Here is a 144,179-nt window from a genome sequence, read left to right as displayed (position 1 = left end):
CATTCACATCCACTGGAGATGCTCTGCAGGGGCCTTCCCTGGGAAAAGGGGAGGGAGGTGTCCCCTGTGAATGGCCTGAGGATGACAGCTCCTTCTCCAGAGGCACCACGGCGCTGGGAAGGCAGAATGTGTGAAAATGCAGAAATAAGCAAAGAAAGGCCAGAGGAGTAGGCAGGGGCTGATGAGGAGACACAAAACTGTTCCTAGGTCTCTAGCCTAGGCAAGCAGAGATGTAAAACCCCTCAGGTGTTTCAAGTCTGGCCTGGGAGGGAAGGGAATTGCCTCTTTTACCCCAGAGGACACAACGATGTTGGCCAATCACACCCAGGTGAGATGGAGTGCAGTGGAGGCTCCTGGGGAAGTTTCTGGAAATGCCAATCCTTGGGAGTTATTCAGAGCAGGTCTGGGCACAGCCTTGAGCATTGCAGCTTTGGCAGCCTCAGTAGCCACTGGGGCATAGAAGGGGAGAAGGGTGGGCTGGGGAGGGGATGGGGGCAGAGGCAGAAGCAGTTTTGGCCAAGCCTTTGCATTTCCTGGTGAGCAGCCATCCGTGGGTCCCTGCATCTTTATGGTTTGCTCTGAGAGCAAACACATGGGCTGGGCTTATAAAGAAAAAAAAATAAAAACAGGAAAAAACTGATGAGAAGACCTGTTATTAAACATTCCAGAGGTCACAGAAAAAGGCATTTGGAAGCTGCCCAGGCTGTCCTGCTGTAAAAGCTGCCAGGTTTTTGCAGCGCTGCCTCTGCGGCTGTGCCCGAGGCAGGCTCAGCCTCCAAAGCTCATTGTGGGCAGCCTGGCAGAGACAGGAGGTTTCTGGCAGGTAAACAAAGCTCTGGTGGCTGGCAGGCCTCTATCAAGAGTGTGGAAGCAGGGGATATAAAAAGAAGGATGGTTTTGGATCAGCTGGAGTCACAGGTCTGTGCTTGCAGACAAGCTGCAGGTCACCCTGTGGTGGGGGACAGCTGCTCCCAGGGATGCCAGCAGGAGCAGGGTGGGACATCCACTCTCCAAGGAACCAGGGCTAGGTCATCAAGGGTTCATACTAGGCAAAAAAGAAGGGAGAAATCCACCATGGCTCTTCCAAAGCTGCTGCACCTCAAACCCAGTTATGAAAGCGCTCTTCGTTTTATGTAACAAAAGTTTTTACTTTAATATTTTCATTTCAAAATGCCCGGGGTATAAAAAAATGACCTCTTGTGATAAATGCTTCAGATTTCATGGCAGCTTCATTGGGTATTTAAGTCCAGCTAATTTCTTACAAGGTAAGAAAATTTCCAGTGACACTGGATTCCCTTTGTTCCCCCGCAGGCACTCGGTGCCCAGTCTGTGCTCTCACAGCAAGAATTGAGAGCACCTTGGAAAAAAAATCTCCTGCAGACTTGGGGGGGAGGAGGCAGTCCTTGGTTAGAAAAGATAATTTTTTTGTAAAAAGCAGCCTTTCCCCCAGCTGAACCCTGAATCAGTTAGGGGTAGTCACCATCCCCAGCTGGCTGAAGAAGCCCTCCTGGATGTGGGTGTATCATTGCCTCTGCATTATTCCTCTGACTGATATCATGGGAAAGGCTTGGGGTTTCATCACTGAGTGAAGCAGACTGCTGTTAGCTTCCTGGATATCCAACACCAGGTTTTTTTCCACCTTCTGTCCTTTTTGATCAAATGAGATGCTCATACTATTCTAGGTGTGAGAAGAGAGGCAGACCAGCATCAGATGACTTTGATACCAGTTTATTTGTTAACAGTTCCACACAAAGTCCTGCTTTGATAGAGAAATCATCAGGTTTTCCTGCTAAATATCCTCTAGCTGGCATTCCTGCCCTTTCAGAAGTTCTGTTCCTTGGGTCACAGAATCTTGTTCAACCCCTTTGCACATCTTCACATACATACACTTACACATCCCTACCTCCAAAAAACACTCAGTTAAAAAAAGGTCTGCACAAAGCAGGTTAGAATCCTCAACATTTCCCCTAACTAAGCCCATCAAGAGGACCAGACCCAGTTTGGCCAGTAAACCCTGGATAACAGGGCTTGAATTCCAAGTCAGGAAGCCATCCAGCCTATAACAACACTGAATACTAAAAGTCTAAGCTCTCCCCTGTTAATGAGCACATGCATCAAGAGGCAGAGCAGTGGCCTGTGCTACCTGCCACACTGACTGCTGCTGCTAATGAACAGATTAAAAGCTGTTCTCCCCTCTTCTGTCCATATTAACATTCTGAAGGAAGTTCCTCCAGTAAATTAAATCTTAGGGGAAATTATCATTAGAGGGTGTAGGTTGTTAAAGTACATTGGAAATCTGCTAAAATGGGGGTAGAGTTGAAAGTGCTTTTAATTAATTTAGGGTCAAATCGTCCCTGGGATGTCAAAATGGTCTCTCACTATACCCCCCAAAACTATACTTCCAAGAGACAGGTGAGAAAGGTGTCAGGATTTCCAGGATAACAAGTGGCGGGAGGTAATTAGCAGCTCCACTTGTGAAGATGAAGCAGGGAGAGCAGCCCACAAACAGTCTCAGCAGCAGAAGGTGAGGCAGCACTGACAGCTGGGCTGTGTCTGCTCAGGCTACCAAGGATTTCTTGCTTCAAAGCCTGTCAGTAACGCTCAGGGTGCCAGAAGCCTCCCAGAGCTGGTTTGGGCTCACAGCACTCCCCAGCCCCTGGGGTTGAGCACAGCAATGCAAAAGAAGAGCCTTGAAATGGTGACCTGACCCTGCAGGGGATGTGGCTGAGAAGGGCCAGTGTGTCAAGGGATGTGGTGTTTTGTGGAGATAACTAAAAACTCTGCAACTTTGTGACAGTTGTAAAGCTGGTATGTTCATTACAGTACAAACTCAGGACAGTTCATTACAGGATGCATGTGGAGATTACTCTTTTAAAAGACATGAGTACTTCTGGGAACTTTAGGTGTCGCAGCATCTTTTTGTGAAAATCCTTTTCTTTAGGATTTTTTCCTTCTGAGAAGCTGAGAGGCCTCAGGAACAAAATGTAAACAATGATTATCTGCTGCTGTGGAATGCAACAGGTGGATCCATGATTGGTCTCATGTGGATGTTTGGAATTAGTGACCACTCATGGCAGAGCTGGCTCTCTCTCTCTGTCTGAGCCACAGACCTTTGTTTTCATTCCTTTCAATTCTTAGCTTAGCTGGCCTTCTGAGATGAAACCTTTTCTTCTATTCTTTTTAGTATAGTTTTAATGTAATGTATACCATAAAATAATAAATCAAGCCTTCTGAAATATGGAGTCAAATCCTCGGCTCTTCCCTTATCCAAAGACCCCTGTGACCACCATCACACTTTAGATTCTTTTTTATCTTCTTCTCAAATCCATCTGTATATAATTTCACAATAGGTTTATACATATTCATATTTACGAATTTCACATGACATTTGCTGCTAGTTCTTCTTTATCAGAAAGAATTTTTAGGTTAGGTTGACTTGCTCTCACAGCAGTCTCTTTGTCTTTCTTTATCACTTTCTGTTTTTCTCTTCTTTGTCTCTGTCTTTTTCTGAAGCAGTTTCTCTGAGCCTAGGCTTTGTAGTCAGGCTAAATAGCCATGTTTTCTAACCACAGACTCAAAGATGTACATTTCACTTAAATCAAAATGGATTTCTACTCTGGAGAATTTCTACTCTGTCTCAGTGGCTAAGAAAGGGCCTTTTTCTTGCAAGAGAACCAGGCGAAATGATGGAGAAACAGGAGCTAAAAGTGACCCTTCATTCCTCAGAGTAGCCAACACTGCCCCATCTTCTCCAGGCATGCAGTGATGGGATGAGTTGGTGCACACTCCAGAAATGAAGCTCATCCATCATGCACGTTGGAGATCTGAGGGAAAGGTGATTAAAATGCCTGGATTTTTACAGATTTGATAAAAGTGCTAATCCTACACTGCAGGATAAATTCTGGGCTGCCCTGGGAGAGGCTGGGAGCCTGCCTGAGCTGCAGCCCAGCATTGTGTGTCCCTTGGCAGGCAGGGAGTGCTCCCACCCTGTGGTCCTTTACCCAGATAACAAATTAATCATTCAGGCTTTGCAGAACAGAAGGGATTGACTTGCCTTGCTCTGATTATTGGGATATGCTAATGAGTTTCAGTCATGGCTAGATAATTGCAGGAAGCATCTGAGACCTTAAGAATTGCATCTCTAAAACCAGATGTTTAGATAATGAGGTCCTCGAGAAACCCAGCTAACAGTAATTAAACAGATAACAAATTTAACATTTAACAGCACCAATTACTATTTTTTTTTCCTTAGGAAATTACCACTAAATTAGAAATCACCATTTCTTTGCCCTGGGGCTATTTTTTAACTCAAAATGACAATGGGGGAAAAAATATAGCATCTCACAAAGCCTTTACTTCTCTCTGTTTTCACTGTGTTTTCCCCAAAGCAGGGAAAGGAGGGAATGCAAATAAATGTCACTGAATTAGAAGTGATGAGTGCTGGGACACAGAGACGAGTATGTGGAGAATGTCAAATAAGAAATTCCAGGAATGTATAAAAGAATTACAGTAAATTGGATGGTGGTGACTCAAGGAGAGCAAGATCTAAATGCTCCTCACAGGAATTACCAGTGCCTGACAACAAATGCATCCTCAGCAGGCAAAGGTGATTGCACAAAGAGAGAAGTCAGGGACCCCTCTGAGGCTGGAGAAGCTGCAGAACACATCAGGGCACCTGCTTGGCATCAGGGTTTTAAATCCCTGCCCCCAAATACACACACTTGCCCTGGTAAAGCTGGAGGGTGGCCATAGGAGAGCAGGAATATAAACATCCAGATTTAAATTCAGGCTACATCAACGTTACAAGGACAAAGAACTGCATTAATGCTGCTCTCTATTGACAGATAAAAGCAAAGCTCAGGGAACATGACTTGCAATTCTTTTCCCTTTTCTGTAACTGTCTAATGCACTTGGGACCCTCTGGGATGTTATAATATCATTGAAGGCTCTTACTGGAGAAGGTAACAAACCCAGGGAATTTCAGGAATGAGGGGAAGGCTGTGCTGAACAATGGATTGGAGTTTTCTTGCTGCCAAATAACCCCACAAAGGATGAGAAGGAAGCAAGTACAGGCCCCTGAGTTAAGGTTTGAGTACACAGGGGCTGTTAATTATTGCCTTTAGCATGTCATGATCCACACTTGCTGAAATGGGAATATCAGGAGGGAATATCACGCACAGCCTGGATTCAGGCAGCATTTGTACCAGCTGTGGGGGCTCACTCAAGGATTTAATGTGCTCCCTTCTCTCCAGTTTATCTGTTCCACCAGCCCAGGATGTCACCCTGCTGTTATCAGATTGGAGGGGGTGGGGTTTGGGCTCTGATTCTCCCACTCCACCCCAAAGTCCTGTAGTTTCTCCCAGTTTTTTACTGAGTTTAGCCTCATGTTCAGTCTTCCCCTCATTTTATTATATTGTCAGGGTGCCCCTGTATGTTTCCATCCATTCTTCAGGGGATGTTATTTCTCTAATATGTGCAGTGTCTGGGGGATCAGGACCCTGCATGATCATCATCTCAAACTCTCCTTCCAACTTTTCATTTTTTTTCTCCTTTTCTCCCTGTTTTTTTTCTGCCCAGTTTTCAAAGACAGTAATAACTCAGCTGCTTTCCTGCCTTTTATTTTTTCCTTTAGATCCTGTTCCCTTTTATTACCATTCTTCAGCTGTTGGGTGGCTGCCTAACATTTTACCAACAATTCCACGTCCCTCCTGTATGTGATCCCTTTTAGGCCACTTTTAGGTGTTCTTCCACAGCTTTCCAGCCATGCCAGCCATCACAGGTGCACCCTCCTGAGGGTTCAGGACTTGGATTCCTTCCATGCTTTTGTAAGGAATCAGGGATATCACTTGCCATCCTGCCCACTCTGCTGATTTGTTATGCATTTGTGGTTTCAGGTTGCTCAAAGTTTCACCATCAAAGGTATTTAGCTGAAGTAGGTTCAATATAAATTTGTAAAAGTGGGACTTAACAAAATCTGATGGCAAGGGTCACTTTATTGCTTACTACACTGATGAAGCACACAAAGGAAAATTGAGTTAAAATTGACTTAGAATGATTCACACAGAGTCTGAAAATGCAAAATGTCAAAGGCAACCCTTCCATTGATCAGACAGGACCCTCCTTTACCCTCTAAACCCCTGATAAAGCTTAGATGAGCTAGGTCCAACCTTAGTCTCAGACTTCATCAGTAGTTTTTATCTAAAAAACTTTATTTAGCAGCACTTAATCATCGACTAAACATTTATGGAGTGAATCAATAGGATTTACTACAGTCACAAGAGTGATTTAATTATAGATCTGAGATCCCAATGTTTATACTATACTTGCTATAGGGATTTCAATCAATTAACACATGCATGCACACAAAGGAAAAAAATAAGGAGAAATATATGTATGAAGGATTATCTTATATATTATATACATAATATATAATATAGAATATATTATATTATATATTATGTATATAATATATAATATATATTTATAATTATAATTTATTATAATAATTTATAATGTAATTTATACAATATATGCTTATATATATAATTTATTATATATTATATATCATAAATTATATATAATATATAATAATATATAATAAATTATATTCTATATTATATATTCTAATATATAATAATTTCTGTTAAAAATCCCCTTAAGTATAAGATATATATAATTTATAATATATATATTATACTCAAGTGGATTTTTAACAGGAATACCTTTATATAATGTATAATAATAACATAATTATTTATTTTTAATAATTCATAAAATTATTAAAAATAAATATATAAAATATATTATATATATTATATAATATATAATATAATATATATAAAAATATAAAACAATAAAATTATTGTTTTATATAAAAATAGATCTATTTATTATATATAATATATATTTTTATATATTATATATTATTTTTATTATAATATATATGTATATATACTATATAAATAAATTAATAAATAAAAAAATATATTATTATACATTATATAAACGTATTCCTGTTAAAAATCCCCTTGAGTTCAGTTAAATACTTCTAATGTCTTGGTATTTCTCAATGGGTGAGGCTGGAGCTTTGAAGAGTGAGGAATTTCATCGCAGGCTTTGTCAGCTTTTGATGGACATCTTCTGAGTATGGAAACCCTGAGGGCTGGAGAGCTCCAAGAGGTGTCCTGATCTCTTGCTCTTCATGCTAATCTGGCCCACATTCTTTAGTCCTTTCATCATCTTCCTCTCAAACAGGGAGTTTCAAACTTTCCAGGTCTTTATCTCCTCTCTATCTTCTGGTTACTCCAACATTCTTGAAAGGTCATAAATTTAAGAGCCCAGATATCCAATCTTCAACTCCCTTTGGCTTTGTTTGCTGAAGATTGTCAGGGTTAGTTTCAGCAAACCTGAGGTTTAGGTGATTTCATGATCAGAGGAACAATAGGGATCTGGAGACACTCCCAGGTGCTCACACAGGCACTGGCAAGATGATGTAAATTGGGATAATTTCTGGCTGCTCCACCTTCCCTCCCCAGGGCTTATGAAAGATTTCCCCAGGCTGACCTCACAATTCTGAGGTGGGGCAAGAGCCTTACAGAAAAAATTATGAAGAAACCCCCAGTCTTTTAATAATAAATCAAGACCAAAACCTATTTATAATCATTGAGGTCATGAGGTAATGCTTTGGGTTGAGTCCCCTAATTTTAGAGTCACTTTGCAGATCTTCTCTCCCAGCCCTTCCTTGGCCCTTTGCAAGCCCCCATGGGCTGTGTAGCACCTAATTAAAAATGTCACTTGGGGATGCAAAAAGGATAAAAGAGCTTTCAACAGCCAACTTCTCTCTTCCTCCCCAGAGCTCTCATTCTATGCAGCAGCTCCTGTGCTCAGAACAGCACCCAGGACTGTCCTGTGTCCTCAAAATCAGCACTTTAGGATAAGGCCCATGAATTGCTGAAGCACAGCCTGAAATTCTTGACTGCCCAGCACCCTGGGGAGAGATGAGCATCCCCAGCCTGCACAGCAGGAGCTGGGATTTCCCATGGGGGCTGAGGCTTTGTGCAGGCTTTGCTCAGCAAGGTCAATATCTGACAGACTCGAGAGAGCTCTCTCAAAAGGAGGGAGCCTTTTGCTTTATTCTGATTTGTCCTGTGTTTCTGCATTAGAGGACACAGCCTCCAGCTATGGCAGGGAAGGTACAGGTTGGATATTAGGAGAAAAATTTTCACTGAAAAAATAATAAAGTGCTGGGATGCTCTTCCCAGGGAGGTGGTAGAATCACCATCTCTGGATGTGTTTAAGAAAAGCCCATCCATGGCACTGGGTGCTATAGCCTGGTTGAGGTGTTAGGGCATGGGTTGGACTCGATGATCTCAGAGGTCTCTTCCAACATCATTATTCTGTGATTCTGTGATCTTTATTACAGTGACAATTGGCCAATTTTAGATTAATTTTGTTTAGTTTGGGGCAATTTCCTCAGTAAGTTGATGCAATTTTCTCTTATGGTGGGAAGAGCTGTTCACTTCTCAGGGGAAAACTCACCAGCTTCAGTTCAAATGTTTGTGAGAGACTTTGGGAGGAAGGGAGAAGGGGCAGGTGGGGTTGGCCTGGGGATGACCATTTTTAACAAGGAGGGAAAAAACTCCACTGTCCTGCTTTGCTTTGGAAGAGTTGCCCAGCTGGGGTGCCTGGAGGGAGTGCAGCACTGCCATGATAGGCCAGAAAAATGCAAATAACTCCCCTGCTTTTTTCTACAGCTTTAAAATAAATAATAAATTTTAATAATAAATTACAAATATAATAATAATCAATAACTATTACTATAAATAATTATAAAATTTTATAAATAATTATAAATCATAATTATTAATAAATGCTTGTGTTGTTAACTAATAATATATAATTAATATAAATTATATCAATAAATATTTTTAAATTTTATAATAAATTTTAAAAATAAATTTTCTACATTAAATACACCACAATAAAGGTAACTTTATTTTGAACATTTGCAAACAAAATTCAGACTTTTATTTCCATTTAAAAGTACCTTTTATTCTTCTTTTTATATTTTTGTCCAATTAATATTGTGGGCATTTTCCTGCTCAGTTCCAGTGCACCATGCCCTTGTTTCAAAAGGTTTTTCCCACTCCCCATCAACAATTCTGGGTTTCCAAGCAGGCACCCCTTGGGGTTATCCACAGCCCTCCAGCTCAGGGAGAGAGGAGCATCTCCCACCTCAGAGCTGGGAAGAGCAATCCAGGTTTTGGGGGTTCCTGGGGGTCTCTGGGGAGGGGGAACAGAGAAGGAGCAGCTCCCTCTCCCTGGAGCCCTGGGACAGAACAGGGAATCCACTCCCCTGCCAGGGTGCCTTGCCCAGGTTTGACCATCAGAGCACCTCAGCATGGCAAAGGTGAAGTCAAACATTTCCTGCAGATCTCATAAATCAGCGGCTGCCCCATTTCCCAGCTATTCACCATTGCTGCTTCATGCCTCCCTCTCTGTGCAGGAAGCCATTTGACAGGCAATAAAACAATCCCTGTGGAGTGTGGTGGGGTAAATCAGCTCCACCAGCCTCTCTCAGAATATTCCCCAAAGGCAGGGCTGGGGGACAAGGCACCTCCCTCCTCCAGAGCCATTCCAAAATCCCCCAGTCCTTGGTCCCAAGAGAAAGGCAGGAACAACCCACTCCTTAACCTCATTTATCTGTCTGTATGAAGTGAGGATTTCACTATCTGTCTTTACAAGGTCCCAAGCAATTTCTTAAATATCCGTGCCCTCCTTCCAGCCCTTTGTCCCTGCACTATTCCTGGCAGCCTGGTGGCTCAGGAAACGGATCCAGGTGAAAAGCAATCCCAGTTTTGGCCGGCTGTGGTTTCCAGCAGGATCAGCTCACTGTGGGCTTCCTTGGCAGCTGAAGGGAGAGCTCTGAACCCACCCCCTCAGCTGCTTTGAACCATGTGAATTTAACCAGCAGCAGGTGGAAATTTCACCACACACCTGAAAATCTCATCTGTTCCTGCCTCTGTGCCCCTGACCCATCCAAGGCTCCTCTGCTGCAGCCAGTGCTGCTGAAGTGTCTGCTGCAAGAGCCTGAATTGTGTCAAGGGGGTGAAAAAGCCTCAAGAGTACTAAAGAATTATTCAGATCCAGGGAATAACACAGGTCACCTCTAAAAGTGTGCCTTGGATTATTTGGGCATGTTTGCTCTTACTGATAAGGACACCTGGGTTTTTTTGTAGTGGTGATTTAGCAAACTACCATTTAAATATTAAACACAAAGCTCAAGCTTTGCCAGCATGAATGGAGTTGGGTTTTGCACTCCAATAGCCTTGTTGGTCACCAGCACAGCCCAAAATCCCCAGCTGGAGGAGCCCAAAATGAGGAAACCTGAATGTGTTGATGCTGCACCGGCAGCCAGGACCCAGGTGTGAAATGCTGGATGCTGCCACCACTGAAGGGGGATTGTTAAATCCCTGCCTGCTTTCCCTGCAGCTGAGGCATTGCTGACAGCAGATTTAATTGCCTTTGTCCTAGCAGGCAGCCAATGAGCATTATGAATAATGCTGTGGCTTTCCAGCCCTCCTGAAGCCATTTGTGGGACCTGACTCATCATTCAACTCGAATCCAAAGGCTGCCAACCTCCTGTATTACCCTTCTGTTCGTATTTTATGCTCATTATTCAGGCTAGTCTTTGAGGGGGGGCAATGGGATAGGGAGGTGGTAGCAGCTTTTGTTATTTCACTAAAACTCCTCTTGGTTATGTGGCCTGTAATGATCTACTGTTGTATTTGCAATTAAACTTATTTATCAAAGGAAAACAGGGCTGAAAAGAAGCCCAGGAGGGGGTGAGCAGCCTGCTCCATGGGGAGGGCTGGGCTTTGGGCAGCCACAGTCCATGGCTGGCACAGGGATGTGAGCACCCAGCCCCTCTCATGCTCAGCAGCACTCCTGGGGCACCCACAGGGCATGCAGAGCTCCAAGGCAGAATGGGCCCTCCTGTAGCAGGCAAACTCCCTGCTCAGAGGCTGAGCTACATCCAAAAATTCTCCCCAGAGTCACACCTGCCTCCTGGGTCTTTTCCTCCTCACATTTTGTTCCCCCTGCTGTGTTCTCTGCACCACCACAGCAGCATTCAAACCTGTCCCAAGCAAGAGCAGTGTTTCTCACCCAGTCTCTGATCTTCAGCTCTCCCAGCTGACTCAGGGAAAGACCTGGCTGCCCCAGTGACCTCCTTTTGTTCAGGAGACATTATTTTTTTTTTTCCACAGAACCCCCTGGAGTATGTAGATAAATACAGATATAGATGGATACAGAGAGATACCACAGAATAACAGCATGGTTTGGGTTGGAAGGGATCTCAAGTATCACCTATTTGCCATGGGCAAGGGACATCTTTCACCAGACCAGGCTGCTCAGAGCCACATCCAGCCTGGCCTTGAACACTTCCAGACTGGATGGAGCCCTGAGCATCCACATAGATGGATGGAGCTCTGTACACATCTCTGTGTAAAACCTGATGCATGCATCTCTTTGCCTGTGTGCACCCATGTGAATTGATTGTGATATCATGGATCTATAATTTAGTCACTGTTATAATGGTAGCTAATCCTATTGAGTCACTTTTTAAGTGTTAAATTAGTTGATGATTAAGAGTTTCTAACCCGCTCTGCACCCTTATCCTTTTGTACCCATATCCTCTACCCCCTTACCCTTCTGCATCTCTGGTCTCTGTGTAAATCATCCTAAATTGCCTCTAATCTGATTTTCTTACATGTGCTTCATCCATGGCCTAAGTAATGGAGTCACCTTTGCCACTGAACTCTAATAAAAGTTGCACTCCCATAAATTCATATTCAAAACTGCTTCTTGCCAACACCTCTGACAAAAGGGGCTCTTTGAGCACCTGAGCTGCTCATTCTCACAGGGCTGTGAAGAGGGAGCAGCTTCAGCACTTTCCCCTAAAATATTCAAATATTTTCAGACCCTTCCCCAGCTGCTGTTTGTATGAGAAACAGGAGAAACAAACAGATGAAGTGGAAGCACTGGGCAGCTCCCAGAGCTCTAATACCTGGTTTTGGTGAGACTGGGAATGTGTCCCACGTTGGGAGTGCTGGGATGGAGGGTACAGGCTCAGGAGAGGTGTAAGGGACAGGTTGTGACGAGGTTGCAGTTTGTGATGATGTGGCTCAGAGCCCTGCAGGGGGATTGGGGGGATGGAAAGGACAGGAAATTTGCAGTGGGTGTTCATTACTGATGGCCCAGCATCAATCAGTTGTTCTGTAGGCACTCAGGAGAAGTTTCTGGACCTTCATCCCTGTGGAAGATTTCAACTTCCCAGACACCACCTGGGAATATTGTTCTCCCAAGATGACCAGATCTTGGAAATTCCTGACTTTTGTAGGAGGTAACTTCTTATCACAGACACTCAGTGAGACAAATGGCAAAGATGCCCTCCTAGACTTGCTCTTTGTGGCTAGCACAGGGCTTTTGGGGCATGTAGTGGTTTGTGGCTGCCACAGCAAAATGAAAGGGTATAAAATTTTCAGTGTAATGAGAAAAATATTCAGTGTAATGAGAAAAAAAGGACAGCAGAGTTGCTACCCTGGACTGCAGGAGAGCAAATTTTAGGCTATACAGGGAGGTGTTTTAATGGAGTACACTCAGAATCTGCTTCTGAGGGTTTAGGGAGCCCACAAGTGTAGGTCAGACTTTAGGAACCACCTTTTAGAACCACTGGAGCAGATGATTCCACTGTGGTTTGAGTCAAGCACGTGGAGCAGAAGGAACTGGCTGAACAGGGAACTCCTCATGGAGCTCAAGAGGAAAAAGAAATCATGCAAAGTCAGGCTTCAGAAGACACAAAAAGCCAAAGCTCCATTAGAGTTGAAAGAGAAACATCACCAAGGGAAAAAAACAGAGACCCATGTTTAGGAAAGGAAATGTATTTTATTGAAAAAAAAAAATTACATTTCACTTATACACCATGAAAATACTGAGTTGTGTGTTATTTTCATAAGAAGAGGTCAAGACTTGCACAAGAAAACCACATTCTTTATTACAGCATTACTCCATGAGATGAGGCTCTGGTGGCATCTGCACTGGGTGTTTTCACTAAACAGTAGAGCAGGGCTAAATGTGCTTTGGGCAAAAACCCTAAATATTGGCCTCTTCCAGGTGCTCCTGCCCATTGCAGATATGGCACTCATTTGGTCAATACTGAATTATTTCTGAATTAGAGACAAATCTCATATTTCTCTACTCACATAGTCCTAGGCAAATTCATAGCTACCCCTCCCCTCCATTTTTAACAATCTCCATTAGTTTTCCACATTCAGCCAGATAAAAGCATGTTAAAGCAGAATATGGGCTGCCAATCTCCCACCTCCCAGCAAGAAAACAACACTGAAAGGGGATGCATTGCACCAACAAACACTGACAGCAAATGGCAGGATCACTGGATGGTGCTGGATTCTCCAGGGATTCCTCCCATCACTGCAGCTCCAGCAGCAAGCCCGAGTTTCCTCCCTACTAAGGCATGAATTCACACCTAGCATGTATCAGGCATGGGCTGCACCAAATGCAGGGCAGGAGAGCCTGCAGGTGGCATCCCCAATGCCATCTGTCACAGCTGTGTCCCAAGGACTGTGCTCCAAGCCAGCTGTGACAGGCTCCATCCCACCTCTGAAACATCCCCCTGTGAACCACAGACCTCTGGGGTGGAAGATCTTATCAATCTGACAATGAAAATTAATATAAATTCTCAGGTAACTGCCCTTATTTATTTATAGATTTATTGATGTCATTTTCTCCTTGCTTAAAGGGGGTGGGAAGGGAAAGAGCCAGACCTGGACAACTCTGGCACCATTCAAGTGCTGGGAAAACAAACTGAACATTTTCTCCACCTGGGTCTCCCCATTACATTCCCTATTTAGAGCACTGATTTATTCAATGCTATTTCCTGCTCCAACAGGCACAAGCATCACACAGATCATTAAGAACAGCCACACCAATGATTTTAGAACTATAATATTTTTGCTACACAGGGGATGGATTGGGAACACCAAACCCTGATTACTGCATCTCCAGCTCTTCTTCTAAGTGCTTTGCTCACAAAGATTTCTCTTCTTTTCCATTAACCATGCAGCTCTGCAATTAGTGCTCAGCCAGCACCTCACTGCCAGGGAGAGGCAGCTCCACTCTCCCTCCTTTTGAGCAGCTGCATTGTCCCTGACCCTTTCTAGCACGGGCACTCATCTGCTCCCAGCAGGAGGAGTTTAAGGAAGCTAAAGATGAAAACTTCAGGAGTTTTGACTGCATGAATTCCCATTGATTTGAGCTCCTTCATGTCCCTTGTTATGGGGAGAGGCAAATCAGGGACAGCAGAGATGATGGGAGAGGAAGGTTAGGGCACAGTTTTGTGGTGTAGCTGAGATGGACAAGTTAGATCTACCACAGCAGCTGGCAATTCTCTACCTTTCTTTCCAAAAGCACAAAAGCCAAGCCTGAATCATCTGGACAATGCACTTCCAGAGTCTCTTGGCCCTCCACGGCCTGCAGGAGAAATCCAAGGGAATTATGGAATGGCCAGGAGAGCAGGGGGCTGCACACCAGGAGCTTCTGGGTGCACAAAGAGCTGTGCTGAGCCACAGCCTGGGGACAGCCCTGCCCAACAAACCCAACAGCTCCCCACCAAGCTCAGCTCAGAGAACTCCTCCACATTCCCCCCACAGGAGGATGCAGGCAAAACAGCCCCTGTGCCACCAGCACGGGGATGCTGCACCCACAGATTCCCAGGGGAGGAAAGCCAGGCACAACAAACCCCCAGCACTGCTGTTCCCTGCCACTGCCTCCCTCCTCAGCATAAATTATTCATTTCAGTGACATTTCCACTGCTAACTTAGCAAAGCAGAAGTGCTTCTTTTTTAACACATCCAGAAATCGGGAACTCTCGGGAGAAAAGCTCAGGATAAATTCTCCTCTCTTTTTGCAGTGGTGATTTATTCACAGGAGTGGTGAGGATGCTGCCATGTTAAATTAAAAGGGACATGAGTGATGCTCAATTTTGCCAAATCACCAACTGTTCTGGTAGGAAATGACATTTATCACAGGACAATGCTCCAAAAACTCCTTTATGATGCAGACCCTTGTGCTTTTTACAGGGACCCTGAAGTTCAACCAAAAAAATGAATCTGGACAGTTGTGCTTCAGCCCTGGTCTCCCAGCCATAACAAACAAAGACTCACTGTGCTTAGCAAGATGAAAAAATCCTGCTCTGGTTTTGAAGCCTGTGAGCAGCTTTGCCTTTTGACTGAATGGGATTTTATCAGTAACTCAGCTCTCCTGGAAGGTATTTATGAATTTGAATTCAGCACAAACAACTGAAATTCTTCATGCTATTACAGCTGACAAACTACAAGGAAAAAACTCTTTGTCTATTCAGCAGTCTGTGCACAGGTTTAGCACAAGCTGTGAATTAGCTTGGTCAGCTCCATACAATGGGAACAAGCCATTTTTTCCCATCTTTTTCCCATCTCTTGGCTTGTCCATGTTGCTATGAAGCACTTTTAACACCTCCCTGTCTTATTTAATTAAATAAACAAACCCATCCCCAATTTTTAACCTAACCTAGATGTATTTGAAACTTCTTTCCAGTGCAAAATTCCAGGCTTATGCCACAAAGCTTACCTGATTTTAAAGTGGATAAGGTAGCAATATTTAGGGTTTTCTTTTTAAACAATGGTTATCTACCATCCTATTGCCTCTCTCTACAGGGTAGAAGCCTTACTGCAGGAAGGATACAACTTGTAATGGCCAACCAGAAAAATACACAAACACTAGAAAGCCTACAGTTTCATCAGAAATTAAATCATTTGCTATCACACAGAAATTCATTGTTTTTCTGGCACAGAAGTAGTTGAATTACTACACACACCTCAAGGACAATCATTTAAGATGTGTAAACAGATAACAGGTCCACCTAGTCAGTACAAAGCACCACACAAACTTTAAGTACATAGAAAGTTTGCTCATAAATATTTCTTTGTTTAACAATTCAGCACTAAAAAAATATTACTTAAAAAGGCATCTTTTATTAAGTTATTCAGTTTGTCCAGGGCTGGTGGGGTTGTACTATTCCTACTATATTACAGCCACCTGACTCTCTTTCCAAACCATTTTACTTCTCTGGAAGAAAAGGCTGTGTGTGGCTGGGACCCAAAGCTTCAGCACAATCTATAAAAATATAATTCTTTAAGACCTTCTGCTCACATCCTGAAGGCCTACTCAGCCAGCCCCCCAAATTCTGTTTCCCACCCCTACCACATTGCAAATAAAGCTTCAACATACACACACACACACACACACACAGAGTACATAAATTATAAATAAACACTCTTCTACACACAGATTGTTTTTTTTTCTAAACAGCAATGCAACCACGAGGGCAATAGGTAAGTGTGATTTCAGTGGTAACATATGGCACAGCCTTCTCATATTGCTGGTTTTCTCTCTCTCAATAATGTGCTGCCTTATTCACTGCTCTGCACGTCGGGGGATTTATTACCATCATTTGTGGAGGCACTGAGTCAGGAATGGGTGCACATTTAGGAGCATCCCACCTGCCTCAAAAGCAGCAAAAGCACCAAACTGGTGGCACTGGGGCTGTCACCTGGCACTGGGCTCCTGGTGAAGCAGATGGGAGTTTTCCCTGGCTGCTGAATGCCACACCACATTCCTCCCTTCTGGGAAATGCTGAGAACTGGCTGGGCTCTCCTGAAGCAGTGCCCTGACAGCAGCAGCCCTTGCTCAGGGCACATTCCTCCAGCAGCTGATTGACCCTTGGGGCTGTACCTGAACTCTGCTCCTGCATGCATGTACAAACTCACTGGTTTACTCATTTATTGACGATAAAGCACTTTCAGGAGTTTCCATTTCTTTGAAAGAGCTATTTTTGGGCTGTGATGGAACATCCTGAAGCTCAGTTTCCATGGCTGACAAATGTCTCTAATGGAGGTGGTTCAGAAAGCTGCAGAACTGCTCAGCAGGCTCTCACTTACCAGGAACATGAAGAACATGTGCTTGCAGGAAGAAGAGCTCTCTGGGTATCTAATCCTGGCATTCTACAATGACTACAGCCAATAAGCCAGTAAAGCAGCAAAGGGATGTCAAAGGGATGTGCTTCCCTTTGTGAAGAAATATTTTAGTACCAGAGTGACCAAAATTTGTAACATGTCTCAGCTTTTAAAAGCATTCTTCACCTGGACAAGGACCTTTACCTGGGAGAGGTGGTTTTTTCTCCAGTATAAACAGGAACCAAACCTCTCCAGGACACAAATGGAATGACACAGCACTTGCTGCTCTCCTTAACCTGGATCCCTGCTCTCCTCCTCCTGCAAACCACCAGGCTGGCAGGGACACAGCTGAGTGCTGGCAGAAGCTCCTGTTCCCACATGAGGAACATTCGTTTCCCACTCTACAGCCCTGTGTGCTCTACCCTACACAGTGAAGGTAAAAATTCAGCGAGTGGAGTGCAGTTAAACGCTGCACAAGGAGGAGATCTCAAAATGAGTTATGGTTCTTACTCCAAGCCCCTCTTCTCACCTTGTTAGCAGGAAAAAAGAGCACAACACAACGAGGTCCTCACACATAAAAGTAAGAGGAATGCAAGGGAGTGGTGCAGAATGCCAGAGATTTTTTCTTCCCATGAAACCTCTTAAAAAAAAATTAAAGACAAGGATGTTACTCATTTCCACATCCACATCTTACAGTAAGATGATTACAGGGCACAAATATGCTCTCTTCCATTAACTACCCTTTCTCTACCCTAGGACATAACTAAGGAAACATTTAATTACATCCACTTTATTCAGCAAGACTATCAAACCATTCTTGTGCTGTTGAATTCTGAAATGATTAACATATTTAAAAATAGGATCTAAACAATTTGTGTGTGCACAGTATAATAAAGGTAGATGCTTTTATTACAATCTTCCTTGCCACATATTTTAAAATAAAATTAATCAATACAATCACCATAACAATCTCAGACAACAAATTAACACCATCCAATCAAGACACCGTTAAGATACTCAAAAGGCAGTATGAGTAGCTGGAAACCTTGGTCCTCCAATTCTTTTGTGTAACACATGGATAATGGATTTCTCCCCATCTGAGATAAAAATCAGCACACAAACATCAACAATTCGTACTGCAGGTTTCTGAAGTGTTTCTATGGAGTGTGAGCTGATTTTAGCACAATGTCTTTATGCACATCTCAATTCTCAGCATGTAGAGACTCATCCAGGCCCAGAGTAGATGGCTTTTAAACAACTTTTGGTCTCTCCTGCACAGGTGGCTCCAAAAAGGAGTGGGTGGACTTGAGCAGTGCAAATCACTCCAGGAAGAGGGGATCTGACACAAATTAACTCCAGAATGGAGCAAGAATGTGAGGGCAGTCGAGTGGACACAGACACAGAGCATTCAGCTCTCCCACAGCTCCATGTGCTGCCATGAGAAGCCTCCTGTGCCTCTGAGCTCACACAGGTGGCACTGAAGCCACCAGTCCCCAGCAGGGTCACACCTTCCATGCCCCCAGGATGGCCAGGGAAGTTTGTCCATCATTACAGACTCCATCTCTGGGCTAAAGTGCTTGTTCTCCTGCCATCAGTTAGGACCTAGGCTAGCTGAGATTAACCTTTTATCTTTAATTAAAGATTTGCAAGTGAATCAGACAATGCTGGTCAGTCTCCTCCAAGCCCCTAAATAAATAGTGGGCACTGTCTGACACTGAGACAGCTGCATGAGACAGACAGCAGGAACTCAGGAAAAGATACAGGTATAATATGCAGGAGAGGAGGGCATGGAATATTAGACAGGACTGTGCTGAGCCTTTGAATTTTGTTCTGCACATGAGCTTTGTGTAACTCTAAACAAATAAAAATGTGTACCTTGACATTCAAAAATACCTGTTAGCCTGCTGTGGCTACAAAACATTAGCTACAGAATATATTTACAGATCATTTCTGATGTTTGTTCCTGGCAAGAGATGTTAAGCCCAATTCTTCACTGAAGATATAAACCTGACCTAATTTAGACCAGGTCAGTGGGAGTTTAAAACAGGTATCACATGAGCAGCCCTCAGGGACTCAAGCAGATGAAGCCAGCAGCCCATTGCTACAGGATCCAGCTACTGTGAAATAGAACTTTTGCAAAATGAGCATGTTAGTATGAATATTCTTTTTTTTTTTTAACATGGGAATGTCACAGATTCTAAGGAAGGTGTGAATTACTGAACAGATCCATTCTCTAAGAAGTGGGAAAAGATTACACCTGACAGGTATAAACTGCTCCAACAAACATATCACTTTGTATTTCATGTCAAGATCACAGCTCATCATGGTTTATAATTAAAATCTTGTTTGCAAGGTAGCTCCAAGCTTCCCAAATTCCAAGCTTCTTTATTTCAGAGAAAACAGCCCTTGCCTTTCTCTCAATCCTTTGTGAAGTCTGTTTATTCTAATGGCAAAATAAAATTGTGCTGTCTCACTAAAAGGGCATTGACCATTGTCTGTACAGGCAGGGAAGTTCAGGATGTTGATCCCTTCTTCCTAAGAGGATAGCAGGGATTATTGACTTCCACATGAAATTTTAAATTTAATTTTAAAAGATTAATAAACTCACAGTTATGTTTGGAATATGGCATGCAGCACTTGGTTAATCAATGTTAGAAACAGTTAAAATCCTTTTCATGTTCAACTGCTGAAACATATCACCAGCTACAGTATTTAAATATATTTGCTGAAAGCAAGTATCTCAAAAGAGCTAACTGTCTTCCTGGCACAGCTGCCCAAGCAAACAGCAGCTTTATCTAAAAAGGGAGGGGAAATTATTATTTTCCAGCCAATCTGGAAGTTTGTGTTGCAGGGAGAACACAATTTAAAACTGTAGTGCTGCAAAGAAAGGTTGTTCAACGTGCTCAGAGAACCATGGAATGGCTGAGCTGGGAAGGGACCTCTGGAGATCCTCTGCTCCAACCTCTGAGCAAGCAGGGCCAAGTTCAGTCAGCATCTGAGCATCTCCAAAAACAGAGAATCCACAACCTCTCTGGGCAGCCTGTGCCAGTGTTTGATCACCTTCACAGTGAATTACGTTTTCCTAATGTTTAAATGGATTTTCCTGTATTTCAGTTTGTGCTCCTGTCTATTTATCACTTCCTTGGGCACCACTGGGAAGAGCCTGGCTCCCTCTTGACTGCTTCCCATCAGACACCTGCACACACTGTCAAGGGAGGTCACATCTTTTTACAGGCTGGGTAGCAGCCACGAGCTCATATCTCTGCTATTGACTGCTGATTTTAGCAACTGTGCACAACACCAAAATTATTATTGCTAGAAAGTTATTTCATTACAGTGGTTACTAAAAACTGGCAGTAGAGTCCCATTTTGTAGATAAATTCCTGCTGATTTTTTTTTCTTAAATTCTCAAGTAAAATAATTTTTTTTTCCACTTTCAATGCCAAATGCAAGAGAGGAAATCAATCAGAAGTGCAATTTCCCTTATGTAGTCTGAGACAAGTAAAGCTCATCAACTTGATCTGGATTTAACACCACACTAGACTTTATCTTGGGACAAGCAAGAACATGGATCCCATACAGAAATCCTACACAAGTGTGAGTGTCCAATACCTGTCAGCAGAACTGCCCTGCTGCTTTAGGATGTGGCTCTGATCCACAGGACACTGAAATGATTAAAAATCCTGTTCTGAAGCCTTATCAAGCAGAATTGTGCATTAATAATAAAAATGATAATGTATTTCTGTAATCTCTAATTGGTGTTGCTTGCAGAGACCTTATGAAGAAGTTAATTTTTCTGTTTCACTGCATTTGGTGAACACGTGTAACTGGCCAGATCTTACTAAACCAAAAATACTACTTTTGCCACACTGCTTCATTGCTGAGGCTGCCAGCAGTGCTCACTAATGTTAAGTGAAGTGCCCATGTAGTTTCTAAGTACATCCACCCATGATGAACCAACCAAGGCAGCCAACTCCAGGGTAAGAGCTGCTTTCTCTTTTGCCCTTAGTTAAAATCAAACCTGGCCTCAGAGGCCACCCTTCTAACCAGTAGTACTGAATAAAAGCATGATCTTGTTGATGAAGATGTTTCTGGAGCAGCTTTTGGAGGAAAATCATGTGGGCACCCACGGACATGAGAAATAAGCAGCCAGAACCTGTGACAACTGAAACTGTGCAGTCGTTCATGGAGAAGAAACAGGAGCAGAGATCAGCAACATGAATGACACCTCAAGGTCACTTCAGAGTACTGAACATGCCAAACATCTACAAAGTCCTCCTACACACGAGCAGAACTGTGTGTGTAGCTTTAACCCTGCTTAGTTTCATAGCAGCTGAGATACTGAATACCAGGGTAGGTAACCAGGTACCTCCAGGAAAAGGGAGCATGGAGCCAGCTCCATTGGCACTAGATGCCATCTTGAAATACATTTTCCAGTCAGTCAAGCATTCCATTAGCAAATTCACATCTACAGTCTTTGGCAAGGCAGGAACATTGCTCTCTTGCCCTGGGTAATCACACAGACTAAGTGAATCTGACAGACACTGGGATACCTGGGAATATGCTTCAATGCACACTAACTGTTCTGGATTTAAAACTGAGCAAGGCCAGCACATATGTTTGAGAGTGGATATCTGCCTATGCTGGGCACTATTTCATGAAAGTCAGGTTTCTGTCACAGATCTAAGGCAAATATTACAATTTACAGGAAAGAAATGAGGACATCGATACATTGTGCGTTATTGGAGACGTGGAGCCTTTATAACACGGTGGCTTTCACTATGATCTCTGGGTTTTCTATGTCCTTTTTGCTTTGGACCATTCTCAGTTCCAGCTGGGCTGAGTTTGGTTTGTTTCCTTCTCCAGCTTGCACTAAAAAGATGACATCAGAATGTCATTAAAAACAGCAGTGAAAAAGAAACAAGTTACATTGTTCTGCTACCCCACGATTTTCTCTACCTGCCTCCCTTCCCCATTCTCCCTTACTGCTCCCTGCTAAAAAGGCTTCCAAGGTGGAAAATCCAGGTCAGCACTGATTTCTTATCACCACTGTTCCACACCTCTCTCCAGGAAAGAAACACAGCTCTGCTGTTAATTAGGAAGTCACACAGACATGCTCAGAGAACCCACAGATTTCCTTAAGAACTGAAAGATGGGAACTCCAAGGGGAGAGAAGCTGAAAAAAAACCAAATCACTCCTCATATGGGCCAACACAGCCAAGAAATTGATTAGCTGATACACCCCTCTCAGTGCTAAACACACACTCAGAGGGAGAGTGGGTGAGCTACACTGAGGCAGGAGCTTTTTGGCACACCAAACTCAGCAAACATCTCCTCGAGTTCTGCCAGGTTTGCAGAGCTGAGTCAGGCACAGTCAGCACGACTGTCACCCAGCACAAGCTAAACAGTGACATCTGCAGTCAGCTCTGGTCAAAAATGGCCCTGGAGGACACAGCAGGAACATGCACACAAAACTACCAAGCTCTCATTCTGTAAATTCTCTGCCTGCCTCTGCAGTGAGGGGATGCCTTTAGTCAGGAAATCCAGCAATCTCCTTGAATATTTCTTCTGATGCCAATCCAAACACACAGGAATGAGGTCTGGATAAATTTAATTTACCTTTTGCACTCTTAATGGTCCTTTGCAGAACATGCTGCATGGCTGACACAGTCTTTTCACATGCCACCTGCAACAACATATTTAGGGTTCAGTAAAACTTCAGCTACCTACTTTAATATTACTTAATTTTACTTAATAATATTTCAGAAACACTGTTATTAAGAGGAAAACATGACTGACAAAACAAACATGATGACAACTATGCAATGCAGAGTTTGGGATAATTTTTTTTTTCTTAATTCTCCCAAAACAGGTATTAGAAATTGTAACTGTATCAAAAATTCTGGGTCCTTAAGGGAAAGAAACAGAAATATGGATTTGAGAAATTATTTTCAGTGCTTGTTATGAAGTGAGGATAAAAAATGTAATTGTAAACATGGATGCAGTCTGTCTCTCTAGAAAGAACAATATCTTATTTGGCAAAATTACAAAATCAAGCTAACTGAAATATGACTGTTTAGTGTCCCTTTTGGCAAAAGGGAAATTCTGTGGCTTTTCCTCTGAGGTGAGGAAAAAAAAGCCAAAGCAGAAGACAATATTTAAATAATGTCACAGGTCAGAAGATTTTTAAAAAACTCAGGAGAAACAAGGTCCAAACTTGCAGAGAGATGTGTAACTTCTTCCCCACCTTCAAATTGTTTGGGTGCTTGTGTGTCCATGCCAGAAGCATAGCAGCAAACAAGTCTCCTGTTCCCACAAAGACAGCATCCACTTTGGGAGACTCCACCCGAATTCTCTGTGTTATCCTGGTACCATCTGCTTTAGCTACAACACAGATCCACAGTTAAGTGACAAAGCCAGCCACTAATACAATAGCAATCACTAGAATTTAAAAAGAAATCTTCTTAAAAATCATCATCAGATTTGAATTCCTTTGCTGTTAGGAACATAAAGGAGTACTGCAAACTTTGTACCAGCTTTTTTAAAAGAACAGCCTTCCAAAACTTGGCCAGCTTGGGACAGCATTTACAACTTCTACACTGTACATACTTCATTTAAGAGGAAGGAGGGAGCTACTGCCTTCCTTTTTCATCCCTCATAACTGTAAGCATCAAGTGGAAACACTGTGTGAACACACAGTGAATCCTGGTGACAGCACAAAAGGGGACACAGAGAAGAAGCAGGAGGGTATTTTATAACCTATCAAGGGAGGAACAATCTGCTAACAGGAAGGACAGAGTGACTTTTCAGAAAAGCATTCAAACATGCCAAGTTCCTGTTTTACATCCTTACTACCAGGGTCAGTACTAGGGGCTGTAAGAGTCCCAAAAAACCTTGCCTAGGACATCCTCCTCCTCCTCCTCCTCTGCCCAGGGGCTGCATGAAGCTCAGGCCTGGGCACCTGAGCTATGGTGCAGATATTCCTGTGCCCAGCCCTGCTGTCCTGATGTACTTACTGGATTTTCCAGATTCATCTCAGACCTGCCTTGCCTCTGGACTGTCACTGGGACCTGTCTGCCATCACCCCCTGTCCTGCTGACCTTATTCAGGTCCCATGGGTGGGGACAGAGTCCTGCCAGGGCTAGGATCACACTCAGCTCCTGTCCTCCCTCATGGAGCAGCCCCAGTCTCACACTCCTGATATTTATTACTGCAGGACAAGGGGCTCACTAAGGAATCTGTGCTCCTTCCATGCAGATGGGCCTGATGGAATTTCTTCTTGAAGGAGTAACTGCAAGCACAGACAGGTTAGAAGAGAGCACAGGTAAGGAAGGAGCTCTTCACTTACTTTTTCTGTGGCTTCCCAGAGCAATCAGGTAGTCATTTCCTAGAGGTGCCTGTAGATCTGAGCTTGTGATCACCACAGTCTCTGGTCCCATGGCATGGAGCATATCCATTACCTTTCAGTGTGCAAAAAGGCAGGAATCAGTGACTGCAATATGTGTGGATTAAACTTTCATTCATAGTACTGAGGATTTTTAACAAACACCTTATTTTGGCATCTTTTGTAAAGAGAAAAAAGCCCCAGTCTCTATTCAAATAATACACTTGAATTAGGGGCATTACTTTGAACTCGGGGAATCAAAACATCCACATTTAAATGTACACCCTTGTTAAAATATACAAGCCTTTCTGTTTGTGTTATCTTTGGATGCCCCTCTGGAAAAAATACTCTGTTTCAGCTGTGATCAGAATTTTTGCCTGCATCATGTTTTCAGAATATACTATCAAAAGAATAAGAGAATAAAATACAGACACGTGTACCTGAGCTGGTATCCTGAAGCATTTTCTAGAAAGCCAGCAACTCCAGGTCATGAAATCTTATTTAGCTACTACTTTTAGAGTTACCAAAAATTAAAAAAGCTAAATCAGAGGCACAAGTGTGTCCATCTCAATCTTCTTTTCTCATTCTGTTTCAAACCCCAAACTACAGCTGTAAATTATATACCTTTGCAGATGTAGTTCCACTCTGTGTTCCTCACTTAAACTCATTAATACTCTACTTCTGACATCACAATTGGTTGTTACAGACAGAAGTGATTTTGATTTCACAGAAAAAAGAATGACTTCAATAATGAGTTTAGTATAAAACATGGATAAAATATTAATTCTCCCAGAAGAGTTTAACTAAAAACCCTCTCAGGCTAGCTATGACTCATGAGCAGCTGAATGATAAGGATTTATTTCTGCTATTTTTTAATACTTTATTGCTTTTTTTTTCTTGTCTAAGCCTCCAAGTTTCTTCAGCTGTCAGACCTCTTTGCACAGACATCAGTGGGGTTTTGGAGAAGCAGTAAATCCACCAGCACACACTGACACAATCAGTCTGTGCAGGAATATGAAACTAAATTTCATTCCTCAGTCACAATCCAGCAGGACCCTAACTTCCACTGTCTCTAGTTGTAGGACTTAGTCCTTTCTACATTAATATTACATCATGCTTAATTTTATGTAAGAAGACACTACTGCCATCACAGGTCTTGTTAAGGAAAGGAAAGCAAGCATGAAATCATGGAAATCAATGCCAGAATTCCTACCACTTTTAAAAGGGACAAATTCCAGCATGGATTATTACTCAGACCCATATATGACAGGTAGCTGGAAACACGGACAGATTAAAGTATAACATCCTCCAAACAACTTCTTTAAAAATGTTTCCATTTCTAAGTATAATTCCATCTCTTTTTTAAAGCCCATCACAAATCAGAGCTATGGTATTAATCAGTCAGAAGACTAATTGGCAAAACTGTTTAGCACAAGCAACTCAAGTTTGCAGCTGAAATATGCAAATTTAAAACTAACGGCTGCTCAGCTAATTATGTTCTTCTCAAGACTGGTTCCACTGGTGAGATGAGAACAGAACTGAGTTGCAGGTTGCTGTTACTGGCATGAAGCACAGCTCATCATCCTCACCCAGCACACTGGGGTAATGCAGCACTAGGGGCAGTAGAAATTCAGAGAGATGAGATCTCTGTAGCTGCTTCCTGCTGTGAAGGGATGGGGACCAGCCCATGTTGTTGGACGTTGCTACAGCAAAAAAACAACAAACATTTGGGCTGCAAACACAGATCCCCAGCTACTCTCCAGGGTGCCACTGCAGCTGCTGTTTGTTTAAAGATTTTGTGCTCTTTTGAAGTTCAAAACCAAACTGCAGGGAATTACATCAGTCCATTATGAAAGCCCTTGAGTAGCCAACAAAACAAAGAGCTCAGCCCTTCTCAAGACATCAATAAAAGTGTATTTCTATTTTGTCCTTCACCACCAAGCCCTACAGGTTTTTATTTTCTTCACTTTGTATGAAAGGGAAAATCATTACACCTCCATGCAATATATTTGCAGGCCATCTATCAGCTCTGTATGGCAATGACAGCAGCTGTCAATGCTGTGGATTTATCTGGGAGAATGAAGAAAAGCTGTCCTTACACTCAGCAATGCTGAATGTGGGCAGCAGAGCCCCAAACAGGTTCCTAATGCTTGGGGTCCCCTGGGGTTTTCACCCCAGTAAAATAATATCCACAAAGTGGATTATTATATATAATATAATATAATATAATATAATATAATATAGCATAATGTAATATGATATGCATTATATAATAACTTATTACATATATAATATATAATAAAGTAAAAATGTAATAAATATATAATAAAAATATATATTATATAATAAATATTATATATATTATTTATTCTATAATATACTATTATGTATTATTATACAATATATATAATATAATATTATATATAATAATCCACTCTGTGGATATTATTATATCATAATATTTATATTCTATTCTATTTTTTTGTTGTTGTTTTTTTGCCACGTGTACTGCTGCCACTCCTCCTCCACTGCAGAAAGCAAGTTCAGAGAGATGTACTCACTACCACTGTACTCCCTTTATCTGGAGCTCTTTTGGGAAGTTTCTTTGGAATTCTGACACTAAAACAGGAAATATTTAGTGCCTGAAGTGTACAAGGTTTAATGATAAACACATGGCAAGGACAGAGGCCAAAGTGACTCCAAGTTTGGAGGCAAAGTGCAGCACTGCAGGCAGGAATGCAGAGAGATGTCACACACCCCACCCACCCTTTGCCCACTTACCTCCAGTGCATCTTTTTCTGTGTAAATCTTCCTGCCTGTGAGTAACCTGAAAATGAAACAGAAACCTTAAAAGAACAGGAATTCTCCAGGCAGTGAATTTTTGTTTGCCCTTTCAGAGGAGGAAAGCTGGGACTGCACCAAACAGGCCAAACCCATCTGTGGCTGCACGGTCTGCTGGAGCAGACCTCAGTGTTTGAGGGCTACGTGCACAGACACACAGTGCACTCACACCAGTGCCACCCTGCCTCCTCCAGACATCCCTGCATCACAAAAATCCCCTCACAAGTATCTTCTCTCCCATGGAGCTGCTGCCTCCCCCTTAGGGCACAGCCTGTGCTGCACCACCACAGATTATCTCCTGACCAAAGAGTCACAGCTGTGTAGACAGGGCAGGAGGAGACATTTAAATTCTTAGCTCCCCTGAGGTGTTGCCATGGTGGTAATTCTGAATCTAATTTTTTTTTTTTTTTTGGGGGGGGGGGGGGAAGGAATTTGAACTGAACTATGTCAGTTCTGATATTCTGGCACATAATAAAAATTTTCACAGTTATGGGTAAGGATAGGGAAGGTACTTTTCTAACCTGTCCAAGAAACAGGCCTCTGGTGATAATAAGAAATAATAATGAAAATGAGACACTGAAGAAAACAAGAAGAACCTTTTCTTCACCTAACTCCTGTATTTTTAATTGTTTTCAACATTCAGCAATTGAGGCCATCTGAAAAACACCACTTAAAACTAACAGCTGAAACTCAAAACCCAACACATACATACATAAGGCACTATATTGAGACAAAATTAAGGGGCATCGCTGTTCCCTGCTTTTTTCCACAAGTTTATTTGGCTAAAAAAGGCAATAAGCACTTACTCAGCTTCAAACTGGTTAGGAGTGATTATATCTGCAACAGGTACAACTTTGTCCCTGTAGACTGGCAGGAGATCCTCGGGCACATACTGGGGAGAAAAAAGCAGAGTCAGAAGCTGTCAGCAGTGTGTGAGATGTGGGACTGCAGCTCTCCTTCCCTCAACCACCACTCCTGCTGCCACTGAGTGACCTGACAGCTCCAAGCTCTGCAACTGCAGTGGCAGAGCATCCTCCAGCTGGGGACACTGTCACCATCAGCCCTTTCTTCCCTGGAGGGGATGGGAAGCACCATTTTTAAGCAGATGGACCTAAACTGGCAGCATTAACAGGAAATGATGCCTGGGTGAGGAACTTTCAAGTTCTCTCTCACCAATGTGACTCAGAAGCATTAGGAAATAAATAGAGTGTCTCAGCTCACTCATACCTACAAACCAAAATGTTTTGTTCAAATATTTTTGATTAAAAATGAATGGTTTTCTTGTCAGTATGCAGCCTGGTATTGGCACACAGGACCTTTCTGTCACTGATCCCAGCCCAGAGCCCAGCAGCTGTCAGATCCCACATGAAATAAGTCATCTTCATTTAGGTTCCAGGGCTGTGTCAATTCCCAGGATGACTGACAGTGGCAGCCAGGCTACCAGCCAGAACACAGCTCTGGAGAGGTGATGAGAGAACTCCAGAGAGACAGGGATGGGGGGATATTTTCCTGTGGACAAGATCTGTTGTCTCAGGAGAGAGCCAGAAATCCCAGGGCTGGGCAGCTGTCATTCTTTCCAGATACCAATCTCATTCAAAACCAAGAAATTTAAGTACAAACTTACATGATGCTGGGATCCAAAGCCACACTTAGGTAAAGCACCTTTTTTTTTTTGTAGTTGTTTAAAAAATAATAAATCTTTATACATCTTTACATCACAAACATTCACTACAAAGAGAATCCAAGCAGAAGAGTACTCACCATAGAGCCTTCTCCATTCCACTTGTCACCCATCACTGGATCACACACTGGAAAAAAATTAGGTTTAGAAATAGGGTACAGTTATAAAGACCCTGGTGGGAGGGAGATATTTTAGGTAACAGTGGTGGCTACAGAAGAGCACCTCAAAGCTTACACACACTCACAGCCCTTGTAGCACAGTGAAATTTGTATCTGGTGGCTGCCAGTTTTGAAAGAGTAGGTCATGTGTCTTAAAAAGTTGTCTGGAGTGGTAGGATGGAGGGGAGAAAATGGGAGAAGATAACAGCTCTGAAAAGAGTCCTATTTTTACTTTAGTGTGAAAAAATATATTCCAAATGTACACACCAAAGCGCTGTGTGTGTATGAAATAAAGAAAGTACTATAATGAAACAACAAGACAATTCATGCCAAAGTACTTGGTGTAATGATATTAACACATGTTTGGCACAGGTTCTGGATCACCAGCAGTACTAACAACACATTCCAAGAGTCCTCAGTGAAGATGAAAACAGCCTAGCACTGCACTTCAAAAAGGAACATTGTTCATTGTATTAAAAGATCTTTAAGCAAGATCAAAAAGAAGCACAAATCCGAAGATATCAAATCAATGTCAGTATTTCAGGAAGTTTCTATGAATAAAAAGAGGGCAATTTGCTTTACATTTAAAAAATATTTTCTTTATGTTAGAATCTATTTATTACACATACAGGATCTTAGAAGCCTCGTTGTGCTCCCACCACCTGACCACTTCCTTCCTGCTCTGCACAGTGAGATGTCTCTTTCTGTTCATACCCCAGAAGAGTCCTTAGCTTTCACACAAGGCTATGAAGAATTTGACAATCCAATTGTGTAAATAAAGGCTAAAAAGCAACAAAACCCAGACAAGATTTCTCTGCTATATTTTGCTAATTAGGACCTATGCTTTGTTAATTTTAAATCAGGTATCACTGCTCAGTACAACACCTTGCAAATCCTGCCTATCATTCTAGATATTTCCTGGCCACACAGTTTACTGAGCCTGAAGATGACAGCTCAAACCATCATTCCCAGCTTTTTATCTCACTAAATCCTCACTGACTTTGCCCTATCAGCTGAAATTCAAGCCTGGTTATGTTCAAAATTCCCAAAACACTCAAGAAAGGAAGGAAGGGAAGAGAAGAAATCTTTCCTCCCAGGCTGAAGCCTGATGTGACATATTAGAGACACCACCTTCTGGAGCCTCCTGCTCCCAGGATAGTCCTAGGGAATATTAGAAAGCAGCAGAGCTAAAAAAGCCCTGGAGTTCAAGGTAAATCATGAAACTTATGAGGCAAAGCAGGACATTTCTGAGATTTTACATGGAACCATGGCAGGGTGACATGGGAGAGCCTGTCCTGCTCTGGCTGACTTGGAAATCAAGGAGAGGCTTCATCTGCCAGCACACAGAGCCTCTGAACTGTGTTCTGTACTGAGCTGTGGCTGTTCTGAACTCTGAACAGCCTCTGTAGCAGCAGCAGCAGCAGCAGCTGGATGGGAATTTTATTTTTTCCTGGATACAGACAACCAGTCCTCAAGGCACATCCTCCTTTGGATGGCATAATGCAAGAACCACACTGAAAGGCAGCAAACAGAGAGATAAAAACCCAACTCCCTCAACACCTAAAGCTGAAATGAAAGATCACTGGAGGCCCAGCTGGCTCCAGACAGATCAGAAATGTTGTGTAACATCAGAACAGTGTTTCTATCCTAAAATGTGAAAATGATGAGCATACTCAATGAGGAAGCAGGAAGGATTACAATGCACATGCTTACCATACACAAGGTTAGAATTCTGTTGCTTCAACTCCTGGACAATATCCACCACCATTGCCAGAAATGATGTGTCTCTTGTGTACCCTTTCAGGAAAAGAAAAAAAAAATACAACTTTGAAGTCCAATTTCATGAACACTTTTGCTGGTTTTAGTTTTGGATAGGAATGCTGCATACTTCTCATTCTGTGGATAAATGCATTTTTAGAACAAAGGCATTTCTTTCAGTAGTTGACTCAGGAATAACAGGTTGGAATACAAATTCAGGCAGTGCTTGCACAACTACAAGTTTAACCTTAAAAATCCATTTACTAAGAATGTTGTATAGGAAAGGCTTAACTTCAATGTTGTATAAGAAAGGCATAACTTCAAAATGCTTGAACATATATGAACAAAGGTCAGGCTAGAAGGAAAAAACATTCCTTTTAATAAAACCAATATTTTGATCAGTATTATTTTTCATGCAGTAAACAGAATTTTTTTAAAATTCCATATACTTTTCTCATACTCTGTCTTGAAGCAATTTTTTATTATTAATAGTGTTCCTGCTGATAAGAGTCCAACACATAATTGCAATAGAGATTTAACCTTGATAATTTTAGAGCAATTTCCAAAATACCAATAAAGTTCCTATTTTTCAGGCTTTGCAGTGAAAGAAGCTGGAAATAAGTTTTACTGTATTTCAAGGCCCCAGGCACAATGCTAGCACCACAATATTCTTATTGAAACACTAGTTTTTAAATTTTATAGATATTCCTTAATTTATATATTTATGTATTAACTTTATTAACAACATTTATGAATTATCAATTTGATTTTAATTTATTGTAGCTCATTTCTTGGGGATGGTGCTGGGCAGGGCCATAAGCTGGACTCAATATTTGTGGGTCCCTTCCAGCTCAGCATATTTTGTGATTCTCCGATTTAATACTATTATTTTTAGCAGGGCAGCATCTTTCAATGTCCTTGGAAATGTCCATTCTAATAAAATATTTTAAACTACATTTAAAAAGTAGATTTTGGAGATTTTTTTTTAACTCAAAAATTGATCAATTCTTGGGTGCTGCAGAGAAGTGGAAAAGATTTTTTTTTTTTTTGCCAAAATGCTGGATTTCATCCATGAAATGCTGACAATCAGTCCAAAGAGTCAAGAAAATATTTTTTTTTAAATGACCTGTGATGGCAGACTGGCTGGAAAATAATACTGAGTTTAATAATAATAATACTGAGTAAACAATAGTACTGAAAATAATACTGTACATCACTGACAGAGGTGTTTGAAACTGTTACACTGAACTGCAATTTATCTCTTACCTTGAGTGTCTTACTGTAAATGAAACAAATACAAGAAGATCTACAAATAGCTAACAGTCCCAAAAAGTCCATGGAGTGTTACTTTGTATAACTGGCTTAAGATAATAATTTTAATCTCAGCTGAGCTATCTACAATCATCAGACAATTAACAGCCAAACGCCACCTGCTGATAAATTGCTTTTCAGTGTTTAAGCTATCATATCCAGCTTGTCTGAGGTACAAAGTACTTGTGCACTCTAGTGAATGTCTGTTTAAAGAGAAAAATCTGACTTTTGGCCCTGAATAAAAAAAAAAAGGATTTTAAGTTCAGCCACAGTGCAGCTGAAGACTAAAACACAAAAGTGTTATTAGATGTTCAGAAATTACTGCTCTTTCCACCCATGCCTTCTTTTTCTTCATACTGAAAATGGCTGCAGCAAATGAGATTTTAAAGCAAACTTGAACAACACACAAAAAATCCCATTTTAAAAGACTTTTATTAATAAATAATCCCTTTTTCTCCCAAATTCCTTTTTGCTGAAGATTGCTATTTTCCTTCTACCATTTTTAATCTCTTAAATCCATTTTGCCAGTGATAAGAAAGGAGTAGAGGTCTTTTCCAAGAGTTGGAAGTGAAATAAAAATGGAACATTTCTGGCTAAAAGAATACTCAAATATTATTTATAAATTTTGCACACTAACATCTCCTGAAAACTCCTACTATACAGTGTGCTTTTCCTGGAAGTGCTCTCTGTGTGAGTTCCTCCCAGGAAAGAAAGGTTGTTTATCTATTTCTCAAAACCAAACAACCCATTAATGCCAAAATTAATTTCTTAACCTTAGTTCAATCTATTTGCTTTCAGTCTCCCTTATTTTGGATATATTCCTTGAAAAAACCCTGACAGTAACTCTTTGACATGCCTCACCCAGAATGACTGCTTTGGAGTTGTAACCCATGCACTTAAAATTTCCAGTTTTCCCTGTGTGTAAAGAACTTTCCTACATGTGGAAGCCATGAAATAATCAAATCTGGTGATGTATTTCTGCTTACCTTTAAAAAGTCCCTGTTCACTGCTGTAAGAAATTGATACTGTTATCCAAACCAGATGCACAGCTCTTACTGAGGTGAAATCTGATCAGTAACCTACTTTTGAGAAGCAGGAATTGGGTGAGGAGAAATTTTTAATAAAAACTGCTTGTAGAATCTCTCCTTTCTATGAGGTATTCTACAAGAAGTTCTCTTTGCCTGTATTTATAAACACTTAGTGCAAGCAGAGGAAAACACTGCAGAACTGTATTCACTCAGATGACCTACACCTGTATTCACTCAGATGACCTACACAGTAACAAGGGCAAAAAATCAAGATATATGACAGTCAAAGCAAAGACCCAGCTCTACTCAAACTTTGCTCACTGTCCAAAGCACTAAGCCTTAAAGATCAAGGACAGAAAAAAATCAAGAGAACTGTTTATAAAATCATGCTGCAGTACCACAGAGTGCTAGCACTGCAGATTAAGGAGAAAGGGTTAAACTCATGTCTTCCTAATAAATTTAAAAATACTACTCTGACATTCCTGATCCATTGTTCCAAAAGAGGCACTCCCAAAATATGAAGTGAGCCTGTACATGCCTGGCCTGTACAAGTCTGTAAATGATACCAGGGCTCAATTTACCTGCCCAGTTACAACCTCCCAGCTGTTCCAAACTGAACAGCACGAGCCAGTTCAGACTACAATATACAGCTGAAATTTTAATTGCCTGGCTTGCAACAAGGAGGGATATGTGTTTTAAATTTCTCCAGCCCTGTTTACACCTGCTGGGAGCTGCAGAGAACAAGCTCTTCTTACCTGTGAGCACATAATCGTAGCGGTTGACCTTGTTCAGCTTCAGCCCTTCGTAAAGTTCGTGCAGCTCATCTGAGTTCAGCACCTGGCCCTTCCAGTGGGCATAGCCTGCAAAACAAGCACCAGGGCAGCTCTCAAGAGATGGATCTTCTGCTTCAGATCACACAGATGATACACATGGAGGGACCACACATCCACTATCAGCACAGGAAGGGTTTTCACCTCCCCTCCTGTGAAATGCTGGTGCTGAGTGAAAGCTGCTGTCAGCAGAACAGGGTGGGTGCTCAACTTCTCCATAGCACCCCTGCCTCCCAAAGGAACTGGAGTGACTACACTGCAGTCTGAGAGTGTCTATTTAACAGCAAATCAAGCTGAGCACACACAAGCTCCTGCAAGGTTTCCCATAGAGCTTCTGCAAGTTATCCCTTTTCTGTGTGGAGGAGGAAAAACATATGTTTTAGATTTCACTGGAGGAGGGTGTCAGTATAATCTATTTTTGCTATCTTATACTATATATAAAAAAAAGGAAATATTGACAGTTAGATGACAGTCTTAATAGGCTCATAGATCTGTCTGGACAGAGGCCTGCACCCATCAGATAAAGCATCCACTGGGACCTGCATGTCACAACCAGTGACCACAGCAGAACACTGCCATTGATGGTCTTTAAATGTACAGGGCCACCTGACAGACTTTCTTCCAAAAATAGCACAGCTTCAGTGCTGAGGATCCTGGAGGAGGAGGAAAGGAGTAGCAGAAAGACACTAGAAACAGATAAATACTATCCATATACTCCATATATCCTTGAATGATCTCTAAGAATTACAAGGAAATATGCTCAGCTGAGAATGGAGAGCAGATGGAAGGTGGAAGTTACTTCGGATAAACTCAATTGATTCCAGCAAACAGTGGACCAAGGTCCATGGCAGCCAATTCCAAGGAAAATAAAAAATATCTCCCTTAACAGAATCTAAACATTTGTTGGAAAATGTAAATGCACCTTGCACCTTGTCATCAAAGTCTGCCCATCCAGATGCACCAATCACTCCTTTGTATGTAAGAATGGGGCTTTCTCCAGGATATTGGATGAGGTATCCACAATTTAACTCTTTTAATCTCCATAAATTCACAGTTTGTTAAAAGGCTTATCTTTTTATTAACTGGAATGAGGAAAAGTGAAAGGTGAAGTGAGGCATCCTCTCCCATACCTCCCCTGGGTAAAGACAATGGTATTTTGTTTGTTTTAACTTCTGCTCTTGCAGTTAAAAATTCTGAGATGAAAACTGTTGGCTTTGATTGTCACTCTAAACTGACTTATTAGGGTGACTGCCAAAAGGTGTCTAGAGCCTGGGATAAGCACATTTTTCAGATTTCCTTCTTGTGAATGCAAACAGACCCACAGTATGGTGAGCAGATGGATCATTTTGCTCTCCTCAGCTCACAAAGGCCAAGCCTCTAAAACACAACTTGCTGCCAGCTGGCTGGGGGCCTGACTCACATCAGCCACCCAGGAAAATGCTGCTGACAAAGTCCCTGTGAAGAAAGGGACAAAGTAAGGGATTTCTGATCTGAAGAACCCCTGAGTGTATGTAAATCCAAGGTTTGGTTTATTTAACACAAATGCAGATATTTGTTCTGTCACATCTGCAGCATCACACAGAAATAATCTGTCCTCTTCTCTCCCCCAGCCTCTGTAGCACTGAAAAGCCAGTAAAGGGACACAACAGAATGTGGCATTCACATCCTCTGAACATGCCCAGGGTTTTTTTCTCCTGGGAAGCTGAAAGGCAGCAAGAGGCCCCAGAGAAAAAGGAAAACAATTCTTATCTCATTTGCTTCTCCTGTGTTGTGCTCACATGTGGAATGTGTTTGGGGATTGTTTACCCACAGCTGATTGTTTCATTGGATTCTGGGGTGAGTTGTTTTCACTCTCTGGCCAATCAGAGCCAAGCTGTGTCGGGACTCTGGACAGAGTCACGAGTTTTCATTATTATATTTTTAGCATTCAGGAAGAATCTTTTCTGTATTCTTTAGTATAGTATAGTATTCTTTAATATAATATAGCATAATAAAGTAATAGATTAGCTTTCTGAGAACATGGAGTCAGATGCATCATTCTCTCCCCTGTTCAGGTTGCCTGCATTTACAACAACAGAGTTCTTCCATTGGGGCCACCAAGGAAACTGGGGGCACTTTTCACCCAGAATCAAGGCAAAAAATGCTGATATTTACCTTACACATGGCCATAAAAATAACTATGATAGATGACCCAGGCAACCTGGATACTTTCAGGAGCCACTCCTACAAAGACCCTGTAAATTCACTACTTAACCAAAAGTTCACCTTCCCATGTCAAGCTGTCTTAAATGGTCAGTGCACAGGGTTCATGTTACACTGATCCTCCACTGAGGGAGAGAAAGAAATACAAAAACCCAACTTTAGGCAGCAGCCCAGCTAATCTCTGCAGTTGGTGTCACCCACATGGGGCAGGGACATTGTCTGAGCTCTGCAGCAATGACTTCCACAGGTAACTTGAGGATCCTTTTAATTATCTGGTAACGTGTAACACAACCTGAAGTCTAACTACATGACAGCCAGAGTTAAAAACAGAGCCCTAGGGAAAGTCTCAGGGAAGCCCCAGCTATTGAGACATTAAAAATAAAAGGGAATGCCTTCACTGGAGCTGCAGAGAACTGTGATGTCACTAGGAACTGAATTATGCTCATGTAACAACCAAACCAAATCAAAACTGGCAGCAAGATGAGAACCCCCTATGCCCTTTCCCCAGGGTAATTTCATGTAACATGACAAACAAAAAGGGCAAATCCCATGACCCTGCATTTATCCTACTTTCCTGGCAGAATGTAACACCAAAAAAGCAGAAAGACAGAAGAAAAAGCCAGTTACTCATGCTCAAAAAGAGTTTAATGAACTGGAGGATGGAGTCCCAGGAAGAGGGGCTATCTTGAAAGGGAAAAGGCAGAAAGGAAGAAAGCTCAGTCTTCCTTGTTTTGGGTACAAAACCACCAAAAAATTTCCCTCATTGCTGGTGTGAGAGAGCAGAGAGAACACTGCAAATCATGACACAGCTCCTCAAAACCCCACTTGGCTCAGATTGCATTTGTCTCCCATGTCTGTAATAACTTCAAACACACAGATGAACATAAACACTTAAATAACCTTACACCCCTTCTGCCTGGGTTATTATCTTTTATTGCAATTACATGCTATCTGTTTGCTTTTAGCAGATAAGGCAATGACAAACAAGTGAGATACAACATCTCATATCACTAAAATGATGAACATATTCATCAGTCTCCAAGGAAATGTCCTGGTTCATTGGACATTGGTATGAAAAATAAATAAAGTAACAAAAACCACAACCAAGAGAGGCAGCTAAAACTTCCCCCAAGATGAATTTACATACTTGCCTTCCTCTGCTTTTTTTTTTTTTTTTCCTTTGGAGTGTATTTATAATCCTCTTAATTACTTTCAAAAACAAGGAAGAAAGAAAATGAAATTACCAGGCATATCAGAAGAAAAAAAAAAACAAAAAAAAACCCAACTGACCAACACAGCAACAGAACAACAAGCTACCCTTTTAGTATAGCAAAGCATGTAAGATTCCTTTGTTTTCCAACCCAGAACATTCTGTTCTGAGGTTTGAGTTCTTCCTGTGGTGCTCCCTGCAAAACTATTCCAAGTGACTCCAGTAACAAAGAATTTCACATGGGAAAAAGGAAGAAAGTTGTAGTGTTTAAGGTCCATGATGAACAGGGAATCTGGGCCCAGCTGTGTCACATAATTCACATTGCACACTCCAGCACACAACCTGCTCTGAGCACATGACTCATCTGTAGCCAGCAGGAGGCCTTCAACAAAACCAGAAATGAAGTCCCAAATTCCCCACTGGATTTTTTATAGCTGGTCACAGAGTGGGAGTAAAATGTTATCAGTGTCAGGCACAAGGGGAGGCCTTTTCTTTCTGCCCTGCACACACAGGGGTGAATGAATCACCTGGGTGGGCAGACTGTGCACAATCACATCAAGATATAATTGTAATTTCTCATGTCTTAGACCTACCAGCCAACCCAGCCACCTACTGCACATCCACTAAATGGAAGTCAAACGTGCTCAAGAATAAAAGGAAAAGTAACAAAAAAACCCCAGGCTATTTGTTCCAGAGCTGTTTCAAAGGTAGGATTTGGATGGCAGGGTAAGCACATTATTGCTGAAAATTAACCTACCAATAAGAAACAGAACTGGAAATCACTGAAGAATTAAAAAGGCACCCCAAAAAAAATATCAATTATACAATTAAAAATAAATTTAGATTTTTATTTTTGCACATCATATGAGGTGATGCTTCTGCAAGGAGTATATTAATATAGCATAAAGAGCACAGTCTTAATAGGCTGCATGACAGCTTCTTTTATTTGTATGTGGAGCATGATGCCACTCAAGTGTGAGTCACTCTAATCACTGAAGTTCCTCACAAAGCAACATGACAAACTCTTCTCCCAGGGGCACTGATTCAAAGCACATTTTCCAAATTTCAGGATTATCAGAGACTAAAGAAAGCTGCATTTTCTGAGCAGGAGTCAGCAGAAAGAGGCCTGTGGTATCTTACTAATTTGTAGACAGGGCAAAAAAAGAGCAATAATGATTCATCAAAGTCTGTTAGTCATAAATTCTCTCTGCATTTTATTTGCTGCTAATTCCAAATTTAAAAACAGGGGAAGAAGGAAAGAAAGGATACCATGTCCAAACCCCACACATTCTTCCACCTGTGTTCCTCTGGCATTCTTCCAGAAACTGAAGTTCAGAAACTGAAGTTCACAGCCAGATTTTGAAGGAGGAATTTGTCCTCCAGCTTTCATGATGATGACAGAAATGGTTCTTGTAAAATTTTGTTTTTATAGGAAAACCAATTCACCCATTCACCCTGCACACAATTCCTGTGCATTGCAGGACAGTGCCAGACACAAGCTCTGCTTCCCAAAACCATGAGGTTGTGTGGCAAACTTTGGGACTTTTTAACAGATTCAGTAAAAAAACGAACAAAAAAATACAGAAACCTCTCCCCCCCAAAAGAAAAAAAAAACCAAAAAACCAAAAAAACCCCAACAAAAAAAAAAAACCACCAAAAAAACCCCAAACAAACAAACAAACAAACAAACCCCACCCCAAAACAAAACAAAATAAAAGTGACTCCTAAACATCAGGAGTAGTTCCAGTATTTTAAAGACTTGTGATATTTTAGATATTTTGGGTTTGGGATGCTCATTTCAGTCTTCATGTGGAAGGAGGAACCACAAATTTAGTGTTCCTTCCACTGTCTGCCAAACCTTGAATGAAACATTGGTAGCCTTTCCTTAGCTGTGATATCATTAAAAACAAATTTAAAATCTTCTTTTTTCTTTTAAGAACCTGGTCACCCTACTGATAATGTAATTTTCCCATCTTGAGACACATTCAGTTTATGGTCTATAAAACTTCTATTAAGCTCTTGCAGTGCCCTATAAAGCTGATTTAATCTTGAAACAAAAAGCCAACAAACAACACGTGCTCATGCATTTCAAGCACTGAATAATTTGACATGAAAAAATTGCCTAATTTCTGGAAGATTACAACAGTTTTACCCAGCTATTGAAACTAAACAACAGAAAATCCCAAACTCCAAAACTAAATAAATTCTTTAAATAAACAGAAATCACACCGAAGTATCTTTGAAAAACACAAGAGAACCTTTGTACTGTGCCAAAGGGTACAAGCAAAATAAGCAGATTTTTGCCTAAGCCAGGAAAGGCCTCATTCCCTTGTTTAATTATTACCTTTTTTGTGCCTCTCCTAAACAAGCAGAGGTAGCTTTAAAGCCAGCCTTGAAACATTAATTTTTTCTTCCCAAGGTGACACTAAATTCCCTCCATAATAGTCATCTTACAACCTTCTGAAAGCTGCATGAACAGAGTCTGATCTCTGTTTCAAAATTAGTAGTTTATTAATAGAGCTGCACCTGTAGAGATACTAAAAAAGTAACTCAACTTTTGCCTTCTTTTTAATTTGTCAGAAACATCTTTTGCTCTTTTCCAAGATGTTAAAGCTAGAATTTGCTCCCAGATGATTTTCTGAAGACACCTATAGATTTTCTCTATCTAGAGTAGCTCTCCTCTCAAACAACCTGCCACCACCAAGAGATGAGTCTCCAGTGATCCAAAAACAGCAAGTCACTTGGAGCTCCTTTTGGGTGAAAGGTATTGCTAAAATAAACATAAATTTCAGGTTTCTTTTATAAAAATCAAGTCCTCTAGCACTGTGAGTATTAGGAAGTCTGAACATATTAGGTGAGTGCATTGCGTTCAGGCTTAGAGCTTAAATAAAAATACTCCTAAAGGTATTAAGGCCTTTCTTCCCCCCAAAATGAGATTTTGGGATACTTGGTAGTACCTGAATGGGCACATAGTGAGGAAACATTCCATCTACCTCTGTATTTTTCTGATGTTTGATTTGATAATGTGACTGTGACTCTCACAGAAAACCATTTTGAAGACTCCTCTGTTCACATGCCTGGCTGTGTAAATGTATTTGTGTTATTTCACTATCTGTATTTGTGTTATTTCACTATCTGACTTAATTAGATCATAAATCTCATAGAAAACCATTTTGAAGACTCCTCTGTTCACATGCCTGGCTGTGTAAATGTATTTGTGTTATTTCACTATCTGTATTTGTGTTATTTCACTATCTGACTTAATTAGATCACTGCCTAACAAAAGAAACTCACCCTCTGAAGGGCAGAAATGGACATTACCACATCCATCCTACTCCCATATTCAGGCTTCTGAGAGACTTGAATGAAAACATGAAAATTGCATTTCCATCCTCTATCATGAAAATGTCAGTGAAAACATAAGACCAATGTCCTCTTTAACTGGTTTATGGCTCCCAAAGAGTTTATATCTTTACATAAGACCAATGTCCTTCCACTGCCATGGGATGAGGTGAGTCCCATGCTGAGTGAGTTCAGGGACTGTGGAGTAGATCTGTAAAATTTTACCTGTGTGGTTTGAAAACTGGACAGAGTTCACCGTGTCAACTTCAAATCCCAAAACCTGTAACAGAACACAGGAATATTTATTTTACCAACACAACTTTGTTAATACATTACCCACATCACAAAACACGGGGAAGAACTCCTGGATTTCCAGTGCATACTTAAAAATCTTGGGAGCTGAGTCAACAAACATGCAACATAAACAAAGAGCACAGTGCTCTACTACAGCAACAAACAGGGAACAAAAATGCCACTGGCAGCAGCACCAGAAAAACACAACTCAGGATGCTCAGGCTGGAGTTCATCTGGGGATAAGGCCAGAGAGGCTGCTCCAGCAGCAAGCACTGAAACCTTGAAGAAAGTCTTGGCTGGTAATTCTTGGCAAGAAAAGAAGTACAAGGTACTAAATTAATGCACAATATGGAGGGATGATGCTGGTGGCATTCCAGAAAACCAATTTTTCTAAAAGGAGGACAGAGGGATCTTAAAAGGGATCAATATTACAAGCCATACTTGGATGTCACAACCAGTTCCTTTGCAACTAAAAGAGAAAAGAAAGAGGTCACAGAGAATTAATTTGGGGTATGATTGGGCAATACAAGGGAGAAACAAATACAGAATTAAAAAAAACCTAAAGCATGCTCTGAAAGCCACCTGCTACATTTCATTACCAGCAATTCAAACACTGAAATACCCAATAATCTCCTAGTGCAATCAACAAATATTCTTGTCGCCCAAAAATATATAAATAATATGAAAATAAGAGCATCTAATCAGGAGAAAACGAATGAGGATTTTTAACCTGACAATACCTGTTTAATACAGACAGGCACTGCTAGCCAAGCCATTTTTAGACATTTTCGTGTGTCACGGCAAGGAATTCTAATGCAAAAGTGACATTAACAGTCTGACAGCCGAGTCTTTGTTTCCACATCCAGCTTGCTCTGAGTAAGAAACCTCCTCCAAAGAAGTGCTGCTATGTATGGCTCAGTGAGTCACACTGGGAGATAACAGGAATGATGCACCACTGTGCATGATCCTCTTGCAGGCAATTTGCTGGGAGGGGGGAGTGAGCAAACCAAGCTTTTCCAGTCACGTTTTCCAGGCAGACTCACGCCTCTCCCTTTTTTTGTCGTGAAGGCAACTCCTGCTCACAGATTAAAACCCTTCTGGGTGCCTGGTGCCAGACATCAGGCTTTCCCTGTGCCTGTACCTTCCCTGGGATAAGCCCTTCATTCCAATAGCTGAATGATGAAGCTCCGTGCTGTGGCAGGTTGTTCCTCCTGCCTGCAGGTGCTACTCTTCTGTTGTTTCACAGCTCACATCCACACAGGTGTTCTTAGAATAAATCTCTTATTTCAATAGTTAATAAAGGTTGCTGTTCCTTCCTCACCAGAAAGCAAAGTAATTTTGGATTAGTGGTACACAGAATGGTGGAATACCTCAGAATACCTCAACCTGACCAGGTTCAAATTAAGCTCAGCACCTATGCTCCCCCCAGGCTCTTGTTTCACCTGGGTGGATTTTATTTTAAAGTTCCAGGAGCTGAACAGTTGGGAACTGACAACACTGTTATGACCTTAACCTTGATGTCTGGACATGCTCTTCAAGCAAATAAATGGGAACATGGCCTCTAACCAGATTATCACCCCATAATCAATTCCTCTCCCTGCAATGAACAGACCTAAATTGTTACTTCCTCAAAGTATCTTGGCAATAACTGTGAATTAATTCATTTTCTCTGCAGTATTCAGATCATGTCTCTCCAACTACTTAAACCCTAAGACTACAGAACACACTGGCAGTGATTTACTGACTAATCAGGTTTAGGGAAGGAGAGCAGGCACTGTGGCACGCAGGGCAGTTCTACAACACTCAGATGTCCCAGATGATGGCCAGCAAAATGAGCAGTTCTTCTTTTGTGTCTTCCCCAGCACCAGTCATCATCTGATTTCTCAGCCAGGTTTTCCACAGGATTAGGGATTTTTGGTTTGTTTTGGCCAGTTAATCTGCTTTAACCAAAAGATGGAAAAGTGCAAGGGAAGCCACATCTCTTGGAGATAGTCAGGTGCCAGGTTAGCTTGGCTGTACACTTGGTAAAACATTAAATAAAGTGCTTTGGAGAGTGGATGAAAAGCCACAGACAGCTCAAATTCTGCAAGGGACCTTAACATTCTCACTTTTCTCATCAGTCTAAAACAGGCTAAATAAAACCTTTCAGGGTCTCAATAAAAATCACTTACTGGTATTAGTCTACTCTGTCACAGTTTCCAGTTTCCTCCAAAGTTTTGTTTTCAATAACCATGTATGACTGAAATCTAACACACCTAATTGTGAAACCTGATTCAACCCTCAACTCACAGTTACTCCAAAGCATTTCCTTTTATAAAGGTGCTTGCTAAGGCCTAGGCTTAGCATTAGTAGCAGAATAATCAAAAAGAATGCTGAAGCCATGTTAAGCCAAGTTGTGTTTGTTTCCAAGGCAAACTGCATTTAAAAGTCCTACAGAATTTAGTCACCAGAAGACAACCTGAAAACAGGACTGAGGTGATAAAAGCAGCTTTTCACAGCAATAATCTCTTCTAGGACTAGAGAAAAAAATATGTCTTTATTTTGGTTTGCATAATTCATTTTAACAACTTGATAGTTTCTAGTAGATAAGGAAGTGTTGTTTTCTTCCTCCAACCAACAGTTAAAAACCATTGTTAGTGACTATCATCCTTCACACCTGAAGGACATCACAGACAGCTTCTGATGCTCTGAATGATGAACACTTTCCTTGCTTACTAAGGGAATTTTGTTCCAAAGATATCTTGTTAATCCTTTTTAATACATAGTCACACTTTTAATTCCTTGTGCAAACCTAACTAAAAGCACTGGCTTTGAGAGGTTTTTTAATTAATTAAAAATTTCTGCTCAAACCAGAGGTTAAGTAAATATAAAGTGAAAATTAACTAATTAGAAATACATTATTTTTGTATGTACAGACCTTGAAAACTGAGATCAGAGCAAATGAATTGAATGAGACAAATCATACTAAAAAAAAAGAGTCAATCTATCATATCTGCACACAGAAGTAGCAACTATGACCCGAAAATATCTATTTAGTGGGATATAACAATTTTCCTACTGCAATAAACCAGTAAGAATAAACCTTTTCTTCAGAAAACTACCAGAAAGTAAAAATTCAAAACAGAACTAAACTCAATATATAAAATTTCTTGCTTGTGTACGCACACATGTGTTCCCTGTACCTCTGTGTAAATAAACTGAAGGACTCACCCAACTTGGAGTTTGCCTGTGGCAGAACAAGTCCTGTTTGATCCCACACATCCCCTGACCTGGATGATCTGCTCTCCTAAAGGCTCTCCAGGAGAGGACAGTTCCAGATTTCCACACTCTGCTGTCACCCTCTGTAAGTATCAGTTGCTCACAGAACAGGAAACCTTGGGCAAATCCAAACCCAGAGCCAGTGTGGGTAAGGATGATAAATGTTTTTCCAACTGAGTCCATCCTAAATCTCTCAGCCTGCAGTCCAAGCACGTGTCAAATGTTGTTCTTCCTAAGACCCAAACCATAGTTGCTTGGATCACATCATACAGTGATATTTGCAACTGAAATCTTAAAGGAAAATGGGCAAATTCAATGTATTTTTCAAGTATCTTCAAATGAAAGAGGCAGAACTGTTATACTTCTAAAATTAAATCACAAAACATTAAAACTGGAGGAGTTCTGTGCTTGGAAGGTTTGGCTGGCAGATCTGAGTAACACATTTCAGAAAAATATTTGCAAGACTAAATAAATCCAAGTACACACAGCAGAGCAGAACACATGAGAAGAAACAATCAGCACAAAGCACATTGTGCATGACATCAAATTCAGCTGAGTTCTTCATCACAGGAAACTGAAGGGAAGGAACAAATCTCATCCAGCTCTTCCCCCAAGTGCTTTCCCAGCCCTGCAAAGAGAAAGCGGGACCAGGGCAGGGATGTGGTCTAGAGAACCACCCAAAAGCACCTTTAAAAACAACAAATACTCAAGGGAAAAATCAACACACAAGAAAGGAAGAGACTTCAAAATACATGGACAGCCTCTAAAGGTGTTGGCTCTTTTGGAAAAGAGGACAGACAGCCTGGTTTCCCTAAAAGCACAGAAGTAATTTGAACTTGTATCCAGCCATTATGCTCGAAATGAAAAGCCAAGAAATGGGTCTCCCTCAGGATTAAAATTTTACAAGAGATACCAGTTGTTTCTCTAGTGGAGCAACCTAAAGGCCCAGACAGACAGAAAATGTCTTGAATTGGGTAAATTACATAAACAGCTGGATCTCAGTTATGGTTCACTCCAATCATGCAACCCTTTGGACTTTGCCACTGTGCTAATTTCAGCTTGGTTTAAAATTTACACTTTCTCTTCCCATTCCTTCCAGAAAACATTTCAACCACATCAACACTAAAATGTGTTACTTCATCACCACGAGAAACCATTGCCCAAGACTGTTGGAAATCAAATATTACAAACATACAGTCCAGAGGAGAGCCTCAGTTGTTATGTTAAAAGGGAGGCTGAAAAACAGGAAGAAAACCATTTCTCAGTATGGAAAATTTTGAGTGTAGCAACAGAGAAACGAGCAGGAAGATTCTGAAGCAAATGCAACATCTGAAATTCAGTTTTAATGATTGCCAACCTTTATGTTTATATCTGTGTAATCTACATTGTGTACCAATGGCCTGGAGACAAATAAAGGTACTCATTTCTACCTCCTAATCCTATTTGGGATCTGATTATTAACACCACTTGAGTCAGAAAACTGTTAACTTCAAAGATTAGCTCTGCCTCAGAGTAAATATTAATATAATTTCTCATTTAATAATTTTATTTACTCTGAGAAACGTGAAAAGCTGTTACTGAACTGCTTCTGTTTTATTTTGTATTGCAGCTTTACTATGTTCCTGCAGGGGAAAAAGGCATATTTCCCATGTCACACACTTTGTAATACTCAGGAAATTCTCCTTTTTTCATTGTTTGTATGCAGTTTGGGGAGTAAAAAGTACTTTTTTAAGAGAGAAATATATCTCCTAAGTGTGTGAGAAAAACTGTCACTTCAATGGCAGAAACATCTGAACTGAACTAAGATTTAGTGGTTTCCAGGGTACTAAACATTAGAAAAAACACAACAAAAATATTTCCCAATTTCCAATGCATTATATGTACATACTCAGAGAAAGGGGGCTTAGAGGGGGCTGAGATGCTCTGGGAGTTGCTGTCACTGGAGGTTTTCAAGACCCAAGGGGGATAAAGTGACCTAGTTGAGGTGTTGGAACATGGGTTGGACTTGATGATCTTAAAGGTCTCTTCCAACCTAGAAATTCTGTGATTCTAAACCCTGAGCAGCCTGGGCTGAACTTTGGGCTGCCCAAGCTTTGGGTCACCCCCTCATCAGTGACACAATTACCTACAATAACCTCAGTTTTATCCATTGTAGAGCTCCATGTGTAAAATCACACAAATACCACCACCACCAGCTCCCCAACATAAAGTTCTGGCTCTAAGGATAAAGCCCAGGGGTACTCTATGCTTACACTATTAACTATGCCAGCTTTGACAGTAAAAATAATACATCCTTTGCTGTTAAATGACCAGTGGACCAATTTAACTAGAATGCTTTAGTTTGTACTTAATTTAAACAACCTTAGAGAACAATGACCTAGTTCTGCAAGAATGAAATTCAATTAAAACCACCTCTCTGCTCTGCAACATGACTGGTATATATTGCCCTCTTAGGGCACTTGCTTTGTGCCTCCAGTGGTATTTCATTTTCAGGTTTGAAATTAAAACCATGAAGCAGTAATGCAGCTCAAGAGGAGAAATCTGGAATGAGGAAAAAGCAGAGGGGGGAAAAAAAACAAAACAGTGTAAGAAAAGAAAAAAGCCAAAGTTTGTTTAAAACCACCCTGTGTAGACCTGCACACGTGTTTCTTCCATAGCATTTACGTTCCTGATACATGGTCACAGTTTGCTATCTACATTTCATGCAATGGAATGAAGTCAAGACCTCCATCCAAAATCTTCAGGTCCTTCAAAGTTCTTAATTTTGGAAAACATTTGCTTTACCATACCAGAACACACCCAAACCAATCTTCTCAGTTAAGTCCCCAAACAAAACAAAAGTAGCTGAAGTTGTAAATCAAGCTCAGCCAGTCATTCATGCAAATTCTTCTACTGTGAACACAAGGCATCTTGGGTTTTTTATTATCTGAGCTACAGATGTGCCACAGGTAAAAATCTCACAACTCTACAAGATGAGTTTATCTCTAAGGGAAACACAGTTTGACAGGAAAAGGGCACAGAAAAATGGTTAAAAGGTAAGAAGGAACAAGGTTCTACTGATCAGGAGAAGAGAACCTTTGAGACTCCACTGGTGAAAGAAAGGAGGATTTGACTTACATGCATCCAGTTGTCCCCATAATAAATAGAGCCTTGTATTATACTTAAATTCCTTAAATTATAACACTTAAATTCCTCCAATTATAACACTTAAATTCCTTGCACCTCAACTCCTCTGCTTTGCAGCAGGATACTTTTTTTGCAAGTAAAACTTTTATGGAAAAAATAAAACTTTGCAAAACTTTTGCAAAGTAAACTTTGCAAAACTTTTTACTTTGCAAGTAAAACTTTTATGGACTCTTCTTCTAATTAATATTCAAATGATGAAACATCCAAGCCAGGCATGTCCCACCCTTTGTGCCAACAAACGGTAACAAACTGATGAGTTAGACCACAATAGGAGTAAATACTAAAAAAAAGCAAGAGGAAGTAAAGTACACATCATCAAATGAGCCAAAACCACCCAGCTCCCTCAGCCTGTCCTTGTAAGAGAGATGATCCAGTCCTCTAATCACCACACTGTGAAGTTGCCTCTAATTTTCAAAAATTAATGGCAGCATATGACAAGCCATGGAGCTCTACAGAAAGAAAAAAAAAGTCAGCTTCAAAGCCAGCCAAACTTTCCAAGCACTGGGAAGTACCTTGATTTATATCATTTAAAACACAGAGCAGCATTTTAAAAAACAAGGGAATACTTAAGGGCAAATCTCACATCTCTAATATATACAAATACACAAAATACAAAAATTTCCCCCCACCCCAACTGTTTTATTAACAGCCTGTGAGGTTTATCCCAACTGTGGCATCAGTCAAAGGACAAATCTTTATAGCACAAAGATGTACATAAGCCAAAGGGGTTACCAAGATTTAACTAGACACAGTTTATTAGGAATTTTCAAGAAATCTTGTGGTAAGACTCCAAATCACTGACTTTTAGCAGAGCATGTGTACAGTTCACAAACTGAATTAGCTAGGAATTTGTGTAAAAAAAATACTGTATCACATCAACCAAATCCATTCTATTCCTTCCAATTTTTTATATATATTAAACCCAATCTTAATTGAAAGACATTACCAGAATGAACTTTACTACCACTGTTAAAATTACTCTGTCAAACAAGGTAATTGTGGTTTGGGGTGTTTTTTGCCAAATAATGGCAGCAATACTTTGCAATAAGAAAGCCTCTGTGTCAGACCATGAATTGCTCTATGTATCCATTGTATTACAAGCTGTTTGCATTAATATCCTACAGTTTGGAACTTCATCTCACACAGCAATCACTGCAGATCCAGTGAACATCATTGCTGCACTGTATTCCTCTGGAGATGGCATAGAAACGTGTTTTTAAAGGCTGAATTTCTGTAATCAAACTGATTTGGAGTGGGAGAAAAAGAAAAAATTCCCAGTTGTAGCTTGTGCCTCTCACTATGTGCCAGCTCTTTCACTTAATTGCATCTCCTTCCATTTGCTGCTGAACCAAAAAAACATACATTGTACTGGCTGCAGAAAAGTAAAAACATTAATTCAGTTTGAGAAATAGGAACTTGGGAAAAAGAAAAGGCATGTCCTGACAATTAGTGAACAGGAATAATTGCTGGCGTGGGCTGATAAACTGAACTGAAACTGCTATTGACTAACCCAAAAGCTTTTTTTCTTTTTTTTTCTCTGAGCTTTTAATAAGGCACACCAAGTATCTAAAGAGAATTCTGTACTTATAATGCAGTTATATTTTTATGCAGTATTTGACAAGGCACTGCAAAGAAAAATCATTAGGATATTGGGGATATTGTGCCAAGATAAAAATATTAGAGCAAATAAACTGGGGACAGGGATGCTGGACATATTATTGGTGATTTATGAACAGACCAGATTCTGAGGTTAGAAACAGACAATTACAAACAGACAGTAAAAATATACACTAGATGACCTTGAGAAAAATGCACCATAATGGAAGAAGGATATTAAGCTATTAGAGAGCATCCAAAGGAGGGCTATGAGGATGGTGAAAGGTCTGGAGGGAGAGCCTTGTGAGGAGCATCTGAAGGTTCTGGGGTTGTTCAGGCTGGGGGAGACTGAGGGGAGACCTCAGTGGGGGCAGAGGAGGGGCAGGCACTGATCTCTGCTCTGTGGTGACAGTGACAGGACTCAAGAAAATGGCCTGAAATTGTGTCAGGGCAGGTTTAGGTGGGATATAGGAAAAGATTCTAACCCCAGAGGATGGTTGGGCAGTGGAACAGGGCTTGTGTCTGCAGTGACACCCCTTTTTTACCTTTGATCAGCTGCATATCCATTTTCAGGATTTATAAGCTGACTTCAGCACTGGACACCACAGAGGACATTGCAAAGACTGGAGCAAAAAACAAATCCTCTCTCTTCTGCCAGAGCAGACTACAATTTTTGTCACAGTGCTCTGGCAAAATTGGTACTCACTGAGAATTTGCTGATGGGCTGATCCAGCTGTAATATCATGACCAACCGAACAGAAAAGACTAGAACAGCCTGAGACTGCAGTGAATCTGTTCTCAAATAATTCCTTGATTTTTCTGAAAAGGCTTGCAGTGCAAGTGCAATCTGAATGATAATTAGGCCAAATTAAAGATTATCCAGTAATGCCTTGAAGATGCTTTTCCAAAGAAGTCTTGGAGCCACAGGAACACTTCAGAGCAAATACCACAATGTCACTAATTTTTCTTTGCACCTGGACAGACTGATTGGCATGCACTACTAACTGCTCAATGCAAGATACTCAGATGACATAAAATAAATCCCTTTATCAAAGTTCCCCTCAACCATTTTATTCAGCACTAAGAAATTCCTTGTTCTACATCATGACCATTTCCATAGGCTACTCAGACAAACAGCCTCTTGTGCCTGCAAGACACACACCCTCCTCAGCACTACTCCCTGCATCACAACAGCTCTAGTTTGGGATTGAGATTTGACTGCAGGGTCAAAAGATTTGTGGCAGAGCTGCTCTGTTGACCTTTCTATGGGCAGGAGGCCATTGCTGCCATCTGGAGTGGTATTAAGTGATGGACCTGCAAGACACCCATTTATAAAGGTTAAGGCAAATGAAAGACAAGAAAACAACTTGTTTCTGCTGCTGTTTTCCTCTTTGTCCTTCCCACTAAAGGACAAACATAAAAATAGCAGAACAAGGTGATGCTGGGGGTCTCTGCCTGCCTTCCACCCAAGAAACACATTATTTACTGTCAAGCAATGACTTCAGATGCTGATTTCAGATGGAGAAGTAGGTTCACTGCAGATTTCAGATTCATCATCTTCATGCTGCTTCCTACTACACTTGGATGTAATTTGACAAAAACACCATACTGTCACTGCAAACTCCTGCCAGCTGGAATCCTGCAGTGCTACACGAGGAGGTTTGCAAACACTGATAAGGAGAGGCAGACACAGACAGCAGCAATAGGTTCAACAGGCGTGGGAATTATCTCTTTTAGTTTTGTGAATGAAATGGTGGAGGAGGATCCCACAGCACATTCTTTTCCTCTGATTTTTCACTGTATTTTTAGTCCTGCTGTTCATATTTTGGCTAGCCAGGTCCCTAATCAGCAGGCCATTAGCAAGGTGTGGGCAAGCACATTTTGTACATCTGAGGTGGAGTTATCCTACAAGGGAGATTTGTTTTATCCAGCACATTCTTTCTGTGGACTCCTTAGGTAGACTATGAATGGATCCCACTCTCCTACCAAAGGTTTAGACATTAAATTGCACGGTAAGAGATACTTGAAGAAACAGAACAGGAAACAGCTCACAGGTGCCACATCATGTGAAGATCAGACCAAGGCTACAAACAGGAAGAATGAAGCCAGTAGAAAGAGGATGTCTCACCACTTCCTTCAAAACAAGCAGATATCTTAGAGAAGAACATTCTAGAAAATATTTCCTTCAGCAGACACCAGGTGCAGGAGCCTGGGGCTTGCTCTTGCCCTGGCACCTCAGCTGTGCCAAAAGAGCTTTTCTGTGGGGCTGTGTTTAGGAACTGGATCAGGAAATTGGCTCACAAAATAAACCCTCACTTTCTTCTTTTCCATTTTTGCCAAGTCATTTATAACCTGGGTGGCTTCTCAGAGCAGTTTACCACATGGCCTCACAAAATGACTTTCCTTGGAGCACTGAAGTGGACACAAAATAGTGCAGGTGGAAGGACCAGCTGGCAGCATTTCTCAATCTGGCTTCTCTACTGAAACCAGCAGATTTTAGTACCCTAGAGGACAGGTGACAATATAAAACTTCTCAAATTTAAACATCAGCTTGCCATGGGTTTGTTTGGTTGTTGTATGAATAGGCAGAGGCACAATGTTACTTCCATTAACCACAATGAGAACAAAACAGCTGTTTTTTTAAAAACTTATGCTTTCATTTTTGTTAAATGCTCAGAGTTGTGTTGATGGCTTCTCACAGGTAGTGTGGTGCTCACCCATGTGAGCCAGGGGCTGTATCCTGCCAGAAAAATGAGAGTAACCACAGTGAAGATGGATGGAAAAAGAGTTTTCCTTCAGTGTAACCTTGAGCAGTAGTACTCACCATCCAAAAAAAGTAATAAAATACACAGGTTTGTAAGGTACACAGATTGGTAAAATAGATATATTTATTTTTTCTATATTTAGGCCAAACCTCACTAAATACATGACCATAACCTCCAGTGTACAATTCTGCAAAACAGTACTAAATTTTGAGAATTTAGCCAACTATTTTTTTCTGCTGTAACTCATCTTCTTTTTCTTTCTTCTCTGAGAAGATGGAGACACAATTACCATGCTGAGCAGCTATAAAGAAACATGGTAAAATTTAGGGAAAAAAAACCCAAATTACTTAGTGTTAGAAATAAGGGGAGTATGAAAGATAACACTCTTGGCTTTATTGGCTAGCAATCTGCTAAATTAGGTAAGAGAAAAACTGTTGCTGTATTCTGATATTGCAGGACAGACCAACATTTCTGGAGGTTTCCAATGAGCACTGTCCTTGCAGGCTGTCATGGATTCCTTCCTTCAGCTTATTAAAGTCATTGATGGCTGTGCCATCCTGGCTGGAGATTTCCATGCAGATCCTCTTCTGAGAGACAAAACATGAGTGGATCCCACAGCAGGGAGAAGGGGAAGGGCTGTGGCCAGACTGGGAGAGTTCTGCAGGTCAGGAAAATCATTTGCTGCTGGTTTTGGGAGTGACTGCACCCACAGATCAGGAAGCAGCCCTCCAGCTTTTGTTTTTGTTTTGCCACAGGGGAGGGACTTTCCATTTTCCAGTGTGTGCTCCAGCACCTCCTCAATCCCACACATGCAGCTGGGAAGAGGTGATTTGCATTCCCAAGACAGCAAAATTAAATCACCATGCAAGGATTTCTACTCAGCCCAAACTACTCCATATGCTTAAAATTTACAAAGGATGACAGAGGGTGAAGAGAAGTTTGTTTTGCTTTTAAATGAACCACAGAAGAGGTTTTGGTATCTCAGTTCTCTCTCCTGCTCTGTGGATAATTGCTCCAGATGTTAAGGGAATGGAGCTGGGAGGTGTCATGGATGAATTAACAGGAACAAATACGAGTCCTGAACAAAGGCTTGAAAAATTTCAGGTAGTTCAGCACAGCAATATTTTTTTAGCTATGATAAGTCACCCCACTGCTGCCAAGCCACAAGCTGATGAACTAGTCTGGCTTCTCCTGGGGCTCATATTATCCATCAGCACAGACCTTCCTGGCATGTTTCAAACATTAGGCTCATCATACATATATTTTTTTTCTCCTCTGTACCTATTACTGTGCAGCTGAACACTCTGGTGCATATAGTAATTTCAGAAGAATGGACATTTTATGTCCCAAGACCAATGTCCAGCTCCTCACATTAACCTTGCCTCACCAGCTCCAGCCTGTTTTCCATACAACACGAGCAACTGAAGTGGAACTTCCACTTGCATCCGTTCAGCCTAAAAAAGCTAAAAATACCTGCCTGGTATGTGTTCAGTCAGCCATGGATAATGCTGTATCCCTTACCTAAAATGACTAAATTTGATTTTCAAGGAAAAGTGACCATCATTTTTTGGATATAAACAGAAAAAGTGAATAGTAAAAGACAACAATTTACTTAAAATAATATTTTAGAGAGCTATCAGTAACTTTGTATGTCTCCTGTTTTTCTCAAGTGTACCTTTGTACATTTTGTGTATATATATATATATAATTAAAGATTCATTTTATTATTTCAAACTATACTTTTGTTTTTAATACATTTCCATACATTTTAATATGATTTTAAGTTGAAGCTTTTTTTCTTTCTCCAGAAACCTGATCACCCTCCCTCTGTTATCTGTCCCTGTTTGTTAATACACAAAAAAAATATTCTCCCATCTGGAGATTTAATTTGGAGCAGAAATAAGACATCAAATACTAAAAAAATTTTAACAAAACAAACCTCTAAGACTTAAAGACAGAAAATAAGGCCATTCCTAATATAAAAATGCCTTAAGCAAGTAAACACTTGCTGCTGAGTCTCTGAGTACATTATACTCCCCACACAAACAGTGCAAATCCACCTCTAGGCAAGGTTTTCCAGTCTTTTAATAAGATTTGCAATTTCTTGACAGCTCAATTTTTTTTTCCAAAGACAGTGGGTGAATCAGGGTAAAGTATTTTTGCTTCCTCTCAAGTCAAATATTTGTATGTACTTGTAGGCACCAAATGGGATCCTCCTTCATCTTTTCCCTTTGCTGTGTTGAGACAGATGAAAAGATTACATTTCTGTCAAAAACTATTTGTTAACTACACATCACTACACAGACTCCAGTGTAACTCTTGTGTCAAACACCAGCATATGCATCTGCATGACTCAAACTTCCCCAATTTACTATGAAAAAGTCAGCAAATTATCAGAATCATCAACCATTGCAAATATTTACCACCATCTTTTTGAAAAATTTAAAATGCCAACTAGTCACCAGGCCGCATACACACACTGCACATTAACTTGAAACATATCTTAAAATGCTTTTTGCAGCTTTACAGCTGGGTTATACAATCAGCCTGTGAGGACATCCCTCAGCATTTCTGTATTTTCATGGCTGCATTTTCATGACAAAGGCTTATTTAACAAGCTGCCACCACTGAGGGGCTTGCAGGAACAGTCAGAAACCCCAGAGCCACACAGAGCTGAGCCTGGATGAGGATGGTTCAGTCAGTGCCACTCTCTGCTCATTAGAGGCTCTGCCCAGCCCTTCAGAGTCCACAGCACATCTGCAGCCCCAGCTGCACTTCTTTTAGGCAGGTTGAAATTACTCTAATTTTTCAAGCTGATTATTTTGCATTAGTAGCTGAAAAGATTGCATTCGGAGTTCAAAGAGAAAATTGAGGTCTTTTTGTTTAGAGCTGTGCACAAACATAAACTCCTACTGTTAGGTAAAAGTGAGACCCCAGCAGCCTCAGTCTAGTCTATCTCAAAGCAATGTTAGGAGCTGAAAGAGACACAGACACCCTTTCTTGTTGTTTGTGGCTGTCTTTTGAGTAATAATCTACTTTCTTATCTATTGTATTTGCAGGGTGCCCCATGGCAGGAAGGAATGATGAATCTGACTCCATCTTCTCAGAAGACGAATTTATTATTTTATTATACTATATTAAAGAATACTATACTAAACTATACTAAAGAATACAGAAAGGATACAGACAGAAGGCTAAAAAGATAATAATGAAAACTCATGAGTCTCTCCAGAGCCCTGACACAGCTTGGCCCTGACTGGCCAATAAGTCAAAATAATTCACAGAAACCCAATGAAACAATCACCTGTGGGTAAACAATCTCCAACCACATTCCAGTGCAGCAAAACACAGGAGAAGCAAATCAGATAATTATTGTTTTCCTTTTTCTCTGAGGCTTCTCAGCTTCCCAGGAGAAAAATCCTGGGTGAAGGGATTTTTCAGAAAATATGAATGTGACACTTTATCCCCTCCCACTCACTTTCCCTCCCAGTTTACCATGCAGGTGGAAAGTCCATCTCCTACAATCTTCTGAGAGGTTTTAAGTTCTCCCAAGTGCATCTGAGCTGAGTTCATCTGGAAAAGCACTTCTGAAAAGGTCTGGTAAAGCCTCTCCCCAGAAATCCACGCTGCCAGGTTGGGGGAGCCACCTTCTCTGGACTTTTTGGATTACAAGTCTTTTTCGGGGCCTCACCTTGTGCAAGGTATTCACCTGAGTTTTGTGGCTACTTGTGCTGACATCCACATAAGAAGCAAACGCTCTTTACACAGCTTTGAACAAGCCTTCCCAGAGGGGTTGACAATTTTTTATGTCTTGGGTTGTTGGGGTTTTTTTTTAATTCATTCCCCCCTTATTTGGTCTTTTATTAAAAGACCAAAGTCAGGGGGAAAAAAGCATGCTTCCACAAGCTTCATTTGAAGTATGGTTCTAGAGCAGTAATTGTTGTTTCAGATATGCAATTTAGGACCATCTTTGGGTATTACAAAGATCAGATGCATTCTTTCATCTTTGTATTTATTTTTTGTTTAAGTTTTAGGTTTTTTCAGCCTTTGATCTGTAACAAAGGGCTACCCAGCAAGAACATTTCTTATTGTTACTCTGTAAAGACTTTTCATTGATTCATCCTTCTTCTGACTCATACTATTAACACAATAGCAGGGTTTGAAAAAGAAAAAGAGTCATCTGAAATAAGAGATGCACTTATCTTTCTACACAATCCTTAAGTCATTTGACTATACTTTTCAGCAAAATAAATGAAAAAAAGTCTTAAACTTTTTTGCCATGTAGATAGTTAGCAAAGATCTACTGATACTGGTTTTGGTCTCAGCACATACTGGACAAGACAGTTCAAGACTATCCATAAATATCAAAAAAATTACCACCTGTTCTGACCAAAGTTGTTTTCCCATCTTTTCTACAATTAAGAAGGAGCTAAAAATGTAGACTTACTTACAGAGGAGAATTACTGAGAACTGGTCTGAGAACTATCAGTCCTTTTTAATACCTGAAAAACTATCTCCATTTAGCAGGAGGAAAAAGGTTAAAAGGAAAATAAAATAACTGAATAGATTTCAAAAGGCCATTTAATCCTGTATTGTAGAAACTGTTTATGTTTCTACAGTTTAGGACAGACAATTTCATTCTCCAGATACAAATAATTAATGGGGCTTGTCTCAACTTTTAGCTCTCTCTTCAAGGTAAGCAGATAGAAAAGAAAGCCAGGAATTAAATGCTCAAAACAGAGGCACGATTTTCTCAAATTCTATGTGTTAGGCAGACAAAACAAACAAACAACACCACTCCAAACCATCACTGCTACTGAGACATAAGCAGAGATCAACATTTTTTGGCTTGCAGACAGGGGTATTAACTATTCCAGTGGCAACCAAATGTCCAGTGCCCAGGTAAAACTGGCAGGGATTTTCTCCTGCCCCTTCCTTATACTTTCAAAACTCTTTCTTGGAAGTTCATGGAGGCTGCAAGAACTAGCACACAGACTGACACACTGATTCCCAAAAGCTGATTTTATGATGGGTACAGTATGTGAATCCTAAATTCCTCTGCCAACCAAAGTTTCCCTGTTGGTCAGAATGAGGTACCTCTGCAGAGGAGAAATCACCTTGTCCTTCTGGATCCTCAGTGGTTTGAGGAAAACTGTAAATCTCTACTTGCAGTTCTGCTCCCCTTACTTATTGCCACATTCTGCTTACCTAAAAGGTGGGGCAGGAAGGGCAAGATAAAATTACATTCAAAACTAACAGCTAAGAGATTGTCTCTAAGGAAGACAAAACCACATACGATAAAAGTGAGGTTGAATGCCATGGTGATAACAAGAAAAACTATGACAAATCTTAGTCAACATTAGAAACATTTAGAAACTTAGAAACTTTTTTTGTCTTTTAAAATAACTTAACTGACTCCCAATGGCAACTCCCCAAGCTAATGTACACCCTTCTGCTCTTACTCTCTTAAATGCTGGACAATCCTGAACCATTGCTGAACCATCTTGGACCAATTCTGAGCTTTTGGTATCACTTCCTTATAAGTTATTCCTGTGGAATAACTTAAGACTATTCTAAAAATAATTCAGAACTACTTTCAGAAAATTTAAGAGATAGTAAGATCATGCAAGTAGAAACTATTTAAACTCCTGACAAGGCAGAATTCAAAGCAGTGCTGAGGGCAGTTCACTCTCTGGCAAATCCAGGTGCACGTTTCCTCTATGACCTATTAGCTAATCTAGACTGCCTAACTACTTAAATGTATTTTAACCTGAAATGATGTAAAGAGTTCTAATATTTCTCACTTAGGTCTATTACTTCCATTATTATAAAAGGTCTAATACATGGTCTAACTCTGTTTTGCTGTGTTTGCCATACAGAAAGCATTTACAACACACTCCATAGAGGAAGTCCTTCCACATACCTACATTTTAAATACTTTAGCTTTTACTCTAATGGAAGCCTGACAAAATGCAACCAACTGATTAAAAAAACATCTTAAAAATTTTTCTTCTGTGCAGATTGCTATTGATAGTAATGTCACAGATTTCCACCAAAGATCAGGTCATGCAAACATGAGTGATGTTTTTTGGATAAGTCTGCAACTAGCAGGTGAAACCATGCCAGGTTTTCTATTTGGATGCTGCTGTCCAAATGCAGATTCCTGAACTGTTGTGTCAGGATTTCAGCCCATCAGACCTCACAAGCACACAGACACACATATCTACAAACACTCTGCCTTGCTAACTCAATACAGATGATCTCCAAAGGGAGCCTCACTTAACTGGTTCAGAAAACTAAAGTAAAAAAAAGAGAATGGGAAATAAAAGCATGCCAGACTTGCACCCATCCTCAGGAACAGATACAGGTTAACATTTTCATGGCTATATAAAAACAATATAAGAGAAAGACTCAGGTTTGTAATTCTCTTCATAAAGAAGAGCAAAGTTACACTTTGGGGCACCTTGCCCCATCTGATGTTCTAGCAAAACAAGGGTTTAGGTAACTTTCCAACAAGCACAACCTCACTAAGGGCTGCCTACATAGGATTCGCAAGTGCAGCCAGCAGTGGCAGGAGTCTGGCTGCTCCCCAAGTAAATTTCTTTTCCTCCCACTCCAGAAACTTCTTGTTACACTATACACTGAGGAATATTACACAGTGTGAGTGCAACAGCCTCCTGAACAAAACCCAGCTACACCAACAACAGGGGTTTTTTAACTCCAGCAGTATTTTATACCATCATAGCTGAGGAACTAAAAACACTCTCCAGGAACCCATTTGCCAAGTTACACAACTCACCTGTCACAGAAAAGTTAAGCTACAGAAAAGTAAAGAAAACCTTTGACAGAGAATTAGAATGGAGAGAGAGAACAGCTTAAGAGACTGGAGATTTCTGGAATAAGTACTACTGTGTTCTCTTCTGCTACACAGAAATTGAAGGGAGAAGCACAATTTCGAGATCATTTTGTTAGGAAAGGAAAGACAGGTGACCTGCAGTTCATGATCACCTTTTTGGCCTGGAGCTCTTCATACTCGTATTTTTCCACAATACTCGGATTACACTCGTACATCACCCTTCACCACACATTAATTTTCAAGAGTCTTGGTTACATTATAACTGGATGGTGACATGGGGGTGTGACAGTGGCTTGTTGCAGACCTGATCTCACTTGCATCATTTATCGGAGTACATCATCTCTCCTGTCTAGTCAAATGAGATACACCATTTGTAAGCACGCACCAAGATAACCAGTGTCACACACAACGCGCCCTGGTAATGAGGCTCTTCGAGAGCTCCACACCGACACTCCTGTAAAGGCACAAAGACCTCCCGATGGGCAGGCCCCAAATCAGCCCTTTAGGACACAGACCCTCCACGAGAGCCAACGGTGCGATGTGCAAAGGTCCGCCCGATGTTTTCCCAGCACCGGCGAGATCCAAGCAAACAACTCCGAAGGCAGCACATGACAGCCACGAAGGCCAAGATCCAATTACACCCTCGAGCCCCGGGCCATGTCGGGCAGCTCCTCTGGCCCTGCCTTGCACACGCATTAAGTGGCCCCTACACCCCACTACGGCTTCCCCAGACCATCCGGGCAGGGGGATCACCAGCCCCACCGCCCCCGAGGGCAGGCAGGGTTTAGCTGGGTGCCAGCACAAGGACACCGTTGCCCCGGGTCCCCGGCACGGGACGCGGCGATGACCCTGCCTGAAGCGGCAGGAGTCCCGGCTGGCTGCGCGGGCTGGCGGCAGCGGAGCCGCCCTCAGCCAGCAGGCAGCGAGCAAACCCGCGGGCAGCACCCCCGGCTCGCCTCCCTGGCACAGCCCGCCGTGCCCCAGCCCCAGGAGGAGCTGCGTTAACGGGAGCGGCGCGGAGCCGGCGGGAGGCGCAGCCGCAGCGGCCGCGGGGTGCGCGGAGCCCCGGGACGGGCACTGCCACCGGCAGCGGGGCGGCCGGGAAGGGCGCCCGTGCGGGCATCTCCCCGCCGTGCCCTTCCCTTACCCCGGCTTGGCAGGAGCCGCTTGTGCACCGGAGCTCGCCCGGCAGCGCTGCCGCCACACCGCCCGCAGGGAACAGCGGCGGAGGGAGAGGAGGAGGAGGAGGAGCAGGTCCGCGGCCGCTCACCTGCAGGGGAAAGGTGGCCGCCTTGTTGCCCACGTAGCCGCGGACGACGTGGCTCTGGATGGAAAGCACCCGGCACTCCGGCTCCATGGCTGCGCCGCACGCGCCTGCCCGCGCCGGGCCGAGGTGGCGGCGCCGGGAGCAGGAGCGGGGGGCGGAGCGCGGGCGGCGTGACGCGCTCGCCCTGCCTGCCTGTCACACACACCCCGCCGCACGGAGGCAGGCGGGGAGGCGGCCACCGGCCGGCTCCCGATGGCCGCCTGCCGGCGCTCCCGCTGCCCGGGGCTGTGGAGAGGACACGGCTCCCACTCACCCGCGGGCAGCTCCCCCCCCGCTTCCGCACACCCACCGGCGTCACGCGGTCACGCTCCCCGCGGCCGCCCCGCCCGGCGGGGCCAACCGCACCGAGCGCTGAGCGCCGGGCCCGGCCCGCTCCGCCCCGGGCTCGGACACGGCGGGAGCGGCGAGCGCCGCGCCCCGGCACTGCGGGCGGCGCGGGGTGGAAGGGACTGCGCTGGGTCACCAGGTCCGGCCTCCTGCTCGAGCAGGGCCAGCCCAGAGCACTGGCACGGGGTTGTTACCGTATGGCTCTGGAATATGTCCAGTGAAGGACATTCCGTACTCTGTCTGGGCTGTCTGTCCCAGTGCTCGGTCACTGCACAGTGAAGTTCTTCCCCATGCTCAGGTGGAACTTCTGCCCCTCACCTCCTGTCCCCTTGCTGGGCACCACCAAGGGGCCTGGTCCGTGCTTTGACAGCCCCCATTTAGATATTTATATCTATTAATGAGGTCCCTCTCAGTCGTTTCTTCTAGAATTTGAACAGGCCTCAGACTTTGCTCATAAGAGAGATGCTCTGGTCCCCCACTTGTCCTCATTGCCCTCAACTGGAACTGCTCCAGGGGCTCCATGCCTCTCCTGTCCTAAGGAGCCCAGAACTGGACACAGTAAAGGAGCATTTTCTACCTGAAGAGATTGTAGGGAAGTAGGGGCCAGTGTCCCCAAGCCTACAGTGAGAGGACTAGAGGAAATGGCCTTAAGCTGAGGCAGAGGTGATTCAGATTTTTTGACAGTGTTAGGGTGCTCAGACATTGGAACAGGTTGCCCAGGGAAGTGATGAAGTTACCATTCCTGCAGGTGTTTAAGAGACATCTGGATCTGACCCTGGGTGATGTGGTTTAGGGGTTGCAATGGTACAGTGGGGTGGACAAACCATGCTCCCCTGTGCCACGCCATGAACCACCCACGGTTGCCCACATTCTGCTGGGAAGCCAGCATTGGCACAAACATCTCACCTGTGTGACAGCTTCCCTTCCCTGAGTGTTCAGAAGCCTTGTGGAGCCACAGATGCCACCTGTGAGAGCCCCACAGGCAGCAGTGCCTGGAGGTGACACATTGGCCCATGCTGTGGGTGCCCTGACAGAGCACCACCCTTGCAGCTGGGTTCTGAAGTGACTGCAATTGTGTGTTATTGACCCAAAAGAAAAAAAAACCCTTTGGAGATCTGCCAAAGAATAAAAGAAGATGTATGCATTGGCTGGAAAGCGCTACAATACATCAAGACTCTGCTGAGAGTCTTGGTAATGTGTTTGGGAATTTCATCTTCCTCTGGCCATTTATCATTATTGACCATCACAGGTCCAATCACAGCTCACAACAAGAAATGGCACCGAATGCCTCTTGTTCTTCTTCGTGGATAGCTTTGAATTGACTCTTGAAATAGCATGATTATTTCTTAAAAATGTGAAAGACTATTTTCTTCATCATAAGTAATACTGTTCTCTCTTCAGTTGTCACTTGCATTAAAAAACTTTGGGCTTATTCTAGGCTGGTCTTACTGCCAACTGCTGCTTCAGCCCTTCAATATATATTTTTTTGAATTGCAGAAATCACTGCATCTCCATGGAGGGCCAGAGGAATGAATTATCTGCGTCATGTACGCTCCCACTCCTCTAGCTTAGAGGAAAATTGTTGGAATACAGATTTTTTTCCCCCCTTTTCTCTGGTTCTCATCCTTTGCTCAGCATTAGTGCTCATTGCACCACTTTGACCTTGTAAGCAAAGATACCAGCTCTATGCAGGATTGCTACTTTCTTCCTAATATTCTGAAATGTCCAACAAAATCCAGTTCCTAGCAAATTTTATGGTTTCCCCAGAGGAATATCTGAAGCCTCTCGTGATGGTTTTTAATTAAGGATTAAGGAGTAGAACCTGCATGCGCAGAATTTGTGTGACTCAACAGTATTCAAAGTATGGGGGAATCTATATCTCTGTACCCTAAAAAAGTTGCCACAAGCAAAACAAAGGCCAGAAAACAATTCTCCTTCCCTTCCAGAAAGCAGCTCATCTAAAGGTGAATACACAATTTCTGAGCAGTGGTTTTTTTTACAGACTTTGCCATATTTATTCTTTAAGAAGTCAGGCCTCTCCCTCATAAAAAGGACTATGTGTCTTAGAAAAAAGTGAAGCTAAGCTCCAATTTCATAGTGATTGTGCTTCCTACTGTGCTAGCCTTCTCAAAAAAATAACTCCCAGGTACTCCTTCAGATTTGGGGATTACTAAGACTGTTCAAGGAGCAAATAACTGTTCAATGGATGACAGAAAGATTCATTAAGAGAAAAAGAAAAAGGCAGGGCAGGTTAGATTAACATGTCAGCAATAGAGCAGTTGTTCTCAGCTTCCTACAACAGCTGGTGCTGTAGAACTGCTTGGATGATACCTCCTCAAGCTCCTGGCCTCTCCATGGACTGGGCATAGAGTTATACAGTTTATTTTCTCTAAGGTAACCTGACCTCTTAACCAGATCCCCTTGGTTAGAGCAGAACATTTGTTGGAAATAATGAAATTTGAGGAGAAGTTTATCAGAATTTGATCAAGGAAGAGTATAGTCAAAAAGACCACAGTTATCAACAACTGGCAATCTTTCTTCCACAAATATTCCTCTTGTGCTCTCCTTGTACAACTCACCTGAATGTTTCTCACATCTCCCTCTCTCTCTGCTCAGCCTGGCAGTGCACCACAAACTCACCCTGTGGCAGACCTGAGGCAAGAATACACATGAGAGTTGTCCAGCCAGCAGTTCTGGAAGATGGACATCTTTCCCTGCCCTCCCTGCTCCTGGGCAGACAGGACAAACATCCTTCTGGGCCAGTTGTTGCACAGGCTGCTGCCTTCCTATATCTCTGTTGTTACCCTGTAGAATTCCAGCTCACTATGCATGAAGAAATTGTGAGATTGCAGTGATTAATAAGCTTAACATGGGTCTGCAATGTCGCAATATCGCAATAAAGGTCATCACCTTTTTGATTGCATAAACAACAGCAGAGTCTGCCAGAAATGAGAAGCCATCCTGGACTCCTCCACTCATACTCAGCACTGGTTGGGTCTCTGGGGAAGTGCTGCCAAGTTTTTGGAGTGGTGTTTTACTCAAAATGGAACAATGGCACAGTGCAAGAGGCTGTAAGAAGGGTCCAAGGCTCAGGACACACAGCCTAGGAGGAAAAGGTTTCTTTAGCTTAATGAAAGCTCAGCTCTAATCACAGGCTACAAGTACATACAACACAGAGCTGGGAGGGAGCAGAAGGGAATAAACCAATTCCCAAAATGGAGGGCTTGCTGCCATTATGAAAGGGATTATGAAAAACACAGGAAGAGATTGCTTTAAAAGATTGAAGAGGTTTCACTTTCAGTTTGTTTGTTTTTCATAACTACTGAAAGAAATGTTTTATAAATATTGATAGCTATGTGTAAATTTGTTTTGCAACAATTGACTTTATCTGACAAGGTCTCCTGAAGCCCAGATTTTTGATATAAGCACAATGGGAAAGATATGGGAGTGCCAAGATTATGATCCACTGAGCTTGATAGAAGATGCATAGAGAGAGGGCCTTAAATCAGATTTTGTGCATTGTGTATGGATTCTGTAAATCATCATAGATGTGACAGAAAATAAAATAATCATTGTTATGTGAAAACAGTATCAATACCCACTCCTTTCCTCAATAAGTCTTGAAGGTGGCAGAATTGCACCATCAGAGATTAACAATTAGAATCTTATAATCTTTTAGGTTGGAAAAGACCATTAAGATCATCAAGTCCACCACTAAATCATGTCCCTAAGCACCACATCATATCTCTTAAATACCCCCAGGAATGGTAACTCAGCCACAACTAGCCAGTTTCAGTGCTTAACAACTCTTCCAGTGAAGAAATTTTAGACTGATACCAGTCTAAACCTCCTCTGTTGCAACTTGATGCCTTTTCCTGTTGTCCTATTGCTTGTTATTTGGGAGAAGAGACCGACCTCCCCTACAATTTCCTTTTAGGTAGTTGCAGAGAGTGATAAGGTCACCCCTGAGCTTCCTTTTCTTCAGGGCTGACCACCCTCAGTTTCCCCAGCTGCTCCTCACAGGGTTTGCGTTCCAGACCCTTTCCCAGCTCCAGTGAAGAGTGTACCAGTCCAAGCCAGGTTTTTTCCAGAAGAATCCTGTGGGAAGTGGTGTCAAAGGCTTTGCTCACATCTAGACAACATCTAGTTGTGCATTCCTGAGTCAGCTGGATTTAAGATACTAATGTTTGCTTGTCAGCTGAATGTTTGCTAAGACAGATTGTAAAGTACCAATTTATGATTGTGATAATTGCCATAAAGTATTAGCAACATTTGATGTAGGAGGGCACTGTTATGCTTGTTTCATGCCAAATTTTCCCTTGGCCTCATTAAAGTGGTTAACTTTGTCAGGAATTGTCAATATTAAAGGAAAACATGATCATAAGATCAAGTGGGCTGTGTATTCACTTACACTTTGACTCAAACCTGTTCTCTGTCACTGACTTGCCAAAGCTCCGTGTGCTCTGAGCATTCTTGCCTCCAAATGTCAGGCCCCAAATGTCTTGCCCAAATGTCTGGCAATCCTCACATCCATTGTTTTACTGAGGTAAATGGAACTGCTTGTGGGATAGCATCCAAGGGGCTGGGTGCCCAAGTGTCACTGTCATATTTTCTGAAAAATCCCTTCCCCAGGATTTCTTCTCCTGGGAAGCTGAGAAGCCTCAGAAAAGAATGTAAATAATAATTATCTGATTAGCTTCTCCTGTGTTTGCTGCTTTGGAATGTGGTCTGGACATTGTTTACCAAATGTGCATGTTGATTGGTTTCATGTGAATTGTTTTTGCTTAATGACCAATCACCATCAGCTGTGTCAGACTCTAAAGAGTCAGTCACGAGTTTTTATTATCATTCTTGTTAAACCTTCTGTCTGTATCCTTCTCTTTCTATAGTATAGTTTTAGTATAGCATAACATAACATAACATAACACAACAATAAATTAGCCTTCTGAGAACATGGAGTCAGATTCTCATCTCTCACCTCGTCCTGGGGACCCCAGCAAACTCAACATCCAGGTGAGAGACAGGCCAGTGATAAAAAAGTTCTGTTTAAAATGCTGTATTGCTGTAACAAGTTGCCACAGCTGAACAGCACTGTCTAGCATGGCATTCTTGATCCCTGTCTCCTTCAGAAACTGAAAATACAGCTTTTTGTAAAAACATGCAACACCACTATGCTGGACAATTCTAAGCTAAAGCACTCCTTACTCTGGTACAACTCCCCATAACTATACACAAAATATTTTGGCTGGTGCTGATGTCTGCACTTATTGGTTCTTGTGTCCATGTAATAAAATAGTTGAAATTAATGAAAACCAGGAGGCCTCCTTTGCTTGGCTAAAGGAGTTAAGGTTCTTTGTATTAGCTTGCAGTTTTGTCCTGAATGCTCATGCTTGCACCCTCAGGAGCCAGTTCTATTGCACTCAGTATCCATTACCTAATACTGGGGAAAAGTAACTCATTGCCAGGAGTTTAATTCCAGTTGTCTCTTTTTGTCCTTGAATTGTAATAACTATAATTCACATAATTTAAGGGGTAGCTGAGTAAGTGGAAATACCCCTTTGTTAACAAGTGTATTTCCAGCAGCAGAGCAGAACCCTGCTCTGGAAAGCAAAGAAGTAGGAGATGCAAGAAGTTATGGGGTGACACAGTACAACATGTGTCAGGACACCAGCTTTAGAGACATGCATACAAATGTTTTTGTTCTGCTTCATTTTTAAGGCACTTTCAGGGAAAATGTGAAGAAATTAGTGATATTTCATTGCCTTTAATTCTTTGATTTCACAGACTCTTCTCTACCTGGTTTTTGCTATTTAACCTTGAAAATTGTTTGCCTTAGATTTTGGGTCAGAAATTCTGCACACTCTGCATATTTTTTTTATGGAACCCGATAACAGCTGGATAAGACCAAGGCCTTTCCTGGCAATGGGAATAAACCTCTTGGTCATGAACTGCATCTCTCAGCAGTTTGTCCTGTGTGTGTCTTGCATCACATGCTGTCGTCTTGCAGTCATGAGTCACTTGCTTCAGCTCCCAGTGCTCAGGATATCAGCTTGGCAAAGCTGCACAGATTATTCCCTGGGGAAATGTGCACACAAAGCAGCGGGGAGCCAGGCCACTGCAGTGCTGGAAACAGAACAGATTTGCATTTGAGTTTTCAAGCTGCAGGGTGTACATGCTAAGTTGACTAATACCACATCTATTTCTAGTCCTGTTACCTGGGTAATGGTAATTTCATTTTGTTCTTTTCCTTCAGTGGTTACAAAGAGATTTTCTATTTTAAATTAACCTTTAAAAATCTGAATGAAATACATTAAGTTCAGGACATGAGATACATAATTTTTTCAGCTGTTGTAATTTCACTAATGAGCAAAATAGTAGTAATAGAGGACATGTTTCAGGAGTCTAAGAGATGCTGGTTCTGTCCCAGGCTGGAAATTCCTTCTGATTTGCTCTTGTTTTTGTCTGTGTTATTAGGGGACAACCCTACCTACTCCTGTCACTTTGACCATTGTAATTAGTAGCAAAGTCTAACCTATGTAGTTTTGAAAGTTTCCTGGGTTCTTCTCCTTAGAACAAAAATAAAATGGTAGAATTAAATCAGCAGACATTATTAGGATTTAATACCAAACTTTGAAACTTGCATTCTCAATGATTTTTCCCCAGGACAACCATCAACCTCTACAATTAAATAAACTAAACTGATAAAAAAGATACAAAAATTGCACGAGATAGATGGGCAAAAACGAAGAGTTGTCATCTGGTTTTGGCAGATATTTGAGTTAACATTATCAGCAGCAGTAGCAGGTTCCTTGGGCAGATAACACCATTGTCCACAGCCAGTTAGAGATAATCAGCAAAAATGTGTGTGCAAGCCCTGAACATGCCAGTGGCCAACTGCAAATTCCTGTGCCTGGCATTACAATGCAACACAATACTTCCTACTCTTGGCAAGCAACTCTGTACAGCTCAGGCCCTCAGTGGCCAATTTTGCAGCTTGGGAATAACAAAGCAATTTCTTATCCTCTTGCCAGAACAGGTTCCCAAGTAGATTTCTAGGGGAGAAAGAGTCAGCACAGTCTGCTCTCTGATGGTCTGCTGGAAGGCAGTGCAGACCATGTGAGTGATTCCTGTCCTCCTTTTCAAAGGGTCTAATTAAAGAGTTGAAGGCTTTATTTTCAGAAATAAAATTATTCCATGACAATATTCTGCAAAGGCAAGTACACATTATTGGATTAGACAAGTGTTTACAGTTCAAGCCTTAATTTTATAGTAGATGTCTCCCAGATGTTTATCATAGTGGCAAAGCCTATAAAAACATGGGGCAGCACTGGAAGGAGATCTGCTCCCTAAACTGAGACTGGAATTCATTTCCCTGAAGGGCCTAACTCTTGGCACTTCCAAGTTTTTTCACAGACTTGTCTCAGTGAGGAAGGATTTAGTCAGGGACTCTCTCCCCATCCCCATTCCTCACTAAACAGCAAAATTTCCTCGTAGAGAGCTATTTTAATATTGTATCCTCCTTTGAGCATGATCACTGAGAGGGTCCAGGCTGGAACCTCACCAAATCTTCATTAACTAAAAGCATTCAACAGCAGAAGGCAACTCTAAGGAATGACACACTTACAAATCTTACTGGACTTAGAGAAGTCTGGCTTTCTTGTTATTAAGAAGATCTTGAACAATTATTTCAACCTTTTTTTGTTCAGTTTAATTCTTTATCTCACTGACCTAGGATGCATGTTTTTGTGCTGCTATGCCCACAGGAGAGCTGTGGGTTTGGGGGGTGAGCTATTCTGGGGATGAGGAATTGGCTGGATGGACACCAGAGTCATGGGCAGTGGCTCCATGTCCAGCTGCAGGCTGGGATGAGGGGTGTCCCTCAAGGCTCTGCCATGCCCCAGGGCTCTTGCATGGCTTCCCCAATGGCACAGACAGGGGATCCAGCTCACCCTCAGCATGTTTGCAGGGGATGGGGAGCTGAGAGGGGCAGGTGACACTATGGAAGGATGGGACCATGCAGAGGGACCTGAGCAAGCTTGGGAAGTGAAACCACAAGAACCTCATGAGGTTCAACAAGGCCAAGTGCAAGGTGCTGCACCTGGGGCAGTCCCTGAGTCACAGAATCACCAAGATTGGAAAAGACAAGCAAGACCATCCAGTTCCATCATCATCCCAGCAGCACCATTACCACCCCTAAAGCAGACCCCAAAGTGCCACATCCATCCAGATGGCCAGGCACAGGGGTTGGTGCTGCAGGGATGTGTGCGTGGGATGGGTGTGCTGGGCACAAGTGTGAGAGTGCAGAGGGTGTGTGCAGAGCAGGAGTGTGAGCACAAGTGGGGTGTGCAAGCAGGGCACCATGGTGGGCACAAACAGGCAAGGCCCTGTTGCAGACAGCTGAAGGAAGCAGCACTGCAGCATGGGAGTGTGCAGGGCACCACTGGGAGCGTGCAGGGCACTGCCCTGAGCTTTGGAGGTACTGGAATGTCCAGAGCTGCAGTTGGCAAGGCCACCTGAAAGCCTCTAGGGAAAGACTGAGGGACAAACCAAGGGAGATGGTGTCACTGTGGGAGGCTGCTCTTGGCCACCCAACCAGGAGGGTGGCACCAATGAATGATTCTTGAAGGAACCAAGGGACACCTCCAAACCAGCTGCCCTTGTCCCTGTGGGGGAACTCAGCTTGCCAGGTGCTCACTGGGAACACCACACAGCTGGGCCAAGCAGCCCCAGGAGGTTCCCCAGACACCTGGACAGCAACTCCTCGGTGCAGGGACTCGGGAGCAGCTGGCAGAGGTGCCCTCTGGGATTGGGTGCTCGTTCCCAGAGGGGCTCTCGAGGCTGCTGTGGGATTGTCTGGGCCACGGCGACCGCGCAGCCGCCGAGTTTCAGATCTCTGCTGCTCTGCCTGCGCCCGTCTGGCTCCGAGATGGGCCAGGCACAGCTGAGCCTGGCTGGAAAAGCAGCATCTTTTATCCATGTGGCCATGGCAAAGCTGCTGTCCCAAAAGGGATCCTTTCACCCCGTGTGCAAGAAGCCAATCCCCACACAGAGTTCAGCTATTTCCTTTATTTACAGTTCTGCACAGAAGGAGGTGCTGGGTGGCAAATCCACAAAGGCAGCACAGTGACTATCAAAACTTTTCACTATTCATTTTAGTGAACAAATGCATTCATGTTCATTGGCTACCAGTTATGTGGTTCTCTCACTGATTTCACATATTATTTCCTTTTAAAATTATTTTAATATTGTTATAGTATAATTACTAAATACTTATATATTACATTCATATGTATGCAATATATAATGTTCTATATCATATATACATGATATATATTACAATATTCAAAATATATTAATTATGAAAAAATCGATGTAGAGATACTGTAAATATTAAATAATATGGAATACTTAATTTATGTGTTATAATACTATTATGTTTTTGCTATTTATTAAATATTAGTATAATAGTTTCTGTTATTCTGTTAGCTAATATTATTAACTGTAATCTATAATTATCTAATATTCTATTGGATACAAGATTCCTTTGCTTCTTAATTCTAACCAATCTTTCTCTATGCTCAGTCTTTCTTTTCTTTTGAAGAGGTTCCTTTTTGTTGTATTCACATTCTCTGAACAGAGAGAGACATAATTCTCTCTCCCAGGATTTTTCCTGGGGAAGGCAGTGAGAACCTCATAGAAGAAAACAATTCTTATCTCTATTCACTCTCCTCTTGTTTTGCACATGGGGAATGTGTTATGGAGATTGTTTACCCAAAGTGATTTTTTAATTAGATACCAGTGAAGGTTGTTTTGATTCCTTGGCCTATTGGGTCAAAGCTGTGTCGACTGTCTGAGACAGTCACAGGTTTTTCTTTAGTATCTCTTTAGTGTAGTATCTTTCTAGTATGTAATTTAGTATAGTATTAGTGTAATATAGTATAGCTTAATAAAGGAATTGTTCAGCCTTCTGAATCATGGAGTCAGAGCACATAATTCCCTGGCTGGGGGATCGCCTGTTTGTACAATACTTTTTTCTTGCTGGGTTTCTCGGGTCACTGGGCCAGGAGTTGGTGGTCGCTGTCTCCCTGTGCCAGAAGTACCTTTTCCCCAGCTGGAGCTGATTTCAGCACAGTTGCTGAGTTGGCTTTATGAGTTTTGTCCTTATCTGGGAGGTTGTGCCAAATGTCCTTGTGGCTGTCACTCTGTATCCTTGGTGTCCCCTCTGAGCAGGAGCTCCTTCTCCCCGGGCTTTGTGCACCTGCCCTTGGCTCTGACATGGCTGGTGCCTCTCAAGCCCTAAGCCTCAGCCAGGCCATTCTCCTGACAAGGAGCTGATGTCCCTGAGCCCTGGACATCACAGGCAGCCCGTGTGACACCGGGCAGGCTCTGGGCCTGCGGGGCCGGGCCTGGCGCTGGCAGCGGGCACTGATTGTCCGGCTGTGCCCTCAGGCAGGGCCAGCGGAGCAGCGCCCGCAGCGCCCGCCTGAAGCGGGACAGGCGTTTCTTGGGGGGAGCCGGCTGCTCCCTGAGGGCCTGGGCTCCCGCCTGGGGAGCTGAGGGGTCTGGGGGGTTGCTGGGGCTGTGCAGGGCAGGGCCTTGGCTCTGTGCCCCTGCTGCCTTCACCTGCTCAGCCAAGGCAGGAGAAGCTGCTGCCTTGGCCGAGTCCTGGGGAGCAGCGTCAAGGTCCTGTAGGAGCTCTGGGTATTTGGGGTTGATCCAAATAGTGTGGATGGTGATGCATTCCAAGTCCTTCTGTGACTCCTTTTTGTCACTGTTGCCTCTCTCTCGGGACAACTTTGGGTATCGTCTGACTTCTCCTTCAGACAGCTCTTGGTCAATGGAGTGTTCCCATTGGGGAAACATTTTGTTGCTGTTGTTTTCTTCTTGGAACAACTCTTGGATTCCCATGTCCAGCCATTTGGATAGCTCTTGGTGTCTCTCAAATTCCTGGTGGCACAGCTCTGGGTGTATCTCACCCTCTGAGAGCTCCTGGTCTCTTTTGTCATCCTGCTTGTACAGCTCTTGGACATTCACATCTTGCTTTTGGGAAGGCTCCTGGCATGTCACAACTTCCACATGGGACAACTCTTGGTCCCTCTCAAATTCCAGTTGAGACAGATCTTGGTATTTATCTTCCCTTTGGGACAGCTCTTGGACACTCTCCTTTCCCCACTGGGCCAGTTCCTGACCCACACAGAGTTCCCTCTCTCTCTCCTGCCTGGCCAAATCCCACTCCACAGTCTGTGGCCCTGGCAGATCTGTCCCCCCTACTGCCCCCTGCCCCTGCTCCCTGAGGGCTTCCAGCCACCCCGGGTGGGGGCTGAGGGGGCACCCGGGGCTGGGGGAGCAGCAGGGGCTGGGGGAGAACCTGGGGCTGTGCGGGGCAGGGCCCTGGCTCTGTGCTCTGGCTATGGGAGAAGGAGGCACATCAGAGGCTGCAGGACCCTGTCCTCCAGGCAGCTGCTCTCGAGCCCCATGCCAGCTCCCTCCATCCCCTCTCCCTCCATGGCTGGCCGTCACCTGGGGTTTCATGCACGGGCCTGGCTGCTCCGTGGCAGGGGAGGAGTTGGGGTTCACCTCCTCTGTGAGCGGCTCCATCGTGCTCTGCCACAGAGGCTCTCAGGGGAGCTGCTTCCTCCTGGCAGAGCGGCTCTGCTGGGACTGGGCACCCCAGGGCTCTGCACCCCTCAGACACCCTCAGACTCCCCTCTGGCAGGGCAGGGTCTGCCATGTCACAAGGGCCTCTGGGTGCCACCGTGTCCTGCATCGCCACAGGCCCTGGCACCACACACCTGTGTCACAAAGGGCCACACCCCACATCCCTTCAACTGCTGACCCCACTGGAACTGGCATGGAGCAGCCCTGGCCTTGGGCAGTTGTCACCCATGATGTGCCCAGGCCCCTGTGAGGCTTTGGACACAGTCCCACATGACAGCCCCAGCCCCACCCTGCAGAGCCCTGGCTCTGGAGGCTCCTCAGGGCACAGCCACTGGCCAGATGGACACAGCCAGGGAGCTGTGGGCAGTGGCTCCATGTCCACCTGCAGGGCTGGGATGAGGGGCGTCCCTCAGGGCTCTGCCTTGGCCCAGGGCTCTTGCATGGCTTCCCCAATGGCACAGACTTGGCCACAGACTGCAGCTGTTTCAGTTTTAGAATTTCAGATCTCTGCTGCTTTCCCTGGCCCCTCTGGCTCCCACGATGGACCAGGGACAAGCAAGCACCTTTGGAAAAGCAGCATCTTTTGATCATGTGTCCATATTGAAGCCACCCTGTGTCACTCCCTTGGGATGGTGCACAGGCTCTGGGCCAGCCTCTTTTACACAACTTTTCTCTGAAGGAACTCTATTCCTGTTTTACCTGAGGACTCATGGTTTAACTTTACTAGTGACAGTGGCCGGGATAGATCAATTTTCTTTGAATAATTACTTTAGCATTCCTGAAAATTATGAGCCTGCAAAACACTGTGATTAATTTTAATTGATCCCAAGCAGGTGCAGGGCCTGCCACTACCTGAGGTGGGGTTGCAGCACCCTGTGCAGGATTTGACTGTACACGAATTCTTTCAGATGTGCTGCTGGTAACAAGCAGGCCAGGAGCTTTCCAAGTGTCCATCTCCCACCTATCCTGGCACTCTGCAGTGCACATACTGCCACATTATCACTTCAGTTTTCAATTTTCATCAAGCAGTGACAGGGTGTGATCTACTAATTTCTCTGGAGCAGTCTTTTACGTGCTGGTATCTCTTATCCAAAGTTCATACACCTTGAACCTCATACCTTTGGAACCCAAAGTTCAAGGTGTGTGAACAGCTATGTCCTGTCCCCAGCCTACTCCTAAAGTGTCTGAGTCTTCTTCAGTTTGGGATCTTTATACTATCAAATAAAAGGAAAAGACAGAAAGCAGGTGCACACCAGCAAGAACAACTTTGTGCTTTTAAGTGGCCCCCCAGATGTTACCCTCTCCAACCTCCCAAATACACAGATTTACCCAAAATACAACATCCACAAAAAATATGGTTTATTGGACTAGATTAAATGATGTAATGCTTAGACATTGTATTTGTATTAACAATGCTCTTGCAGAGGAACATAAAATGATACTTTTTTCCTGTCTCTAATGAAATCTCAGAGCAGGTAATTCATGACAAAGGGCACTTTCCAAGTCACACAGCTTTGACAGACTGACTATAAGAGATCTTGCATCCAATAACTGAAATGGAATTTCAACTTTTTGCCTTGCTGAATTAATTCTGTGCTTTTGAGTTCTCTTGAAGCTATGCAGAATTATAAACTATTAGAGCTTGACAAAGTTGATCAAATTTGTAACAAAAATACAGAGACAATCATTAAAAACCACTGTCCTTTGAAAGTTAGGCCACATTATTTTTGACTCAGAGCATGGCTGGCAGCTAGGGAGCTGGAAGAACACTGAAAAAAACCCCATGAAGTGACATCAAACAGGTCAGATGAGTTTTCCTTTGTCTTTTCTTACCACTACATCTCTCCTCAGAGTACCATTGTGTCTATGCAGTGGATATTGCGAGTTACATTTCTTTTTTCTTTTTCTTTTTTGTCTTCAATGCTTATTGGCATTGTCACTATCCAAATAATTTGGGTAATGTATTCAAATTTAACCCAACAATGCTGAACAAACTGCATTGACAGTGGTTGGGTTTTTGTTTTGTAAAGTTGTCCTGAATGAAATTCCAGACACCACTGAAGACAATACCCACCTCACAGATATATTTACAAAACACTGCACCAGTTTCATGGCACAGATGGATTATGGATGCATTGCAACAAGCAACCACATCACTAAAATTTTAGATAAAAACCTGACTGCCATTTCTGCCCTGTTTAACACTGTGGGCAACAAAATAGTTGGGCAAACAACAGGTTCAGTGGATCTACAATCAACAAAGAAACACCCAGATAATGAACACATTTCCATAATAAGTTATATGTATTCAACCCAAACCCTAATGTGTCTGGATCCTGGATTTTTCTGTGCACACCAGATGCACCAAGTGATTGTTTGCATCTCTATCTGTGGAGGAATGTGGCATCTCCAACCTGAGGCATTCACAACCATGCACATACAAATGGTTTTATGCATATTCCACAAGAGACTTTTCACCCACAGGACAAAGTAACAGTACAACATATTGAACAGGCTGTTACACCCTACTTACCATCATCTTGTCAATAAAATCCATTATGCTAATTTACAATGAGTTTTTTAAAACATAAATGAACAATACTTGCATAAATGAATATCATTAATTTATCAATGTATTCTCCAGAGTTCTTTATTGATCACAGAAAGAGCTACAGCCTAGACCAATACCAAAACCAAATGAAATTCAGTCCTTCACTGTAAATGGGAAAAGACAAGAGCAAAATTAATTTCCGGCAGTACCACAAACCATAGACTGTCACAAACATAGTGAGAGAGCTGGGACAGATTAGAATTGAGCAGCTGAGACCAACCAGCCATCTGGGAGTACCCCAGCATTGTGAAGCAATTGTAGATGAGGTACAAAAGAACAGTTTCAATACCGTTGCTTATGAGGAGTAATCTGGCAGAGGACTGGTAAAATCCACACTGAAGTATGCAAATATGTCACAAAATCTACTTCTGCTGGGTGAAGTAGCTAAATAAGCATTTATCAGTTTATTTAACTGATAATCCAGTTATCCTAAGACAAGGTAATGAAGCAAGTTTACCCTCTCTCTTACAGGATCACAGCAATAACTGGTGTGAAGCTTCATAAACAACTTTGCTCTGGCACCAGGCTGTGCTTCCAAGCTGAGCTCTAATGTAGAGATCTGCTGCAAAGCTTTTGCCTCATTCACATAAGGAAAATTTCCAAAGAAAGATTTCAAATCTTTCAATTGTATCAAAAAACTTTTATTTTAATCTACTCTTCCCCTCCTCACTGTTCCCATTCAGATGACATAAATGATCTCTTGCAGCAATGCACCTCAATCTTTACCAAAGAAGCAAATTAAAAACAAAACACGCAGAGTAGTAATAAAATATCCAAATAAAAACTGAACTCCAAGAAATGCCAAGTGGACATCTCATTCTACAGCAAAACCAAAACCAAGCTGCATGGGCTGTAAAGTTTCACCCTGTAGTGAGAGGCACAAAGCTTTCAGAGAGATGTGTCCTACCCAAAGATGCACTACAGCCATCTAGCTCACTTCAGTGAGGTTCATGCACTGAAGCAGGGCTGAGTTGTGGCTCAGTGTCGTAGCACCAGCTGCTAAAGCAGAAACCCAGGAGTCCTGGCAGACCTTCAGGAAAGGCAGCAGAGGGGGCTGGGGGAAGACCTGGAAATATCAAAGATTTCTCCTGCATGAATTTCAGTTCAGTGAAGAGAAGGAGCCAGCTCACAGTGTGACAGGCTCAAGCCAGCTTTGGCACTTGCATGACTGAAAATAATGGGGTGACTTGTCCCCAGCTCAGCAGGCAACCAGCTGTGAAGGTTTATTGGCACCAGTGACCACTTGAGCAACAGCTACGGGTTTCTTATCCCAGGGAAAGCTCTCTTGCTAGCTGCAAAGCTACCCAAGTCCAGCTGTTATTAAACAGACACACAAGGTAATCATTATTTCCAGAAGAATTAACAGAATGCCAGGGGTGACACATGATAAATGACAGAGTAGAATTTTAAAATACATGATCAAGTAGGCTTAAAATTTGCATTGCCTTTTTGCAATTTAAGCTCTGTCTAATGAAAGACAGTTTAACAGCATGAAGTGCAAGTTGTCTTACACTGGCTCAAAAAAAAAAAAATCTCTGGAACAATCAAACCCTGAACATTCCTTCATTAAATGGACAAGTCTCTTGGGAATGATATGGGCGGACACCATACTTTTTGTAGACCAAACCTGAGCAGAGATTGGGTTTTGTTTCTTTTCTGTAAAAAGACAAAACAAGTATTTGAAGGTAGAGCTGAAGTGGTTTCAAAATAGCCATGACCCAGGTCATAATCAGAATTTTGTATATACAATTTGTATTAACTTAAAAAAATAAAGAAGTTCAAAATACCTCCAGAGAACATTCTAGGTTAGCAAAATGTCCTGTACAAAAGTAGGCCACATTTGTTGGTTTAAAAGAAGTCCACAGCAGTTGATCTCTTCTTAGCTGACATAGTAAATGGTCTCTTCATTTGGGGTTCTTTTGCTGGGGTCACTGTGGGTGACTTCAGCACCCCATGACGAGGTTTCTGTTCAGGATTGAAAGCCACGCGGGAGGGTCCTTCTGGGCTCACCAATATACTTTTGTCAGTCTTTTTGAATTCTGTTGAAAAACAAGTCAACAAATTAAAATGAAGTTCAACCCCTGGAATAACTGGGCCTGTCAGTCAATTGTGTAACTTCCCAGCCCTAGAAGCCTGAGTTGGATCCTCAAGCCCAGCAAGGCTCAGAAGCCTTGGCAGAGAAAAGAGATGGTGGTGAAGCACATCTCTCAGCAGAGCCCCTCTGTGGTATTTTTGGGGTTGCCAGGATGAAGGAGGAATTGATGAATCTGACTCTATGTTCTTAGAAGGCTGATTTATTATTTTATGGTATTATATTATATTCAAGAAAGGTATACTAAAAGTATACTAAAGAATAGAGAAAGGATACAGACAGAAGGCTACAAAGAATGACAATGAAAACTCGTGACTGCTTCCAGAGTCCCGACAAAGCTGGAGGTGATTGGTTATTAAGTCAAAACAATTCACATGAAACCAATCAAAGAATGACCAGTTGGGGTAAACAATGTCCAGACCACATTCCAAAGCAGCAAACACAGGAGAAGCAATCAGATAATTATTATTTTCATTTTTCTCTGATGCTTCTCAGCTTCCAAGGAGAAAAATCCTGAGCAAAGGGATTTTTCAGAAAATATGACAGTAACAGCCCTTGGGGAACAGGGTCTGCTGCAATCCACTGTGCACCCTCCCCGTGGTTCCAGAGAGCACCAGAGACCCCGGGCCTTTTCCTCAGACACGAGTGTTCCAGCTATCCTGGAAAACACCCCACCCAACTTTAAAAGATGACAGTGGGTAAGCAGTGTCTCTACTCTGACTGCTGAACAGTTCTAGAGACTCCTGGCCATCCCCTCAGCCAGCAGGGAGACACTTATTTTTCATTTTGTTCAGCTGTGTTATATTGACATGAAGACACTTACCTAAATACACTGTTCTCAGTTTGAACTTGACCTTTTGCACACTTCCAAGAGTTAAAAAGTAGCTAAATGAATACATGGAATATAATTGTATGCTATGGAGCAAGACATTTATTTAACAGGGAAAATACCCCCTGCTTACAGAAGGGAAGTGACCTTTATCTACTCATGATCATTCATAAGCCACAAGCAGCCAAAATAAAAAGCAAACTTTGCTACTAAGTCTGATTTTATCAGCATGTCAGCATCTTTGCCTTGGGAAACAGAAGTGAGCAATGTGAAGTGCAGGTGTTTCCAGAGGAGCTCTGCACACAGGCAGCTCAGGAAGGTAAGTTCAGCACCCTGCTGCAGTTTTCCACCCATGAGGCTCCTTCTGCAGGTCACTAATGCAGCACCCTGGAATTGCTCAGGTCTAGCTGCAGGGCTGAATGTCCTAAACTTTACCATCTCCTCTGGGAAGGAACTTGAGCAGGGTTTGTAAACTAAACACAAATACTGAGACAGGAACAGAACCATCCTGTTTTAGAGGTGTCTCACAGGTGTGTATGTATCACTTCCCCATTCCTCAGTTACCAGAGACACTGTGGACACACACACACACACACATATCAGACTCACCTGCAGTCATGTTTTTATTCAAGCCAAACGTGACTCTTTTGGAGCTGGGTGTCTGCAGTTTGTTCAGCTATAAAGCAAAATAAAGACATAAAATAAAATAAGATTTTTGAGGCAATGCTTTGAGTTCTTTCATTTGCACCCATTGATGTAAAACAGCCTACTTCTTCCTTCATTTTGCTTAGAATTGCCCCAGTCCTCTGGCACTGACTGCAGCTAAGACAGCACTGTTTTCCTAGCCAAAGCAAACATATTGCATTTGTGCAGAAATCACATAGTCTCCTTAATGTCATTATGTAAGTCATCAACAAACAAGAGGATATTTGTGTGTTAAACAGACTGGCCCCACTGCACTCAGGCCTCAAACTGCTAAGAGGACTTGGAAAGCTTTAAATGATAAAAAGGTCTAGAGAAGAGGTCAGACTTTTGAAGCCCTGCACTCTTGCCACTTCCCACAGACAAGAAATGGAGGCTTAAAGTCCCTTTGTGAGACTGAAATCAGTTTGTTTTTGCTTTCTTGTGAAATAAGCAGGTTCAGAATGGTGTGTGTTCAACAAGAAGGCTGAAAGCAGTGGGGAGGGAAGAAGAGATTTCAGAGACATCTCTAACTCATTTTCTGAAACTCTGGAGCCATGTGTGACTCTGCCTACAGCAGCAGCATTTCCAGTTATATCAGCTCATGTTAGGAGACTAACAGAGAGTGGAAAAGACATCATGAGTGATGAGGAGCTTGCTTGGGAAGACATTTGTTCCCAGACTCAGCTGCCCTTTGTGAGATCACCTCACCTGCATGGGTGTCCTGGGGGAAGAGATGGTGCTTCTGGCTTTCCTGAAGAACACTGCCTTTGGTACAGTTGATTTTTCAAATTTTACAAAATCACTTCCTGGTTTTGCTTTCTTTTTCTTTAATGGTGGCAGAGCAGCACTGCTTTCCTGTCAAGGAAGGAAAGGGAAAATGCTTCAGTACAAAGTTCTGTATTAAATAATACCTGGTGCTGTGACCAGTGCTGACCACACACTCACATCAGTTAAATCACCATGTTTAGCTCCCAGAAGGTAATTTTGCAATTAGCATGACTGAAAGCATAAGTTGAAGGCAAGCTCTGTGCAGAAATAGGAAAGTCATTGCACAGCACAAAAGGAAGAATTTGTAATATATCTGCCAAGCCCAGCAGAGTGCAAACAAACATGTTTTCTCCATGTGCATGAGGATACTTTGCAATTGATCCATCTCTCCTGCACACAAGTGATCATTTTTTTTCCTTCACCATAAGCCAAAACTCTTCTGTGGTACCCCTGGATGAATTAGATAAATAACTAATGAACAAACACAGCTTTGGGCTAAGATGAAGACTTTGAAGGAAAAAATGGAGTATGAAATCTGACTACACTTTCAGAAATTCAGTATTGTGTAGTGCTAGTGATTTGCTGCCTAAAATTCATACTTTTGTGGTATTTAAAGCAATTCTTGTCTCCAGTACCAGGCAATTCTTAGGACTTGCACTGGCAGAGCTTTCTAACCTGCTGTCTGTGAACTGTGGTGAGGGAAAGTTCAGTTATGCTTCTCATCAACCTACAGACATGGAATTCCAAAGGTAGTCACTGACAAACTGTGGAAAATGCACAGCAGATATGGCCTCTTTTGATCTGAAAATCACTTCTGCTTCAAATAAAAGGAAAAACCACAAGACTTCTCCTTTTCTGAATTGTGGAGACAATTCTGAAATAATGCTGATCTCATCTGTTTTTTTTTTCCCCTTCGTCTCCTCCTCTTTCCTCTGAATATTTGAAGCTAACTCTCTGGAGGTGTGTGTTGTCCTTGAAATCAAGAATCAAAACATGTCCCTCATTTCTGGGCACAAGGCCAGGATTGCATAACTAAAACAAGGAAAGAAAACAACATGTTATTTCTCAAGCAATGAAAACAAAATTAGCAAAGCTTAATTTCCTCCTCATTTGTACAATTTAAACTTTCCCCTGACCTCTTCTTTCTTCCATCAGTATTCTCCCTCTCCTCCTGACTCAACTTCAAAGTACCTTTCCTTGTCTCCATCCCTTATAACACTCACACAACTGTGTGGACTGAGCAAGAAAAAGCAAATGCCATAATTTCTTTGGAATTCCACATGAAGAGTGACCCAGTAGCCCATGCCCTGCCAGCCAACAGGCCAGTGCTGGGTTGTGCTGCTGCCTTTCCTTCAGTGCCTACACTAAGTTATGCCAACAACTCACTCCCATGAAGTCTACAGGAACTTCTTATCTTGAGTCTCTCACAGGTTTTGGAACCTATTGGTCACCTGCAGCAAACTCTCACAGAAAGACATGGGGGTGTCATAATCATATTTTCTTGGAAATTAAACTTTTATAGGCAAAGAAAAACCAGGTGTGAAACATGGAATATTGAGGTAGGAGACAAAGGCAATGGTTCCTTACTTTGGAAGCCCCACAGTGAGAGAAATGCAGTTTGAATAGTGGGGAGAGAGAAACCTTTTGGCTCCTCCCTCTCAGCACTTCATCATCAAAAACCAGAAAATGTCAGTTATTTTATTCCTATTTAAGCAAAGTTTCAGTATGAATTTTTTCTCCTGAAGGACTGAGTAGTTCTATTTCCATATACAAGGCTGCACTACTTAACTAATCCTACAGGTTTAAACATAAATCAAACAGAAGTGAGCTCATAGGCTCAAAACATGAAGCTTTAACTCTTTTTTGTACTCATAATCTCATCTGTGCTTCATGAATTTTTTTCCACCAAAGTAAGACTGTCAGCAAGACTTCCAAGAATGTAACTAAACTCCTGAATGTGTTAGGGTGAATATGCACATGGGAAATGAGCAGTTAAAAAGAATTTCAGTAGCAGGAGAGGGAAGAACACCTGCACTCTCTTTCTTAACCACTATCAAAACTATACAGTGCAAAATGCTTTCTGACTTTCAAATCATTGAGAAAAATCAACACTATTCTACCTATTACAAAGGAGAAAATGGGGGTGAAGGTAGAGAGGTCAAAAAAATTGGTTATTCCCAAACTGCAAGGCATACATTTTTGAACAAGAAGACATCAGACCTCCCTAGTGAACAAGCACAGTGTTGTGTTTATAAAAACTGGACCATTCATACATGTGATCACACAGCCGTTAAAGGTTACAGTGTCACATTCTCTATTCAAATGTTCCAGTGTATATTCCAATATTCTCTTTCCCAAATCCTTTCCCCAGACAGTCCTATCAGTTTTTTTTAAGATGGAGCAGTGAGCAAGCAGAAGCCACTCCTGGAATTGCTGTGAGCAGTTTCACAAGGAGCTGATCCTAATCTAGTGTGCTGCTGCTGCTGCAGAAGGGATGTCCCATCTTCCCATTTCTCACTGTTTTGCCAAAATATGATGCCCTTTGTGAGCATGCTGTAAAGCTCAAACAGAGACCCAGTGCAAAAGAATCATTAACCCAGGGACCAAAGAAAAAAAAAGGACAAAAAAAAGTCAACCCCATCTTGCCCCTAACATCCCATTTTTCAGCTAGATGGGTTCTTCCAGCTGAGTGGCTGGCACAGGATTTAGTGTCATTGTACAGGAGGGTGTGACACTGTAGCAGTGTGTGGATTTCTGGGGAATCAAGTTCTTTTCTGGTGACAATGCATGATGACATCAGCACGCAGCCCAAGCAGCCCCATGCTCAGAAAGCTCAAGCCAGATCAGAAAATGAGCCTGGCAGTTCCTGAAGCAGGCAGAGAAAAGAATGAGATGTACATACCACCTTCCTGTTTTTCTTGCATACAGTCTCCAGAACTCCATTGGCTTCGACAGAGTTTAGCACCTCTTTCACTTTTCTCTTCTTTTTCAGAGTTGCTCCATTCTGACTGGAGACTTTCATCCCTTCCAAACCAACTAACTTTGTCTTTGTCTTCAGTGTGACCTTTGTGGAGGGTGCAGATTCAGCCCCTGCCTTTCTTGGCAGGGTCCCTAGCAAGCCTTCCCTGCTGGGTTTCAGGTCAGTTTGCTGCACAGGGGGATCCCCATTCACCAGCACAGCCCCTGCTTTCTGCTTCTTTTTCACAGCCTTGGGGGGTAACAGAGTGACAGAAGGGCTGACATCCTCTGCTGCACTGGCAGTGGCTGGTCTATTCTGGCACGCTGGTTTTGCAGGAACATTCTGCACTTTAGGATTCATTTTCTTCAGCTGACTCTTTTTACTCTGTTCTGTGTCAGTCAGGCTGTTCTGCACACAGATACTGTGATTTTCTCTGGTGTCAGTAGCTACATCTGTGGTCTCACTGGCCTCATTTACTACAATTTTTTTTCTCTTCCTCTCCTTTTTATTTTCTGGCACCTTTTCCTGGCTAGAAGCATTGGATCCAGATGTTTCAGCTTTTCCCTCCTCACAATTTCCATCAGCTGTTCCAGAATCAGCACTTGGGTTGTCCCTCTTCTTCCTTTTTTTCCTCTTCCTCTGGGGAACTGATGGCACCTTCCCACTAGACAGATCTTTATCCTCTAAATCCATCCCAAAAAGAATGCAATAACATACATGTGAAACACAAAGGTACTCACAACAACTGAATTCTATTCTATTTTTGTTCTTTTATTTTAAAATAGGTGCACCATTTTCCTGTTATCAGCCTGCACAGTTTTACTGTTACAGCTGCTCAGGACACTGCAGCCTGATGACATCTGGCCTAATTAATATTTTTCTAATTTTGCCTTGTCACAGGTAAGATCTAAACCATTCCCTGTGGCAACCCTATTTTTCATAGGAACATCCCTAAAAAGAGTTATTATTACCCACCTGTTAAGCCCATCAGAAGGGCAGCTCAGGGGTTAAGTATTTCAACATCCCAAATTCTTATATTCTAATACTCATCCTGTTTTAAGACATGTTTCTGCTTTCCTACAGGAGCAATGCAAACAGCTGCTTTCAATTCTGCTTTTGACTGAAATTTTTGAGGTGATGCTTGCCCCAGAATTAGCAAGAGAAATCCACTCAGAATTAGGAAGAGAAATCCACCCACCCAAGAGAACTGAATTTCACATTTAACCTTCATCACAACAGGATACAAATCAGCACATCCTGAACAATAGTGTTGCCTTCCTCAGAACAGCTTTTATCTGACACTTTGCCAAACTGCTCAAGTCATTGCAGATTGTCTCTCTCCCAAATATTGATCTTCCCTTACCTTCTATTTTTTCCAGCTCATTTTGCTGCCAAGGCTTCACAGCTTTTTTCTTTCGCTTTCGCCTACCGGATTCATCATCATCATCTTCATCTGTAGAAACTTCTTCAGGAATATCTTGGGGGAAGATTCCTGTTGAGGAAGGATAAGGTATCAGGAAACTGAGAGTCCTACTTCTGTGAAAAAAACAACTCCTTTCCCCCCACCCAACCTTAAAGAAAAACATATGACCCACTCCTATTTGCTTAAGAAAAATAATCATCTTTCATTTAAGAAAAAAGTACAGGGTTGCTCAAATTGTGAAAGGAATTTGGCCATCTCCAAAATATGTGTAATGTGTCTTAATGAGATTTTTAAAACCCACAAAACCCCCAATATAATATTTCTGAAATGCACATTAAAAAATGAGGAAAAAATAATTCCAATACACATTGTATGGGAACATGATATGTAATTTAATGGAAAATAAAGACAGAGACTACTGTTTCTATCTGCTGCTCAGTCCTTACCTTCTGCCAAGTCCTGGAACCTGCAGGTGAGAGGAAGGGAGAAAAGAAAAACCAAAACTTTATTGCACAATCAGTACCAATAATAACACTAGCAGAACAGCATCACTGCACTTACTATGGTTTTGTCAAAACAGGAACAACATATTTTTGCATAGGAAGTTACAAACTCCAGAAGAGATCTGCCTCAGTAACCCCCCTACTCAAACCAAATCACTGAAAGTATTGAGAAAACAACAATTTAACACTTTTGCTGCATCTGTTCCTTGCATCACACCCAAGCTGATGCCACATCCTGCAGATCAAACCCACAGATAAACCCCAGCTGGCTGCAGCTGGCTGGTACCAATGAGGAACAGCATGACAATGGTGTCAGGACAAGACAGGTTGGGCAGAAAGAAAACCAAAGTAGCTTAGGACAAGGTGTATTTCAGCAGAACTCACTTTTTGACCAGCTTGTACAGCCGCTTTCTGTTCAGGGAAGGTGTGTTTTTCTTGCTGGCAAATTCGAAGATTTTGTCAGCAACAGCCTTGTAATCAAACTGTTGGAGGAAAGTACAACACAGCTGTTCTTAGTTTTTCCATGCAAGACAACCCAGTGCAACTCGTGTTACAAATATATCAAGTACTAAGTTCAATAGGTAACTTGTAAAGATACAAATCTTGAGACACCTCCTTTAAACCCAAAATGTTTTCCTGTTGAAATTTACACCCTCTTCACACACTGACTTGTACAGATGGCTGCTTCATTAACAGAACAGCTGAACTTGGTATCACGTTCTCAAATGTTCCTAACCTGATTTCTTACTCAAGAGAGAAGCCAACCCACTTCAAAACTCCCATAAATATTTAGCTAAATATCAGATTTAAAGTGTGCCATGTCCTAATTCTTGTTTAAAAGCTACAGATACATGAAGTGTATCCACCTGCAAGTGTGTTTGATGGGAGGATCTGTCAGAATCACTACACTGCACTTGCCCTGGGTTTAAAAACCCAAATTGTAACATATTACTCTCTCTCCTCAATGTATCCCATCATCCATGTTCAATGAAAATTAGGCTGATTGCTTCCCCATCCTTACTGACTTGACTTTTAGCATACACATTTTTTAACTCTTGGAACAGGAAGGGAGGAGCAGACAACAGAAGATATGGGAGAGAGGAAAGAGGAATTTAGACATGGATTTATTTTACTACCACTGCCAGAATACACATTACATAAATACCACCTTATAATAAATCAGGGGATTAAAATTTTCTAACGTGTTTATCCATTAACACCCTTTACTTCTTCACCTCTTGAAAGGGATGGGGGAAAAAAGAGAGCAGAAATATCATTAACAGAGCAAAAGAGCCACTAACCTGAAGAACAGTCCCGATCCCATCATCAGCATTTTCATTAATACCCTCTGTGTTTTCAGCATTCTGTGCTGATTTTCTTGACAGAGATCTGTCTGCTATTATAGAAAAAAGACTGAATATTAATATTTTGTCTGAGATAAGTGACTCCAAAGAACAAGCTTTACTAAGCACATCTGAAGGGAAGACAGGAAAACACAATTACCCTTACAACATCCTGAACATGTGTTTGATTGGTTTAGAACAGAAATGTATTTTCAGGAAACGGGTTTCCTGAAACCTGTTTCCTAGCAACTCTTACCAGGGCAATTTAGAGTTTCCTCCTTACCTTTGGTTTTAAGCATCTCTTCATTTTCCTGTCTGCCTTCTTCAGAAGCATTCTCCTCATCACTGTTGGTACCCAGCTCTTTCATCAGGTCCTCGATGGCGAAGGGGGACTGGTCCACAATCATCTCAAAGACACCGGTGGCCACAGCGTGGAGCACACGCCGACTGTCACAGAGAGCAGGGTGAGCCCAAAGGCAGACCATAAACACCCTCCCTCCCAGGTTAAAAAAGTGGGAATTTGAGGGAAAATGGATGAGAAAGAATGTGGAAGAACACCAAACTCTTCAGATTATGAAAGTCAACCTGTTACTCCCTAAACAGAAATCCTTTAATCCAAGCAGTGTCCTGCTAATGTGCCCGTCTTGAAATTTCACTCTTTATATGCTGACCTATATTACACTGCAAAGAAGCAGCTCAGCTGCTCTATGCATTAAAAAAATTAAAATAACTGGGCAAATTAACCAACAAAGGTTGATAGAGTTCTTATAAATCCATGGAGACTATCTATAGCTTTGATAAACACAAGTTATTTTCATATGACTGTGCACATTGCTGGTAAAATACCCTTCTTTCTCTACATTATGAAATTATGATTTTTTGATCCATTTATTACCATATTCAGAGTTTCTTAATTCTTAAAAATATTTATTCTTTCATCAAACTTACTCCTTTGATTTGGCAGCAATTTTGCAGAAAGGTTCAATGAACTTGAGATTCTGGTCTGCTGTGAGCTGTTTGATTGGAAAGAAAAAAAATGTGAGTACAGAAAATACTGCATGTGTATAACACTGAAATTCCTTGAGTATTGGTGCTTGTACAGGAATTGCTGTTGGGGGATCTTCTTTAACAGTCTTTCAGCATATTATCTAATTCCAGCTGGTAGAGGTATCCAGGGCCTTTTTGCTACCACTAACTTCCAGATATTCCCTGGAAATATTATCAAAACACTGACTGCCTTGCAGATTTATTCTGCTGAGTACAGAAATACAACAAAACTTCTTACTTCAGATAAGGAACCATGAGGCAGAGAAAGCTTAAATAATTTTGTGTACTTTCCCAAAGGTCTGTAGCAGACCAGAATAGGATTTGGGTTTCTCTTAACTGGGCTGCTTGGACCCTCTCAGCTACAGCAGAGCTAAAGGTAAAGACTCTTCCCTTCAAAATCCAATTTATGAGCATCATCTGTGATTTCATACAGTCTGGGGGACTCACTCCCCTCTCCAGGCTCCCAGTCAGTGGCTTAGCTACAGTGTGTGACTATGCAGCAGCAGAAATGATTTGGGCTCCAATTCTCTGCTGCAGACTTTATCTCTCTCTTGATCCACAATCCAGAACCTCAAAACCTGCAGGCAGGACTGGTTTGAATGGACTGACTGCAAGGAACACTGGAACAGCAGCCAAAATTAAGGGCCATCAATGAACTGTCACAGTAACACACAGCAGAGCAAGACAGATGTCACCAGCAAAACAAACATCTGGATGTGGGGGGTGAACTGCACAATGCACAGACAGCAATAAGCAAATATGAGACAACTGTGAAAGCTCACTTTCCTCCTCTATTTAGGTGCTACACAACGATCCAAGAGCAGGCTTTATGTCAGCCTTTGCAAGAGCAAAGACTGGAAAACATGCTCACACAAGGGAAATTACACTGAATCCCCTCTGAAACAAAGAAATGAGAATAGTCTAACTATTTCATCACTATTTTTCCAACCTCAATTTGGAGCAGCATAGCAGTACTCAGGAACTTGGGAGAAACTACCATATTCCCACTGTCAAAGACATGAACAAAAGCAAAAGCATAATGTGTAATAAATCACTTTCTTCATGCTTACTCAGTGTTGTTATATTTAGAACCATTAAAAATTACATAACCTAAAAATTAAATTTCCTCTAAGATGCTTCATGCCACAGTTAACATCAATCAGAAATAAAATCACAAAGTATTTTCTAACCTCCTTTGCACCAACTTTAGCCAATTCATCCAGATAGATATCAATGAAATGGAACTTTATCCCAGTGGGAGAATTGCTGTCCGGGTCCATAACTTCTTTCATTAATAGCTGCAGCAATGGTTCAACTAGACTGAAAAAAAAAAATATAGAGGAAAAAAAATAATAAGGGATTAATATTCAATTGCTCATGTCTTATTTGCCTTGAAAACAAACTCCACTTCTTCACAGTTATGGACAGCTACCCAATTTGAATTTTTTCCCTTCTTTTTTAACTCTGAGGCCTATCATTGCTATCTTTCAGGAAAATAAAGTTTTGTATATTCCAAGCTTTGTCCCCCGGCATTCTTTGGCACCTGCTGCAATTTTGCCCAGAACAAACATTTCCAGTCCCAAAGAACACTGAAAAACCATAAACATTCTTTCAGTTTTACTTTAATACATGTTTCTTCAAAAGCATTTTAAAAGACTTTAAGAGGGAAGAAAATCATGCTAGGCAGCTTCTTGGCTCCACTCAGGAGGGAAAGGCAGTTCTTGAGCTCCCTCTCTCTGCAAAGAAAGGAATCATGATCCTCTCTTCCCACACTGCCTCCTTCCAGTGAGAGATGGAGGCCAAAGCCATAAGAAACCTTGTCAGAAATCAGTTTGGGTGACCATGTGTGTGGGAAGAAGGGCTTCAGCTTTATCAAACCTCCTCCCACACCTTCTGCTCCTGTCAAGGAACATTTTCATCTCTTCAATCTGAGGGCATTTACCCAGTGCAAAATTAACATGAAACAGCAGGGATGGGGTGTCCTTTAGCTCTGCATTCTTTTCTGTTTCCACAAAAACATGCCTGTGTGCATCCCACACTTCAGATGATGAGAGAGAGAAAGGATAACCTTAACACTGGGTTATCAAGCACTTTCAATTAAAAGATTTAAATCTCTTCATCAATTTAAAGACAACAAACTTAAAAGTGGCACAAGAGCTCTAGACAGAGCAAATGACTGCAATTATTTTCCTTTTAATAGAATATAGAAGAAATACAACCAAAACCACTGAGGTTTACAACAAACAGGAGGCTAGTTTACAATTAAGGGGTTTGTCCTATCAGAAGAGAAGTCACCATGATTGACCACAATAAAATAAATACTTTAAAAAAATCAGAGCCAATCAGAAAGCCATAAACACACAAAAAATCCTTTTCTGTGTTTTCTAGGATTCAGATTCCCTGTCTAGTCTCTCTGTAGCTGATATTTCATTGATAGCTCTTCTGGCTACATCAGAAAATAAAATACATTAAGTACTGTATTTAATTTAATGACATGTAACTCATTACTACGTTACTGAACAAAGTGATATGAAGAACAAATAAGCCTTCATGTTAAGACTTCATGACAGTGGCATCTATGGAAAAGAAGAATCTATTAAATAAAAATATATTTGAATGCAGGTATTGAATATATACTGAATATATATAAAAATATATATTGAATGCAGGTGACTTGTTTATGATGCAACAACATTCAGAAATCTGCTTACCCCTCATCCCATTCATTTCTTTTCAGCACTTCAAAGGATTGCCTCAAAATCAGACGCATCAGCTGCAAAGCACAAAAGCTGTTAAGCATGTTGTTTATGACAACAGGTAAAGGAGCCACTGTGGCTGCAATATGAACAGATTTCTTGGTCAACCTCTACAGCACAAAGTGGAAGCTGCCTCACATGAATGTTTTGACAGAATGTCAAAACATGTCTATCATGTAATGCAACAGAAGGGGGCTGTGAAGCAAAAAAGGACAACAAACTATTTTCATATGCTAAGCACAAAAATTCATTATCATTTCTATACAGCTTCCTCTTGATTCACACCCCTGATTTCTTCATTAAGTACTGCCTTAATCTAAGAAAAGCCACAGCTTAAACTGGACACAATAATATGGGTCAGATGATAACAATAATAGTTTAATTTACTTGAAAATTGCAATAAGAGACAGTCATATGTAAAACAGCCACATTCAACTGGCTCCAAACACTTGACTTACTGAAATAACTTCTATCTGCTAATATTGGGAAAGAAAAAAGACCAGTGAATGTGCTGCAATTAACTTCTTTCAAAGAAGAAGATAATGGGATTTTGTTCTTTACAAAGGTATGCTTTTTAAGATTCTAGTTCCTGTTTAAATATTCTCTTTCCTATAGAAAGAATTCTGACTACTGAATGTACTACAGTGGATACCTTACTGGTGGAAAGTTTAGGTTCTACTGCAGAGTCATAAAAGAGTCTAAACAGTCTGATCTAAACAACTGATGCTGATACTGTGTCACTTGAGACAGTATTTATATTCCAGTATAGAAATCAATGAGAAAAATCACTATGTTAGAAGGAAAGGCACTTGAGCACAACATAAACTGTGCTGGCTTTGAGGTTCATGCAGTGGTAAGAGCAAGCCTTTAAAACAAACATCTCTTGCAACGTGTCAAGAAGATGATACCTTCCCTTCTCTTACAATACACACCAATGCATGTGCAGACAGAGCTGCCTTCCAGCACACCAGCACCACACATTTTCCAGGAAAAAACACCACCCAGAGAGGCATAATTACCTCTTATTAATTACCTATCACTAATGACACCACCAGAGAGGTACAATTACCATGTAGTACTTGTCCAGCCGCAGATTGTCAATCCCGTTCCACTCCCGGTTCATCGTCTGCCAAAACGTCTGGATGAACAGGTGTCCTGCAAGGGAGCAAGCAGAAACACCTGCATGTCTAGCACAGTGGGCTCTTCTGCTGATCTGACAGGGTCTCAAGAAAGGGATGCACTTCCCTAGGATTCTCCTAGTGACAGGGACAGAGCTGTGGGAAGACAGGCCTGACACTGCTACAATAATTAATTAAACTCGAGAACAATACAAGAAAAGGCACACAGCTACTTTTAAAAGCAAGTTTAGTTACAGGGACAGATTTGTATCTATTGTGTTATATACACACAATGTGTTATATGCACATATTTGAGCAAAATATCTCTTCTGCATCCACTTCTACCCAGGCATTTTTGGCATTGACTGAGCACTCCATTTCATAAGCATTCTGAATACCAGGGGCTTAACAGTTCATGAAATAAGGCTGGTTTGGAGCAGGAAATACACAGAACAGTCTATGCAGAATGGAGAAGTAAGGGGACAAGTTTGTTTTGCTACCTGTCCTCAAAAATCTCACCTGTAACCCACTCAAGACACAACTCTTCTGCAACAGCCAGAAAAAACCTGCAGCTCCTGCATCCCTTAATGGAATCCCACTGACCAGCTGGACAAAAAGGAAAGAAAAAGCCACCAAAACAGCTCCTCTGTCTGTCTGTCTGTCTTTATTCTGCCACTGTGATAGTGGAATCACCAAAGAGGGGAGCACCCTACAAAGCATTTGGCAATTAAATAGTACTTACGAGTCTCTGTATTCTGAAACACGTGGATAAGCTGGGAGATATTGGCTGCAAGTTCCTCCTAAAAGTAAATAAACATAGTTAGTGTAGCATGTTTTAGAGTTTGGTGTCCTCATTAAACATATGACCAGCAAACAGCAAGAAGTATGAATTTCATTAAACAGCTCTCAGAATGAAAAACATTCTCTCAACATCTGCTATAGTACTGCAGTTATCCTTGCACTGGGACTAGGTCAGCTGGAAGAGAAGTTTCAAGGGTATCAAAACCTGTTCATTTCACCAGATCAAACCATCTTTCTGACAGCAGACAAAATAAAATTAGGAGAAGAACCCCAAGTAATTGAATAAATAAATGATGCAAAACTTATGGGGCACTGCTCACAGGTCTCTGTGGAGGACTGTGAGCTATGTGTGACATAAACCTTGTTCATGCAGACAAGTGATCTGAAAATTGAGGTTACTGAGAGCTGGTACTCCAAAACCAGTATCTTTGGAAAGCAGGGAGACAAACTAGTAGAAGTTGACAAAAATATGCAGTAGGGACAAATTTGGCAGTAGAGGAAGTGCTACTGAACTAACAAAGGAAAAGGAAGTGTGGAACCCTCACACTAAAATCTACACAAATGTTGTAGCTGCAGCTAAGGGCAACCTGCTTTTACTGTTTTAGTTACACAAAATCAACATTCCATGAGGCATCTATTTTAGCTCTCCTTCTGAAAGGTAAAGAGCTACACCTGCCCTTCAGAAGGTGACTCCAAATATGATCTGTTCATCTTCAGATCACTGAGTTACAGTCACGTCTTCTCCTGCACATGCCACAGATGGGGTGCAGGGGAAGGGAAAAAAAAGATCATTTTCTCCATTCTAAATTGTTAAATGTTACTAGAGTGTATTTTGGAGGGGCCCACTCAAGCAAATACAGACCCAGCTACTATACCTGAAGCAGAGGTTTATCCTGCATCCACATACAATAGAAAAGGCCTTTCCATATTTTCAGCAGTTCTTCCTGACTGAAGCCACCTACAGTACAGAACAAGTCTGAATGAAAGGAAAAAAACACACTTTCCACCAAAATATTTTCATGCAGTTCACTCTGCTCCCTGCTTTCTTCTTTGTTTTTGTTATTTTCTCTGGGTTGCTACTGCAAGCACATTAACTGGAAGGCAATCTGGCATAGAGCTTCTACCTTGTACTAAAACAAAGATTACAAAGATTTCAAAGCAATCACAGGTAAGATGAATACCAAGATAATTCTGATAAATGCCTCTGGAATATTTTTAACACTAAGTCTGAAAGAAATTTTTAATGAGAGTATCAGAAATAATTTTACAAGAAACAGGATTTTTTGTTGTTGTTTTTAATGAAAGTATTACACTCCACCAATAGTTTTACTCCTTACTAGGGGTTTGTTTTGATAAAATAAACTTATAGCAATTAACACGTTTATTTCTACATTAAACTTTACAGTCAAAGAACTTGAGTAACTATAACGAAAGTTTTTTGATACAGTAGTCTTGGGATGTGCTAACACCTGAATTTTAACAGTAAAAAAATATTTTCACATTCCAGAAGTAAAGTACTGCATGGAAAGGCATTAATATCTGCTCATGGATTTTTCATTACATCAGGTAAATTTATGTGAAGTAAAATTATAACAGTACATTGTTACAAGGCAGCTACAATGACCTACACTACAGCTATTTTCAAACTATGGCCTATTAAATACTCCCATGCAATCTCATGAAAAATCACTTTGAAAAGGTCATCATCTTCAGCAAGCTCAAATTTGCTCCAAAAAGATCACTGTGTCAGGGGTCTGCCAGTCAAAAAGCCTGAGACACAATGCAAGATCTAAATTGTGCACCTTCCCCTTGAACCAAGTAATTTGAAAGCAAAATTCACTCAGACAAAAACACCTGCAGACACATTAGCCCTGCTTGCTTGATAAGAAAGTCAGGAAATATGCAAAATGCTATGTAGGAAGCAATATGTCCAGTAATATTAAGCATTAATTGTAAATTTCACTCAGATTTGACAGTACTGTTATGATAAAACATGAAACAACTTGATTAACTGATTTAATATTCATTGAAAAATTAAAATTAATAACATGTCTTAAGGGAATTATATGTGACATACTGAGTGGTATGAAGTAGTTTTAACCTCACAGGCAGCATTAACCCTACAGAGCCTGCTACCTATAAATGTGGCTCAGGAGTTCACAGAATTATTCAGGTTGGAAAAGACCTCTCAGATAATCACTGCAAGGCCAGCACTAAACCACGTCCCAAGTGCCACATCTCCACATCTTTTAAATCCCTACAGGGACATAAACTCCACCACTGCCCTGGACAGCCTGTTCTTGTGCTCTGAGGAAGGAAAACACAGACTTTCATGGGGTTTTTTTGCTTTTCATACACACAGGGCTTTTTAAAGTGTCCTAGACAGTCCTTATGTCCATTTGACATAAGATTCAGACCAACAATTAGAGCAATTTTCTTATCCTCATGCCTCAAAAGCCTAGTTTCAAGATTGTGTTTTCTGTTCTTCACCTTTATGTGCTGCCCCCAGCCACAGCTGGCACATAAAAACCCACTAAATTAAAGTTATTTTAAAACCTGAATGCATTTTATTAGCAATCCCAGTGCCCAGAACTGAAGGCCTTCTATACCTTGAACCTATCCTGAGAAAGATTTTGGCTTTAGGGCTTGAATTGTAACTGTCCCTGTGCACAGTAACTCTGTTCTGTGTATTGTGGCAGCTGGGATTGAGGTGTTACAACCACTCAGAGCTACTTTAATGCAAGCCTTGGGGAGTTGGGCTGTTTTGACACTGCTATCATTGAATTTGTTACAATTTCTCCTATTCTAGATAATTGCAATGGACCAGATCCACACAGGCACATTTCAGTGGAGATTACAGAAATCCTTTACAGATCCAGGCCCAAGTAAGTGCAGCTCTGTCAGACAGGAAACCCCCCCCAGCAATCTGCCCTCTTTTGCTAGAAGTTATTTCTGTTTACTATTCCTTCATCCATTCATTTGATAGTTCAATGCCTTCTACAGAGTTTAACTTCTTGCTGAAAATTAAGAAGCTCCCTCAGCCTCAGCACAGACCACACAGAGCAGTCCTGTCTATATAATAAACACCTGACAGCCCTGAACATCAGGTGAACTCCAGCACTTCTGCCAAAATTCAGCACATTCCCAACTCCTCAGGTCAGGGCACCTTACCTGGCTTGCCTGATGTGTGAATCCCTTCAGAACACTGGATGGGTATAATCATATCTATTGTAATATAATTGCTAATTTAAAAATAACTGCTAAAAATAAATAACTTTATATATATATATATATATATATATGTAAACAACTTTATATATTTAACTGCTAATTTATGAATAACTTTAAAAAACCCCTCTCTTCTGAACATGCTTTTTCTCCAAGCCCAAAGAAGTTAATCTTTGTTTCAATACTACCAGTTTGGATAGTACCTAACAGCAAGTAAATTTGAGAGCTCTGGAAATTAGTCACCCTTGTTTCCTACTCATTTGCATTCCGTGGTGTGCTGATTTTAACATGCAAAAGGTTCACAGCCCAGCTGAGCCATTTCCCTGTGATTGTTTCATGATATTTTAAAGCAGTGTCTGAACCTGCAGCCTTTTCCCTCAGTTATGGGCACCCCTGTCCTTCCTGTGGTTGTTTCCACAAATTGCAAGGAATCTGCACTTTGCAGTGAGATGCACAGAGCACCACTGAACACACAGCCCCCCCTTGGAAAGTCTCCAGAGCTAAAAAATAGAATGTACCTGGGAGGTACATGATGTACACCATCCCTAAAAGTCCCCAGGCAATCCCTAAATCTATCTCAACTGCCAGGAATGGGATAATGCCTGTTTGGCTCCCTGGCCTGACCCTGTAAGGCTGTTCTAGGTGTCCTTCCCTCTGTCAGACGTGGCTAATGGGTCAAATACTACTTGGAAAGGCAAGAAACAATATTCACTCTTTTCAATATTCACAGTCTTTTCAAGGAATTCAGGGAGGTCCAACCAGCACTCCAGCTGCAGTTCAGCTCTTGGGGTCAGCTTTAGGCTGGTTCCCCAAAGCCATATATATATATAAATATATATACACCAATATATAAAATATAGATGTAATACGCAGTAATAAATAATTTAAATATATTATTATAAAATAATGTAGAAAGCAGCTTATAAAAAGATATGTTGTATATAAAAGAAACACAAAATATAGATTATACATTACATTAGATGTATTATATGTAATATGAGGTATAGGAATAACACACATCCATGTGGAAACTGTGCACATGTGCACAGTTTTGGGTGCAGGGAGCTTCAGACTGGCCTTGCCAGCCTCAAACTGGCTCCCGGGACACCAGTGAACTCTTAGTTCTAAGGTGCCAATATACAGCCCCAAGTAGAATTTTTAGAAAAACGTAGAAGAAATTCTTTTGATACTATGAATTGAAAGTAACAGGTAACCCAAATGGGTTACATAGAACCAGCTGCTTAATTATAACTTAGCTTTCCTGGATTCCTTCCTGAACATCAGTCATGGAAACAGACAGACATCGCATCACAGGAACAACAGAAGATAAAACTTCATGCAGCATATACCGGGATGCTTCCAGCCTGGATCATTTCAGTGCATTTACGCCCTGTTCCTTGGGAATGAGGGCACAGGAGCCATCCTGCTCCCACCTCGTATTCATTAATAACTAATTATAGGCCATAATTTGTTAATGGCCTCTCGTTCGAGGCCAGCGAGACCCTCCCTCGATCCAAGCTGATCCTTCCCGAGTCCCCCCGCTGCCCGGAGACCCTTCCCGAGCAAGGATCCACGAGTGCCTCGGCTCCGGGCGCTGGGGCTGCGCCTGCGGCAGCACCGGGGCAACACGTGCGTGTACATGGGGAAATACAGGGGTAAAACAAAAAACAAAAAACCCAAAAAACAACAACAAAAAACCAAAACCAACCAAACAAAAAACAAACAAAAAAAAACCCCAAAAAACAAACAAACAAAAAAGTAAAGTTAAAGAAAAAAAAATTAAAAAATTTTAAAATCTCGAGAGGAAGCCCGGAGGAGGCGTGCCGGGCTCAGGGCGCACACGTGGTGCTTCCTTCCATCCCCATGCCGTCCGACCGCCGGGGCCGCCGCTAACCCCGCCAAGCACCGGGACCTATCCCTGTCCCTGTCCCCAGCCCGGTCCCTATCCGCCCCGCCGGCCCCCGGCCCACCCCGGTCTGTACCGCCGGGCCGCTGGGTCCGCACGCCGATGTAGCCCCGCAGCTTCTTGAGGGCGCGGTCTCGGATGCGCTTCTCGTTGGCGGCCAAGCGCTGCGCGAACTGCACCTCGGGCGGCTGCACGGCCGCGGGAGCCATGGCCCGGCCTGGCCCGTCCCTGCCCCGCTCCTGGCCCGGCCTGTCCGCGCCGGGCTCCGCCTGATGCCGTCAGCGACGCCGGGCTCTGTCGTCACCGCGGGGAGGCGGAGCGCGGGGGCATCGCGGAGCTCGGGGCTCATCGGCACCGCCGGGGCCGGCTCACCCAATGGAGGCGTTCCCCCGGGATCTCCACCGGCCCGGGGTCCCCACAGATCACAGAGTCATGAAGGCTGGAAAAGAACCCCTGAGATCATCGGGGCCAGAGGTTCTTTGACCTCTTTCCAGAGGTCCTGTGACCGATCCCCACGCTGCGGACCGGCCCGTGGCACTGAGTGCCGCGTCCGCCTGGATGGAGGGGGACACAGCACCTGAGGTGCGGCCTCACCTGTGCCCCGTACAGAGGCATAGTCACTGTCCTGGGTCCTGCTGGTATTGCTGACACCAGCCCGGTGCCATCGGCCTTCTTGGCCACCTGGGCACACCTGGCTCACGTTCAGCCTCTGCTGAGCAGCACTGCAGGTCCTTTCCTCCGGGCTCTCTTTTACAGGCTGGAGCTGCAGGGGTTTTGTTGTGCCCTAAGTGCAGGACCCAGCAGCTGGCCTGGTTGAACCTGCCACCACTCAGTTCTCCCATCCAGCCTGTCCGGATCCCCCTGCAGAGCCTCCCTGGCCTCCAGCAGATCAATCCTCCCTCCCCGCTTGGGGTCAGCCCTGGAGCCTCCAGCCTCAGCAGCGGCACCGCGGCAGGGCCGGGCTGGAGCTCCCCACACAACCCGGTGTTGTCCCGGTGTTGTCGCAGAGTTGTCCCAGTGTTATCCCGGTGTTTGCCCAGTGTTACCCCGGTGTTTTCCCGGTATCGTCCCACTGCTACCCCGGTGTTATCCCACTGCTATCCCAGTATTATCCCAGTGTTATCCCAATGTTTTCCCGGTATTGTCCCACTGCTATCCCGATGTTGTCCCAGTGTTATCCCGGGGCCGCTCCGGGCGGGGCTGGGGGCGGAGCTTAACCATCGTACCACGCCTATACCACGCCCCTATATGCAGCTACCCAATCGGAGCGGGTGTGGTCACAGCGGGGGCGTGGCCATCGCGTGTTCCTTCCCGCCCTCACGCCGTCCTATTCCCCCCCCTGCCCCGCACGACGCCGCTGTCGCCGCTGTCGCGATGTGGCGCAGCGCCGGCCTCGCTGGCGACGCGCAGGTATCGCAAGCGGCCCGGGGGCGCTCGGGGCTGGCCCTGAGGCCGGGCCCGGCCCGGGGGGTCCATGCGGCCGTGGGTGCCCCGAGGAGCCGAAGGAGCGGGGGTTGTGCGGTGGTCCTGGGCCTTGCGGGGCCCTGAGGGGGCGGTGGCGGGGCCGCAGGGAGAGCAGAGCGTGGTGGGGGCTGTAGAGGCACCCTGGGCTGGGGGGGGTGAGTGGGGAAAGGGCTGGCAGTGGTTCCTCGCTGGGGGCTCTGCCCTGTTCGACCCCCCCGACTGGCAGGGAAGGGGGATTCCCGTCCCTGGGCTCACACCAGGCAGGACATGATGAGCTCAGGTGCGTTACTGGGTGACTTCAGCCCTGTGGAAGAACCCGGTGAAGTCAAATTTCCTACTTCAGGCACCTGCTGTTACTGTAAGGACGGGACAGAAAATTCCTGTTCTCTCCTGTCTGTCTTTAACATACTCCTGTAGTGCAGACAGATGTGGAGAAGCTGCTTGAACAGAGAGAATAAAACTTGTCTGCTGTAGCAGCAGTACTGCCAAGACCTGTGCTCTACAGTGGGAACTACAAAGGAGAATCTTCTCCTTGCTGTGTATTTGATATCTCAGCACCAATGATTCCCAGCTGTGGTTCAGCTTCTGGTTCAGCCTCTGCTAGTGAACAGAGCTATTTTTATGTACCAAATTTTGCTCTGTGCTTCTGAGGCATGCTGAATTCTCTCTGTGATTCATGGTTGCTGACACACAGATGGCATTCTTCTAAAGACTCCTCTTCCCATGTGTTGCTTCCATGCTTTCTGGAGACCTAGATGAGTGGAATTTTTCTAGAGTCATGTCATGTGGTGCTACTTGCCCTTATGAACCTTGCCATAAGCATATCCTAGATGCAACTTAGAGCTTGCAGTTCAAAATAAAGCAAAATCTTCCATACCTTCATTACATCTCTGAACCTGCAGAGGTAGGAGTGACCTGTCCCTAAACTCTGGATTTGAAAGACAGCTGGGAAAGAAATAGAGTAGGAAGCAAAACTGAAAGGAAATGTTCAATCTGAGGAAGTAGGGAAGCAGAAAGAATTGTAGGGAATGGGTGGAGAGGATGACTTCCATTTGTCTTGTGTGTCTGCTCTTGAGAGGACTGTGGGGATGGCACATTTCCAACCTGTTGGAGATGAGGTTTTGGTTTGTTAACCTTTTCCCTCTGGAATAAAATGTGATCCATAAAACATCTCATTTTGTCAGCACTGTAATCAGTGCAGTGCAAAGCAGTACTAAGGTATAACTTTGCTTTCTGAGAGCATTTTAAGTGATTGATTGTTGTAGCCAAAACATGTTAGAACTTTCTTTTTGTTGGTGTGTGTGCATCAGCCTTTTTAACATCCAGCAGAGTGCACATACATGTACATCAGAAATTGCACTTTATGGGTTTTTTTGCACAGAAATTGCTCTGTAATTTTAAAATTAAACCACATTCTGTTGGAATGTTGAATGAAAATTATTCTGTAGCTATAGTTTGGCAGGAGAGGAAGCTAGTAGTAAACATTTCTATCTTACCTTGGGATGAAACTGGGTTTAAACCCTGAGATTGGGTTGCAGATGGCTGCAAATAATTTTTGCTCTTCACAAAAGATAAATTGGTTTGAAAACTGTACAGTTTCCTCCAAAAGCGTTGTTGTAATTAAGGACCAGTATCTTGCAAATGTTTGAATTAATTAAAAAGCTGAGTAATCGTATCCTTTACGACAGTCATGAAACAACAGCTTGGTGTGTGCTGCTCACACTTTAAATTGGGAGTGTTAAATTTTGCAGCATTCCCAGATGCATTGCACACATTTTGGGTGAAGAAACACATGAAGAGAGGTAATGCTATTTACTTAAGGCCACAGTGGCAACAATTAACATTACAGTCAAAGGGTCAACCTCAGAGACTTTTGGGTTTGATTGCTGGATAGATCTTATTGAAAAGTTACAAATTGCTGAAATTATGTCATAGAGAAGAATATTTTTGTCCAAGAAAAGAAATTGAAGCAGAAAAGCACTACAGGACTGTAACAATGTCTTTGGTTGGTTGTTGGTTTGTTTTTGTTTTGCTTTGTTGTTTTGTTTCAGAAGGCTGAGACCAAAGAGGAATTTGTAAAAGTTAGGAGGAGGGATTTGGAAAGGCTGACAACTGAAGTTATGCAACTGAGGGATTTCTTACCCAAAATAGTAAATGGAGATATCCTGGGGACATTCCAGAAGCTGGATGCTATTGAATCAAGTGAGTAGCACCATCTTACAAGCTCTTGCAGTTTCTGCCAGAACTGCTTAGAACTAACTGTTGTGCTCCAGAAATAGCTGTAGAGTTTGTGGAGCTATTCCAGATTCAACTGTGTTGTTCAGTGACTGCTTCAGTAAATTAATGTGTTTGTAGTGAAGAAAATTACAAGCTGCCTTAGGAATAATCAGACATATCAAATTAATCTTTAAAAATATTTTACTGTGCATAAAAACATATGTAGTTCAGGCAGTAAGGGAAACTGCATGAGGAACAAAACGTGTTTTCCTTTTGAGAAAAGGCAAAAACATTTTGTTTTTCAAAAGGTGACTTTCACAGAAAAAAAACCCAACAAAATGATGGTAAACTATAAGTGGGTAAAAATTTGAAGGAAGAGTGAGTTAATCTTGTATTTGGCCTGTCTTGTTTTTTAGCTTGTTTGCTTTACTAATAAAAAGAAGATTCTGTAATAAAAGTCTTCTTATTGCTGTCCCCAAAGTCCATTCTTTCAATGTTGGGTTTCTCTGTGCATTATTTTTTTCAAAAATAACCCCACTCCCAACATGCCATCAGGGCCATATAAGAGTCAGCTCCATCCCTGGTCTGTAGCTTACCTGCAGCTGTGCAATTTACCTGGATTTGGTTTTCCTGACATGGAACAAACACTGAGACAGATTACAGAGTGTGTGTCTATTCTAGAATACCAAGTGATAAATAGAAAATTAATTTGCAGCAGGCAGCTAAGGAAAAGCAAGGCAGGGCCTCAAGGCCTGTGTCTGACAATGTCATATATTGGGGCAGAGCTTCCAGCTGCCTCAGTGATCCACTTTTTGGGGAGATCCTTCCATGTCTCAAGCAGTGGATAGGATCTGGAGGTGTTCTCTCTTGCAAGGCATCAGGGACTGTTTCCAGTTGCATTAAGTGTTCAAGATCCTCAATTAGTTTTTACCTTTTTGTCTTGAGATTCCTCTCACTGATCCTTCTTACATTCCTTGTGCCAGGCATCAAGGAGACACTGTCCATCCAGAGCAGGCTCATGGCATCAACATGGGGATTTTAAGACTCCTTGAAATGTTCTGCTGGCTGCCCAGAATTCTCTGGGTCCTCTAGGGCAGGACCTAGCTGAGACAGCTTTTGAATTCTCTGGAGTCTTTCTCCACTGTGGAGATTTCTCTTGTGGTGATGAGGTCATTTGTACATTTATTCAGGCTCTGGCCATTGTCTGCCCCTACAACTGGACAAGTCAAGTGGAGACTTTTTCTGCTCCAGTCTTCTCCTACCTCTGCAGCAGGAAATAAGGCAGACTGAAAGGAGGCTTTGGAGCATACAAATCACTAAAGGTTGGACATCATGGGGACACAAGCAGCCCTCACTCTCAGAATGGTGCTGTTTGCTACATACAGCCTCTTGGTGTGGCATGTGAAGCTCACAGGAGTCCTGGCTGCTCCTAGAGATATTTTTTTTCATGTTGTTCTTACAGAAGCCTAATGTGTGATTTGTATATCTCCAGACTTCATCAGCTGTTGCAGCAGAGTCTCCTTTCCCTCAAAAAGTGCAGATTACAGTCAGAGACTTTCAACATCTCTGACCCATTCAGTTGTGAGACTGGTGAAGTCTTGAACAGCTTTGAGAAACCTTGAGATCTTTGCACATTTCCCTGGTGTGTGCAGGTCAATGGGACACCCATTTTCTGTGGCTTCCCAGGGGTGATCTCTGAGATCTGAGCTGGCAATGCTCAGTGCAGCCAACACCTGCTTTTCAGGCTGCTGTCAGGACCTTCATTAAGATTTTTGCCAGGGTAGTTGTTAATTTCTAAAAGAGGGTTCTGTTTTGGTCTTATTACCCTTCTCAGGAAGAGTGCTTGGCTCCAGGAGTCTTAGGAATACAGCTGCAGCAATTTTTTGGTATTATTATGGATATGTTAGTGGAACTCACTCCACTTGGGAAGTGTTAAAAATAACGTTTAACCTTGATCTGGGATTTGGATCAGTAGAGTTGGAGTTCCATCACTTGTTGGCATTCACCCCTATTGTACTCAGTTCTCCACCTCCCAGAGCCTGGAGATCAGATCTCTGGTCCAGAAAGTCTCCTTGTATGACCTGTAACTTCCTGTGGATGAGACCCAGTCTGCCTCACATCTGAAATGGGGGCCTTCTTCTCTTCTTTCCTGTGCCCAGTGTCTGCTTTGGACTCTCTACCTTGGGAGCAAATGCCACTTCTTCCCAGAGTCTGATTTACTACAGCAGTGGTGAAGTTACATGTTTTTTTCTTTGTGTGAAGGTGCCATGTCAATTTTTTTGTTGCTCACCCAAGTTGGTAGTAGTGAAAGCTGCTTCTTTCTCTTGAGAGCAAAGGCACAGCTGGGAGAGCTGACTGGGCATAGCAGGAGAGTTTCCACAAATGAGGAACAACTAGAAATAAGTCTCTTTTCAGCAGCTTCCTTTTTGCCCCTTCTACATGAAACATTGTGACACCTTAGAGGATGTTGACACATCCTTCTTTCATCTGAAGCCCTTTAAAACCTCCAGGTTGCATTGTGTTATCACTCAGTAGTTTTTATTATTCCCCTTCTGGCTCAGGTTTGGTTCTGGGACCTTTGAAGTTTGCTGGTGAAGGATGTGGCATCTTTGTGTGTCTGCTGGCTGGATTCAGGTTGGATCCATCCTCTCAAAGGCTGGAAGTGATTCTTTTCCTTCTGGAGAGCTTGTCTCCTTGCAGGAACAGAGATTTTCACTGGATGAACTTGCCTGGCAAGGCTCTTGGCCTGCTGTAGGTAAGCAGAGCATGTTCTACTCCTGCTCAAGACATCTTGCTGTCAGCTTCTTAGGACTCACACCCACGTAGTCAGAAGTGAATGAATCTGAATTTTCTTCACTTGACAGAAGGGAAGTTTCTTGCCATTGACCAGAGGTATCCTGAAAAACTCAATTAATCCATTCCTCCCTTCATTCTTTTCCTTTGGACTGCAGATTGTAAAGAAGTGAGTTGCTCAGAGAGTGTGTCCTGGCCCAGAGATGTTTGTCAGCAGTGAACCCTTGCCTCGCCTCTTTGCTTTCTGCTAAAAAGCGTTGTTGGCTTGGAATCACACAAGGGCTGAGTGGAAATATGTTCTGCCTCTTCAGATAAATCAGCCACAAACAGCTTTTCTCCTTTTGTACAGGCTACTCAAAGCAATGTGTGTATACTTCAGATGATAAACTTGTCAATTAGGACCAAAACAGGAAGGTATTTATTTTCAAATCATGTAGAATTACTAAATGGAATGCCAGAAGCCAAGTCCTTTCTTTAATAAGGACATATTGGGATAATTTTTAATGACGTCTTTTTATGATAGAATTTGATACAATTTTTAGTAATTACATTTAAAAATGCTGTCACATGCTGGGGAAAGTATTCCAAGTATGTTAAGCTGTAGACCAAACTGTCATGTTCAAGGGTATGGTGTTTGAAGTGGGGTGTAATTTATTTTTTTTTAACTAACCAAGGTTACAGTAGATGCTGTTTGGATTTTACTTTTTGGAACTACTTAAACATGTTTCCTTTTTTCAGTACAAATACTAAGCATCCAAGAGTGTGTTTTTTTTAAAGTAAAATACAATACACACCTATCATTAAAACTGTCCTTCAAAGAGAATTTTTTTAAATAGGCATCATGCTGGTGAAATGGAATGCTTTAAACTTGATTTCTGTTCACTAAAATAAAGTGCCTAAATTAGAATGAATTTCTGATAACATCAGAAATTAATTTTATAAGGAAATAATAAAATTTGCTTGTAACTGACATAATGTTTAAATAGTTTATAATCATGGAATCACAGAATGTGTTGGGGTTGGAAGGGATCTTAAAGATCATCCAGTTCTAACTTCATTGCCCTGGGCAGAGACAACTTTCACTAGCCCAGGTTGCTTATACTACTTTATAAATACTGTTTTTAATATTTGGAATAGTTGCTTTTCATTCTTGCTATCCATGTAAGTTGTAAATTGTAGATTGAAACACTCACTTTTGACTACTGTTTGTATTTTTCTTATGTTTATAATATAGTCACTGACTTAGGTGAAATTTCACTCAGGGAGTTTTCATGGAAACCAACAGGAAAAAAAAAGTAGAAAACTGAGTAAATTTTTAAAAATCTTCTCAACCCTCAGTATTTAACAGCTAGATGTGATTCTTTTAAATCAGAAGTGTTGGTTTGCTTTCTCAGAGCTGTTACCACACAGCAGATTGTGAGATTCCCTTTTGGCCACAGGGAGGTGATCTCGCACAAGCAAACGGCTGAGGTGCCTCAGTAAAGTCTCACTTGGTGGATTTCTTTGCTTTAAAGCAGGCCCGATGACCATAATGTGTTCCTTCTTTCTTTTATCTGATTTATCCTGTCACAGGCCTGGAGAAGAAGGAGGAGGAGATAGAGCAGCTGAGAATGGATTGTGAACACTTCAGAGCCCGTTTGGAAACGGCCCAGGCAGATTGCATGAGAGAGAAGAAGGTAGATGTGCTGCCAGGATATTGATATCTGTGTGTTTGAGTTCTAATAACAAAAGCAGAAATTATACAATTTTCATGTCATAAAATGAATCCTCAGCCTCAAAAACAATTTGGGATTTCTATCCAAATAGTCATCCACATCCATATTAACATGTTGAAAGAAAACACTGGGTATTGGAGAAGATTGTGGCATAGCTGGAATCAAAAGGTCCTTCACAGAATCAGTTATTGTGAATTTAACATTGCTATTACATATTTGCAAAGAGGGCAATAGGAGATAGTTCCAGCAGTGCAATGTACAGAATGAAAGCAGCCTCTCTTGGTTTGCTGTGAGCTGTGTACCTTTGTTTAGTGTTAATAGTCTTTCTCAAAGCACCTATTGATCCAATTGCCATGTACAGCTGAGAGTCAAGGAGCAATTTCAGGGCTTCTCTTGCTCTGTCAATATTGTATTTAGTGATTATGAGAGGAGAGATTCTTAACAATTAAGGAATAGCAAAGACACTGGCTTTTCAGCCTGTCAAACCATTTGGGTTCAAATGATTCCCTGTGAGAATCAGTGGTGATTATTTGCTGCAAAAGTTCATTTCCTTGGAGCCACTTTCAATAGTCAGCAGTTGGGGTTGTACAGCTGGCATTTGCCAGCCTTGGGATTGCACAAGGACTGATGAACCACAAAACTTATTTCATTTTTGAAAAGGAATAATGAAGAGTGCAGAAATGCACTTTCAGTGCATATCTGTGTAGACAAAACACTCTGGAATGAAGTTTGGTATGATAGAATTGTCAATCTGGATATTCCTTATTTCAAAATAAATATCTTCTGGGATAGATGTTGCAGTTCAGCAGTAGGTACAGAGTTCATTTTGCTGTGCACTGAGGTCTTCGGTTGCAGGATAAAAATCCCTGTAAAATTGATTGCTGTTGCTTTAGATATTCATGAAGCAAGTCCCACCCATGATTCTTGTTAATTGTACAAAATAAAGGGCAGGTGGTTTGAGTTTATGATTTCTTTTGGATGAGTTTTACTTTAAGCATGGATAGTTTCCTAGGAGCAGTTATTTTGGTGTTTCTGCTCAAAGCTCTTCTCTTCGTGTCTTTGTTGTTGTGCAGTGTGTGGCAGTTGTGTGACTGGGTTCTGTTAAATGCCAGGAAGGTGTATTTCAGTGGATTGTGCTCATGATGTTGTGAAGGCCTTCAGCTTTCAGGATACAACAAGATGGTGTGTGTATATGAGTGACTTTTGTTCCTGTTAATCACTTTTCTGGTGTTTTTCATTTGGTTGCTGTTCTGCTCTAGGCATCCTTGTGTAGAGTTTCTGAATTATTTTCTACATATTTATCTTCTGAAGGAGAAGAAAATTATTCACTGAAACAAACATGGAATAAATGCATTTCTGGTTGAGCAGTGTCCTTTTCTGAGGCCGTCATAAATCAACATTTTGCATTCCAAATTCTCTGTGCAGAGCTGTATCACTGGTTAGGGAATTGCTGTGCTTTCTGAACCTGAGCAGAACTTGAAGTGCAGATGTTATTCTTGGCTGATGTCTCCTTTGTCTGTCTTTTTGCAGTTCCATACTTGGGCACTGCTGTGTTCTTGTGCCTTGACCTTTTCCTGAAGGTGGTGGTGTTGCATAGCACAGGGATTACTGGGTGGTGTGAGCTCTTAGGAGTGTTGCTTCCAGCCAGGTTATTTGCTTTTGCAGGCTCTGTTTATTTTCCTGGCTCTTGCATGTACTATTTTGTTTTCCTTGCCTCATTTCTTTGTTCTGAAGTTGCTTTTGATCTATTAAAAATTCTGGCATTTTTTCTGCTGGCTTTGCATGCTTGTTGGGGGATCTAGATGTGGTATTACTGGGTTTTATGTCTTACTCAGTATTAGCATCCAAATGCAAATAAAATGTATTAAAGATACATTTCCCTAAGACTAGGACAGTGTGAAAAAGACAGGGAGAATATAGGGATTAGGCAGGAAGATGCCTGAGGACATTTTGTGGATGCACATGGTGGCAGAAAAGCTGATAGACCTGGCAGTGAGTCATGTAAAAGATGGAATTTGGCTAATTTGCTTAAAAACGGTCAAAGTATTAAGAAATAAGAGACTTTTCCTGGGAGTTTCTGCCTATGGAATCAGCAGCAAGTGTCAGTCTTTTGCCTGTATGGGTGAGAGAGACTCCAAAGAGTAAATACACACAAAAGTCTGCTTGAGAAATGAAACTTGAACTTTACCAATCCTCATCTGTGTGTTCCATCAGCAGCAGTGCCAGTCAGGCTGGTAGGTGTGATCAGGAGGTAGTTGGTGACAGAGCACACACAGCTCTGTACTGTTTGACAGCATATTAGGTAAATTTTCAGATGAGTTTACATTTCTATTCTTTACAAACCCTCAACATGAAGCATTGAGGTGAACCCCAAAACCAACAAGACACTTAAAATCTTGATGACAGTACATGGTTGAAAGTCTTGTTCTGTTTAGCTACTTTCAAAGTTGACATAGAAAAGATTCCTTCTCATTTCCCCATACTTCATCCTGACAGCCAAACACACTGGGAAGGCTGAGCTGAGGAAGGTGTTTCTGCAGTGAATTTGAAAATATCATGTCTGTAAAATGGGCAGAGTGAAATCCTTCTGTTTTTTGACATTGTGCAATCTGTGATTCTCTCTTAATACTTGAATTAGCATCATTTTCCTGGACTGGCTTTGGTCTTTCCTTTTTCCTTAATACCATCCTACCTGGAGTTAGCTGGGAGCCCCCACCCACGCAGAGACACAGAGTGCAGAGTCCCTGCCTTGATCTCCCTGTCTGTGCTGGCTCTAAACCAAGAAGTGCAGCAGCTTTGCCACTCCTGTGGCAGCTATTAGGAAGCCAGTGAGACCTACAGTCCTGCCCAATTCCATGATATCCTTCCAGCCAGCTTCTCATGTGATTGGAGAGAATTCTGCCAAATGGAGTTTGTGCTCTGGTTCTGTAGGGTTGATCTGCTCTCTGTTTATGCTTTATGGCAAGAACCACTTAGCAGCTCACTTAAGTGATCATAGAATCATTGTGCTGTGGAATGGTTTGGGTTGGAAGGGATTTTGGAGTTGTGTTACCTCATTCCAGCCCCACAGCTTTCAGTAGATCAGGTTGTTCAGAATCTCATGGATGCACAGTGGTGCCTTGGCTTTCTTGCAATGGAAGGTCCTCCAAACCTTAGGTGTGTTTTTTGGGACTCTGTCTTGCTTTATCACTGCTGCTCAGGACTATGCCAACAGAAAAGAGCTGGAAGAGACAACAATATTTATCCTAGATATCCAGCAACTCTTCCATGTTGGCTAAAACAGAAGCCTGTTTTGAAAAACAAAACAACCCTCCCCTCCTGTAAGATGTTTCCTGTATCTTTTGGAAGGTGTCAGGGAAGGCTGGCTCCTGATGCTGAAATCCCTTCTCTCCTGAAGAGACATGGAGCTGTTTGCTCAGGGGGAGATGTCTCCTGCCAGGCTTCTCTAGGTGCCACTCAGTCTCAGGGGGTCACTTGGTTTGACCTTGTGGACAGCTCCTGGTTCCTGTCAGCCTGCACTACTTAGAGACAGCTCAGGAGAGAAGGAATGTGTCTGCAACTGCTCTGGGTTACCCTCTCTTTTCAGAGACGGCCATGATTGTGTTTCTTGTTCTGTCCCTTAGCCAGAAACTTGGTGTGGGAGACGTGAAGTGCAACCAAAATTTCCTTCCGCTGTTCCAGGAGAAGCTGGAGCTGCGGCAGCAGCTGAACGAGGCCAAGCAGCAGCTCCTGCAGCAGGCAGAGTATTGCACAGAGATGGGAGCAGCAGTGTGCACCTTGCTCTGGGGGGTATCCAGCAATGAGGAGGCTGTGAAGTCTATTCTAGGAGGAGTAAGTATGGCAGGTGAATACTGACTCCTGGGAATGCCCCCAGGCCTTTAAAACAAGGACCTTTAAAATAAAGGCCTTGCTGTGGAGTACACTTTGAGGATGTATTTCAGAAACTGTCTGGACAGCAAAAATGTTTTCTGGTTTGCATGTTCTTTGGGAACCATCCATTCTCGTTTAAGAAAGGTTGGAGCTGTGAAGTGTTATGAACAAATGCAGTAATTATTTCTTTTGTTAACAAATGAGGGTTATCTGTTTTCCACCACACAGAGCTAAACTGAAGCAAGGCTACAGTTAGCACAATATCTTCATAAGCTAACAGAAGGAGAGAATAGTTCCTGGGCACATGGAGGAGTTTCCATGCCTGTAGAGAGCTTGGAGGAGCTATTTCTATGGAGAAAAGACAGATCCATTGATTCTTGACTTCTTTAAACCTTTCTGCTGCCTTAATACGTGAATGACTCTTGGAAATTGAGACCCTCAGTGCTCATGGATCTTATTAAATCATCAATATTAAACATGGGCAAGTAGACTATTAAAAAAAAACAACAAACAATAACAAACCACAAAACCAGAATAACAACAGTTAATGACAATGGTAATATTGCAGCTATCATGATTTCACTGCCAAGAGTAGCTGAGCTGATGGAATTAGGAGGGACTAAGGAAACAAGCCTGATAAAAATACGATTTTCATTCTTGACACAGCCAACATGAGAAGGAATTGCTGTATTTAATCTGAGTGAACTGATGCCACAGTTTCTTTTGGCTTGATTTTTCAGCAGCATGATGAACAGCTGAGTGAATAGGATTAGTTCATTATAGTAAGTGGTAAACCAATGTGTTTGTAAGAGTTGTTCTAGTTGGGTGTTCCAAAACACAATTACAACTTTATATATTGGATATTAGAAAGATGTACAGTGATGCCTTATTAATGATAACTTCTGATAATCCCAAATCCAAGCAGCAGCAGTTACTAGGAAAAACATCTGTAAAACACTCTTAAAGCAGCTAAAATTTAAAGAACAAGGCTGGTTGTTGAAAGCAGTCTTAAGTATTAATATTCAGTTGAATTAGTTAAAAACAAAACTGTTGCCTGAAGATTTGTTTGAAGGTAAAAACCCAAGTGTGAAGATGCAATACTTTTGGGGTTAGGTAGGTTTGAAATGCAAACTAGTAATTTCCAGCAGTCATTAAATCCTATTGAACTGCTGTACTTCTGGTGAAGATCAGAGCAACATTTGGGGGCATAATTTTCCTGGGATGGTGCATTTAACACTGTGAGAAACGTGGCTGGGCTTGAACCAAGACTCCCAGGAAAAGCATAAATGGATTGTGTGGCATTGTGTCAACCACAGATTGCAACTGGCAGTGAGACAGGTCATTAAAAGATGATGGAGATTTGTCATACAACATATTTGGTTTGGTTATTTTGGGACAAGTTGTACAGCTTGTAGCTTCTTCCCTCCTCCCCTGAGAAGGTGCTGTGAACTACGCAAATGCATGAGAACATCAAGGGTGCTTTGAAACTCTTGCTGATATTTAAGCACGTGGGGAAGGTGGCATCAATTCAGAATCATGTCATGCCTTACAGAACAATGCCCCAGCTTTTTTCAGCCTTTGAAGCAATACAGAAGTAGATTTTTCTTCCAGTCCTGTAATGCAAATGGACTGAAATGATGTTAGTGACCAGTATATGTTTTATGTCCATAAGGGTTGGGAAAATCAGAACTTCAGCAGCAGATTTGAAATGTGACACAGGTAGTTCTCAAGGCAGTGGGGGAGAGATGCCTGCTGGCTTTGCCCATGTTCCTAGAGAGAATTTGAAGAGACATTCAGAGAAGCACCATGAGAGAGTTTTCAAGGTTTCCTACCTGCATGTACCAAAAAAAGAAGTAAATTAATTTCCACGAGATTGCTTTGGATGTCTTTCAAAAAGCTTCAGCCAGATATGACAGGCTTCTCACATGGAAATATAACCTGGAGGTTTGATTTCAGAACAGCATCAAGGCTTGCTTCAACTTGAGAAATTTTGGACCCTACAAGGTGTTTTGCTACTTCAGTTGTCTCATATGGTGACAAATGACTTTATATTTAGTGGCAGCAATTTTTCATGTTACCTGGAGCTTTCACACAGGAGTTTCACAGACAGCAGAGGGTTCATTGCACCATGTGAGCTCAAGCACCTTAATGGCTGCTTTCAGAACTGTCCTTATCTCAACATGTGTGGGTGAGACATTCTTCAGTCCCATGAAAATGCCATCAAGTTAATAAGGGACTGTGCAGAGTGTGCAGTGTTTGCTATTTATAAACCTGATGGGTCTCTGCTGGAGCTCAGCACTAGTTAAGTAGTGGTTGTGTGGAAAGGAGGATCAGCAGAGAAGGCACCAGTGAAACCTCAAGAGGCTGGCAGATAGAAGATCTCTCTTGTTTTCTGTGCAACATACCAACTACTCAGAGTGCTTAGTACCCTCATGTTCCCATGTGAATGTATATTTTCATCATGACTTATTGGGCTCTTCATTTTCTCTCACACCTCTTGCTTCTTCAGCTATAGTCAGTGCTTCTGTTAAAATTGCTGTCTTTGAGGAGTGGTGTCCATATAAAAACTACATCCAGCACATGCAGAATTGCACTTATCTTCTTCCTCTTCCTCCATGATGCCTTCACTCCTGTTGTTCTGGGGCCACAGCATCATTTGTGAAGAGTACATCTTTAATGTGGTGAATGTACAGCAGTGGAGGAATAAATAGATGTTGCCACTAGCTTTGCATATACTGTGAAAGAAGTAATTTTGCAAAAGTATGAAGATTTTCAGTCACTTTACAAAATGAATAAAAGTTCAGGTGTTTCTTGAACTCTCCCATTGGGTCACTGCTGGGAATGACTAAACGTTTAATCTGCTTCATGAAACAATTGGAAAAATTACTAAAGACACTGGGAAACCCAGCATTATGGGCTCTCTGCCACACAATTTTGGTTATTAAAGCCTTCATCCTCTGTGTGAAATAGACTTCCAGCAGTGTTTTACTAGTCAGAATTACCAATAAACAGAAACAGGTCTCTCCATCCTTCTTTGTGGACTCTGCACCTCAGGCCAGGCTCTTTGACCTGCCCTGAGCTTTGTACCAGGTGGTGCTCCCTCAGCTGAGATGCCTCCAAATAGAGCAGGATTGCAGCTGAGGGGAAAAGACTGTCCCAAATTTCAGCTGTGCTCCTGCTCACGTGCTCTGCTGTGGTGATTATTTTTTCTCATGTGACATGGTTGACTTAAGTTCAGCCTGTGACCCAGGAGAGACCTCCATTTCCTTTTCCAAGGAACTTCTGCATAGCCTGTTAGTGTTATTGAGCAAAAATTAACGAGTCCTATTAGGATCCATTTGAATTCTGCTTTTTGTTCTGGGGACTTCATTGTTTTCTTAGGAATTTCGTGTTAAGTCTCCAATCTTCAGCTGATTTTGACAAAAGTTACTGCAGTAGGCCAGGGGAATGTGAAGCACCTGGTGGAATTACTGCAAAACAAAGAGATAACATTCTTACTTCTGATAATAAGCTTTAATTCTGCTGGTTGATTATGTTATTGTGTGCTTAGGAGGTAGATATGCAGTAGTTCAGTTTTATGAATAAATGTGGTCTTGAGTAGTTTCCTGTTTTCTTCTAAGGTAATGGTTTCAAATATTAGGGGATCAAACATGTCACTCAGTGAATACATGGTATTTTCTGTTGTTTATTGAAGTAACTGGATGTTTTAATAATTTGGAAGATTGACCAGTTTTACTGTAGCATCTAATAATTATAGTTGCTGTAGTGTGTGTAATCTTTCTTCTCCTCCATACTTGCAGAGTAAAGCAGTAAAGTTTTTCACAATCACTGCCCAGACCATGGAGAGCTTTGTGAAGTCATTAAGTGAAGACATGAAACAGCAGGATTTGGATTCTGAGGAAAATCAGTTTGTATTAGCTTTGGCAGGGATTGTAACAAGTAAGTTAATGTTGTGTCTCAGAATAGCATTCCACACCTGCTGGGAATGTGTATTGCCTCATAGGAGCTGCAGTAAATGCAACTTTTCAAAGTTAAGTTGTCACCGTTGATATCCTGGGTGACTTTCTGGTTTTCTAAAATTCCAGCAAATTTTGTTACTGACACTTCTGTTACAGGCACTTCTGTGCTGCCTGTGACATTGTTAAGGACTAGATGGGTAAGAGCTTTTCAGTTCTGAAATTCCCTGTTGCATCCCTCAGTCTGGAATGAAACAAGGACCATTGTACCAGTCCTGTATGCTCACATTAGTTTGTACACATTGAGCAATTTGCTTTGTGAATCACCAGTGCTGCCAACATCTACAAGATTGCAGATTGCAGATGGTGCAAGTAGATCAGCCCCAGTTTAAGGCAGGGACTAAGGATTTTGAAAGTGCTTAAAAATGTTGCTAGTCAGATACACCACACTTTGACTGTATAAGAGAAGGTTATAAATCTGACTTCCATGCTGAATATATTTTTTTAGGTCCAGAAAATAAGTAAAAAGCCACATATCTGTTGTAGAATGACTGTGCTTGCTTTGGGAGGCTGTGAGGCTGATATATCATCTGAATTTCTCTGAAACTAATTATCAAAATGACACTAAAGACATGATGCAAGATAGACAAAACAGTGGGTATTGGTATAAATAAGTGATTCTTGAATGAGCAGCTTTTCTTATTGTGGGATTTTTAGATGTCAATAAAGATAAAATAATTAAATTATGATTTGATGCATTATGCCACTGTACTGAGTAGGGGGCAGGTATAAGAGAAAATAATAAAGGAAAGTCTGCTTTGGAACAGTAGCCTTTGCAAATAATTTTGTCTTTTGGTTTGTGCTTGAATAATTCCACACTTGCAGAGAGGTAGAAAAAAACAACTTTTGAGTAGATCAAAATACTACTGGCACATCACAACTTTTGGTTGTGTGATGTGCCAGGTGTATTGAATTGAGTGGCTGTAAAACTCTGCAATCCTGTTCCTTCAAAGTGGAACCTGTAATGTTCAGCTTTGTTTCAGTCAGACATTACCTGTGGATGAATAGAGCCTTTTGTTTCACAATTTACTGTGCTGCTATTTGGACACTGGGCATTCTGAATAAATGCTTTGTTTAGCAGTGCAGAATTTTGAAGGAGCTTGAGCAGTATTTGTTGTTCTGTATTTACTATGTGGGTGAATGTAGTCTGAAATTTATATCAATGCTCATAGGTAAATGTTCATTCTTCACAGCTGACCAATCTTTTTAGTGGTCCTGATAATTAACAGAAGCTCCTGTTTGAAACATAATTGTTGGTGATGTTTTGGGCTTTCCCCCAGATGTGGCTGCTCTGGCGTGTGGCCGCGAGTTCCTGGTCAGTTCCAGTCGGGAATTGCTGGACACGATGATTCATCTCCTGGGAGACATGAAGCCAGGACTCTGTAACAAATTCAAAGTGTATGTTGACTTTTCTTGCCCCTTTCAAATGAAATGCATTATCTTGCAGTGCAGCTCAAGTAATTACAGTAGTTTTCCCACTCTCCCATTATTCCTTTCCTGCAGAGGAAACATAATTTTTGGAAGCTCTTTTCCCAGTAGTGTTCCTTGCAGATATACTGGGGTTGGCTACAAAGCTTTATCCAGGTTTTGTGTCTCTTGGGAAGTCTCTTCAGCACCATTACATTGTAAAGGTGAGCAGGGGTGCCCTCTTCTAGCTTGGGAGGGGGTCATGAGTTTGGTGTGAAATAAGGAAGGTGTGAGGTCAAGTTTTACAAAGGAGAAGATATAGGAGATGTGAACTCATTTTTATTCCCTCCTAATATGAAGTGTAAAATGTCACATGTCCTTAGTGAAGAAAGTGAGTTATGGAGCTGCTAAGAGCAGAAATTAAATCATTTTAGGCTCTTTAGCAGCCAGATTCACCACACACTTCAGTTTGTAAGAGGCAATGCCTGTGAAGTGACCTTGCAATACAGCTCTAAAGTCAAGGCCCTGTTGCACAGTTCAGCTACTGCAAAAGTGCTTTTCAGCTGATGGAGAGATTAAATAAACAATTGTCTTTGCCTTTTTCTCCTAGACCTTACAAGCTGAGGGTATATGGCCTTGGCTGAGCAAATTACTGTGGCTTAACAAGTGGCTCATCTGCTGAACTGTGGGCACTGGTCCTGTACACCTGGTTCATTTGTTCATGAAGGTGGTTTGAGCCACTGTGGTGGTTTTTTCATAAATACACAACCAATTCATGCCCCAGGCAGCTGTCACAGCTCAGCTGACAAACAGCAGCCCTGTCAGCTACGGTAACTTGACCACATCCAGGCACACATTTAGGCAGGTTGGATGTGATAGCCATGAAATCAGGCTTGGTCTCACTTTGGAGAGGTTTTATCTTGCCTAACCTCAGTGTCAGAGAGGGGGATGTCAAGCATTTGCTGCCTGCCTGGGCTCCTTCCCACACTCACTGGTGCTGTCAGGTGATGGCTCATGTGAGGGGGAGCAGGTTGCCCTCTGAAGGTGTTTGCCTTTCCCTCTTGGGTGGTGAGGGCAAAGCTGAGCAGCCTGTGCTGTAGATAGTGACTTGATGATTTGAGATCAGTTATTTACTCTGTTTCCCAAGCACTGGGCTTGAAGGTCAGTGGTAGGGGTTTTTTGAGAACATCCCAACTGAAAGAATTGTATGAGAATCTCAGTTTATAGAAAAAAAGGTAATTTGTGCTTTCATGTGTATAAAAAAAAAATCAAACCAACCAACCAAAAAACAACCCTGAAAAGAGGATCCATGCTGTTTCAGCATCTGTAAATGGGGTAAAAATAAAAGAGGACTTTGAGAGGAGGAGGGAAGATGTTCCTATGCACACACTCTGAATTTCAGGTGGATATGTGTCTATGGGTCCAGATAAACTATTTTTGATCATTTCATAATGTATTAATGTAATTGGATTTGAGGGCCTTTCTTTTGAGTTTATATTTTGGGTTGCTTGTTATTACACTTCAAAATCTGCCTGCTTTGCAGAAGAATTACCCATGGTGCTGTAAACTTGGCTGCCAGTACAGCACTGCTGGTAAAATATGCATAGAACATTCCCATGAGGTAGCAAGGAATTCAACAGGGGCCAGTTTGGTAGGCTAACAAGTGGAGGGAAGCTTGGAAAAGAGGTTGCTCAAGGTGGTTGATGAGTGAGAAATACAAAGCATGTGTTACAATAGCTTGAATGCAGTGCAGTGATGATATTTTCTGATTCCCACAGAACCAACATTTTTTTTCCTTACTCTGAACTTGCCATTGGATTAAAAAAAGAAAAAAAAAAAAAAGCTGTATTCTGACATTAGAGGAAATGCCAGAAAGGACATTTCTTCATGGTCTTGTCAGAGAATGAGGGAGGCTGATTTGCTCAATTGTTTTAGTGCAAAATGTTTCCCTGTGTTTGTCTTTCATGTCCATAATAATAAAAAAAAAAAAAACCCTTTTATTTTTAAGAGCTCTGTATGTGTCTTGTCCCTGTTCAGTTTGAAAACTTGTTACTAACTAAGACTATATTTTTTTCTTATCCTTCTGGGGAGTTTTACAGTTTCCCAGCCCAGAAAAGAAGGGTTTTGGAGGGTTGGTTGTTTTGTTTTTAAATTGTTCTTTGCATGTAAGGTTTTTTAGCTGCTGGTTAACCTTAATCAGCATTTTCATAAGCAGATGTGTCAGATGAACTCCCTTTTCTCCTCCCATAGGGAGCATAAGCCAGGACAAAATGAAAGACAGCTGTGAGACAAAGATATGAAGGTTGCCATAAATTCTAGTGCAATTTCAAAGTTAGGTGAAGATGGACTCTGCAGTCATCATAAATAATGTTTATACATACATTTATATACATATTCAAACAGACAGACACATTTTTAAAACTACACCTCACAGATGAAAATGTCTGTTCATTATTCTGGAAATGCAATGTATTTTTCTTAAAACATCACCATGGTGTTGCATGAGAAGACATCAACTCATAATCCAGTCAGTTGAAGAAAACATTTGGCTTTTAATTTTAAATGCTGTGGTTGTCTTTTGCTTAGTTCTGAGGTTTTACAATTCTTTTCTAGCTTTTATTTTCAAAAATATTTTTCATTGCTGTGTGACAAATCAGGGGAAACCATGAGTCCAGTTCTACACACAGCAGTATCAAAGTAAGCTGATAAAGAGAGGGGTTCTCTTTTCTTGTTCTACCTATCCTGTGTTTTGTTTGGATGAATATATAAACAAATAAATTACAGGGAGAGCCTGTTGCTTACTCCCAAACTGCTGTGATATCCACTGTAGTCTGTGAGTATGGAATAAATATATCCCAGGCATCAACCTGAGTGCTGAGACTGAAATCTCAAGGGTGTCCTTGCCTTTCTGAAATAGCAGATGTGAAAGACTTCTGGTTTTTCTTCTCATTAGTGTAGGGTATGTTCAATGTTTGTAATTGTTACACAGTCAATAAACATTTACATCATTGTAGCTGTAATTAAATGGTTAAGAACATTTAACTTTGCTTTTGTGGCAGTTGAAAGTAGCCAGTAAAGAGATATATTTAAACATAATAATACATCTTACATACTAATCCCATGTATTAGCAAGACAAGAAGGGGCTTTAGCTGTGCATTTAGTTCTAGATTTTAAAGAAAGCATTGACTGGTACAGTAGTACAAGATGTTAATTAAATTTGGCTTGTCTAAGTAGGAAGAGTATGAAATGCATAATCAAGACTCACTTCACATTTTAGCAAAAAACACCAGAAAGTATTGTTTATCCAGTAATCATTTGTGTCAGGTTTGCTTCAATAAGCACTTTTGCAACTATTATTACAAAAAATATTTACTAAAATGTGCTGATACTGGAGGTGAAGGTGGTTATAAAGGGCCTGGAAATGCTCCTCTGTTGTGCCTAGGAGAGTGTGTTTAAGTAAATATGCTGTTATATATTAATATGCCACTGCATTGGCTTGTGGGGTGTTCCAGCACTCCAAAAACCTCAGCACTTCCCTGCATCACCAGCACCAGTCCCTTTTGTCTGCACAAAGCAAACAAGTGAAATAAAAATACAAACAGAGCAGCGCCTTTTTACGTCACTTTATTTCTAACTGCAAATGTCAAACAGATTAAGGGTAAAAGACATTCTCAAGAAATGTTAACATTGCCATTATAAGATGATGGTTTATTGATCATTTCCATTCTGGGTGATTATAGGTAGTGCTGTGCTCTTTTGTCAGGGCTTGTTCTGGAAGGCCAGAGCTGCAGGGGCTGGATGAAAAGCAATGTATGGCCTTTACCAGCTGCAATTTCAGATCCAGAGCACCTCTCCCTGCTTGGCAGTGGCCACTGGTGCAGTAGATTTAATAAATCTGCTCTTCCTTCCTTCTCCTCCTTAATAATCAAACTGAGAGCACAGAAATGACAGCTCTTAAAACAAAGTTTAGCCTGCAATGGGTCACTGCCTTTTCTGCTTTCTGGAGGTGTCCACAGAGTGTCCAAAAGTCTACTGGTGGCATAGGAGCTTAAGCCATGAGATCTTGTTTGAGAATTGGATGTGAGGTGTGAAGTCCATTTGGAATTATCATTTCCCTTTTGTTTGGGCATGGTGGCAGTGACACACAGGTTTATCTCAGGCATGAGACAGAGCAGTAGCCAAGCTGGCTCCTGAACAGAGAACATTCCAGCCCCTCCCTGAGACCTTCTTACTCTTTCCCACGTGTTTGGAATATGTGGTTTAACAGTAGAAACAAAGGTTTGCACAAGATTGTTTATATATAATTTGAGATTTATCTCGGTTACCAAAATATAAACTATTAGCTCAGGCTTCTGCATTGGTACATGCTTGACACAAATGGCAAAAGGTGCTGAAGCATGCAAAGAAATCAAAGGCCCTCAGATCTCCTTTCTTTCAATTCTAGGCTAATGCTAATGTCACTTTACAATGTGAGTATCAACTTGAAAGGCTTGAAGTACATCAGTGAAAGTCCAGGTTTTATTCCCCTGCTTTGGTGGCTGTTGAATGGTAAGTTGCTCTGAGAACCTTGTAAACTGTGACTTTCAGAACTTTGTAGAATTGCAATAGATGTTGCAAATAACAAACCAGAAATTTATATCTGTAACCTGCTTAGCTTTTGACAGAATAAAAGTAAACATAAAGGGCAGATTGCTGGAGGGAGAAGATGTGTATTTCCCACAAAAATTTTGACACTGTTTGTAATACTCCATTAATGTGAAGTTTAAGGGTGGGAGATTTAAGAAGAGGGAATGGAGAAATTTGGTGAAGTAGTTTTTAAAAAAGCCACTTGTTTCTTGATACCAACTTTAAAATAAACCTTAAGGGGAATCCACATATCAGTTCACTACCATTAGCAGAGGAAAATGTACACATCTGGGGGGAAGAAGCCAAGTCTGTAACTTCAGTGACCCATTGCAAAAGTGTCTCTTTCTGAAGAGAGGCTTTGTGCTCTGATAGGATTTGGGGCTCCAGGGCTGGAGAGCTATTCCCAGCTGTGCCTTTGGCCAGTGCAGGACTCCAAGGACGTCAAGGACTCGTGTTGTCACTGTCAGGTGCATGAGTGACATCAAGGCTCTGCTCTTTGGGAGGTTTCAAATCCCTGAGCAGGAGCCAGCAGGGATTGACGTGGGACTGGGCTGGCAGCTGTGCACAGCTCGTGAGGGACAGCAGGGGGACAGAGCTGTGACACTGCCCTGCCTGTGCTTTCTCGAGATTTATGAGGAGATTTTGGTGTGCAGACAGGACTGGGGAGGTTAATTATCCCTCTGTGCTGCTTAAACCTTGCTGGAGTATGACTGGTAAATACTTAGAGCAGCTGAAATGAGGGAGATTGCATCTGCCTTTTCCAGACATCATTTTGTTGCTGAGTTTTTGAAAAAGCTTTGGTTAGGGTTGGTAAACTGAAAGCTATTTGTGTAGCTTATGGTTCCCTTAACTGTTTTACAGAAAATGTAGCCGCTCAAGCTTTTCATCAAATAATTTCCTGCTGTGAAATGCCACAGGCTCTCTCTTCCAAGGTCTCAGGAAATTAAGTAATCCTTGTAGGGGAAAACACCATTTCTATAGGGATTTTTAATATATTTTGGTAAAAATGGGATCCTCAGAGAACATCAAATACATGGTCCTTTGTTCAGCTGTGCTTTGAAATTTTACATGTCTTAGTCCGGGTTTTCCTTTAAATTTATGTTGGCTAATATATATATATAAGCTGTTCTAACAAAAAATACCAACCCAATACACCCTCAAAGAATCCTGTCTGGCTATGAGTTCCCAAATATGCCCTTCCAATTGTTGTGATAAAACAAAAAGGTAATAATTTGATGCAGTTTGTTGTCTGAAAAAGGCTCCTAGGTCAAGTAAGAGGATGAAATGGGAAACATTTATAATTAATTTGCAGCTGCTGATGGAAATAATAAATAGAAAGTCCACTCTGCAATTTGGAAGTGCTAATTGCTTATGGCTGGGTTGTATAAAGAAGGATGATCATGGCTAATTCTTTAACTTTTTGATAATGAACTTCTCCAGTTACAGCAAGGGAGGAAGATTCTCCGATGAAGCACTTCTGCAGGTTCAGATTCCTGACTTTGGAGGAAGTCTGCTTTCTGTCAAGAGAGAGCTGCCAGGTTTGGGTATCAGATGAGGGGTCAGATCCAAGACGTATCTTGTTCCCATAATTTTGTGTGGGATCTCCATAGTTTTCCAACATTTAATCTATTTCTAAATGTCTCTACTTGGAAAATTCAGCAGCTTCCTCCCACTCTTGCTCCTCTCCTGTTTCCCTGACCAGCATCTTCAGGTCCTGCTAGCCAAGATTCAGCTCACAAATACCTGGAGCTGCCACAGTATAAGGTCCTGTTTTTCCATGCAGGAGAGTAGAGCACTACCCTGTGCTGGCAGAGTATCCTGGATGTGCTGCCTGCCTGCAGGAAGCTTCTTCAAAGCCTGTTTTGATTAAGGCTTATGACATGACAGCTTTCCAGATTTGTATGCTTTTATCACCATTCCCACTAAGAGAGGCCCCAGAAATCATCCTCTGATTTTAATTTTTTTTATTTTCAGAGAATCATCCTGTTTGCTTTTCCATTGTCAATCTCCAAATGTCCATGACCTCAGCCTGTACTTCAGGTCCATCCTTCTCCCACTGCCTTGTATGCAGCTGATAATTCCCTCAAACTCCTTCTCTGAGCTCTTAGCTCTTAGCTCTGCCTTTCCTTGTCCCCTGAAGAAGAATGTCTTTCCCATTAAATGAAGAGAGGAAAAGAATTGACTCTATTCTCTTTATTTCCCTTTGTTGTATCTGAGGCAAAGAGGGATTTGATTCAAGTTGTCTCACAGCATTTTTGAAGAGACAGAAATGTGCCTCAATGTTGAATACACCACTTGGAAGAGACAGAAGGGAAAAAATCTAATAAAGGTTCCTAGTGGAGTAAGAATGTTAACAGCAAACTGTCCTGCTGGCTTTGGGAAACCTGGATGAGCTGGTGTGACTTCATGTTCACTAACAAGAATTAGTACTGATCATAGGAGAAAACCAAATGTTTGACACATTTTTTTGAAAATAATGCAGGTCTCTGTAGCTGTATCACTTAATGAAGTAGGCTGTCTTTTTCTTTCTTTTTTTCCTTTGCCTTTTTAAAACTTTCTAAAAGATGGACACCCTTTAATAACCAACACTGATCACTGACTCCTCTGTGTAGGTATCAGCTGTGCCTGCCTACACCTTCCCAGCCTGGCACCAGCATAAAGCACATGAATGATGACTCAGATTTCTGTCCATGGAGCAGCTTGTGGGATCAGTCGAGTTCTCCTCTTGTGGAGCACCATTTGTTGCAGAGCAGCTGTTCCCATCTTGGACAAAACAGGCAGCTTTAGTTTCCTCCATCAGCTGCTGTCCTTGTGTTGGTGTCCTGGCTGAGGGTTTCACATAACTGTCACATTTAAAGAAGCCCTGTCCTCAGCCACAGAAAAAGAAGCCTGTATCATATTGGGTAGAAATCCACCTGAGATTTGTCAGTATTTTTTTTCTGGTGTTTTCCATCTAAAGATGCAATAAGACCTCCATTCTGTAACTCCCAAAGAAGTGTATTGGAACATTACTCTGCCAAGGATCTCTTGAAGAATAAGAAATAACAGTCAGCTGAGGTATTAATAATAAAGAATAAATTTAAAATTTTTCAGTTTTGATCATGCAGAACATCTGCCAGCAAATGAGTGCTGGAGAAAAGGAGTCTAGGCTCTTCTCTGCTTTCTGGTTGGTTGGGTTTTGTTCACTGTGTGTCTTTATTTTGGTTTTTTCCCACTTTTCTTTGAATGCAGGCAGTTTAAAAAATTTGTCTCTTTGGATACTTGAGAAAGCATGGAATTCAGAGACACTTTGTCAGTGACATTTCTTGTCCATAGCTGGGAAATTGCTCCAGGTACTTCATTAAACAAAACACAAAAAGAGAAATAGGACTAATTTTAGATCTTGCCCTTCAGTTTCCTCCACCACAGTTCCATGTGGAAATCCAGCCTTGTTTATCCAAATTCTTTGCAAATGATGGTCTCTATTAGAAATGCTTGTATGAAGCATATTCTCACTCTGCTGCCTGCACCCTCAATATTTGCTTTTCATTACTAACTCTGAAGGTTTTCTGTCTGAATTTGTTATGGCTGTGAGAGCTTTTGAAATTTCAGGTTATTTGCATGGCAGCCTGTTATTTTAATACATCTGGACAAACAGAACCATCATATTTATAAACTGATGTCTGTATTAAAACAAATTTTGGTTCATAAATCAAACCCAGTCTTTCAAGTGCTCAACAATTTCATCCTCTTGTCATAGAACCATAGAATATGCTGAGTTGGAAAGGACCCATCAGGATCATTGAGTCCAACTCCTGACCCCACAAAACATCTCAAGAATCCCACCATGTGCCTGAGGATGTTGTCCAAATGCTCCTTGAACTCTGGCAGGCTTGGGGCTGTGACAACTTCCCTGTGGAGCTTATTCTAGTGCCCATCCACCCTCTGGCTGATACCCAACCTAAACTACCCCTGATTCATCTTCATGTTGTTCTTCAGATGATGAAATTAATCTTAAGGAGAGGATTGCCCTTTAAGAGCACATCCATTTGGGTAAATGCAGGGATGTCAGCTCATTCCCTGAGCCTCAGTTATCTGGGATGCTGGAAGAGTGGCCAGGGCAAGTCTTATGGAATGCTTGCCCTTTTCCATACTCAGCTGCTTGCCCACATGGAGCTCTGGACCGTCCTTGCCATCTGAGCAGGAGCTTCTTGACAGGGTCCTTGCCCTGCCTAACAGCTCATGCAAATTGATGTTCTGTGAGGAGCAGTGTTACTCACCAGCTGCAGGGCTCTGTGCAAACTCCTGCTCACTCCCATCCCCTGAGTAGAGGCCAGGCAATTTGGGACTGAATTGCTGCTTCAGTTTGGATCCTGGGCGTCTCTCTTAAGGATTTCCCTGATAAAAGCATGACAAACATGTCTCTGTAGGAGAGTGGGCAATTCTCCTTAGCTGAACTGTGGGAGCAGGCCACACAGCCAGGGAGGAGACTGACAGAAACCCAGCTGTAACACAGGAGCTGGGGCAAACATTTTGCAGAGAGAAAGTGCATTTGTGTCTGTAAGAATTGCAGCAGCAAAGCTTGGCCTTTTTTTTTGACTTTGGTGTTCTCCCTGCTCCTTTTCCTCAGAGCATCACAACATTTCTTGTCTCCTCAGACCTATCAATAGTATAGAAATGTCTGGAAAACTGCTGTTGCAGATGCTGCCTCAGCCCTTCCAGCACTGAAATGCAAAGAGATTTTACTCAAGGGAAGCCATGGCTGTGGCTGTCTCTGTTGGATGTGCTGTGATCACAGAGAGTCTGACAGGCTCATTACAAGGAAAGGCTGAGAGGCAGATTGCTCCTTCCTGCTGGAATCAGACAGGAATTGAATTGAAACATATCTACAGCAGTGCTGGGAAGCTTTTGAAATTATGAAGTCATAGAATGATTTAAATTGGAAGGAATCTTAAAGAGCATCTCCTAACCCCCTTACTGTGGGCAGAGCCATCTTTCCACTAGACCAAGTTGCTCAGAAGTCCATCCAACCTGAATTTGAACACTTCCAGCAGGGATGAGATATCCATAGCTTCTCTGGCCAACCTGTGCCAGTGTCTTATCACACACATAGTGAGGAATTTCTTCATAATATTTAATCTAACCCTCCCCTCTTGCAGTTTAAAGTCATTGGCCCTTGTCCTGTCACTACATTCCCTTGTACAAAGTCCCTCTCCAGCTCTCTTGTAGCTCCTTTAGGCACTGGAAGAGGCTCTAAGGTGTCTCCAAAGCCTTCTCCAGGCTGAGCAGTCCCAAATTTCTCAGCCTGTCTCCATAGCAGAGGTGCCCCAGCCCTCTGATCATCCTTATGTCCCCCCTCTGGACTCACTCCAACAGATCCACCTCCTATATTGTGAGCTCTGGGGCTGGAGGCAGCTCTGCAGGTGGGGTCTCACCTGAGCAGGGCAGAGGGGCAGAATCCCCCCTCCCCTGCTGCCCACGGTGCTTTGGATGCAGCCCAGGACAATTTTGGCTTTCTGGGCTGTCAGTGCACATGGCCAGCTCATATCCAGCCTCTCATCCAGCAACACCCTGAGTGCTTCTCCTCAGGGCTGCTCTCAATCCCCCAGCCTGTGCTTGTGCTTGGAATTGCCCCGACCCATGTGCAGGACCTTGCACTCGGCCTTGAGAACTTCTGTGCTCTTGTACACAGGCACAGCTGTAAACAGGGTGCTGGCAGTAAATCTTGCATTCAGGTGGCCAGGAGATGGTGTGGCCACGTGTAAATTGAGTTCTCACAACTCTGAGCCAATTGTGGATAAGCTGTTCAGCATTGATGTAATGCAATTACTTAAACAGTGCTGTAGGGGACAGTTCATCTGAGAGGCTGGTGCTAATGACAGATGTGACTAAAATCCATCCACGTTATCAGCTGCCTTTTGTTGGTGACTGAAATCCAGTGACATCAAACTGAGCTGGCAGCTTGCAGGACGTCAGCCAGCTCCAGCAGTTTCAACACCTTGGTAAAATTACATCAGCACCTTACGGTTTGTGATCCTGGCTGAGGCAAGCAGCTTGATTTCTCCCCCTCTTCTCCAGAAATAATGGTGATAGTTTTGAAATTGTCGTTGGAGATGTGTGTGCTGGTGGTTGGGAGGATGTGATGCACTGATTTGATTACAGCTAAAGGGTTTTTTTTGATCTTGTACAAACAAAATGTTACGCAGCTAGTGTAGAAATGACTAAATCTGGAAGCTGTTGACATAAATATAATGCTGAATAATGAAGATTCCTTACATTTCTCTGAGTGCTTTGTAGACAGGGCTTTTAGAAAACGTCCTTAATGATATTGGAAACAAGAGAATGATTTCTCTGGTATTTTTTTAAAATCCTCTTAGGAAGCATGATTATCCTCAATAAGTAGTAGTCTCAAAACCACATGTAATCCTCAGGGAGTGTATTTTAAGGCATATGTATTTATTTAACTCAGAACATCTCAGAATACATTCAAAACAATGGCAATCTGAGGTTAAATGTGTATTAAGTCATCTTCTGGTGCAGGATCATTTCCTTCCTTTGCTGGATGCCCGCGTGCCTAATCTGTTCTTCATTTGAGTGACTCAAGCTGTTGAGCTCCCCTGGCTGCTGCTGGGGATTCTTCCTAGAACCTCTCTGCTCTTACTGGAAAACATTCTTGTTTGTCAAGCTGGAAATCATTTCCTGATCTACAGATCCTCGTTTTCTTGGCTCCCCTGCTAAGGCATCTCCCCTGATCGATTCTTTAATTTCTACAGCCTTTAAACACTTGCAGATAATATTAATATTGATTCCTGTAACAGTATTAATAACAAAGCTCTTTTCATCTTACATATATGAAGCTTCCCAGCAGTACTGCAAGCCATTAAAAGTATTAGTGGCTTTATTTCAAGGAGGAATAATGTCACACAGAGGAAGATTGTAAATGAAATACATAGATTTCACTCCCCAAAGCTTCTTTCTTCTTACCTATTTGGGCTGTAGTTTGTGGCTGCTGTTTCCAATGAATAAATAAAGACTAATACTAAGAACAGAAAGAGGGGGAGGTGATCTGTGCAGAGTTTGAGCATTGTATCAGGCAAAGAAATAGGCATTAAAAAATACACAGGGTGGAAGTCACGGAGGCAAAAATGGAAGGCAAGGGAAGACAAATTCAAGGCTTTTAGTCATATTTTGATTAGGTCAGAATAAGTCTGAAAACCAAAACTTGTACCTAGGTTTTTTCAAAAGGATTCACTGAAGTGTTGCTGGCCAGGAAATTGGACATAAAGTCTTGCTGCCTGTGAGGCTGAGCTGCAGCATTTCCCCAAGAGTTACAAGTGCTCATCACTCAGAAAGGTGCACCTGCAGGCACTGCTGGAGGTGATGATGGAAAGAGACTCCCTAGAGCCTTCAGCCTGGGTGTCAGCAATAAGAGTGGCTGTGCCATGGGTCTGCAGCACTAATCACAGGGCCTTTATTGATCTGACATGTTTAAAATTGTCCAGCATGCCCAACAGCTAGGATTCTCATTGCACAGAAAAGGAGAAAATGCACATTATTTTTTGGGGTTGGACAGTACCCATGTCCTCAGCTTATACCCCACTCTGGTGGTTTTCAGGAGAAAGTAGAACTCCTTTCTTAAGAGGTTAACACTTGATAATTTCCATTTATGATGGAAAATGGGGGAAGAGAGAGAGAGTGCCTGGCTTTTGGGTGTAGATCAGATGTCACAATCTTTAATATTATTCTTCAGCCTTGTGCTGTTGGGAATTACTTAAAAATCACCATCTGAGCAGTGAGTTTCATGCTGAAATCCAGAGTCTTCTTCAGTCTCCATCACATCCTGTTCTCTGCCCCACTGGGTGCTTTCAATCCTTATGCTTTAATGAATAATTCTCAGTCCTTTTTCAGGTCACCAGTGTTACATGTGAAATAAGCCAGGAAAGGAAAGAACTTGTCTCAGCCCTACCAAATACAACCTCCAAACTCCGTGCACTCTGGTTCATCACTGCACTGGTTTTATGCTCCTTCAGTGAGATTTTGGTCTCTCTGGTGATTTTGTGCTCAAAGTGATCTGAATTAATTTTGTCAACCTTTCTGCACAATCCTTTATCAAATGCTTGCTGAAGACTAGGTATGCTAATGAAAAACACATTAAAAATGCATGGCACGTGGGACAAATAACTGCTTCAGCTGTAAAAATATATTAGATGTTTTCATTTGGAATATGCAGAATAGGGAAGTCTTTCTACCACATGCTTTTGATAAAGCTGTAAACCATTAAATGCAAATGGGCCATTGCAAATGATTAAAATGTAATGCTCCTAATGTTTCAGTAATTAAAAATGCATCCTGTGTTCTTAGCAGTGGAGTTATTACATGTCTTCCTGGCTTAAGTCAGTCAAAGGTCTTTGCTGCATTTCCCTGGCACATTCCTGAGCAGCAGTGCTTCAATACCCATTTCAATTTTGTGCAGACTGAATTAAACACTTGGAAGGTTGATGTGTGGTTGCTAGAAAGTTTTATTAAGATTAATATTTTATTGAGCTTTGAGGAAATCCAAAGGCTCATATAAAAAGAAATTAAAGAAAAGCCTGATGATTTACTGCAGATTGTTAGTCTGTTTGTTTTTTTAAGTCTGAATAATCATGGGATGCAGTTTGTTCTGCTCTTAAATTGGATTGCATCCAACAGTACATCCTGGGTACTGACTGGATAAATTCAGGTTGATAAATTCCCTGCTTTACAGCAGTTTCAACATCTGAAAAACAAGGGAAAGCTTCCTGATTATCTCTCCCTCACAAACACTGCTGGGCAGAAGCTGCTGAGGGAGGACAAAAATGTGGTTTGCAGGTACCTCCTAGAGCCAGCCAGCTAGCAGCACAGCACCTGGGAATTACAACACTTCCATTATTCCTTCCAGACCCACTTCTAACTCTTGGGTTTTTGTGGTTGAGATGACTTTTGAGGTATTAGAAAGTCTTTTTTTTCTTAGCCCCACAACTGAAGAAGAAGTTGAGATTTGCCAGTTTTGCTTTTTAGGGTTGTTTAATTTTTTTTTATTTATTACTTTTTTTTTTTGACCTGCTGAGGTTTGTCCAGCAGGTCAGGTTGTGGTACAGCAGCTGTTCTTGGGGTGGTGTTAACTTTTTATACTACAAATTACATGTACTTTATTTACAATAATTTTATAATACTTATCACTTATGTTAGATAGTTTGTCTTTACTCTAAACTAATCCCAAAATGTCATTATCCCAGCAGAAGATGAAGGACAAGAAGAAGGAGAAGAAGGACAGGACATGCCTAGATTCCTCCATCTTGTCTCTTGAACCCCCATTCTAAAACCCCAAAATTCTACTTTTCATCCTGTGACAAATTCACTATCATTCTACTCAAACTCTTGTGGCTTGTAAATCTTCACACAAAGTTGGTAATTGTTTCCATGGCCTAAAATCGAAGGCACAGGTGTCTTTGACTCCATGCCAAGGTCTCTCAGCCTCCTGCCAGGGTCTCAAGTCCTCCAGGGCAGCCAGAGGAATCTCAGAACCCAGGAAATTCCTCTGGCTGCCCTGGAGGGCTCCAGCCCCTGCCCAGGGGGCTCAGAGACCTTGGCACAGAGCCCAAGACCCCTGTGCCTTTGATTCAGCCCTTGGAACAAACAATTACCAACCTTGTATGAAGAATTCCAAGCCACGAAAGTTTAAGTAGAATGATAGTGAATTTATCACAGGGTGAAAAATAGATTTTTTGAGGTTTTTAGAATGGGGATTCAGGGGGCAAGATGGAGGAATTTGGATGTGTCCAGCCTTTCTCCTTCTTCTTCTTCTTGGCCTCCATCTTCTGCTGTGATGTTGGCACTTTTAGATTAGTTTAGAGGGGAAGCTCACTGTCTAACATAGGTGACAGGTATTGGGAAGTTATGGTAAATAACTTATATAAGTTATGGTAAATAAGTTATGGTAAATAACAGTTTATATTAGTTTAAATAATAGTTTATATTTATAATTTAAATTAATGTAAACAATAAATATTATTAAAATTATTAAATATTATTTTAATAAATCTATATTTATTATTTAAATAATAGTTTATAATTGTTTAATAATAGGTGATAGGTATTGGGAAGTTATGGTAAATAACTTATGGTAAATAATAGTTTTTAGAATAGAAGTTCAGGAGGCAAGATGGAAGAATTTAGATGTGTCTAGTCTTTCTCCTTCTTCTTCTTGGCTTCCATCTTCTGCTGTGATGTTGGCACTTTTAGATTAGTTTTGAGTAGAAGCTCACTGTCTAACATAAATGATAGGTATTGGAAAGTTATGGTAAATAATGTACATGTAGTTTTTAGTATAAAAAGATAACACCGCCTGTGAGGCAGGCAGCATGCCTCAACCCGACCTGCGGCAGGTCAAAAAAGAATATAGATAAAAATATAGATATTATATTTTATATAATAGATAAAAAATGTTATAGATAAAAGTGATCTATAGATGTTATAGATAAAAAATGTTATAGACATAAAATAATAAACAACCTTGAGAATGAGAACGAAAGAATCCCGACCGAGGGCCGGGCTGAAATAAAGAATCTCGTAGGTATCTCAGAGTCACTCTGAGCAGCAGAGATGCTGAGAGAGGAATGTCCTGGCTCCCAGCACTAACAAGCCCTGGCTGTTTTTCTCCCCTGCTCTCAGACCCGGACAGCGAGGTTTGCCTGCACGCGCTGCGGCTGCTGCAGTCGGTGCTGCTGGAGCCGGAGGTGCTGGCGCGGGCGGGCGCCGAGGTGCGCGAGACGCTGCCCTTCCAGCGCATCGTGGCCCTGGCCCAGAGCCGCCACGCCGAGCTGCAGGCGCTCGCCAAAGAGCTCCTCGAGGACCTGAAAATATTTGAGTACGAAGCGTAGAAGAGCCCCACGACACCAAAGCGTCTCTCCTAGATTTTTATGCTGCAAGAGTTGTTGGAGATGGGCCTGACTGAAAAAAAAAACAGACCTCTGCCTGAGTTCCTCTGACAAAATCCTTTTTGGGAATTTGAATGAACCCGACTAAAATCCAACTTGGGAAAGCCTGATGGGTTTTAGATACCCAAATAAAACCTTGGGTGGTCTGGTAGAGATGGGACTGGCTTAATTTCTTTGAGCAGAATTTTATTGATAATGGGTTTCCAAAGCGGTCTGTGGTTATGTTGTATATTTACTGTCTAGATGGGATAAAATATTCTCATTCCTTGATAACAGTTCACTGCAGAGGTAAATAATCCTTTTGGTGCATCCTCAAGAATTACTGCACTGTGAGAAAAACTCTGTTGCCTTTCATAACTCTTCTGTGTCAGAATGCACCCCAAGTTCCAGTTTTATTGTTATTTCTCACCTCTCTCTATTGTAATAAAAGAAAACTGAAATTCTGTAGCATGTAATGGATTCTGCTTTCAAAATTTGTATTCAGCTTCACTCTTAACTGCAAGTCAAGCTGATCTGTTGCTGCTAGGCATGCTAGAAACTGGGCTATTGTTTCTAGAAAAGCCCTGAGAAGGGAAATAAATTGCTGTTGTCTGTGGTACCCGGTTGTGTGCTGAAGAGGCTGAAATGAGCTGCTGCTCTGTCGTGAGCAGCATCACATCCCCTCACAACCCTGGGGTTTGCTGGAGCTTCTGAGTACAGCTTGCTTGTCTCAGGGGTAAATGCAAACACTTGGTGCTGGATATTGGTAGAATTTATAATGTTTTTAGAAAATAATAGCACTAATTTCTATGATGTCAGAAACAGAGCCAGTTAAGTGAGGCTATTTAAGGGAACAGCAAATGAGATGTGCAGTGCTGTGGTAGCACCTTTTTGCATACCAAAGTCATTGCACCTCATCTGGGAACCCAGTGTGTTAACAAAATACAGTGTGGACTTCAAATTACAGAAAACATGAAGTAAACTTCATAGAATTTAAATATTATGATTGGCAGACAGCTTTAGAGGGAGACCACTGTAAAAAGTGTGAGTTAAGGTATAGGGCATCTCCCTTTAGGCTGTTTGCAGAATGATGGATGTTCAGAGTTAGAAATGTAATAAATCAGCTTGAAATTACTTGGCTCAGATGCTGCAGATGGTAACAGTCTGGTTTGGGGCTGTAAAATGAAGATTAAGATCTCACATACACGGGTGGGTTGCACAGAGTTCTGCCATGTCTGATTCAGCACTACATTGAACTTACCAAGTGCAGATTTGTGGAAGGCTTTAAATCTTCTGTAAAGTGTGCTTTCTTTGGATTTATTTTCTTATCTTGCTATCCTAGTTAATCCTCCTAGAGTTTAATCCTAAAGGGATCAAAATGATAATTGGTAGTTTCCTGGAATATCAGCTCATGAAAGTGTTTGATTTTAAGAAACACTGAAGGGCATCATCCACTTTGCATTGAATTATCTGCTCACAAAGGTCTTTCATCAAACCTTGGAAGCCAGTAAATAACAGAAAAAGAAAAAAGTAGTTCTGCAAGCACAAAAGCTGATGGAGCCTCAGTCCTGTGGATTTGAGATATTTCTTGAAAATTTCGCTGCCCTTCCCAACCTGAAACCAAGACCTTGCAAGGGTCAGTGTGGTGTGCACAAGCTGGGGGTGACACAGGTTCTCATGATCAGGTCAGCAAACTGGTGATGGGCCAAATTCAACCTTATGAGAGGGACTGGCAGTGAGTGCATCTGCACCTCATTTCCATGTGAAATCAGGAAACAAAGCAGTCAGGACTGTTCATCTTAATTGTGTGTCCACTGGCATGGTCAGCCATGCTCAAAGTGGTGATTTGAGATACAGTTTTCCCCAGCAAGCTGCTCAGATCTGATGATGATCTTTCAGTGTCTCCCAGATGACTTTATTTTCAGATGTAGCTTGCCAGGACTGTTTATTCAGAGCCAAATCATCAATGACCCACCAACCTCAAGAAAGTTTTTTTTCTGTACAAAGTGTTTCATTATGCAAGACTGAAAAATAAGAAAAAGTCGCCTCATCTGTGAAATACAGTGTACATTTTAAAATACAAGAGGGGAAAAGTATCAGAAACATCAGAGAAGAGCCTGTGTCAAGCAGTTTTCTAGGAGAGTCTTTGTGTTTTTCCTAAGCCTACTTTTTCTAGGTGTTCACAATTAATTGAATTTATGGAAAAGAAAAAGGCAGCATTTAAGGGAAACTTATCACCGGGAAGCAAATTCATAATACTTTTTTGGTTGGAAAAAAAAAAGTGTAATAGTCAAATGATGCTGAAACAAGGTGAGTGGATAAAAGCCAGGGATAAGCCTGACCCTTAAACATTCCAGAGTATTTGAAATGTTCAAAGTGTCTCATATTTAAATGTTTTAGTGAAATGAAATGAAATGAAATGAAATGAAATGAAATGAATTGGACATTAGTAGTTGCAGATTGCATGATGAGCTGTTAGATCCTTCTGCTGTTTTTCAGGTTCCTTCCTTCCCTGATCCCCCATTTGATGGAGCCACCAGCCCCTCCTGCTCCCCCACAGGTCTAGGGCTGTGTACAATCAGTTGAACCTAATCTCTGTGGAGTGAGGCCTGCAGCTTTCCTCACAGGAGTCTGTTACACCCCATGCATCCTCTTGGACCTGTGATGGTGGGATTCTCCCAGACCTTGGCATCTGTCATAAACTATTGATCTGTTCTCCCCCACCAGCAGCATCAATGCCTTCTTTGCTGTTCTTTTTTCCATGCTAAAATAGGAGGGAATCTCATGCCATTGGCCATGGAGGAAGCTGCAGTGACTTGTTGAGGTGAGATGCCAACTTTTTAGATGGCTAAAATTAGGTGAGGTGAATCCTACCCTGTGGTGTCTATTTTGCAATAACAGATAAGAGCAAGTTTTCAGATTGCCCTACTGTTTGCAGACAGCATTTTATAATCTTGTGCGTTGATAAGCTCCAGAGATCCCTGTTGGAAGAGAAGAGTGTCTGAAGGCCTAATTTATCTTCATGTGGTTAGTGCTAGAAATTAGGCTACTAAGTGACTGGATCTCCTTTGAGTCTCTCTTTCTCCTGAAAGACATCTTTTTTGACAGGTTATGAATAAAAGAAAGTCTCTGAATAACAGAGACTCTAAAAGCTCAGAGTGTGCCAAAGCTTTATGTACAAAGTTGAACAATGGGTGGCACACAGGACCCGGTGTGACACAAGGGGCTGCTGCAATTAAAGACTGGTCAATAGATGCATTGTAAATCTCAGCTTTTATTTTGCTTCAGATTTGCTGAATTCTGAAACTCAGGACCATTAGGAAGCTTTATTGGTTTAAAATCAAGAGTTCAGCCTGGACTGTAAAAAACACTGGCTTCGGAGTGTTGCTTTTTGAAAGCAATCCCTTTTGAAAAGTTTGGATTCCTCTGTATAGTAATTGATTACCTGAAGTACTTAATTGATTAACTGCATTACTTGATTAACTGGATTACTAGCTGACAGGAGTAAAGGGGGTTCACACAGTCAAAGCACGTGTTTCAGTAGCTGTGGTCAAAGTCCAGAGTTACTCCAGCTTTGCCATTTCCTCTGTTGCACAATCTCAGAGTTTCAGTGGAGGAGAAAACGTGACTTTGGTGCTGCTTTGAGGTTACTCCAGACTTAAACCCATATAACTGAAGGTAAAATTTGACTCAGGCTAAGCTGTCTCAAAAGATGAAAAATCTGTTTTAACAACTTGTAGAAGAAAGTTCACAGTATCAGCTGCACAATTAAAAGTGACCTTGGCTCCTTTCAGTCTGTATACACTGTACAGAGCCCTGGAATGATGCCTGTTTGCTGATGCTCCAGGGAGATACAGGGGGATACTCTTCATAGTTGATGCTGGTGGTAAATTAGATGCAAAGGAAAAATAAATGAGGATCCCCCAAACTTAATTCCTGCAGCTGCAGAATTTTAGCTGTGTAATGTACTGCCTGTCCCACCAGTTCTTAGTGTGGTGTCTCAGGCTGGTGTTCAGGCTGGACCATAATCTGGCAAACCTCAGTAGAAGAAAGCAAGCTGGTGGCTCTGTACCCTGTGCTGAGGGACAGGCATGGCAGCAAGAGGGGCCTGGCATCTCTGGAGGGCCCTTTGAGAGCTTGGGTGGGAACAGCAAGCAGCTGTCCTGAGGGGAGGTGCTGTTTGGTTCCATGAGGACACTGGCCCATTCCCAGCACTCATGAGAAAGGCAGTGAACTGGAGTTCAGGGTGCATCATCCTGTTGTGGTTGCTCTAAGAGAGGGAAATAAGTCCCTTTTAAGGAAGAATTGGAGGAAGAATGGGATATGTGACAGTTTGGTCTCGTGGCCACAAGTGAACTTCCAGATGATTCAATTTCAGCTGGTTGCACCAGTCATTTTGCTGCTCCTTGGAGTTATCATTTGCACTTGCAATATGTGCTGATTAGCACAAATTGGCTTTCAGAATTGATAAGATTCTACAAGTCTTGCAAATATGTATGATTCATCTCTTCTACCGCCTCCAGTCCTGTGAGGACACTGGAGGTGAGGAGAAAGGAGTTTTCCTGGGGAATAAGGAATTTCTTCTTTGCTCTGTTCTCCCTGCCCAGTGCTCATAGTAAAAGTTGAGCTATGCAAAGCATGGCTGCCCCTTCATTTCTCTTCATAGCATTTCATTTGCAGCTGCATCTGGCTGTGTTTGTGTTATTTGTAATTTTCTGTTTTCTATGAGGGGAACTTTTGCAACTGCTGGTTGCTGCTTGAATATGTGAGTTCCAAGTTACAGCTGATAAAAAGTCATTAGAGAGCTCTGGAGATCACAGAGATTTAAACTTCTCTGCTGCTTTACAATGACCTTTACAACCTATAACTTGCTCAGTCGGAAGCCTTGAAAAGACTTTGACCAAATTGTAGTTGCAGATGTCATTTATGGGAACTATAATTTTTACTGTGGGCGTGACTGCAGTGAAAGCATTTCAAATGCCAGGTCCTTCCAAGTGCACATGTTTGTCTGTGCTATTGGGCTGCACGTGGGACAGGCAGCAGCCACCCAGGGCAAGGCTGGCATGGGCTGGGGATGGGAAGGGATTGTGTGACCTGGGCTGGATGGAGAAGGTCATCTCTGACTGAGCTGCCTACATGGCTTTCGTGCCACCTGAGCCTTGCTTTGAAGTTGTATGAAAAGTTTGAACTTTGAGTCTTGCTTTGAGGGAGGGGATTGGCTTGGGTGTTAGGAGAGCAGGTGAGCTGCTTGAAGCTCTCTGCAGAGATAAATCCCTTCTTGCTTCTGTATCATCACCAAGGTCAAATAAAGTGCAGTAGTCACTTTGCTGCAAAAGAGAAAATGGAGAATGTAGGGAAAAATAGCCCAGTGTTTGGATCTGCACACCTTCCTCCTGAGCAGGATCTCTGGTGTCCAGAATCAATTTCATAGAATCCCAAATGGCTTGGGTTGGAAGGGACCTTAAAGATCATCTCATTCCAACCCCCTGCCTTGGGCTGGGACACCTCCCACTAGACCAGGTTGCTCAAGGTCTCATTCAACCTGACCTTGAACACTGCCAGGGATGGGGCTTCCCCAGTAGAGTAAAGAATTTCTTCCCCTCTCAGTAAAGAATTTCTTCCTAATATCTAACCTTAATTTCCTCTCTTTCAATTTGTACCCATTCCCTCTTGTCCTATCACTACAGCTTCTGACAAAGTGTCCCTCTCCAGCTTCTCCCTTGTCAGACTGGGCCCTGCTGCCTGAGAGTGGGCTGGGAGTCATCTCTATGGGGGAGTGAAGTCTCTGAGGCTGCTGGAGGCAGGGCTGAGAGGCTGGGGCAGACATGCCCAGGGTTTCAGCGGTGCTCCAGGCTCTTCCCCCAGCACTGGAGCAGCATGTTTGTGCTCAGGCTGGGGGCACTGGGATACACAGTCCTGAGTGAGCATCCTGAGCTGCCTGACTTTGGAGAGGGGACCGAAAGCACCTTGCTTGTGCCAGGAAATAGTGCTGGCATTTTGTGGGATGCCTTTTCCAAGGAACAAACCTGGGCAAAGGACAACTGCCAACCCAAGCACAGGCTGTCCTGCTGGCCTCCCCATGTGTCCCCTGGCAGCCCTTGCTGGCCCTGGAGGTGTGTGGGTCACAGGGAAAACGGGACTTCTGTGGGATCTGTAACACATCATGGACCCACAACGAGGGTGGGCAGGTGGTTACTTCTGCTTTGCATGTGCAGACCCTCCACAGGGTTTGCAGGCTCCCCAGCAGGCACACACAGAAGCACACATGCCCTCATCACTGTATTCTGGTATTCTGCACTCCCCAGCCTGGCTGGGTGCAGCTGCATTTTGGAAAATGCAGTGGATGCATCATCCCATGGCTGACGCAGAGGGGCCCAGAGCTGTGCATGCACTCGGAAATTGCTCAGCAGCAAGGAGCGGCTGAGAGCAACTGCTCTTCCCAAACATCCTCCCTCCTCTTCACATTGCAGCAGCTGCTTTTTCCTAGGGATTTTCACAGACATCACCACTGCCCTGGTGCAGCAGGAGCTGATCTCTTGGAGACAAGAGCGGCTGAGTGCGGTGAGTCACCCACATTGCAGCAAGGAAGCCCCTCCAGGAAGCCTCTCGAGCAATGATCCTGTGCAGCCCTGCTCGGCTCTAACAATGCTGACAGAATGTAACACTGCCCCGGAAACCTGCCAGGATTGCTTGTCAGGCACAGCCAGAGCCTCCAGTGCCCAGGCAGCTCAGCCAGCAGCAGACACATCCTGGGTAGGGACGCCAAGGGAAAGGAGGTGCCCTCTTGGCTGGAAATGGCAAGGGACCAAACGGTGCTGGAGTCATTTCATGAGCACTGATGGCAATCTGGAGCACAGTCAGAAAAAAAAGGGATGGCCTCTGGGGATCCTGAAGTCAGCTGAAAAGCTGAGCTGCTAAAAACAATAGTGCTGCTGTCAGTGGCTGAGGGAGAGGGGAGGTTTCAAGGGCAGATTACAAGCATGAGAGCACAGCGACACCGAGGAGGGAGCTGCCACGGAGCCTCTGACGGAAAGCGCTGGCATCCCACAAGCTTTTGTCCCTGGAATGATACACATTTCTCAGGATGGAGAGAGGGACAGAGTGCATTTGCCATTAATTTTTAATTATAATGGAGTGTTCTGCAGTGATAGGGAGCTTCTACTACAGGCTGTCTGCGTCAGGGGTTGACCCACTGGCAACCTTCTCAGTGATAAAGCTGTCACAAGAGGAGAACAGAGGGAAGGACAGGAAAGTGCTACTAAGGCACTGCTATAATGCCACAAAAAAAAAAAAAAAAAAAAAGGGGAAGCATTACTACACAAATTAAGCATTTCCTCTGAAGTGCCCTGCTGCTATTAAATTTCAGATTCTTAGACCTGCATCCCAGTTTCTGTGGGCATAAGAAGATTGTACAGCTTGTGCTCCACTGGTGGCCAGAAGATGTTGTCTCCATGGCTCCTGCTGGGGCAGGAAATGCAGCCCTGGGGCCTGAGATAAACTGCTGGGCTTATCTTGGACATGGGGGATGTGGATTCAGCTCCCTGTGCAGTCACAGACCTCCTGTGTACACAGGTAAACCAAGTGGAGCAGATTTGCTGAGGGGCTGAGCTTCTGTTTGAGCATTCCTGATTTCAGAGGGAGTGTGCTGGAGGGTTCAGTCCTCAAAGTCAGTTTTCTGCTTTGGTTCTTTTTTAATTTTTCATTTACTTACTTACCTCAAAAGCCTTTGGGGTAAGTAAGTAAAGTTCTGGCAGGCACAAGGAGCATGATGCTGCAGTCCAAGTAATGAGTGGCTGAGGGAAGGAGAGGAGGGAGCCTGAGGTGTTGAGCATACCCAGTCCTGCTCCCAGCCAGTTGTGTAGCTGTGACATGGCCTCTGCTGTCCTGATAGTCCTCCTGTGGCAATCAGTGAGACCCCTGCAAGCTGCTAAAACAACCCATCTTAAGTCCTACAAGTCCTTTCCAGCCCAGGAGATGTTGCTCCTGCCAGGTTACCAAGAACCCCGTGGAAAAACAGGCCCTGGGCTTTCAGCTCCTATCTGCAGCCCAGCTTGCTCACAGCAGTCTCCATTTGTGTGAGTGAAACTCTCTTCAGCTCATGCTATGAAAGCCAAATGTGGAAGAAGCCAAAAGGAGCAGCTCCTCTACTGCCCAGAGTGTTCCTGCTCTCACCACCATAAATTATGGGAGGGAGAATTTCTCCAGGCCTGTGCTCCTCTGCTTCTCAAAAAGGAGACTGCTAAGATCCTAAATAAGGATCCAAAGATCCTAAATTAAATGCTAGAATCCTAAATGAGAACGAGACAATCCCTCCTGGAGATCATGAGGGAAGACAAAAGGACAAAGGGCATTCTGGAACTAAGAGGAAAAGAAAAAAGAAGCTTGCTTCCAAGGACTCAGCCCTCAAGCACAGTGACGTAGGAAGAAGGAGATTCTGTTTACAGAGGAAGTGAGAAAGGAAACGAGGGTGGGGGAGGGATAAGCAGCTAGCCAGGGAAAGCTTGTCCTTTGGGACAGGGCCGAGAGGCAGGCCTGTTCCCTGGGGAGCTCTGCCTGGAGCAGAAACCCCTGTGGGTGGCTGCAGTGCCGGTGGGCCAGGCTTTGAGGAGACCTCCTGTTGGGAAGGATGGAAGTTTAACAAGAAAGTCTCACAGATATGTGTGCTTAGCAGAAAGATTTTTAGATGTAGAATCTGATGAAGGAATAGAAATGGAAGCAAGTTTTGATATAGAAGAAAAGAATTGCTGAGCCAATCTGACTGGATAACCAAGGAGGCAAAGGGTGTGTTGGTTAGAAGGGGTTTTTATGGCTTAGAGCAAAGGATAAACCCAAACAAGAAGATGTTTTTACCAAGCAAGAAGATAGCACAGGCAAACAAGTCAGCCAATGTTGCAAATAGAAAAAACGACTTAGAATTTTCCACTGCAAGAAAACTGAAAAACAACTTCTAGCTTAAACTGCAATGTACTAACTTTTAGTGATTGGAGAATAGTAACATGAATATGGTAATTACAGTAGTTATGACAGGCTATAGATAAAAGTTCAGGTATAGATTGGTTGTACTGCATGAAGATGCTCAGCAAAGAACAGTCTATAATGCACTGTAACCTAAACCAAAGGGTCTCCAGGCCTGCCTGCAGCTGGAGCTGGCAGCTGTGGGCACAGGCTCTGTCACCCACCACCCTGGGCTGCTGCAACCTCTTGGATGGAATAAACTGCATTTTGGAGAGCCCCTGGAGTCCCCCATCCCTCATTTCAGCTCTTACAACCTCCGTGGGCTGTGCTCTCTTTCCTGCTGCAGCACAGCAGAGCTGGCTCCCTGCCCTCCCCTGGGGGATCCTGGCTGGATGCTTTTGGAATACTGAATCTGTTCATTCTTGAAGAACTCAACTTCCCTGGAAAATAAAACCTATAGTCAAGGAGTAGGCAACCTAAGATTTGGAGTGTGTCTTAGGAACTGGAAAATGTCCCATGTGTTTTGTTTCTGATGCTATGGGAGCCTGGAGAAGCTGCTTGGGTCTGCAGCATTGTTCTGCCTGTGGATCAGCACCTCCCAGGCCTCCAGGCAGGCACAGCCTGTGGCAGTGCTGCTCCTACACCTCATCCCCCAGACAGGTCTCAAAACACTCTATCCTTCCTTCCTTTCACAAGGAGCAACCTCCCCATCCTGCTGAGCTGCTGGTGCCTTTGGCCTGTGTGTCTGATCAGCTGACAGCAGGGAAGCTGCAGTGGTGCCACCCCTGAGGGGCTGCAAAGCCTCTCATCACCAACCAGGCTGGCATTTCAGCTTCTCTGCATCAGCAGCGAGCACAGATTGCAGCAGGGGAAGAAGAAGGGAGAACAGCAGCAATAGTGCCCAGAGTGCTGCCTAAAGTTACCTGGCCTGTCTTGGGCAATAGGGCTGGGGCACCAGGAGCTGCCCAGCTGTGCCAGGGTGCCTTCTGTCTGCCCCATGGCCACAGCCTGCAGAGGGGAAGGCAGGCAGACAGGTGAGTGCTGTGAGCTTCTCTTTATCCAGACCCTCTCCCAAGGGGTCTCTGTGGTTCCTTTCCTTTCTCTGCCCTGCAGGGGATGCTTTGTTTTTTTACCTTAAAAATCTCACTGTCCTTGAATTCAGAATAGTAACCAAGGCCAAGGATACAACAACAGGGGCAGGGAAGAAGGTCTTCCTGATTGTTGTCTGATGATGGGAATTTTTCTGCATTTCTTGTCCTTTTTACTCTTTTCCTTAAGGACAAGCATCTTCCTCTGTTCTGCTCTTTCCCCTCCCATGGCCATAGGCACTATGGCCATGGGATGAGCCATTGTATTGGAAAAGGCTGAGAAGTGCTGTGTTGGCTCTGGTCAGCAGCACCTGATGCTGGTCTGATTTGGAGTTGTGTGATGGGCTTGCAGAAGGCACCTTCAGCATCATGCCCTGCCAGATACCAACTGCAGGGCTTCAGGAGCTGTGCCTCAGGGGGCCAGGACAACATCAACCTTGAAATGCTACAGAAGTAGCACCTATTATGTCCTGTTTAACAGAATTTCTGTCCAAAGCCAGAACTAGCCTGCAGCTGAGCAGCAGGGGAGCTGTGTGCAGGCAGTGGCTGGGTTTGGGGGTGACTCAGCTTGCTGAGCATGTGTGCCCTCAGATCTGGTCATTTCCCGCCTCCTGCCTGACTTCTCTATCTTACAAAAATATTTGAAGAACAAACTGAAAGTATGTGCTCAACAGCATGACACAGGCTATGGGTTTCTGTGAACAACCCAGGTTTTGTCTTGAGAAAACCAATGTGGAACATTTGGGGAAAAGAGCTGGATTCAGTTTTACTCTTTCTCTTTTTTCTCATTTGCGGTGTAAGACTTATGATACAGATCAAAGCCAACAGCACAAAAGGACATGAATGGGACTTGGCCAGCAGAGAACTGAAGCAAAATGTAACCTCAGCACTGATGATGTCATTTTCCAGATGAGAAGCACCAGATGAAAGGCATTCCCAAGCCATGACAAACACTCTGCTCCTCACCTATCACTTAGGCAGAGCCAACCCTGAGTGTGAGCACTGCAAAGCAAATCTCTGCCAGTGTTCCTGCTGCACCAAGGGTTCTGCATTTGCCTGTGCACCCTGGAGTGTATCTCTTGGCTCCTGGGGCTGGGATGCTCTGGAGTTCACTCCCAGGCAGTTAAAACTTGCCTGTCCTTCCAGGAAAGTCTCAGGGAAAGCAGTGGGAGGTTTTGAAAACTGAATTCTTTCCACACCTTCTCTGTGCAGAACAGCAGCTCAGGGCATCACTGTTGCCCTTGACCACACCAGCTGAAATTTCAGTGGAATTTCCCTGAGCCAGAGTCTTTCTAGGTGGAAAGGTAGTGGGGTAAGAATGAAACTTGTATGTCTGCAGAGAAAACAATTATTGGTGAGAAATCCACTTTTTGATGGGCGATTTTTTCCCAAAACCTGGCTCCTAAGAGTTTTTCACAGTAGGTAAAAATATGTCCCTGTGCAATGAATGCAAATGGGCTTCTTGCACCTCTAAGGTGCCTCTCCCTGCAGGTAGGCTTCTGTTGTGTTTCTCAGAGGATGTGCCACTGATCCTTGCTCCAGCAGAATTAATATTTGCTTCATCTATTTGGAGATGAATTGGAAATTCCAGCAGCTGCCATCTCAGAGGAGCACTGCAGAAGGGTATGGTTAAAATCCAGCATTATGTGAAGCTCCTGAGAAGGCATCTCTCTCCTAATGATGACATTTTTAAAAACACTCTAAAGGTTTGATCTTGGTCCCAATGGGCATTTTGCCATAGATCTTAATGGCTCTGTGGCTGATCTCTTAATCTCCAGTGCACCTGTGCAAACTTGAGCGTTTATTGCAATTTCATGCTTTTTGGAAATCGTCTCACACTAACACCATCAGAGAGAGCGATTTTTAAGGTCATTAGCTCAGGACATAGCAAATAAGTACTGAGAGAAAACAATCTGTAAATGTCATATTTGTTTAACACACAAAGTAGCTCCTGAAGAGCAGTTATCCTTATGTCTAGAGACAGCATGAAAATTGCATCCTGTGGCTTGAAAATGTGGATCTGTTGAAAGAGAGAGGAGTATATATAACATGGCTGTTTGTCTTCACTGCTCTCTTCCCTATTCCTCATTGTTCCCCATGCATCTGTTGTTTGACTTGTTCAACAATATTCTTAAATTTTTGGACTACAGACCAGGGCTCACGGAATAAATAAAGACCTTTAGGGTCTGCTGCTGAGATTTTATAGCAGGTTTTTTTCTGCTTGAAGGATGTATAGTACTTTCTTACTGCTATTCCCAATAAAAAGAATAGTGGTGAGTGGGAAGTGTTATCCTTTCTTCACATCAGTATAAAAGACAGATCCACTGATGTAACCTGATGTAAATGCTCTCTGAACAACAACAACAACAAAAGGCAGAAACTGGTGAAACTTTTATCAACTGAATCAAGCCTGTGCCACCAATAACTCTATTTTCTCTGTTGTGTTATGATTCCATGGATGAGAGGCTTTGTTCTCTCTGTCACCATCTACCCTTCCACTCTCCCATTCTCAGCACAGGATCCACTTCCCAGCAGTACTGGAGCATCTGCCTGTGAGACATCACAGATTTACTGATTTAAAAAAAAAACCTGACTTTTTTTCTGGGTAATTTTTGGTGTATCCATGGAAAGTCCCTTACAGTGACTTTCCAATTGGTGAAACTAGAAGAGGGCAACCAAACTCTCAGCTCTGAGATGAATATTTAGTAAATATTCACCCTGCCCTGCTTTAGCCATGTGACTTGATACATTTTTCAGCTCTGCAAAAACTGACTGTAGCCCCAGGTGAGTCATTTGAAGCACCCAAGTACTGGTTGATAGACTTGGGCCTCCTAGAGATTAAATACAGTGGTGTCCAAGATAAATGGGGTGAAATATGCACTGTTTTATGTGCTACAGGAACACCAGGTTATCAGCAAGCCCAGATAAGCTTCAGTAATGGATAATTATTACAAGGCATTGTGTCACACTTGGGTTAAGCATGACAAGAATTTCCCTAGTGTAAGAAGATGTCAATGTTTGCTGAAAGTATGTGCATTTTTCTTGCCTGCTTAAAATATTTGTTTGCTCATTCTGGAGTAAGTTAACACTGTAAATTTACATTTTACAATGTAAACATTAGTCCACTAGCTAGTTTTTCTCTTTCTGGCCAAGTTTCTTTAAATATTAGCAACATGTTTAATGGTTGCTTTATTCATTTCAGTTTCATACATTCCTCTAATTAATCTTATAATTCAGCAGGGTGGTTGAGGCTTGAAGCAGGGCTTCACTCCCGTTATGATGACGTCTGTTTGCTTCTATCAAGCCCAGTGACTCAGTTTCAATTGATTTGTACGTCCAGAGTTTCAGCCACTCTAGGGTGTAGATGCAATTTCCAATCAGGAGTCACAAACTGAAGTGAATATAGAAATGCTGTTGGTTTCGTCATGGCAGGGGATTCGGCCTCTTTGAAAATTCAGCTTCTGCAGAAGGCTTGAAGGTTTGTTCAGTGTGTGAAAAAAGCCAATCACTTGTTTTTAAAATTTTAAAAGTTTAATAGTAATAAAATGGTTATAAAAATAGTAATATAATTAGAGTCATAAAAATTTTGGACAATTTGGATTAGGACAATATGAGACAATAGAAACAAAGAGTTACGGACATCTGGGTACCCTTTTCTGGGCAGCAGGAGCCCAAAAAAGACACACTTTAACAGAGGATTAACCCTTAAAAGCAATGGCCTGTTGCATATTCATACACCTCACACATGATGCATAAATTCCATTCAAACACAGGATTCTGTCTGGTCAGTGTCAGCTTCTTCCTCTGAATCCTGATGGTGTCTTCAGGGATGAGCAAGGCAGGAAGAAGTTCATTTCTTCTGATAATGGAGCAATAAATTCTCTTTCTCTGAAAGACTTAGGTGTCCTGTGGCTGCTATCTCAGTGCGAGTCCTTTCTTTAAAAAAAGTATCTTACATTGCATAGTTTCTACTTTAACATTATGTTATAACCTCAAACTATATTTAACACACTACTTAAGAAAATGAACACAGCATAACTTTCTAACATAACACACATAATATTCATTTGAATATTTGCGAAAAGCCAATCATAAAATACACATTTTTCACAAGTGGAAGTGTGAAATGCCAGGACTGACTGTTCAAGTGGCAGGTGCAAGAAGTCAAAACCTTTTGGATGCTGAATGACCTGACACTCTGCCATAACTCACCTCAGCAGCAACCCAGACATTCCCACCCAAAATGGGAGACGACAGCAAGAGCAGTTCTTGCACAGGCAGGTTGTTTCCATGTGCTGGGACTGTGCAGGCACAGCTGTGTCAGGTGGAATCACAACCCATAAACCAGATTTCTGTCTCCAGCAGGGAACACCACCAGCTCTCAGGGAGAATGCTGAAAGTTGAAATAGGGACTTTTCTTAGGAAGAGGAGGGGGACAGAATACTTGTTCCTGAGCCCTGCTGTTTACTCTGCAGCATGAGCTGTCCCCTTGGCTTTCAACAAACATCCCTTGGCCACTGCCCCACACTCTGCCAGGAGAAAGCCCTGCAATGTCTGTCCTGCCCCAAAAGAACCCCCACCATCATGTCCAGTGTGAGTGATGCCTTTTCAGGCTACCTAAAAACAGACACCAGACAAAATTAGGGAATAAAAAGCAGTTATATTTATTGAAAGGCCTTCAGGTACATTTAGGACAGACAAAGCCCCCCCAGGGGCTACACCCAAAATGGACAATGGGTCACAGATTTTCACACTTTTATAAGTTTGGTCCATTTGCACATTGGGGGTTAATATTGCAATTACAGCTTCAGGTAATGAAGTAATTGACCCCAAATTTGCTCCTCTCCAACTCAGTTTTGTTTACATTTCTCAGGGCCTGAGACAGTGAGGTGTCCTCGATCCCCAGGCCTAGAGAGGAATTGTGTCTGACTAAAATGGGAAAGCAGCAGCCAACACTCCGCA

At 42.4% G+C, this 144,179-nt stretch overlaps 3 protein-coding genes across 7 annotated transcripts; 1 reads left to right on the top strand and 2 right to left on the bottom strand.

The window, feature by feature from the left end:
- Window positions 1-12,925: 12,925 nt before the first annotated feature.
- On the bottom strand, window positions 12,926-60,378 carry PDXK (pyridoxal kinase). Its single transcript, XM_054653681.2, has 11 exons — window positions 60,040-60,378; window positions 41,040-41,094; window positions 33,986-34,090; window positions 30,847-30,930; window positions 29,056-29,102; window positions 28,101-28,186; window positions 27,235-27,280; window positions 24,418-24,529; window positions 23,317-23,453; window positions 22,689-22,755; window positions 12,926-21,941 (listed from the first exon to the last, which is right to left on the bottom strand). The coding sequence occupies exons 1-11, from the start codon at window positions 60,124-60,126 to the stop codon at window positions 21,829-21,831; spliced, it is 939 nt and encodes a 312-aa protein (XP_054509656.1). The 5' UTR covers window positions 60,127-60,378; the 3' UTR covers window positions 12,926-21,828.
- Window positions 60,379-73,423: 13,045 nt separating this feature from the next.
- RRP1B (ribosomal RNA processing 1B) lies at window positions 73,424-96,513 on the bottom strand. 3 transcript variants are annotated; one of them, XM_054653867.2, is made up of 16 exons: window positions 96,226-96,434; window positions 91,891-91,973; window positions 90,957-91,014; window positions 90,166-90,251; window positions 89,052-89,113; window positions 87,531-87,660; window positions 86,242-86,306; window positions 85,577-85,740; window positions 85,252-85,346; window positions 84,335-84,432; window positions 83,894-83,913; window positions 83,388-83,516; window positions 81,968-82,707; window positions 79,006-79,152; window positions 78,223-78,289; window positions 73,424-76,731 (listed from the first exon to the last, which is right to left on the bottom strand). In XM_054653867.2, exons 1-16 carry the CDS (start codon window positions 96,356-96,358, stop codon window positions 76,541-76,543), a joined length of 2,268 nt encoding a protein of 755 aa, XP_054509842.2. In that variant the 5' UTR covers window positions 96,359-96,434; the 3' UTR covers window positions 73,424-76,540. The 3 variants fall into 3 exon arrangements, with proteins under 3 accessions (XP_054509842.2, XP_077027450.1, XP_077027455.1); XM_077171335.1 differs by lacking the exon at window positions 91,891-91,973 and having other exon boundaries at window positions 96,226-96,513; XM_077171340.1 differs by lacking the exon at window positions 91,891-91,973 and having other exon boundaries at window positions 85,252-85,343; window positions 96,226-96,513.
- A 785-nt stretch (window positions 96,514-97,298) lies between these two features.
- HSF2BP (heat shock transcription factor 2 binding protein) lies at window positions 97,299-129,645 on the top strand. Of its 3 annotated transcripts, XM_077171357.1 has the most exons (9): window positions 97,299-97,559; window positions 99,665-99,815; window positions 102,392-102,585; window positions 104,196-104,299; window positions 108,020-108,169; window positions 112,009-112,147; window positions 113,505-113,622; window positions 118,077-118,180; window positions 128,930-129,645. In XM_077171357.1, exons 3-9 carry the CDS (start codon window positions 102,429-102,431, stop codon window positions 129,136-129,138), a joined length of 981 nt encoding a protein of 326 aa, XP_077027472.1. In that variant the 5' UTR covers window positions 97,299-97,559; window positions 99,665-99,815; window positions 102,392-102,428; the 3' UTR covers window positions 129,139-129,645. The 3 variants fall into 3 exon arrangements, with proteins under 3 accessions (XP_077027472.1, XP_077027470.1, XP_054510989.2); XM_077171355.1 differs by lacking the exon at window positions 102,392-102,585 and having other exon boundaries at window positions 97,300-97,559; window positions 99,668-99,815; XM_054655014.2 differs by lacking the exon at window positions 102,392-102,585 and having other exon boundaries at window positions 97,300-97,559.
- Window positions 129,646-144,179: the final 14,534 nt, after the last annotated feature.

The sequence above is a fragment of the Agelaius phoeniceus genome, chromosome 2, assembly GCF_051311805.1.
Source record: "Agelaius phoeniceus isolate bAgePho1 chromosome 2, bAgePho1.hap1, whole genome shotgun sequence".
Classification (NCBI taxonomy): Eukaryota; Metazoa; Chordata; class Aves; order Passeriformes; family Icteridae; genus Agelaius; species Agelaius phoeniceus.
Note: the sequence above shows the minus strand (reverse complement) of the source record. Positions and strands in the feature narration are given on the sequence as shown.

Coding starts and splice junctions, on each gene's coding strand:
- PDXK (XM_054653681.2), bottom strand. CDS start 60,126: ATGGAGCCGGAGTGCCGGGTGCTTTCCATCCAGAGCCACGTCGTCCGC. Junction 29,103..30,846: donor GAATTCTAACCTTGTGTATG/GTAAGCATGTGC, acceptor ATTTTTTTCCAG/TGTGTGATCCAGTGATGGGT. Junction 28,187..29,055: donor GGAATGGAGAAGGCTCTATG/GTGAGTACTCTT, acceptor TTTTCTCCCCAG/TATGTGCCCGAGGATCTCCT.
- HSF2BP (XM_054655014.2), top strand. CDS start 97,398: ATGCAGCTACCCAATCGGAGCGGGTGTGGTCACAGCGGGGGCGTGGCC. Junction 112,148..113,504: donor TTTGGCAGGGATTGTAACAA/GTAAGTTAATGT, acceptor GCTTTCCCCCAG/ATGTGGCTGCTCTGGCGTGT. Junction 118,181..128,929: donor GCTTTGGTGGCTGTTGAATG/GTAAGTTGCTCT, acceptor CCCTGCTCTCAG/ACCCGGACAGCGAGGTTTGC.
- RRP1B (XM_077171335.1), bottom strand. CDS start 96,498: ATGAGCCCCGAGCTCCGCGATGCCCCCGCGCTCCGCCTCCCCGCGGTG. Junction 86,307..87,530: donor CTAAAGTTGGTGCAAAGGAG/GTTAGAAAATAC, acceptor CCAATCAAACAG/CTCACAGCAGACCAGAATCT. Junction 83,914..84,334: donor CTGTACAAGCTGGTCAAAAA/GTGAGTTCTGCT, acceptor TCTCACCTGCAG/GTTCCAGGACTTGGCAGAAG.